The sequence below is a fragment of the Natrix helvetica genome (assembly GCF_964273705.1).
Source record: "Natrix helvetica genome assembly, chromosome: W".
Taxonomy (NCBI): Eukaryota; Metazoa; Chordata; class Lepidosauria; order Squamata; family Natricidae; genus Natrix; species Natrix helvetica.
In genome coordinates, this window is record NC_138555.1 from 51,205,589 (window position 1) to 51,349,767 (window position 144,179).

Below are 144,179 nucleotides of genomic sequence, written 5' to 3' on the forward strand. Positions count from 1 at the left end.
GCAGGGGAGCAGAGGTCGTCCCTGAGGCCTCTCACTTGTGGGGTGCCGCAGGGGTCAGTCCTCTTGCCTCTCCTGTTCAACACATATATGAAACCGCTGGGTGAGATCATCCGTGGTTTTGGGGTGGGATATCATCTGTACGCTGATGATACACAGCTGTACATCTCCACCCCAAACCACCCCAACGAGGCCATTGAAATGATGTCCCGGTGTTTGGAAGCCGTACGGGTCTGGATGGGTGACAACCGACTCAAACTCAACCCCTCCAAGACGGAGTGGCTGTGGCTTCCGGCCCCCCGGTTCAACCAGCTAATTCCAACACTGGCCATTGGGGGCAAACAACTGGCCCCCATGGAACGGGCGCGCAATTTGGGCGTCCTCCTAGATGCCCGGCTGTCTATGGATGACCATGTGGCAGCCGTGGCAAGGGGGGCGTTCCACCAGGTTTGCCTGGTGCGCCAATTGCGTCCCCTATTGGACCGGGATGCCCTTCGCACAGTCACTCACGCGCTGGTGACGTCCCGCCTAGACTACTGTAATGCTCTCTACATGGGGCTTCCCTTGAGATGCACTCGAAGACTGCAGCTGGTCCAGAACGCGGCCGCGCGGGTGATTATGGGGAGTACGAGATACTCCCATATAACACCTCTCCTGCGCGAGCTGCACTGGCTTCCTGTGGTCTATCGGGTGCGTTTCAAGGTATTGATTACCATCTTCAAAGAGCTCCATGGCACAGGACCTAGCTACATGCGGGATCGCATCCTGCCCCATACATCCCTACGACCAATTCACTCTCACAGAGAGGGACTTCTCCGGGTGCCGTCCACTAAGCAGTGCCAGAGGGCGGCGCCCAGGAGTAGGGCCTTCTCTGTGATGGGCCCAGCCCTCTGGAATGACCTCCCCCCGGATATTAGGATTACCACCGACCTCCGCTCCTTCCGTTCAAAACTCAAGACCCACCTTTTTCAACTAGCAGGCCTGGCTCAACCATAGCTCCATTTTATTCCTCCTGGCAATTTTTAAACTTGTAATTTCCATTGGGGTTTTAATTTAACTTATTTTAATATTTCTATGTTATTATAATGATTGTATTGTGTTTTATACCTCCTCCGTACAATGTGTAATTTTATAATATGTGTTTTTATTTATTGTACGCCGCCCCGAGTCCCTTTGTGGAGAGGGAGCGGCTAACAAATTTAATAAAATAAATAAATAATAAATTATAATAATGTCCCAATGCCTGGAGGCTGTGTGGATCTGGATGGGGAGGAACAGGCTCTAGCTCAATCCCTCCAAGACTGAATGGCTGTGGTTTCCGTCATCCCGATTTGTGCATCTTGTTCCATCTTTGGTGATAGGGGGAGAAATTTTAGCCCCCTCAGAGAGGGCCTGCAATCTGGGAGTCCTCCTGGATACGCGGCTTAGTTTAGAAGAACACCTGACCCCGTGACCAAGGGGGTCTTTTACCAGGTTTGCCTGGTACGTCAGTTGCGCCCCTTCCTGGATCGGGGATGCTCTGTGCACAGTCACTCATGCCCTCGTCCTTTCTCGCCTGGACTACTGCAACGCTCTCTACATGGGGCTGCCCTTGAAGAGCACCCGGAGGCTTCAGCTGGTCCAGAATGCGGCTGCGCGGGTTATCATGGGGGTACCTAGGTGCTCCCATGTTACACCCCTTTTAGGCGGCCTGCACTGGTTGCCGTTTGTTTTCCGGGTGCGATTCAAGGTACTAATTATGACCTTTAAAGCGCTCCATGGCTTAGGCCCAGGGTACCTGCGAGACCACCTACTGCCACCAGTAGCCTCCCACCGTCCACTGCGATCCCACAGAGTTGGCCTCCTCAGGGTGCTGTCGGCCACATTGTTGGCTGGTGACCCCCAGGGGGAGAGCCTTCTCTGTGGGAGCGCCTTCCCACTGGAATGAGCTGCCCCCGGAGCTTTGCATAATCACCGACCTCCAGTCCTTCCGACACACCCTAAAAAGTTGGCTTTTCCAGCAAGCCAGCCTGGCCTGAACAGAATAAAATAAATGATTAATTTAATTGTTAATTGTAATCTAATTTTTAAAATTTTATTGTTAATATTAATTGGGTTTGTTTTTGGATACTTTATTTAATTTCCTTTTTAACTTTTGTAATATGTGTATTTTTTTATGTTGTACGCCGCCCTGAGTCCTTTGGGAGAAGGGCGGCATATAAATCCAATAAAGAAACAAACAAACAAACAAACGCACCCAGGTTTTGTGGCTCCCGGTGCTACATAGTAGCAATGAAAATAATTTTATGGTTGGCGGTCACCACAACGTGAGGAACTGTATTAAAGGGTCGCGGCATTAGGAAGGTAGAGAACCACTGCTCTAGAAAGAGTGCAGAGAAGAGCAACAAAGATGATTAGGGGACTGGAGACTAAAACATATGAAGAACGGTTGCAGGAACTGGGCATGGCTAGTTTAATGAAAAGAAGGACTAGGGGAGACATGATAGCAGTGTTCCAATATCTCAGGGGTTGGCACAAAGAAGAGGGAGTCAAACTATTCTTCAAGGCACCTGAGGGTAGAACAAGAAGCAATGGGTGGAAACTAATCAAGGAGAGAAGCAACTTAGAACTGAGGAGAAATTTCCTGACAGTTAGAACAATTAATCAGTGGAACAGCTTGCCTCCAGATGTTGTGAATGCCCCAACACTGGAAGTCTTTAAGAAGATGTTATATAGCCATTTGTCTGAAATGGTATAGGGTTTCCTGCCTAGGCAGGGGTTGGACTAAAGACCTCCAAGGTCCATTCCAACTCTGCTATTGTATTGTATTGTATGTAAGAAGAAAGGGAGACAGAGGAGGAGGAAGGAGAAGTAGTAGTAAAGGCAAGAAAGGGAAGTGGAGGAGGAAGGAGGAGTAAAGTGAAGAAGGAACGGAAGTGGAGGAGGAGGAAGGTGGTGGTGAAGGAGGAGGAGGAGTAAAGTGAAGAAGAAAGGGGTGACGGGGAGGAGGAAGGTGAAGGAGGAGGAGTAACGTGAAGAAGAAAGGGAAGTGGAGGAGGAAGATGAAGAAGAAAGGGAAGAGGAGGGAGAAGAAAGGGAGGAGGAAGAGGGAGAAGAAGAGGAGGAAGTACTGGAGGGTGGGGGGTGTTCCTTGCTGCTCTCTGAGCCGGGCCATTTCCTTGCAGACAGTTAAGTCCTCCCCATCATACAGGGCCAGACGTCAAATGTTGGCCGTTATGATCTGGAGGCAGAAACCCCCCTCCTCCCTCCACTCTTGAATTCACAACGCCTATCTAGCTGCTTGCCCGATTGTGGCTGGGGTTGCGCAACGTGTACGGAGAAAAGCATGTGTGTGCGCATGCGTACGCACGCATGCACGTGCACAAACACATGAGCTTGGGCATGGACGCACAACCACACAGGGCCACCTGGGGACTCCCTCTCTCTTACCTCTGTGTCTGCTTTCTCTAAGATCACCAACTCTTTGGGATCCACTGTTCTCCAGCTAAAGGGAGAAAAACAGAGGTGATTGATTGCTTGATTTGCGGGGTGACCGTTTGAAGTTACAATGGCCCTGAAAAAAGGGACCCGTTTTTCACTTTTATGACACTAGCAACATGCCCAGGGTCATGTGATCAGGATTCAGACGCTCAGCAAAGGACTCGGGTTTATGACAGTCAAAGGTCACGTGATCCCCTTTGGCGACCTTCTGACAAGCAGTCAAGGGGGAAGCGGGATTCGCTTAATGACTGTGTGGCTGACTTAACCACTGTAGGGATTCACTAAACGACGGTGATAAGGATGGTCATAAAATGGGGCAAAACTCACTTAAGGAATGCTTCACTTAACCATGTGACTCACTCAGCAACCACAGGGATTCCCTTAATGATGGTGGCAAGCAAGGTTGTAAAATGGGGCAAAACTCACTTCATGTAACAACCATGTGACTCACTCAACAACCGCAAGGATTCACTTAACAATGGTGGCAAGGAAGGTCCTAAAATGGGGCAAAACCCATTGAACAATGCTTCACTTAACTACTGTGTGGTTCACTCAGCAGCCAGTGATTCCCTTAAAGACGGCGGCAGGAAAAGTGGGGACAAACTCACTCAACAAGCTTTCCTTAACAACCAAGTGTCTCCCTTAACCACCCTCTTTCTCCGCAACAGAAAGTTGGTGCCAGCATTGTGGTCATGAAGTCGAGGATTCCCCGGTAATGGAACAACTTCCTCAAATTAAATTCAAACTTATTCTTCAATTCCTAAAATTCCAGATTCCGGATTCCTCCGGAAATCGATATGAGTATCCACACCCCACACATCTGCCCCCAAATAAATAACTAAAATAAAGGAACTCACCTGGGGGTTAAAATCTCTTTATATTGCAGCTTTTCCACCCGGGTGGCGGCGGCCATGGACATGGGAATGACGATGTTGTTGATATCGTAGGAAGATTCCACTTTTTTCTTTTTGGCAGGCTGCTCGGGGGTGTGTATGTGAAAAAAACACAACATGCAATTGGTGAAACAAACCAACCAACAAAAGACAATGCCCGCCCGGGGCGTTTTATCTCTGAATCCCGAAAGGGTCTTTTGGGGGGATTTTGATGGGATGGACATGAGGCAACGGCCCTGGTGGGCTTCCCTATTACACAATGGGATGTGTGTAGCTCGGGGTTGAAGGGGTGGTCTGTCTGAGTGGGGTGGGGTCAGCGGTTGTCTTGCAGACGTTTCATGAGACCGCTAGGTTACACCATCAGTGTTAGAAGGAAGGGGAGAGGGGTTGCAGAGTAGGTGAAGGACTGTGGGTTCCTTGGTGCTCTTTGAGCTGGGTGGTTTTCTATCAGACGTTTCATGACCCTAGAGAACACCATCAGGGTTAGGGTTAGGGTTAAGGTAGGAAGGAAGGAAATGGGCGCTGGTTCTTACCTGAGACGCCCTTTCTCTGGACGGTGGAGATAGTGAGGCTAGGTTTACTCCATCCATTATCCAATTGGACAGTATCTACAATCTGTGATGTCATCTTGCACTGGTGACTCCTCCCAACTTTTGATGAAGTTTTGACTGTAGACTGGCGTGAGAAATGCAAAAACAACAAAACGCACATGCAAAACAAAAATGTGCTCTCTCTGTATTCCTCCATGTCACCTGGGACCGGACCTGCACCAGGGTGGGGCTGGCTGCTATCTCCACCATCCAGAGAAAGGGCGTATCAGGTAAGAACCAACACCCATTCTCCAATGTTGGTGGAGATAGCAGCCAGGCTGGGGCATACCAAAGTAGGTGCTGTCCTGTAGGGTGGGAAAATGTCTGGTGTGATTCACATTATGCGACATGCACCTGTTGTAGCACCCTCTGGCCAAATGTGGCATCAGCTGATGCATATCTGTCCAGCTTGTAGTGCCGGATGAAGGGTGTTGGTGATGTCCAGGTGGCAGCCCGACAGATCTCTTTGATGGGTGCTTGTGTAGTCCATGCTGCTGTGGTGGCCGCGCTCCTTGTGGAGTGGGCTGCGATGTGATGTGGCGGTGGAAGGGCCTGGCCTTCATAGGCCAGTCTGATGCATGCTCTAATCCAGCGGCCAATGACCGATGGCGTGGCCTTGACCCCGAGGGACTCCTTTGTCAAAAGGACACGAAGAAGGCCTCTGATCTTCGGAAGGAGGCCGTGTGGTTGATGTACACTCGGAGCGCCCTACGGATGTCAAGTGAATGCCACTTACGTTCAAGTTGCCATTGAGGGGACGGACAAAAGTCCGGTAGGACCAGTTCCTGAGCCCTGTGAAATTTATAATTAATCTTTGGATTATATGATGGATCGAGGCGTAACACCACCCTGTCAGAGTGGAAGATGCATAGTTCCTGCCTGACTGACAGGGCAGCTAGGTCAGAGACTTGCCTAGCCGTTGTTATGGCTATGAGGAACGTGGTTTTGAGCGAAAGGTGACGTAGGGACGCCAAGCGTAAGGGCTCAAACGGAGAAGAGGTAAGAGCCTCCAGGACCTTGGGCAAGTCCCAGGTCAGGAACCTGTGGACGACCAGCGGGTGAAGGTTGGAGGCGCCCCAGAGGAATCCGCTGACGAGTGGTGATCGTAGAGCCGGTGAGAGGCCGGGAAGGACCAATGAAAGGGCCGTCACCTGTCTCCGCAGAGTGTTGGGGGAAAGACCCTGTTCTAGTCCCCGATGGAGGAAGTCCAGCACCTGGGGAATAGACGCTGCGGAAGCTTTAATGTTGTGGGTGGAACACCAACGATGGAATGCTTGCCAGGTGGCGTCGTAGATGCAGTTTGTGGAGGCTCTGAGAGACGTCTGGATGGTGTTGATGACGGTAGCGGAAAGGTTGCCCGCAGTCAAGGCTAATTGTAACCACTGCAGCTCCGGGTGCTGGATTGACCCCTGGTGGAGAGAGATGACCAATGGGGGGATGCGCCAAGGAGGAGCGACCAATAAGTTCACTAGATCGGCGAACCAGGGGCAGCATGGCCAGGTGGGCGCCAGAAGTAGGAGCTCCGCCTCCTGGTCCAGAAGTTTGCGGATCACTCATTGGATGAGTGGAAGCGGTGGGAACGCATACAGGAGGCCGGGGGGCCACTGGCATCTGAGGGCGTCTGTGCCTTCCGCGTTCGGGTCCGTGTACTAGGAGAAGTAGCTGGGCACCTGATGGTTGGTCGAGGACGCAGAGAGGTCCAGGACTGGCAGGTCGAAGCGGTGGACCAGGGTCTGGAAAAGGTCTGGATGCTCCACTCCGCCTGGTCTATTCGGGAGCGACAGAGCCAGTCTGCCTGGACATTTGAGATCCCTGAAATGTGTTCCGCTTTGAGGGATGCCAGGTGTGACTCCTCCCATAGGCCCAACCGGTTGACCTCCTGCATGGGGCCCCAAGACCGGGTGCCCCCGCCTGTTGATGTGGACTTTGGTTGTTGTGTTGTCGGTCAACACCAGTCCCATACTGTGTCCTGGAACTGTAGCAATGCTAGACGGACTACCCGCAGTTCGAGCCAGTTTATGCTGTTCTGTCGCTCTTGATATGACCACCTGCCCTGTGCTATGAGGTTCTGCGTGTGGAAAACAATGTGGCGGTTCAATGTTTTTAGGTCGAGTATCACTCTCCACCCCCCTGGGGTGGAGCCTTCGGGATGACAAACAGGAGAGAATGGAAACCTAGCCCTTGCTGTTGTTTTGGCACTGGCTGGATGGCCTGAATGTCCAACAAGTGCTGAATTGCCTGTTCCATCAGAAGTTGCTTCTGAGGGTCCCGAGACAGTGGGCATTGAATGAAGTGCTCCTGAGGGGTGGAGAGGAACTCTAGGGAAAGATCGAATTTGATTGTTTTCCTCACCCAGGCGTCCATCGTTTCCTCCCATTGATGGGCGAAGAAGGCCAGGCGGCCCCCGATAGGATGTGTCCAGGCAGTCACTTCTGCCGTCTGAACTGGCGATTGCCTCCCCTTCGATAGGATCTCTTAGGGGGGAAGTGCTGGTTCTTCCTGTTGGATCTGTCCTGTTGATTAACCTGCCTGGACTGGGGAGGTCACTGTGGACGAGGGAAGGTGAATCCCCCCGTCCGACCCTCGAAAGGGCGACGGTTTAAAGTAAGGGGTAGGCCTGGCCTCAGGACGCTTGTAAATAGAGGTAAATAGAGGAAAGGACTTTCCTCTTGTCTTTGGATTCCATCAAATAAGGATCCAGGGGGGTCCCAAATAACTGCCCACCCCTATAGGGGGAAGTGACAAGGCGCCATTTGGGTCTAACGTCTGCCTGCCAGGGCTTGAGCCATAACAGGCTGGGGGCCGTAACTGAGGCGGCCATGGCCCTGGACGCAAATCTTCCTGCATTAAGGGATGCGTCTGCTGCGTACTCCATGGCCGCCTTGATCTTATGAGGTCCCTGTGAGACCTAGTGTCTCTGGTTTCAAGTCTCTCTTGAAGTTGTTGAATTCAGACCAGGGAGGCCCTGGTAAAGAAGGATGTGGCTGTGGCAGCTCGCACTGCCCAAGCCCCTGCCTGAAACCCCTTGACTAGAGTTTGCTCTGATCTCTTTTTCTCAAGTTTGAGGACCTCCTCAGGCCCCCCACGACCACCGTAGGCAGTGGTGGGTTTCAAAAATTTTTAGAACTTCTTCTGTAGGTGTGGCCTGCTTTGTGGGAGTGGCTTGCCGGCCATGTGATCGAGTGGGAGTGTCTTGGCAGTCATGTGATTGCGTGGGCGTGGCCAACTTGTAAAATGTGGTGAAACTCACTTAACAACGCCCTTGCTTAGCAACCAAAATGTTGGGTCAGAAACTCTGGCATTTGAAGCACGCAAGTCTTAAAGCTGTCAAGTTACAAGACCCTTGCTCCCCTAACCCTTTAGAAAAAAAAACCCCAGGGGTGTTCAAACTTGACAGCTTCAAGACTTGTGGACTTCAACTCCCAGAATTCCTCCTCTCGCTCTTCATCTTGATGATGTCACTGCAGCTGCCGGGCGCGGACGGACGGAGGTAGCCATATCTTCAGCATGGAGTAGAGGCATAGAGTAGATTTTTTAATTTTTCTCAGCTGCTACTAAACAAAAATGATGTTTTTCTTACACACAAACATGTTCAGGTACAGCCAGGAGCTTAACAACAGCAACAAAATTCTGTTGGTTCATATAATAACTTTACTCCTAAAGTTTTTAACAGGTTGGAGAGAGGAAGAGTATGATTTTAATTCAGATTGTTTGTTTCGTCAGAATACAGAAAGATTTGCCCAGTTTTCATAAGAGAAAGCCCTAAATCACTCCCACCTGTGATGTATCAAGGAAAAGTAGAACTCTTAAGCATTAAACATGTAGCCATAACATGTTATTTGGTCACAGAGAAGAGACTTTGCATGATTTACAACACATAGAATGAGTGAAGATGCCGATAATAACAACAAAAAGTGGTTGTGATGACAATATAGTGTCACTGACTCTGAAACCAAGATGAAATGCTGAATTGAAATCTGAAGTAAGGAAACCATTTTTAGTTTAAATACCGTAGATTCCATTAATCTATGGTGTTTGGTTTTTCCTTTTCTTCCTTTTGGGACTTAACGAAAAATCATTACTATAGGGAAGTTCTAATTTTTCAGGCTGTTTCTGTTGTGATACATCTTCCAATAAATACCAAGAATATTCTATACATATACCGTATTTTTCGCAGTATTGTGGGGTCCTTGGTGGTTTCTGGGCTCAGTGGTTTTCTCTCAGACGTCTCACAACCCAACTAGGGAACGTCATCAGGGCTTACACATACCAGGATCCCAAGCCTAGCCTGTAGTTTGGTTTCTTCCTCGGGGTTCCAAAGCCTTGTGTGGGTATCGGCCGGTTCCCAAACTGACAATTGGGGAGCTTATCCTAGGTTCCCAAGTGTAAAGTGGGTACCGTATTTTTCAGAGTATAAGACGCACCAAGGTTTTGAAGAGGCAATTTTTTTAAAAAAGTAGGTAGGTAGATAAGAGGGATAGAGAGGGAGAGAAAGAGAAATACAGTAGGTAGGTAGGGAGAGAGTAGGTAGGTAGACAGAGGGAGGGAGGGAGGGAGAGAGAGGGAGGGAGGGAGAGAGAGAGAGGGAGAAAGAAGAGAGAAATACAGTAGGTAGGGAGAGAGTGAGTAAGTAGGTAGATAAAGGGAGAGAGAGAGAGAAATAGAGAGAAAGAGATAGAGAAATACAGTAGGTAGGTAGGGAGAGAGTAGGTAGGTAGACAGAGGGAGGGAGGGAGGGAGAGAAAGAGAGAGAAGAGAAATACAGTAGGTAGGGAGAGAGAGAGTAAGTAGGTAGATAAAGGGAGAGGGAGAGAGAGAAATAGAAAGAGATAGAGAAATACAGTAGATAGGTAGGGAGAGAGAGAGAGTAGGTAGGTAGGTAGAGGGATAGAGAGAGAGAAATAGAGAGAGAGAGAAATACAGTAGATAGGTAGGGAGAGAGAGAAGTAGCTAGGTAGGTAGAGGGATAGAGAGAGAGAGAGAGAGAGAATGTCAGTTGGTCTTACCTGAACTGCATGTCTCGAAGATGGCGTGGGAGTAGTCACATATGGGTATTGTCACAGCCCTTTTGCCCTGGAGGCTGAGGTAAATCTTGAGGCCACACCTCCGTACCTCCTCTGACCTCCCAGATTAACCGATGGTCGTAGCAAAGAACCTGGAAAGGAAGGGACAGTTAAGAAACACACATTGTTCCTGCCTGGTCCCTGACTGACCGCTGAGCTAACTCAGGCCCCTGGCGCGGGGCGCCCTAACGGGGGAGAAGTGACTACTCCCACGCCATCTTCGAGACATGCAGTTCAGGTAAGACCAACTGACAGTCTCCGAAGTGAGGCGTGGGAGGAGTCACATATGGGACATACCAAAGCTAGATGTCCTTGGGAGGGATCAATGGGCCTGAGCACCCCGAGAGTCCAGGACTCCCTGAAGAACCCTCCTCCCGAAGGCCGCCTCCGCGGAAGCGTACGCGTCTAGCCAGTAATGCCTGATGAAAGGCGATGGAGAAGACCAAGCGGCAGCCCTGCAGATCACCTTGATGGGAGCCTGAGTGGCCCAAGCCGCTGAGGTGGCCGCATTCCTGGTGGAGTGCGCGGTGATGCCCTCTGGAACCTGGAGACCTCGTGCCTCGTAGGCTTTGGAAATGGCCACTTTGATCCACCTGCTAATGGTTGCCAGGGAAACCTTGGCTCCTCGGGTGGAATGCTGAACGGAGATGAAGAGGGCCTCTGAATGCCTGAAAGGCGCCGTGCGCTTCAGGTAGATACGCAGGGCTCTTCTCACGTCCAGTTGGTGCCAAGATCTTTCTCTATCCCTGGAAGGCTGCGGGCAGAAATCCGGCAGAACTATCTCTAATCCTCTGTGGAATGGGGAGTTGATCTTGGGCATGAACGCGGGGTCCAGTCTGAGGACGACCCGGTTCTCCAGGAAGGCGCAGAGGTCCGCCGTGCTGGACAGAGCGTTGAGCTCGGAAACTCTCCTGGCTGAGGTGATGGCAACCAGGAAAACGACCTTAAGGGTCAGGAATTGAAGGGAAACCTCCCTCAAGGATTCGAAGGGTGCCTCCGTTAGTGACTGGAGGACCGTGGGTAAGTCCCACGTAGGGAAACGATGGACCATAGCGGGTTTCAGATTTGCTGCTCCCTTAAGGAAACACCTTAGGACCGGATGTTGAGACAAAGGCGGGGAGTCCACCCCCCCACCCCAGGACAGTGGAGAGGGCAGAGACTTGTCTCCTGAGGGTGCTGGGAGCCAGACCTTAAACCAGTCCTTCCTGTAGGAAGTCCAGCACCTGGGGCACGGAAGCCGAAGCCGGGACAAGGCCTCTTGCTTGGCACCAGTCCGCGAAAGCGGCCCAGGAGGCGTTGTAAATGTGAGTGGTGGACTGCCTCCTGGACGCTTCAATGGTCTTAATGACCTCCGCGGAGAAGTGTACCCCTCTCAGTTGTTCCCGCTCAATTGGCAGGTGGTCAGATGGAGCCACTCCGGGTCCGGATGTTCCAGAGACCCCTGGTGAAGGGACACCTCCCCTAGTGGGAGCTTCCAGTGGGGGGCCGAAGACAGCTCCACCAGGTCTGCTAGCCAGGGACGACGTGGCCAAAAGGGAGCCACTAGAACCATCTCTGCTCTCACTGCCACTAACTTCCTCAGGACCCCGGGAATGAGGGGAAGGGGAGGAAAGGCGTAGAGGAGACTGGGCAGCCATCTGCAATGAAGAGCATCCGTGTCCATGGAGCCTCTGGACGGGAACCTCGACACGAAGGTAGGCAGCTGGGCGTTCGCTGGGGTTGTGAAGAGATCCACCATCGGGCGTCCAAACCTCCCGCAGATCTGTAGGAAGATGTCAGGATGGAGCTGCCACTCTCCGTTGTCGACTGTCTCCCTGCTGAGCCAGTCCACCTGCTGGTTCTCTGTCTCCGAGATGTGTTCTGCTCTGATGGAGCAGAGGTTCCTCTCTGCCCAGTTCCCCAATCGGAGGGCCTCGTCGCGCAGGGCCTTGGAGTGGGTGCCTCCCTGTCTGTTCACATGGACCTTGGCTGCCACGTTGTCCGTCAGAACCAGGACATGATGGTCAGTCACCGTAGTCCTGAAGTGGCGTAGAGCCTGAGCCCTGAGCTCCAACCAGTTTTTTTTTTGAAATTTTTTTTTATTGGTTTTACAAAATTTTAAGGAAAGGGGTAATGGGTATGGGTACAAATTTTGACAGCTACATCGTGCAGGAAATGGTATTCCCCCCAAGTCTCATAACTTTTACAAAATGATAAAACAAAATGTTATTGCTTAACTAGATCTTGACAGCTTATTTTTACATTATATCTTTCAATAATTTCAATCATTTACTTTGTATCTAACAAAAGGATTCATTGTATCAGCAATTGCAATGTTTTTTCTAACTTACTTTTGTGATCTGAGTTTTCTCATTGTTGCCTCCTCCCCCCCCCCCCGACTGCCAGCAAAGCCTCGGCCCCTCCCTCCTTCATATCTTGTGTACTGTCTTCCGCTTTGTCTAGGAGAGCTTTGTTTTTTTCCATGAAGGCCTCCGCCTCCATAATTGTATTAATTCTAACTCTGGTGCCCTCCCAGAAAATCAACATACCTTCTGGCAAAAGCCACCGGAACCAAAATCCCTTATCAAATAATTATTTTGCTAGTAGTGAATATTTTTTCCTCTTATCTCTTACTTTCTTCAGGATTTGTTTCAGGATGGTTATCTCTTTGTCCTTGTATTTTAATGTTTGCCCCCTTTGTGCCCCCAGAATCTCATCTCTTGTAGCCTTTCTAAGAAATTTAATATGAACCTCTCTTGGAACATTGTGTGTTCTAGCATAAGCTGAATTAACTCTATAAACCAAGTCAATATCCCATCCTAACTGCTGTTTGTCTTTTTTAATATATTCAGCTAACATTGTTGTCATGATCTCCTTCAAGTCTTCATTGTCAGTCTCAATTACGTTTTGAAATCTAAGGAAAAAAGACATCCTTTCAAATTCCATTTTTATCATGTGGTTCTCAAGTTCTAAATTTCCTCTCTGGACCACCCTCACCTCCCCCCTCATCTCAGTTGTCCCCTCCTCCAGAACGTCTAATCTTTGTTTGTTTTGTGCAGTTTGGTTTTGGTTTTCTCTGAGTTGTTCATTTCTCTCAATTGATTTTTCAGTTCATCCTGCCCTTTTAAAATCTTTTGGAGTAGCTGATGAGTTACTGATTCCTCTTCAGGGGCTTTAGGTTGTAGAAACGATGTTTGTGACTGCTGTCCAATGGGGCTGGATGTTGAAGATGCTGGGGCAGATCCTGGTTTCCCAGGTGGTTTCTTCGGAGGCATCATAAAAAAAAAAGCTCAGAGATATCTATGTCCATACAAAGAAATGGCGACTGTGGAAAAGCACAACCAAGAGAGACCACGAGGCAGGCAGTCCAGACAGGAATAGAGACCTTCTATATAGTTCACGTTCAGTCAATTAACTCAGTTATTCCAAATCCAGTATAATGCCAGCAATTTTCATAGGAGGAGTCTAATTTCAAAGAGCATAAAGACGGAGGAAGTATGCCATCTTGCTTCGCCAGCCCCGGAGATCAGGAAGCAACAAAAGTTTTCAAAATTTTTAAAGAAGTCAGACCATCACTTTTCTTTCACAGTTGCATTAAGAAAGTCATTTTGCCATTGCTTATAGCGAGTGTGATTCCTTTTAAAACTCTCTCTCTCCTCCGAGAGAGAGGAGATAAATCCAAAGCCGCTTTTCCGAGGGGGGAGGGAATCCCTCCCTCCAATCACACTTCCCAGGAGAAGATTGAAAGTCTTTTAAAAAGCTGGTAATCTTTCATTTAAATATCAAAAGGAGAATTGGGGAGGATTCCCATCTCACCGCACTTCAGCTGTAGCCTTCAAATTGTCGATCATCCAGCTGCCTCGAAACGAAAGCGCGCGGGAGCATAGAAGCTCCGTCGCGCACCCCCTCTCGCCTCTTGACTCCTGGGGCAATGCCGGAGGCCCCCCCCGCGGCCGCCGCCGATCCAGGGGACCCCCAGCAAGCAGCCCCTACGGCAGGGCGCCCCTTCAAGGCACCCTGTGTCCCCCCCAAGCTGAGGGGAGCCCACCAAGAGAGCGCAGGGCGGACGAACACGTCCGTCGTTCTCAACAACTGGAAGCAGAATCCCGAGCTCCAACCAGTTGATGTTGTTACGCAGGTCGGTTGGAGTCCAGCGGCCCTGGGCTATCTGGGCCTCCAGGTGAGCTCCCCAGCCGAACAGGCTCGCATCCGTCGTGAGTACCTTCCTTGTTGGTTCTCTGAAGAGTGACCCCTTGTCTAGGGCTGGGGGTCAACCACCAATGGAGCGATAGGAGAACTTGGGGTGACACCCGGACCTTGAAGCTGGCGTCGCTTGTTCCGGCTCTCTGGTGTGGGAGCAGGAACCACTGGAGCTCCCTGGCGTGGAGACGAGCCCAAGGCACGATCCCTATGCAAGAAATGAATTTCCCAAGGAGCCTGGAAAGAAGAACTACAGGGACAGAGTGTAACCTGCGTATCTCCTGGACCAGCTGGACCATGCTGTCCCTATGTTCCCGGGAAAGGAAAACCTCTCCAGACACTGAATCTACAATGGACCCTAGGTGTTGGAGTCTGGTAGTAGGGGCTAGGTGACTCTTCTCGAGATTGATAGAGAACCCCAGGGACCTTAGCGTGTCGATGGTGAGACCCAGGTCCTGCCTAGCCGTGTCTGGAGACCTGGCTAGGACTAGGATGTCATCCAGGTAGCAATGGAGACGGACTGGGAAGGAACGAAGGTGACCTGCGGCCGCGGCCAGCACCTTGGTAAAGGTCCTGGGAGCTGAGGCCAGCCCGAAGGGGAGGGCTCTATACTGGAAGTGGCTGCCCTCGTGGGAGAATCTGAGGAATCTACGATGTTCCAGGGCGATTCTGATATGTAAATAAGTCTCCGTGAGGTTGATGGAAGCCAGGTAATCACCCTGTCTGATGCCCTCTAGGATGGACTTCAGCGAGGCCATCTTGAACCTACGGTAGACCACTCTGGAGTTGAGCAGTTTAAGGTCCAAGATGGCCCTCCACCCCCCTGAACTCTTGGGGACCAGGAACAGATATGAGTAGAATCCAGAACCCTTCTCCCCCTCTGGTACTCTCTCTATAGCCCTGATGTCTAACAGGTGTTTTATGGCCTTGGCCATAAGGGCCCGTTTGGCCGGATCTCTGGAGGAGGCGAAGGTGCGGAATCTATTCGGGGGCTGCGAGCGGAACTCCAGCTGGAGCCAGAGCTTGACCGTCTGGAGGACCCACTCGTCCGATGTGACGCGATCACAGCCATCCGCAAATAAGGAGAGGCGACCGCCAACGGGGTGATCCCCGCTCGGATCACTTGAACCTGCGGAAAGGGCGGCCGCCCCCTCCTCGAAAGGGCCGCTTGCTCTGCTGCTGACCTCTGAATCTGTCCCTAGAGAACTGCCTGTCCCCCTGCCTGTGGAACCTGGGAACCGGGTACCTCTGATTCTGGGGGTCCGTGTCAGGCGGGCGGTAAGATGCTCTACTGGGGTATGGGGCCGGTCGGTGTTCTGACCTTCTGGTCGTGGCCGGGAAGACCTTCCGCTTATTCTTCCACCAGGATTGGATCCAGTGAAGAACCGAACAGCTTGTCCCCAGTGTAGTCAGCTCCTGCCAGGTGCCACTTAGCTCGAGACTCCGCCTGCCAGTGACATAGCCACAACAGGCGCCTGGAAGCTACAGAGGACTAGAAAGCTCGAGAGGCATACTTAACTGCATCCAGCGTGGCGTCTGCCGAAAATTGAGTGGCTGCCAGCACCTTGGAGACGTCTTGCAGTAAACGCACCTCTGTGGGCGAGGTCCTGTCTCTCAGCTGTTCCAGCCACAGCACTGTTGACCTGTTAAAAAAGGAGGCAGTTGCAGCCGCCCGAATAGCCCAGGTTATAGCCTGGAAGGACTTACACACGATCATCTCCGCCTTTTTGTCCTCTGCCTTGAGGCAGTTGCCTATGTCTCCAGTCACCACCGCAGAGGCAGAAGCCAGGCTGGCGACCAGGGTGTCCACTGAAGGTACCTGCAGAGTTTAGGCGAAGGTAGAATTGAGATTATAGAATCTACGCTCATTGCCCACCGGGTTGGGAAAAGATCCTGGCTTAACCCACTGGGATTTAAGCACCTCTAGAAACATCTCTGGAGTAGGGATCTCCTCCTTTTCCACCTGGGGCCTGTGGAAGGGCCCCTTCTTGTTCCCTCCGCTGGTGCTGGGGGTGGCAGTTGTAGGAGTGGACTCTGGAGAGGGGTCCAGATCCGCTGTAGCCCTGGCCTTACGAAGTAAGGAGCTAAAAAGGGAGGGGGGAAAGAGCCCGGTAATGTTGGGCACCTCAGAGGCCTTCATCCTCAGAGAACCCCACATCCTTCAACTCCCCTTCCTCCAAATCCGAAACCTCACTGGCAGTGGAGGGGGAGGGTGACCTGGGTTCTCTGGTGGAGGTGATCCTGGGGTGATCCTGATGTCCCCTGGACTGCTCCTGGGAAGACCTACTCCTGGCACCCTGTGACTGGTGTTTCATCCCAGAAGCAATCCCCTGGGCAATGGCCCTGGTTAACACCTCCTGGAAGCTATCAGGAAGCTCTGGGAGGGTGGGATGCAGTTCTGGGGGTTGCAAAAATTCCCTAGGTTCAGTCGGTGTCTGGCAGGGCTGGGTACCCTGCGCCCAAAGGGGTCTTCCCCTAGCCTCAGATGGGTGGGCAGGCGAAAGGGGGGGGGGCGACAGGAAGCTGCGCCCTCTGCCTGAGCCCCTTGGGGAGCCCGGTGATGTCCCCCTGGTCTCTTCCAGAACAGGAAGCCTGCAGGGGGAGCGAGATCTCGAAGGGCAAGGGCTGATGGTGGCCCTGAACCTTTTTGCAGAGGCCCTGGTAATTCGAACCTCCTTCCCAGAGGTTCCCTTCCTATGGGGCCTGGGGGTGCCTTTCTTGGTGGGGGACCTCCCTCTGGGGACTGGGGGAACCCGCCTGGAGGTCCCCTCGCCTGGATCCGAATCCCCTGGGGATCTAGGCCCGGCACCCCCGCTCCTCACCGCCTCCGCCATAGTACTCACGGTTACTGTACCACCTCCTCTCTCCCTGCCGGCCTCTTCTCTCTGAGTGGCTTGATCCTCCAAGCCACATGCTCTTCCAAGGATTGGCGCCGCTCCACGCCTCGATTGCCGGCTCACCGCTGATTCTGGGCCCTCCCCGGATTGCCGGCAGAGTTAAGGCCTCCTCTTGTAGCCTCTTCCAGCTACAGCGGTGTCTTCTGAGCACTCTCAGACTCCGTAGGAGGTCACGCACTCTCCCACGTGCTCCAAGATGGCGGGGAATCCAAAATGGCCACCAAACTGCGACCCAATCTCCTCCGAGAACGTTGGAGGAAGGCCCTGGCCGGTTCCTCGATCGCTGGCGCCTTGTGGAGGTCTCCTGGAGGTCCTGTAGTCGTACCCACGGACCTCGTGGCGCAGCGGCTACTTCCCCCTTACGCAACCGTCTGGCCGCTTGGGAGTCGTGCTGATACGTGGCAAGGCTTGCCTGCCAGCAGCGCTGAGCACGGGTGGAGAGAGGAGCAGATCCAAAGGTAAAACGAAAAAGGAAAAAAACCTAAAGGCCTAGGGAAAAAAACTTAGAAGAACTAGAAAAAAGAAAAAACCTTAGAAAAAAACCTTTGTCATCGAAGTGAGGGAGAGTCAGATAAAAACACTCCTTCTGGGCCGAAGGCTGAGGTTAATCTGGGAGGTCAGAGGAGGTACGGAGGTGTGGCCTCAAGATTTACCTCAGCCTCCAGGGCAAAAGGGCTGTGACAATACCCATATGTGACTCCCCCCACGCCTCACTTCGGAGACATACAGTAGGTAGGTAGGGAGAGAGAGAGTAGGTAGGTAGGTAGATGTTTCCAGGTGTATTTATCCATGTGCTGGAGAAGGGAATTGCTGACAAACCTTAAGACTTTGTTTCTGCTGGCACAGCACTTGATCAATGTAATTCTCATCAGTTGAAGAGCTTTCCAAAAGGAAAAAAAAAGTTTTTGCACTCTGCAAACCTCCCCAAAACGGCCCGTTTTTCATGAAAACGGGCCCGTTTTTTTTCAAATAAAAGGCATGAATAGCCTTGGGGGGAGGGGGCTTGCAGAGTGCTCCTGGGGGTGTGGGGGGCCAAAAACGAGCAAAAAACGGCCCTGTTTTTTGTCAAAAAAATTGCATGCATAGCCTTATGGAGTCTTAAAGAGTGCTGCTGGGGGCTGGGGGGGGGCAAAAAACGGCCCATTTGTTGCTCATTTCTGCCTTCCACAGCCCCCAGGAGCTCTCTGAAAGCCTCCATAAGGGTATGAAGGGCCATTTTTGTGAAGGGGCGGGGCTTTGGGCGGAAAAAAAATGCTGTATTCGATGTATAAGACGCACCGAGATTTTCAGCCTCTTATTTGAGGAAAAAAGGTGCATCTTATACTCCAAAAAATATGGTAAGTTATGGAAAGCATCTTTTGATCAGAGAGTATATGTATTGAATACGAGTATATCAAGTATAGGTTAAACATGAATTGAAAAACATCTAATTCAAATGTATAAGCTGTGAATTTATTATATAATCACAGGCAAACATTGCACTTATGCCTAAATCCTCTACCCACCCACATTATAAGACAGATAAAACTATCTTAGCTGGCTGTTGTAAATATTACTCTACTAATGCAACAAGAAATGCTACTGCATGAACCCTTAATGCAGAACACAGCTAAAAGTGATTTTAGCAATTTTCTTCCCAAGTTAATTCAAAATGTATATCCAAATGTTCCTCTATTTTTTCCCCAAGCACTAGGGAGGATGATATTCAAAACCAGACACTTTTGCTGTGTGTGTGTGTGTGTGTGTGTGCGTGTGCACGCGCGTGTGTCTGCTTCTGGTCTCCAGAAAGAATTTCACCTGTTTTTCAAATTTTGGTCCCATTCGCATCTCCCGTAGGATTCATCAGACTGTTTAAGTACTAAAGTCAACTGAGTATTTATCCTGTGCAAACACATTTCTTTTCTCTGTGATCAGAGGACAAGTAATTCTTCTCTTGCCAAAAGCTACATAGCAGGTTCCAAATTTTAACAGCTAGGAAATGAGGAACTCAACAACGTGAGAGGAAGTACTGGCACCATTATATGAAGAAATCATGATCCTTTGTGGCAGGAAAAACATTTAAAAACAGTGTGGGAAAGAATGGCCACAGGTGGCCAGTTGCTACCTCTTTCTTTTTCCTCTTTCCTCCATCGCTCGCCCGCCCGGGACGCCCCGGTGCCGCTCTGGCTACCTCCGTCCGTCCGTGCCCGGCAGTTGCGGCGACGTCATCAAGATGAAGAGCAAGAGGGAAGGAACGTTGGTCCTACCTGAACGTTCTTCTCATCAGGACGGTCCAGAAGTGGGGAGTTCAATCCTTATTTGCCCAAGAGACTGAGTCAGAATTGAAGCCACGCCTCCAGTTTCCCCTGCTAACTTCCAATTCCGACGAGGCGCAGCTCCAACTAGGGAAACACAAGAACAGGCCCTGCCCACAGCATTAATAGCCCTGGGGACACGGACCTAACACATCAAACAGGGGGGGGGGGAGATCTGGACCGTCCTGCGCCACACTGAGAAGAACGTTCAGGTAGGACCAACATTCCTTCTCCAGCTGATGGCACAGGAGGGTCCAGAAGTGGGACATACCAAAGTGGTAGTCCCTAGGGCAGGAACTCATTGGTCCGTGGCACCCGAGGCAGTATGAACCCCCTGAAGCATGCTACGACCAAACAACGTTTCGGCAGACACAAAGACATTGAGACGATAGTGCTTGATAAATGGTGATGGGGAAGCCGAAGTCGCTGCCCTACAAACATCCCCAATCGGAGCCTGAGTGTTCCATGCAGCCATGGTGGCCACGCTCCTAGTGGAATGGGCCGTTATCCCTTGAGGCACCGGCTTACCCCGGGCCTCATGGGCCCGGGCAATGCAAGCCCGTAACCACCACCCAATGGTAGAAGGGGACACCTTAGATCCTATTGCTGATGGCTGGAACGAGACAAACAAGGCCTCAGTCTTCCTGGAAGGCTCTGTCCTCTTAATATAAAACCGGAGAGCCCTCCGTACATCCAACTTGTGCCAGGTCTTCTCCTTTTTGTGTGTGGGATTGGGACAAAAATCCGGGAGAACTAACTCGAGCCCTATGAAAGTATGAATTAATCTTGGGGGTGAAAGCAGGGTCGAGTCTCAAAACGACTGTGTTAGGATGGAAAATACAGAGGTCCTCTCTGACCAACAAGAGCCCCCAGCCGGAAGATCCTCCTTGCAGATGTGATGGCGACCAAGAAGGCCACCTTCAAGGTAAGGAACTGCAGGGAGACCATTCTCAGGGGCTCAAAGGGGGGATCCACGAGAGCCAGAAGAACCGTGGACAAATCCCATGATGGGAACCTGTGAACTACCGGGGGACGGAGATTTGCCGCCCCCTTCAAAAACCTCTTCACTACAGGATGGTGGCTCAGACCCTCCCGACCGTCCAGCACCAGGACGGTGGACAGGGCCGAAACCTGCCTACGAAGGGTATTATGGGACAGGCCCCTCTCCAGCCCGTCCTGGAGAAATTCCAGGATAGCAGGCAGGGATGGGCGCTTGGGATCCACCCGTGCCGAAAGGCACCAACTACAAAAGTTAGACCATGTGGCATTGTAAATTCTGGTTGTGGAAAGGCGCCTAGAGGCTACGATGGTGTGAATCACTCGTGATGAGAACCTCGACTCCTTCAGGATCTCCCTTTCAAATACCAGGTGGTCAGCCGGAGCCACTGCAGCTCCGGATGAACCAGGACCCCCTGGTGAAGGGAGATCTTCTCCTGCGGGATCCTCTAGGGTTTGGCAATGGACAGACCTATGAGGTCCACAAACCACGGTCTGCATGGCCAACATGGGGCAACCAGGATTACCTCTGCCCCCTCTGCCACAATCTTCCCCAGCACCCCTGGAATCAACGGGAGTGGGGGAGAAGTGTAAAGCAACCCCTGGGGCCACTTGCTGTGCAAGGCACTGCTCCCCTCCGCTCCCCGAGATGGGAACCTCGTAAAAAACCTGGGGAGTTGAGCATTTTCTGGAGAAGCGAAGAGGTCCACCTCTGGGTGGACCAGCTCCGGGTGGTCCGGAGTCCAGCTGCCACTCCGGGTCCAGCTGCCACTCTGTCTGGTCCACTGTGGCCCTGCTCAGCCAATCCACTTGGTGATTCGCTTCCTCGGAGATGTGTTCCGCCTTGATGGAGAGCAGGTGTCTCTCTGCCCACAATCCGAGACATTGAGACTCCGCCCAGAGGGCCCTGGAATGTGTGCCTCCCTGCCTGTTTACATGCGCCTTTGCAGCTACCTTGTCCGTCAATAGCAGGATGTGTTTGTGCTCTATACAGGCCTGAAAGTGTCGAAGGGCTAGATGAGCCGCCCGCAGTTCCAGCCAATTTATGTTATGAGTAAGGTCCGAGGGGGACCAGCGGCCCTGTGCCAATTGTGTACCCAGCAACACCCCCCAACCATAAAGGCTCGCATCCGTGGTCAGGGTGAGCCTTTCCGACTCCCTGAACACACACCCCTTGGCCAGGGCAGCAGAGACCCACCATTTCAAGGAAAGATGCACCTGAGGGGGTACCTGAACCCGAAAAGGGGAGGCGCTGCATTTACTCCTTTGGTACGGGAGGAACCACTGGAGGGGCCTAGCATGGAGCCTCGCCCAGGGGAACAGATCAATACAAGTTATCATCTTCCCTAACAACTAAGACAAAGTGACGATAGGCACCCGCCTCTCTTTTTGTACCTGCTGAATCAGTTTGACTAGACTAGCTTTGCGATCCTGGGCGAGGAAAACCATGTTGGTGGTGGAATCAATGACCGCCCCCAAATGCAACAGCCTGGTAGAAGGCCGCATATGGCTTTCTGGAAATTCACGGAAAACCCATACCTCTGCAGGGTTTCCACCGTCAGGCCCAGATCCTGAAGGGACCGTTCCGGGGACTCTGCCTGGAGGAGGATGTCATCTAAATAACAATGAAGCCTGATGGGCACTGTTCTTAGATGCGCAGCCAGAGCCACCAGGACCTTCGTAAAGGTCCTGGGAGCCGAAGACAGCCCAAAAGGAAGAGCCCTGTACTGGTAATGGATACCAGTATAGGAAAACCGAAGGAACTTCTTGTGTTTGGAAAAAATTAATATGTGAAGATATGCTTCCGTTAAATCAATAGACGTCAAATAATCACCTTCCCGGACACCCTCCAGGATGGATCCAAGGGAAGCCATCTTAAACCGTTTGTAAATTAGGAAACAGTTCAGTCTTTTAAGGTGAAGAATCGCCCTCCATCCCCCAGATGACTTTGGAACCACAAAAAGGTTCTAATAGAACCCCTTGCCCCAGTTCTCCCTTGGAACCAATTCAACCGCCTGGATCTCCACCAAATGGTCAATGGCCTGGCGCATAAGCAGCCTCTTGGCTTCACTTTTGGAGGACGTGAAAGTTCGAAAAGAATTTGGGGGGATGGAGAGGAATACCAGCCGTAGGCCGAATCTCACTGTATTCAGGACCCAGAGGTCCGATGTAATTCTCTCCCAACAGTCGGCAAATACCGCCAACCTGCCACCTATGGGAGCCCCCAAAGCCCGTTCATTTATTTCTGCAAAAGGGCGTCCCGTCCCCCCGCGTGAAAGGGCCGTTTACCCTGGGACTGAAAACGGGACCTATCTCTGTAGGAAGACCTATCCTGTCCCCTATCCTGACATAGCTGAAAATTCCTAGTCTGGTAATGATAGTCAGTGTCAGAGACCCTGTAAGGTGGCCTACGTGTGTAAGGTGTATACTTGTGTTCCTGCTTCTTAGTCGTGGCAGGCAAAACCTTACGTTTGTTCTTATCTTCAATAAGAATAGGGTCCAGGACCTTGCCAAACAGCTTCTTCCCTGCATATGGGCCCACCAGCTTCCACTTCGCCTTGGCATCCGCCTGCCAATTCCGGAGCCACACCATCCGCCTAGCTGAAACAGAGGAGGAAAGCGCCCTGGAAGCAAACTTAGCGGCGTTCAAGGTCGCATCAGCCGAAAACTGGGTCGCAGCCATGACCTTGCTGATGTCCTGGAGCAACCGTATGCCGTGCGCCTGCACACGCTCTTGCATCTGTTCAAGCCACATCAGTGCGGCTTGGTTGAAGAAGGAAGCCGAGGAGGCGGTCTTTATCGCCCACATTGCAGCTAGGAAAGTCTTACGTAACGCCAATTCAGTCCTTTTATCCTCAGCCTTCAAGTTGTCCGCCACATAACTCGCCACCATAGGCGTAGGGGACGCCAAGGCAGCCACGGGGGCATCTACCTCCGGCACCTGCAATGCAAAATCAGGCTCCATATTATAGAAACGCCTGTCATTCCCACCCGGGGTGGGGAAGGTACCTGGTTTGGCCCACTGCTTCTGAATGACATCCAGAAATAGCTTTGGCACAGGAATTTCCTCTTTCCGAGCTGCGGGCTCCACAAAGAAACGCTTTTTCTTAGGCGCCGTCTTCAATGAAGTTGAAGCCACCACCATGAAGTTCTCCCCCAAATGGCCGCCGCCAGGGCCCCATACTCACGTGGAAAACCATGCAACAAAGTCCGGTATTCCTAGCGAGGAAAAACGGCCCCGAGAGCTCCGGATCGGCCACGCAGCTTCGCCACAAGCCCTGCAGAAGTGCCAGCGCTCTCCCTTTGCTTGTCGCATCGCCAGCAGCCTGCCATTGCCTCTGAGAGCCAGTGGGAAGTCAGAGCCTCTGAGGAAGCCCACAAATAGGCAACCAAAATGGGAAAATGTAAAAGGACGCCACAACAAAACCCCGATAGCCGGCGCAGCCAGCAGCAACTTAGTAAGAAACGCCCAGTAAAAGCCTCCAACAGGCTCTCGGCTCAAATTGTCTCAGACACAAATCGAATATGGTGAAAAAGAACTTGTGAGCCAAGTCCCCCACCATCCAGCAATCAAGGCAACAGAGAAAAGGTAACTTAAAGGAAAATAACACTAAAACTAAAATACTAACTCACAGCAATGAAAAAATACATCTCTTCTTGGGCAAGAATGAGTCAGAATTGGAAGTCAGCAGGGGAAGCTGGAGGCATGGCTTCAATTCTGACTCAGTCTCTTGGGGAAATAGGATTGAACTCCACACTTCTGGCCCCTCCTGCGCCATCAGCTGGAGAAGAGCCCGGCCGGGACACAGGGCCCCGCCACTGCTTCGTCTGAGTCGCGAAATGAGGCGAAGGGGCCTCAGTGCCCTGCCTTCGCTCCCACTTCGTCTTGATGACGTCTTTGCAGCTGCCGGGCACAGATGGACGGAGGTAGCAGGAACAGCGCTGGGGCGGCCTGGGTGGGCGAAAGAGCAAGCGAGCGATGGAGAATCAGGCAGCCTGATCCTCACTCGCTCGCTGGGACGCCTTGCCACCGCTCTGGCTACCTCTGTCCATCTGCGCCCGGTAGCTATGGCGACATCAAGACGTAGTGGGAGCGAAGGGAGGCGAAGGTGCCTTGGTGCCCTGCCTGATCCTCCATCGCTTGCTCGCTCTTTCGCCCACAGTCTGCCTCGACGGAAGTTGTTGTGGCACAGCAGGAGCCGTTGGAGCTGCCACCAGACTCTGACAGCAAGGGTCCCCTATGAGTCGGCTCTGGAGGATGTGGAGGACCCTGCACAGGGTTCCGACTCCAAGCAAGAATCAGAGAGGTGGACGGGCCTCCACGGCACATGATCTTAGCAGCGCACATCCTCTTGTCGGATAGTCCACAAGGAATTCCGGCCCATGCCTTGGTCGATTCCGGGGCTACCACAAACTTTATAGATGCGGCGTTTGCTACAAAGTACAACGTCCCTCTGTGTCCGGTGGACCCACCAATGCGTGTCGAGACCATTGATGGCCGGGTGCTTCTGTCTGGGCCTATCAAGGCCGCCACACAGCCGTTGCACCTGATCCTCGGGGAGCACGAGGAGGCCATCCAATTTTACGTGGCTTCGGGCCTGCATTTCCCCGTGGTTTTGGGCTTGGCTTGGCTGCGGGCGCAAGACCCTCAGATCCACTGGTCACAGAACCTGATCACGTTCTCGTCCCTGCAATGCGTCGACCACACCCGGCAGGTCTGTGCGGCCCAGGCACTCAGCTCGCCAAAGGTGGACGTGCCGCAGGGTTTAGCGGAGTTCGCGGATGTCTTCAGCGAACACGAGGCGGATCAACTGCCGCCGCACCAGCCTTATGACTGTCCCATTGACCTGGTACCTGATGCGAAGCTCCCTACGGGTCGTCTGTACTCCATGTCCGAGCCGGAGTTGGCCGCATTGCGGGACTTTCTTGACAAGAATCTCGCCCGGGGGTTTATCCACCCTTCGTCCTCGCCCTTGTCTGCCCCAGTTTTGTTCATAAAAAAAGAAGACCAGGGATCTGAGACTCTGTTGCGATTACCGGCGCCTGAATGCCATCACGGTACGTAACTGTTACCCGCTGCCCCTGATTCCTGAGTTGTTGGAGCGGCTCCGGGAGGCAACGGTGTTCACAAAACTGGACTTGCGTGGGGCTTACAACCTGGTCCGAGTCAGGGCAGGGGACAAATGGAAGACGGCCTTTGGCACCCGATACGGACATTTCGAGTACACGGTCATGCCGTTTGGGTTGACCAATGCCCCGGCAGTCTTCCAACATTTCATGAATGACATCTTCCGGGACCTTTTGGATCAGTTTGTCGTCATTTATCTGGACGACATCTTGATCTACTCCACGTCCCGGAGGGATCATCAACATCACTTGCGTCTGGTCTTGCAGCGACTCCGAGAACATCGTTTATTTGCCAAGCTAGAGAAGTGTCAGTTCTGGTAGACTACCATCGAGTTCCTGGGGCACCGTATCTCCCCTGAAGGAATTGCGATGGAGCTGGGCAAGGTGGAGGCGTTACGTAGTTGGCAACCTCCTCGATGTATGAAGGATGTTCAGAGACTCCTCGGGTTTGCCAACTATTACCGGACCTTCATCCCCAGCTTTGCTTTCTTGACCCTCACTCGGCTCCTGCAAAAGAAAGTGCCGTTTCGCTGGGGGCCTACGGAGCAACAGGCATTTGTGGCACTGAAGCGAGCTTTTACGAGGGAGCAGATTCTGAAGCACCATGATCCTCATCATCCATTTGTAGTGGAGGCGGACGCATCTGACATCGCGGTGGGGGCGGTTACTGCAGGCTCACGCCCCTGATGGTACCCTTTTCCCTTGCGCTTACTACTCTCGGAAACTCAATTCTTCCGAGCGCAATTACACCATCTGGGAGAAGGAGTTGTTGGCTATCAAGGTGGCGTTCGAGGCCTGGAGGAATCACCTGGAGGGGGCCAGGCATTAGGTCGAGGTCCGAACGGACCATCGGAATTTAGAGTTTTTGACCACGGCGCGTAAGCTGAACCAACGCCAGATTCGGTGGTCTCTGTTCTTTGCCCGGTTCAATTTTAAAGTGACGTACAACCCTAGTGCGCTGAATCAAAGGACGGATGCCCTGTCTAGGAAACCGGAGGACTCCGACCCTGCAGACTCACTTCCACCACGGACTGTTCTACCTGTCGAGTCCTTCGCTGCAGTTCAGGATGCGCAGCGGGACGATGAGTGGGTGGAACAACGGCGGGCAGAGGTAGGGCCGACATCCCCGTGGACCTTTGACGATGACCTTTTGAGGTATCGGGACCGGCTCTATGTGCCTGCAGGGCCCCTCCGTGGACTGGTTCTCTCCCAGTCACATGACACTCCAGCAGTGGGACATTTTGGCCTTTTCAAGACATTGCACCTGGTCTCCCGTACTTTCTGGTGGCCCCGCTTGCGACACGACGTGCAGATGTACGTCACGTCGTGTGTGCAGTGTTGACAGGCCAAATCAGCAACGGGAGATCCTCCAGGCTTGTTGCAGCCATTGCCAACCCCGGACAGACCCTGGGGGTCTGTGTCCATGGACTTCCTGATGGAACTGCCTCCGTCTTCAGGTTTTACCACGGTCCTTGTGGTGGAGGACATGCTCACCAAGATGGCCCATTTCATCCCCTGTCGGAGATTGCCGACAGCCCGCGCCACCGCCCGCATGTTCATCCAGCACATGTTCCGGCTGCACGGCCTACCTGACCGGGTCGTATCAGATCGTGGGACACAATTCACGGCCCACTTCTGGAAAGGGCCGATGGCCGCTCTAGATGTCCAGGTTTGTTTATCCTTGGCGCACCATCCCGAAACCGATGGGGGGACGGAGAAGGTGATTGGGATTTTGGAACAATATCTGCGCTGCTTCATGAACCAGCAGAACAACTGGGCGGAGTACCTGGCCGTGGCAGAGTTCGTGTTTAACAACTCGCAGCACACCTCCACACGGACGACGCCCTTCATGGCGAATGTCGGGTACCACCCTCGCTTTTTCCCTCTCACCCCAGTGAACTCTCCGGTCCCCGCAGCGGAGGACTTCCTCTCTGAGCTCCCGGCGGTCCAGCAAGTGGTGCGCCGCTATCTGAATCAGGCAAAGGAGGACTACAAAAGGGTAGCAGATAAGTCTCGACGTGTGGTGCCGGAGTTGGCTGTGGGAGATCGCGTGTGGCTGTCCACGCGGCATCTTCCGTCCCACCGGCCAACGAAGAAGTTGGACCACCAGTATCTTGGGCCGTTCCCCGTGGAGGCCGTTATCAACCCGGTGGCCTATCGCTTGACCCTCCCATGCTTGATGCTAGTGCACACGGTGTTCCATCGCTCGCTCCTGATCCCCGAAAGGTCGGCTTGTCCTCTCCGCCAACCCTCTTTCCCCCAGCCGTCATCGCGTGAGGTGGACACGCGGCCTCCGCACCAAGTGACCCGGATCCGTGACTCGAGATGGCTCAAGGGGCGGTTCCAGCATTTGGTAGACTGGACGGACGAGGGGACCTGGACCGATGCGACGGCTGTGCATGCCCCTGCTCTGGTGCGAGCCTATCATGTGCAATATCCCTCGAGGCCACATCCCGAGTGTCAGACCCGGGGGAAGGGCCCTGCGGTGAGGGATTGTGTTGTGGCTCAGCAGGAGCCGTTGGAGCTGCCACCAGAGTCCGATAGCGAGGGTCCCTATGAGTCGGCTCTGGAGGATGTGGAGGACCCTGGACAGGGTTCCGACTCCGAGCAGGGATCAGAGAGGCTGGTTGGCCACCAGGAGGCGCCTGAGGCATGGAGCAGTGGTGAAAGCCAAAGGGAGTGTGCTCCTGATGTCATGCCTTGGATCAGTTGGGAGGAGACAAGGGACAGTGAGTCAGACGTCAGCAGTGAGTTGTTGTTGGATGCTCGCCACCGAAGGGCTAATAGGCGTCAGGAGCAATTGCGCAGTTACAGGAAGTAATTGCACTCAGCTGATGATAATTAGACTCCTCTCCAGACTATAAAACGACTGCTTGTGCACACGCCTTTTGCAGAAGTCAACGCATGAACTAATGTGGGAGAACAGTCTTATGAGCGTGGCAGGCTGGATTGCTGCCAATGCTTATCAGCGCCGAGTTGTTATGAAGGCTTATTTGTGTTGGATTGCTGCCAAGGACCTGTCTGTTTGTAAATAAATCCGGTAACTTATCTGTGGCTCGGAGTGTCTGTTGGGGGGGTCAGAACAGAAGTCCTTTGCTGGCGGCCAGACCTCCCCTCCCCGGGCTTGCGGGGCGACGGGCAGTAGTTTGCGCGGCATGGCCAGCGCCTAGGAGATAAGCTCCTGCCGCCGTCCCCACCCCCGTGCTTGCTGGCGGCCATGCAGTCCTGCGCTATAAGCGAGCCTGAGATCCTTGTAAAGCCGCAAAGGTCATCGGACTTGCTTATAGTGCAGGGCCGCAGCAGGCCGCTCCAGCTGGCCTGTCGCCCCCCCACACACACACCGCGCTTAGTTGCAGCTTACTTACCTCCTCGGAGTCGGCAGGCAGCAATAGAGAGCCAAGCAGGAAAAAAGGTAAGTGGTTTTAGATAGGGCTCTTAGAGGTGGGCGGGGCGATTGGTGAGCCAGCCAATGAGTGGGCGGTGGGCGGGGCTAGCATAGCACGGATGGGCGGGGGGAGCAAGCGATCAAGCGGCTTCCGGACAGGCAGAGGTGAGTGAGCGAGGGGGCAGGGCCAGTTCCACAGGTGGAACCGGTTTCAAACGGCACGCTAGATTTGTGCAACCTCTTCTAGCGAACCGGCTGGAACCCACCCCTGACCGTAGGGGACGAAAGGGCAGCTACAGCAGCATCCACTGAGGGAGCATCTAGAAGTTTAGAAAGGCCGGGACCTATGTTATAAAGACGCTTGTCCAAGGTAGAAGGCAAAGGCCCCACCCCCGCAGGCACCTACCATCCAGGAATGGTATGGGAGATGGTGCAACCTCCTTCTCAACAATTGGTTCTGAGAAGAAAGAATTGGACGGATCCTTGGTAGTCGTGGTCTGAGCCGGGGGAGCGGTCTCCAGGTTTGCGGCCTTCTTAGCCTTGAAAAGTAGTGATGTAAAGAGATCAGGCTTAAAGAGGCCAGTAAAGGCCGGAATGTCTGGAACTAGGCCTTCATCGTCTGATAAATCCGAGTCTCTAAGAGGCTCTGGTTGGCTGTGGATGACGGGGCCGGGCCCCTCGATCCTCTACAGGATCTGTGCCTATGCCTGCTGGAAGATCTGGTTGAAGCTTTTTGCTGTAGGCCGGCTGCGATTCCGTTTGATGGCCTTGGAGATTATAGATGCCATGTCTGCAGAAGGTGCAGTGAGGCCTGAGGCATGAAGGTGCAGTGAGGCCTGAGCCATGGAGGGCCCCGAAGTAGAGGGGGGTGGCCCAGCCTGGTCAAGGCTGCTGTGCTCAAAGTTTCTGTCCCTATTAAGAGGGACATCAAAGAAATCCCCACCCGTGGCAGGCTGCTGGGGGGAGGATGAGGAAGATAAATCTGAGTCAGGTGACAGTTCGGCCAAGGATGGGGAGGCCATGTCTAGCTGTAAGACAGGTGGAGCAGAAGGGCTAGGCGGATCTTGCCCTGCAGGAGTAGGGGACATGACTGGAGCTGCCTGCCTCTGAGCCCTTTCAAAATCTTTTTCTAATGCCCTCTGCCTGCGCTCCTCAGCTCTGGTGGAAGTCTTGCTGGTCTTGGCCACCTGTCCCTTATCTGCAGGCTCTTCAGCCGTTCTTTTGCGGCTGGGCCGAATGCCTGACAGTCCGGCCTAGATCCCTAGCAGGGATGGGCTCCATGAAGGGAGCTGAGGCTCCTGCTCCATTAGTAGCCATAGGAGCTGTGGGAATGGGGCCAAACCGGGTCCAAGGAGGCCAGAAGGGAGCAAAGCTGAAGGGGAGCAGGCCAGCAAAAGGGGGAATCTAAACAGCCTCACCAACTTGGCAGTCGCTGTTCTGATCGGCAGAAGACGTTGGCATCCAAAATGGCCACTGCCACACTTTCGTGCCATTTGCTGTTGATTGACAGCTTCCCCGGGCACTCAAAATGGCCACTGCCACAAATTCATGCCATTTGGGAGCCTGCCGGCTGCTCCGAGACTAAAAATAGCTGCCGCCGTGCTTTCGTACCTCTAGGAACATCGGGTGGCTCCCTGCCTCCAGGAACACAGCGCGGGGCAGTGGAGCACTGAAACCACCGATTGAAGCCCCTGAGCGAGCGCTCATGAGCCCAGTGGTCTGGCTCAGGTGAGGAGTTTGACGGGCAGCGCTTCAGAACTAACTCGTGAGCACGGTCGCCCTCCTCACCGCCTCAATGATCTGGCCGGACCAGAGGCCTGACACTTTAAATTAGCTGTCTCCCTATTCAACTTAATTTACAATGGAACAGGGAGACTTACATTTAAGAAAATCTTTTTAGAAAAAAGCCAATTGGAATTAATATATCTGAAATTTACCAGGGAGAGCGCAATTCTCATGTCCAGCCCTGGATAGACTGAGTCTGAAGCTGGGAGGATTCACCAGTGCAAGATGACACCACAAATTGTAGACCCAGTCCAATTGGATAATGGACGGAGTAAGCCCAGCCTGGCTGCTATCTCCACCAACATTGGAGAAGAGTACTGTGGGGTCCTTGGTGCTCTCTGAGCTTGGTTGTTTCCTTGCAGACGTTTCAGAACCCAACTAGGGAATGTCATCAATAATAGAAGGGAGGAGAAGGAGGAAGAAGAGACGACAAAAGATGAGAAGGAGAAGGCAAAGAAGAGGACGAGGAAGAGGGGACAATAGATGAGATGGCGAAGAGGAGGAGGAGAGGAGGATGAAGAAGACAAGGACACAATAGATGGGGAGAAGGAGAAGAAGAGGAAGGCAAGGAGGAGGAGAACGACTATGGGGTTCTTGGTACTCCCTGCAAGTGCTTTCTTGCAGACATTTCACAACCCAACTAGGGAATATCATCAGAGCTAGAAGGGAGAGGGGATTATGGAGGTGGGGGAGGAAGAGAAAGAAGAGGGAGAGGAGGGAGAGAATGACTATGGGATTCTCAGTCCTCCCTGCCAGTGTTTCCTTGCAGACATTTCACAACCCAACTAGGGAACGTCATCAGTGCTAGAAGGGAGGGGGTTTATGGAGAGGAGGAAGTGGAAGACCAGCAAGAACAGGAGGAAGAGAAGAGAGGAGCAGGAGGAAGAAGAGGCGGATACAATAGATGAGAAGGAGAAGACGAGGAGTAGGAGACAATAGATGAGAAGGTAAACAAGAGGAGAGGAGGATGAAGAAGAGAAGACAATAAATGAGTAGAAAAAGAGGAGGAAGAGGAGGAAGAGAGCGACAACTATGGGGTTCTCGGTCCTCCATGCAAGGGTTTCCTTGCAGACGTTATACGATCCAACTAGGGAATGTCATCAGTGCTGGAAAGGAGTGGGCTACACTCTCCTTTTCTACACGGCCAGATCTCCTTCTGGCTCACTCACCAACACCGAGCTGCTGCTGCTGGCCATCGCAGGATGAGGGGGCACATAATTGGCGTGCGGAACGGGAGGGCACAGAGGCGGCGCCTGGAGCAAAGTGCCCAGTTTGTTGGGAGCAGGACGCGGGGTGCAGAGGCCGAAGCCGGCCAATCCTTTCAACAGAGCGCCTGGAAAAAAGGGAAGGGATAGAAGATGCGTCAGTGAAATCCGTTGTAAGTCAGGACGATTCCTACCATTGACCCCGTTCTCTGACAACCACCAATCCAGGTTTTCTGGTCCCGATAAAATATTTTCCGATCGTTCCGTGGAAAGATGTCCGCCTTCTTCATTGCCCTCCCATTAAAGGAAGTCCTCGACTTATGACAGTTTGTTTAGTGATCGTTCAATGTTACGATGGCCTTGAAACAAGGGACTTAGGACTGTTCTTCGGAGTTACGCCCTTTACGATTGGTTGATCAAAATTCAGACACTCAGCAACTGACTGGTATTTATGACGGGGGTCACACGATTCCCCTTTCACCACCTTCCAGCAAAGAAAAGTCAATGGGGAAGCTGGATTCGCTTAAGGACTATCTGACTAATTTAACCACTGCAGCTATTCACTTCACGATGGTAGGGCCGTACAGGTCGTAAAACGGGCAACTTTTTTTTTTAAACAAAGTCTCCCCCAGCCAGAGGAAATTGGGGGCTCCCGTCAAGGGGAAAGGCAGATTCACTTAACAACCATGTTACTCACTGAACCATAGCTGGGATTCACTTAATGACAGGGGCGAGAACATTCATCACATGTGCAAAATTTAATGAACGCCTCCCTTAACATCTGAAATGTCGGATTCACTTAATGACCATGTTACTCACTGAACAACGGATGGGATTCACTTAACGATGGGGCGAGAACGTTCATCACACATTCAAAATTTATTTAATGAACGTCTCCTTAAGCAGCTGAAATGTCGATGGTTGTACATCGAGGACTACCCCGTATTCCAAAGCAAGCAACGACGATCCTTTGGTCGAAATTCAGATGCTTGGCAACCAGCTCCGATCCCTCTTTCAAACTACAAGGCCGATCAGGGAGATGGGACATGGTGTCAAAGAGACAAAAAAACAAAAACAAAACCCCCATGTGGCTACTTTACCTGGAGGGGAAAGAAATGGGGAGCCGACATTGTTGGTTAAGTCTTTCAAGCTGGCATGGGATGGCTTCAGAAAGTCAGGTTTGGGGGTCCGCCAATGGTCTTCTCGGAGCAAGGCCTCGAACTGTAAATGCAGAGGGTTGCCTGTATAAAAATTTGAATTATTTTATAAAAATTATAAATTACTATATAAAAATAAATATTAAAAATGTAATTTTATAAAAATATAAATTATTGCATAAAAACAATCTATTACATAAAAATATAAATTACTAGCTGAATACCTGTGCTCCGCTATGAAACTATGTGATCGAGCTTGATAAATCGACACTTACAGCTTGAAAATTAATAAGTAGTTACGATTGGCCTCTCCGCTCCCCTTGTCTCCTTCAGGCTTGCCCCACAGAGGCCTCTCCTATCTTATCCCCTTCTCTCCCTCAGACTCGTCTCCAAACACCCAGCCCGCAGGCTGGATGAGTCACGTGCTTGGCCACGCCTAAGTGGCAGTTGGAACAGAGTTCTTTTCAGGTTGGGAGAGGGAGGAACTCCTTAGCATCACATAATAATATAAGCATAATAATATAAGAAATAATAATGATCTGATGGTCATTTCAAAAAATCCTTTCTTAGCGAGCACCTAGAAGTCAAGAGTGCCAAATTGCAAGTTTGTAGGCTTTACGGTTCTGGAGATTTTGTGATGCTGTGTGAGTGGCATTTCGTTTTTATATACTGCCGGGATGGTGAACGTATGGCATGTGTGCCACAGGTGGCACGCGGAGCCATTTGTCAGGGCACACGAGGCATGCGCGTGCTGGCCAGCTGACTTCAGCCTTTTTTTGAGGCCATTTTTCGCCCTCCCCAGGCTCCAGAGGCTTTATAGGAGCTTGGGGAAGGAGAAAACAGCCTCCCTGAAGCCTCCGGAGCCCAAAAAACCGGCCCTACGGGCAAACTGGAGCTTCAGGAACAGACTTCTGGTTTGCTCGTAGGGCTGGTTTTAGCCCTCCGGAGGCTTCCCTGAAGGCTCCAGAGGGCTAAAAACGGCTCTACGCATAAACCGGAAGTGACTTCCCTGCCCATCCTCACCATGTTACTGAAAAGTTCTCAGAAGAAGCAGAAGAAGAAAGAACTGGTGAGTGGCTGGGGGGGGGGGGGGAGGATGTTGGGGAAGAGGGAAGAGGCAGAGGGGCCGGAAGTGTGTGCGTGTGCACAGGCTGTGAGTTTTAAAAACGTCTGAGTGAATCCAGGAAGAGGGAAGAGGCAGAAGGGCTGGAACTGTGTGCGTGTGCACAGGCTGTGAGTTTTAAAAACGTCTGAGTGAATCCAGGAAGAGGGAAGAGGCAGAAGGGCTGGAACTGTGTGCGTGTGCACAGGCTGTGAGTTTTAAAAACGTCTGAGTGAATCCCGGAAGAGGGAAGAGGCAGAGGGGCTAGAAGTGTGTGTGTAAGGTGGTCAGTAATGTTGAAGACCGGCAAGGACAGCCATATTTCCTCTGTAAGTAGCTGTTTTATTGTTTTGTGTACTTATTTTTATTTAAGTAGTAAGTGCACAAAATAATAAATTTCCTTTTTTTATATCTTCTTTTTGCAGGTCATTCTTTGGGGCAAAGAATTCAGTGACATCAACTTGGCCACTCCCACCCAGTCACATGACTGCCTAGCTACTCCCACCCGGTCACATGATCACCAAGCCACTCCCAGAAAACAGGCCACACCTACAGAATAGGTTCTAAAATTTTTTGAAACCCACCACTGGTATAATGGTTCTCTTTGGAGGGCTGAATAAAAGGAAATATCATTTTAATATATGCTGATTAGTGTACATTAAAGTAACACTAAAATTTCTATTCTATTCTAAATTATTCTATTCTCTATTCCATTCTGCATTCTATTCCATATCAGTGATGGCGAACTTTTCAGCTCGGGTGCCAAAAGGGTGCACGTGTGTGCCCACACCCATAATGCAATGCCCTCCCCCCGGCGCATGCTCACACAACCCCCGCGCTCTCCCCCCCCCCACATGTGTGCAGGCCTCACTGAAGCCTCCGGACTTCCAGTAGGCCCGTTGTGCTGTTTTTTGCCCTCCCAAGGCTTCAGGACAGCCTCCTGAAGCCTGGGGAGGGCAAAAAACAGCACAATGGGCATACCGGAAGTTTGTTTCTGAACTTCCATTAGGCCCGTTGGCCCCATTTTTCACCATCCACAGGCTCTGGAGGCTTTCCTGAAGCCTGGGGAGGGCAAAAACGGCCTCCCCGCGCCCTCTGGAAGGCCAAAAATTAGCTGGCCAGCACGCACATGCGTGCTGCAGCTGACATGGGACAACGCCTCCCATGCCCTCAGATATGGCTTCACGTGTCATAGGTTCACCATCACGGGAATATAGAATGGAATAGAATGCAAAATGGAATGGAATAGAACAGAAGAGAAGAGAAAACTGAGAATAGAATAGAATATAAAATGGAATGGAATGGAATACAACGCAGAATGGAACGGAATAGAAAAGAGTAGAAGAGAATATAGAATACAGAACAGAACAGAATAAAATGGAATAGAAAATAGGATAGGATATAGGACCGTGATGGTGAACCTATAGCACACGTGCCACAGGTGGCACGTGGAGCCATATCTGAGGGCTTGCGGTATGTTAGCTGCAGCGCGCATGGGCGCCCTGGTCAGCTAATTTTCGGCCTTCCAGAGGGTGGGGGAAGCTGTTTTCCCCCTCCCCAGGCTTCAGGAAAGCCTCTGAAGCCTGTGGATGGTGAAAAATGGGCCCAACGGGCCTAATGGAAGTTCAGAAACGCCTCCTCTGCCTGGAAGGGTCAGTTTTGTACGAAGGTCAGCCGTGTGAAGATGTGTATCAATTGTCAGTCATAACTATAGTCAGACAGGTATCAATAAGTCACGTCCAGAGTAAAGTCAGTCAAAGAGTCAGAGTCCAAGAGTGCCCGGACCAGCCGAAGCTGCGGGTGGGTTTGGATTCCCCTCGCAGCGCACATAGAAGGACCGTTCAGGTAAGTCAACGGTCGTTCTCCTGTGCGCTGCTTGGGGAATCCAAGCATGGGACATGCCAGAGCAGTGAAACTAAGGGCGGGAGCCAGGCTGGTCAGGGCCCGCAGAGGAGGCGAGCACCTGCTGCAACACACGCCGCCCAAAGGATGCCTCGGCCGAGGCGTATGAGTCAACTTTGTAATGTCTAATAAATGGTGATGGGGACGACCAGGTAGCCGCCCTGCAAATGTCCTCGACTGATGCTTGAGTAGCCCAGGCCGTTGTTGTAGCCGCGCTCCTGGTGGAGTGGGGAGTGATGCGTCTGGGAACCAGCCGGGACTGGGTGTCGTAAGCGAGCGCAATGCATGCCTTTAGCCAACGTCCTATGGTGTTGGACGACGCTTTCTGTCCCATGGAGGAAGGTTGGAACGAGACAAAAAGTGCCTCTGACTTCCGGAAGGCAGCCGTGCGCTTCACATAGCGCCGGAGAGTTCTCCGGACGTCCAGATGATGCCACTGGTGCTCCTGCGGATGGGAAGGATGTGGGCAGAAGTCCGGGAGAATAAGTTCTTGCGCCCTGTGAAACCAGGTGTTGACCTTAGGCAAGAAGGCCGGATCTAGGCGAAGAACAACTCTGTTGGGATGAAATATGCACAGGTCAGATCGTATTGACAGAGCTGCCAGCTCGGATACCCTCCTGGCAGACGTGATGGCCACCAGAAAGGCAGTCTTAAGTGTCAGCAACCGAAGGCTGATGGTGCGGATGGGCTCAAAGGGTGAGGATGTGAGTGCCTTGAGCACCAGAGGAAGATCCCAGGTAGGGTAGCGGTGAACAGTCTGAGGCCTGATGTTAGCTGCACCCTTCAGAAATGACTTGACCCGTGCGTGCTGAGTCAATGGGCGGGCACGGCCGCCACTAATCACGGTGGACAGGGCTGTGACTTGACGACGAAGGGTGTTGGGTGCCAAGCCCTTGTCAAGGCCCATTTGCAGGAAATCAAGCACCTGTGGCACGGACGCCTTGACTGGGTCGATAGAAGTACAGCGGCACCACCTGCAGAAGGCCTGCCAGGTCGCCTCGTAGATACGAGTCGTGGATGGCCGGCGGGCCGCTTTGATGGTGTTTATTACCTCATCGGAGAAATGAAGTCCGGTCAGAATAGCCCGCTCACGTGCCACACAGCTAATTGCAGCAGCTGGGGGTTCGGATGGACGAGAGCCCCCTGGTTGAGCTGGATCTGGCTGTCCGGGATTCTCCAGGGGCGACCGATCGACAGATGGACGAGATTGGCGTACCAGGGGCGTCGAGGCCACATTGGAGCCACGAGCAGGACTTCCGCTTGTTCCGTCAGTATCTTTTGGATGACTAACGGAAGGATCGGTAGAGGTGGGAAGGCGTAAAGGAGGGCGGCCTGCCAAGGACTGCGGAGAGCATCCGTGCCTTCTGCCCCCGGGGTCTGAAATCTGGTGTAAAATCGTGGTGTCTGCGCATTGCTGGGCTGCGCAAAGAGGTCCACCTCCGGCTTGCCGAATCGGCGAGAGAGTTCCTGGAAGAGGGCGGGATGAAGACGCCACTCTGTCTGATCCACGGTGGCTCGGCTCAGCCAATCCGCCTGTATGTTGGAGGCCCCCGAGATGTGCTCTGCTCGCAGTGACAACAGTCTGGCTTCCGCCCAGTGTAGTATTCTCTCCGCCTCCAACATGAGAGCCTTGGATCGGGTGCCTCCCTGGCGATTGATATGGGCCTTGGAGGCTACATTGTCCGTTAGAACCAGTATGTGGCGGTTCGAAACTATGTCCCTGAACTCGAGGAGGGCCAGTCGTATGGCCCACAGCTCTAGCCAATTGATGCTGTTTCTTAGCTCCTGGCTCGACCACCGGCCCTGAGCGACCCGGTCCAGGGCATGAGCCCCCCACACGAATAGGCTGGCATCCGTTGTTACTTGGATGGACTCCCCTTGAGAAGTTTGGAGGAAATCCACCACCGAAGAGACCTGAGTGGTTTGGGTGGCAAGCGGACCTTGGTCTGAGAGTGGCTGGTGTGGGCCCTCTGGAAGGGGAGCAGGAACCACTGGAGTGGGTGAGAATGGAATCGGGCGCAGGGAATCACGTCGATGCATGAAATCATCTTCCCAAGTAGTTGGGAGAGGGTGGCTAGTGGTACGAGTCTTTGTGATAATATGCGACTCACCAGGGCGTGAATGCTGTGACGCCTTTCTTGAGACAGGAACACCTCGCACGTCCTTGAATTGATGACCGTGCCCAGATGAAGCAACGACGTGGTTGGCTGCAGGTGGCTTTTGGCAAGGTTCAGGACAAACCCGTGGTTCTGTAGTGTGTCCATTGTGACCTCCAGGTCCTGGAGCGCCTGGGCATGAGTCGGTGAGAGAAGAAGAATATCGTCCAGGTAACAGTTGACCCGTATGGGAACTGTGTGGAGCGAGGCCACCACGACTGCAAGGAGCTTGGTGAATGTTCGAGGGGCCGATGATAGGCCGAAGGGCAGGGCCCGATACTGGAAATGGCGGCCGGCAAAGTGAAAGCGTAGGAACCTCCTGTGCGCCTGATGGATTGGTACATGGAGGTACGCCTCTTTGATATTGACTGAAGTCATCAAGTCGCCCTGGCGGATAGATGCTAAGATGCTCTTGAGGGATTGCATCTTGAACTTTTGGTACTTTATGAATAGATTGAGCCGTTTCAAATCGAGGATGGTCCGCCATCCTCCCGAGCTTTTGGGTACTAGGAATAAGATGGAATAGAAGCCTAGCCCCTCCTGCCCCTTTGGAACCATTTCTATGGCCTCGATGGATAAGAGATGTTGTATCTCTGCCTCCATGAGGCGCCTTTTCTCCTGGCACCTGGGGATAGGGCATCTGATAAATCGCCTTGGGGGAAAGGAAAGGAACTCTAGAGTGAGGCCCTGCCTCACGATTTGAAGGGCCCAGGCGTCGGATGTGGTCTCCGCCCATTGATGAGCGAAGGCCAGAAGCCGTCCGCCTATGGCCCCCTCCCTGTGAGAGTCACCGGTACCTCCGAAAGGACCGGTTACCGGTCCCACGAAATGGCCGTCTTGTCTGGGATTGTGACTGGTTTTGTTGGCGACCTCTATCCCTAGCCCCAAAACGGTCCTGGCTCCTGTCCTGAGGTTGATTGAAATTTCTGGTATACTGGGGGACATAGGGGGCAGAAGTGAACCCCGAGTCTCCTGCACGAAATATCTGGCGCCTATTATAGGGCTGTTGCCTTCTGTCAGTGCGCCTGCTGGTGGATGGGAGAACCTTACGCTTGTCCCTTGTCTCGATGAGGATTGGGTCGAGGGCTGGTCCAAACAAGGCCTCCCCTTTGAATGGCGTGGAGGCAAGACGCCACTTGGAGCGTACGTCCGCCTGCCAATGGCGAAGCCACAGCAGGCGACGAGAGGCTACATTTGAGACTACAGCTCGAGATGCAAATTTTGCTGCATTAAGTGTAGCATCCGCTGAGAATTCCAGGGCCGCCATTAGCTTGGTAATGTCCTGGTGTAGTCGCATGTCCTCAGGGGCAAGCCTACCCTGCAATTGTCTGAGCCAGACTAAGGATGTCCTATTGAAAAAGGACGCCGTGGTAGCAGCGCGTAAGGCCCAGGCCGTGGCTTGGTGAGTCTTGCGAATGACTAACTCGGCCTTGCGGTCCTCTGCCTTCAACCCTTCGGAAATCTCCGATGGTATTAAGGCTGGAGAGGCTAGGGCTGCAATGGGTGCGTCTACAGTGGGGAATTGGAGGATCTTTTCCAGTTCTGGGGTGGAATTATACAATTTCTTGTCCCCATTGCTGGGTGGAGCAACCGCAGTCGGTTGTGCCCACTGCTTTTGAACTATATCACTGAATAGTTTGGGGAAGGGAATGACATCCTGCTCTGAAATCTGTTTTGCAAACAGGCGTTCAGTTGCATCCAATCCCACTGCTGTACTGGCTTGGGTGGCAGCCCCACCCATATTAGTGGTGGCCTTTGCCTTGAACAATAGTGACTTAAAAAGTGTTGGGCGGAATAATCCAGAAGAGGTAGGCTGGTCCTGTGCCAAACCTACATCATCTGAAAATTCTATATCCAGCACTTCCCCTTCTTCCACCAAGGCCGATTCCTCACTATATTCTGAGGGTAGAGGCGAGGGGGGTTCGGCCTGAGGGTTGGATAAATCCCTAGGTACAGTTGGAAGTCTGGTAGTATTGGATCTGCGATGCAGTTCAGCATCCACGCCCTTGGAAATTGCTGCAGAAATCATGCGATACAAATCTGGGGGAAGGCCCAGATCCTGGGCCTCCGCAGGCCTGAGGCCTGCAGCGGTGGGGGTAAAGGTGGCAGAAGGCCCCGCGCTTGGGATCTCATGGGCCGGAGCCATGCTTATCTCTGAAAGCCCCGGAGGGGATTGGGCCCTTAATTCCCCCTCCTCGTAGATTGGTGCCTGGGGCAAAGGAAGATCCGGTGACCAGCCCTGGTTCCCAGGAGGATGCAAGGGGGAACTAGGAGAAGGCCGTTGGGGAACTAGTACAGGAGGCGAGCTGCTGGCCACTCTAGGGGCCCCGGCCGCTGATTTAGGCTTATCTTTACGCCTATAGGCCCTGTCTGGGGCCACAGATGAGGCCCGAGGCCTATGGGTAGAGGCCCTGGTTGTGGCCCTGCTAACCCTTGGGGAGTTATCTGCCTCAGTGCGGGATTGGGCAGCATTAGTGGGCTCCACAATACCTCCAGGGGTAGCTGACTCTGCCATAATGAATCAGAAAAAGTGAAATGGCTCAATCTCCTCAAAAAGACTCCTTAGCAATCGTGAATAGCACAATTCAGAAGAGCTGCTGCAAACGACGGACTCCCAGCCGAGCGAACAAGGCAAGAGAGGGAGCAGAGGGAGAGAGCCATTTACGTAGCGTCGCTAATTGGGCGGGAAAGCGAAGCCCCGCCCCTCCTGCTCCTCTCAGAGCGCGCGAAAAAAGGGCTACTCAAAATGGCGCCCGCGATTTAGGCGGGACTTTTAAAAAACCGCGGTTTAACTTTCTGTTGCCTCCGTTTGCTTGGGGCTCTACGAACGCTGCGGCAAACTCGCGGCAAATGCTAGCGATTCTAGTGCCTTCCAGCGACGACAATTTCGGGAGATAGACCTCACCACGCAAGGCGGTCGCTCCCTTGGAAAACGCGGTGCGGAGCGGCGAACCGACTCCTGAGCGCTTGCAAACGACGTAAAGAGCGGCGGACCAGCTCCCTATTGCTGCCGTAGGACAGAAGAGGCAGCGCTGCTATTTCTCGGCCAGCAGGCTTCAGAAATGAAGCGACTTGGCGGGCGACTCGACTGACAGCGAACTGCCGTCTGCGTGCCTTGTCCCAAGAAGTACTTTACCCCACGGATTCAAAAGAGAGAAAGCAAATTCAGTAATCCTGATTAATTTGTCAATTAGTCTAGAGATAGTCAGATATATGTCTCTTCAGGCTGGACTGAGTTAAAAAAACTGACCCTTCCAGGCAGAGGAGGCGTGGTCATCTAATTTGCATAACTGTCTCTAGGCTAATGGACAAAGTTAACCCATGCTTGGATTCCCCAAGCAGCACACAGGAGAACAACCCTGGGTTTTTTTCTGCCTGCAAACACAACAGAGGGGGGAAAGCGAAGGAGGCCAGAGAGTAATTTCGGAGAGGAGGAGTTGTGGGTGGTGTCAAGTTAAGTTACTCACCGTGTGGGAAGGAGAGGATGGGGTGGAAGCCGGAGTCCAGCAGAGCAATCCGTTCCTCCAAGGACATGGCCTCCGGGTCGACGGTCGGCAGCGAAGCCTTGAAGCCACACAAAATGCAGGAGTTGGGCTGCTCACAGGTGCACTTCAGGCTGAGAGGCTTTGGCGGCTGCGGGGCGAGAGAGGACACAGCGATGACGACAAATGACAATGACAACTACCAGAACAGCTCTTAGGTTCCCCCTGGGTTAGGCCTTGAAAGGGGTGTTTCATCGCTGGAGGATTTTAAGAAAACTGACAGAATAGCCAGTTGTCTGAAATGGGCGACGGTCTCCCGCTGGAGTAAGAGGTTGGTCTACAGGACCTCCAAGGTCCCTTCCGACTGTCATTCTGTGATTCTGTAAGGATCTTCTGCTTGAGCAGGGGGTTGGACTAGCTGACTTCCAAGGTCCCTTCCGACTCTGTTATACTGAGGAAAAGGAAGGGGAGGGGGAGGAGGGAAAGGACTGTGGGGGTCCTTGCTGCTGTCAGCCTGGGAATTCAGGCTGCCAACAGGAGGGTGGTGACTCATCCCCAGCTCTTCTCTGCTGGGAGCGGCAGCCATTACCAACAGCCTCAACCGACACACAAGGGACGTGGCCAGAAGCCGGCTAGTGGAGACAGTGGAGCCTGGAGTGGTCATGATTGATGGGAGGAACTAATTGGGGGGGGGGTGCTAGGGAGGGGCGAGAAACCTGGGTGGGGGCAGGGGAAAGGTTCATAAGGTGGTGGGGAGCATGTAGCTTTAGCTCCAACAATTTTTTCCACTGCAATCACTGTGGGTGGTCAGTGAGTACCAGTTACATAAACAAGGATTAGATCCAGCGTTGGTGCCCTGTTTTTATTTCCCGGAACCTGACAGCTGCTCTCTGAGCTGGGTGGGTTTGTTGCAGATGTTTCATGACCCAACTAGGGGATGTCATCAGTGCTCGAATGGAGGAGGAAGGGGAGGAAGGGGAAGGACGAGTAGACTGTGGGGTCCTTGGTGCTGAGCTGGGGGGGGGGGGGGTTCATGACCCAACTACAGAACATCATCAGTGCTAGAAGGGAGGGGGGTTTGTGTAGAAGAGAAGACTGTGGGGTCCTTGAAGCTTTCCGAGCTTGGTGGGTTTCTTACAGATGTTTCGTGAGCCAACTAGGGAACATAAGTTCTAGAAGGGAAGGGAGTTTATGGAGAGGAGGGGGATGAGAAGATGGAGGAAGAGCAGGAGGAGGAGAACTACTGTAGGGTCCTTGGCAGTCTCTGAGCTTGGTGGTTTTCTTGCAGACATTTCATGACCCAAACGAGGGAGCATCATCAGTGCTAGCCTTACTAACACTGACGTTCCCTAGTTGGGTCATAAAACGTCTTCAAGAAATCCATGCAGCTGAGAGAGCCCGAAGGACCCCCGAGTCTGTCTTCCTTCCTTCCCTCCCTCCCTCTGATGTTGTCTAGTTGGGTCATGAAATGTCTGCAAAAAAACCACCCAGCTCAGAGATCACCCAGGACTCCACAGTCCTCCTCCTTCCTTCCATTTCTAACTTCCTTCCTTCCCTCCCTCCTCCTATCTCTCCTTCCTTCATCCTTCTTTCGTTCCTTCCTCTTACCCCTTCTCCTTCCTTCCTTCCCTTCCACCCTCGATGATGTTCTGTACTTTAGTCATGAAACGTCTGCAAGAAAACCACCCAGCTCAGAGAGCCCCAAGGACCCCATTTGAAATGTCTGCCTTGCCTTCAGCTGCAGACTTACCTTTTGGTTCAAGTGAGCGATGGAGCTAATTCTCACCAGCCGGCGCTTCTTGTACCTACAGATGGGACGGATCCTGGCAGCAACACAGCTGTTGTCCAGGGCCAAAGCCACAGCAGGCAGGCTGTGGTTCGCCGCCGTGGGTTTCTTGAGGTGCTGCTCGGCGGCCGTGCCTTCTGCAGAGCTACCGCTGGTGGCGCAGGCACTCAAGCTGGGAGGGTGAAAGAGAAGAAATGGTCCCACTGGAGAAATATTCCAGACACAACTTAACAGGGATGTTGTTGTGTAGGAAGGAAGTATAACCTTTCTGCCCAGAATCCTTGCAAAAGAAATCAGCAGAAAATGAGTAGCACAACTACAAGCGGTCGAGTTATGACGGTTCAAAGGTCCCGACGGTCCCCACCAAAGGGACTTAGCACCCTGATTCAAAGATGTGACATGCCCCTGCAAAGTCGTGTGCTCTGTCATCAGCTCTTGTTTAGATTTTATTGGAAAGTAGTTCTTGGTCTTGGTTCTTACAATCAGTGACAAATGTTCCAGGGAGTATCACTGCTATGGAGAGAGAGACAGAGAGAGACAGAGACAGAGAGAGGCAGGGAGATAGGCAAGAAGAAAAGGAGGAAGAGGGAAAGAGCAAGAAAAGAAGGAAGGAAAAGGAAAAAAGGAAGGAAGGAGAAAGAAAGAAAGAAAGAAAGAAAGAAAGAAAGAAAGAAAGAAAGAAAGAAAGACGGTGGGAGGGAGGAGAGGCAGGGAGGAAGGAAGGAAGAAAAGAAGGAAGAGGGAGAGAGGAAGTAAAAGAGAGGAAGAAAGAAAAGGGAGGGAGGGAAGTAAGAAAGAATGAATGAAAAAGGAAGGAAGGAAGGAAGGAAGGAAGGAAGGAAAGAAGGAACTCATTTTTAATGTGGACCAGTGTTCTCTCAGTAAAAAATGACAATAAAGCTTGTCTTGTCTTGTCTTGTCCTTATCTTTTGATTCCAGAAAGCAGGCAATGCTAACAAGCAAAAGCCCATTCAAAAAGAGACCAGAGGCTGTTCAAAGCACCATGGCAAAACAATTTCCAAGGAGGAAACCCCCAGAAAATAGGGCAAACTCTTTGAACGTGATGAGGAATAAGTTGACAACCTGGCAAATAAATAACCCTTATGTTTTATTTTGGCCATGGGCTGACTCAGGGAGACTCAGGGAGAAAAAACAAATATTTTCAATAAGGGGGAAGAGATTAAAATCAGCAACCTCCAGACCTGTCAGCTTAATGCTGATGGATGCTTCGAAGATTCCAAAGAAAAGGATCAAAATATAAATGACCTTGAAAAAGGGATGGCAACCACAATGATTTCTTCATTATAAATTGTACTGACTTAAATCTTGTAGGATAAATACAACGATCTCTTCGTTATAAATTTTATCAACTTAAATACCGTAGGACAGTGATGGCTAACCTTTTTTTAAAGGCGTGCCAAAATTGTGCGACCCCCCCACCTGCGCATGCGTGAGCGACCCCCCACTGTGCATGCGCGAGTAACCCCACCTGCACATGCGTGAGCAAACCCACCTGCGCATGTGAGCGACCCCACCTGCGCATGTGCGACCCACCCCACCTGTGCATGTGTGAGGGCCCCCCCAACTGCACATGCGCAAGCAACTCCCACGCGCAGGCGGCTGCGGTGGTTTTCACCCTCCCCAGGCTCCCTTCCAGGGAGGGCAAAAAACAGGTCCGACGCGCCAACCAGAAGTTTGACTTCCGGTTCACCCGTTGAGCCTGTTTTTCACCCACTCTAGGCTCCGGAGGCTTTCCTGAAGCCTGGGGAGGGCAAAAAATGGCCCAACGGACCAACCAGAAGTTTGTCTTGCTGCTGTGCTGGCAAATATGGAGCCATAGGTTCGCCATCACAGCTATAGGATAAATACTGCAATGATCTGTTCACTATAAATTTTATCTACTTTTATCTTATGGGGTAACTATCACAACACTCTGTTCATTATAAATTTATAAACTTAAATCTTATAGGATAACTACCATGTTTCCCCAAAAATACGACCTGTCCTGAAACTAAGGCCTTGCCACATTTTTCACGTGGGCAAAAATATAAGCCCCCCCGAAAATAAGCCCTGGACAATCCCCCCCCTCCGGCCAGGCAGAGCACCGCTCACCGACCTAGCGGTATCCTGAAGGCGCCAAGCTGCGGGAGCCAGGGGGGAAGGCGCTTGTCACTGCGTTAATTGTTTGCTAGCTGAACTGAGATATACTGCGCAGGTCATAGGCCCTTATCAGCAATGATTTACTGCGCATGCTTCTTAACACGTTTCATAATACATCACACATTCCAGAGACTTCTTTACTTTTGATCTTCTGTTCATCTGCCAAGAAGGTGGACAACAACTGCTCTTGCCAAAATGTAACAATTAGATAGATTTGTTTATTTCTTATTTTTTAATATTAAAGCTTGTTTTAATTAGAACTTGTTATTGGGTCTTACTTTCGCTTTTTCTGAAGATATGCTGTTTGGAAAGCCGTCGATTCACACCTCATTAGCTCAGGGTGAAATTTCCCCTGACAGCGCTCACGTTTGGTGCTTTCAGGATACCGCTAGGTTGGGGAGTGGTGTTCTGCCTGGCCAGAGGGGGGAGTTGCCGGGTGGCTGCTGCCTTGTGAACGGGCTCCCGAAGAGCCAGGCACAGCCTCAGCGGTGAAGCAGCCATGAGGTGACCACGCTCACGAGCAGCCACCCAGCAAACCCCCTCTTCAGCCAGGCAGAGCACCATTCACTGACCTAGGGGGTATCCCTAAGGCGCCAAGTCACGTGGCGCTCTGCCCGCCCCCCCAGCTCCCAGGGCTTGGCACATTCGGGATACCCCCTAGGTCAGTGCATGGAGCTCTGCCCGGCTGGAGAGGGTGGTTGCACGAGCGCCTGTTCCGCCCCCAGCTCGCATGCCTCCCAGCCTCACCATGCCCTAGCCCAGCTCTCCCTGCAGGGCCAGGGCACCGCTGCCGCGCTCCGAGCATACCTTCTTCTCCGGCTTCCAAACTCCGGAACTCAGCTTCCAATTCTTGCAGCAGCGGCCCCTCTAGCAAAACAATAAGCCCTCCCCTCATAATAAGGCCCAAGCCATATTTTGTGGGTCAAAAGAAAATAAGACCCTGTCTTATTTTCGGGGAAACACGGTATCACAATAATCTGTTAATCATAAATTTTATTGATTGAAATGTTATCGCCTTTACCTTCTGGGATAACTATCACAATACTCTGTTCATTATAAATTTATCCACTTAAATCTTACAGGATAACTACCACAATAATCTGTTAATCATAAATTTTATTGATTGAAATTTTATGGTATAACTAACCAGTTGCTGATTCCATTGACTTGAGGGGGGGACGGGCAGGCTTTGAGGGGCTCTGGAGACCCATTGATGGGGGCGCAGGAGGGATTTTGACAGACCAGGTTCCTTAAGGACTGGGCGAGGTGAGAATTCTAGAACAGAAAAATGAAAAAAGAAATGGTTCCAAAAACATGTTTTCTTTCCCAGCAGTGCAAAAGCCAGAGGAGAGTAAGAATAAAAACAAGTTAAATTAAATGAATAAAAATTAAAACCATTAGAACAAAAGAAATGATTGAAAAATGCTCAACCCCATTTGCCATCTCAGCAGGGAACATTTCCCTCACTGGTGGCTTTCGAAGCCCTCTCCCCACAAAGCCCACCACAGCCAAACAATTCCTGGCTGGGGGATTCTGGGAGTTGGAGTCCTCCCCTTTTAAAGCATGAAGGCTGTGGGATTCTGGGAGTTGAAGCCCACCCCTTAAAGCATGTGTTCTGACCCAGCTTTAGCAGAAGCAAGAAACAGACTCCTTGTCACGAAAACCCCCTCTTTATTTACCTCTTGTGAATTAATTGCATTCACCCACCCAAAAGTCCAGGCAATACTCCTTTCCTTCAAGGAGTTAACTGCAGTAACAAACCTTATCAGTTCCTTGTGAGCTCCCAGCTGAAAGGCTGCAAATTAACTTCTGGCAAGCAGTCTTTGTAGCAGGAAACACAATGAGCAAAATCTTCAGAAATACAAACTGTTGTCTCCTACAACAACCACTCCCCTTTCCTTCTATTTATTCCCCAGCCAGGAAGGGGCCATTCGGCGTCCACATGTGCTTTGCTTCCCGAGTTGACTCCTTGTCCTCCGTTGCTGACCTCTCCTAACTGTTCTGTGCATATGTGCATCTGGAACAGGCTCTCTTTCTTTTCACCCACTCAATCAAAGAAATAAGGACTTTGACAACACAACTTTTCCAAACTTCAACCACTGCTCCTTGCCACTGAATGCATCTGCTACAATACAAACCTGTTTTTCAGCATTTTTGAGAAGATAAGAAGGGATGCAAGGGGATATTCCACCGGGCACCTTCAGGTGGGGGGAGGAGGGAAGCAGTGCTGGGTTTTTCCTGGAGTTCATCACCCCTGCAGGTGAGGCTAGGCGACTCGGCGGCTTCAGCCCATCTTCCTGCTGGAGGCTGCCCAGGATAACTGGGCCCTGGGGAGGGGGGAAAAATCAACCTTGTATTTAGAAGCTCTTGTTAAGGGTGGATGTTAATCTCCAAGGTGGATGATACTTAGACAAAAAACAAAACGGGGCATTTGTTCTGCCTGAGGTAAGATGGTGCAATGCTCATAATTCTGGAAATTACTTCAAAGCTTTACTGATTCTAGATGGTGACTTCACAAACAAAATGCTTTCCGGGGGAGGCTCAGAGGTCTGCCCTGTCCCTGCTTTGATATAGGCAGCTTGGCCTAAGGCAAGACTAGAAGTCAACATCTTCTGGTGATTGACCCAAAGTCACCCAGCCAGCTGTCATACCTAACCTAAGGTGGTACTAGAATTCACCATCTCATGGTGATTGGCCCAAAGTCACCCAAGCAGCATGCTTTAAGAAGGTCGTAAGTGTGAAACACCCTCAAAAGGTCGCAAAAGAGGATGATGTGACCCAGGGTTACTTTGACCGTCGTATGAACCAGTTGCCAGGCCTCTGAATTTAGATTACATGCTACAAAGGTCGTGTGAAAAACTGGTCGTTTTCCAGTGCCATTGTAACTTGGAGCCATCGTAACCCAAGGAACGATTGTAAGTCGAGGACTCTCTGTGCTGCCGGATGTGTACAAAAGCAACATGTTTGTCATAAATACAACCTTTACAAAACTTTCCCTCAAGTCTAGTTGCAGATAAGAGACTCCCCAGCCTTTGATCTTCCCCGGGTTGCAAATCTCTGTTTTATTAGCCTCAAGTCAATACAATTCTCATTTTTTTCCACGTTTAATTCACCAATGTTCAAAGCCAAACTCGGAGGCTCTGTTCCTACGAACAAACGCCAGCTCTGAGAACACACAATGGCTGCGTTCACTCACACACAGGGTGTGTCAGTGAATATCAATGAACGTGATCCGGATTGTACAACATACGAAGACGCTGGCGTGATTCCTGGAGCCCGTTAAGCCTCAAAACTACTTAATTCTGGCTTGGCCTGAGCAAACGCAGACAAGGAAAGAGAAAAAAAAATCAAAAAAAGAAATGATGCTTCCGGAAAGGAAGCTTGCCCTACCTTGTTGGCACGGAGCTGCTTGTAAACATCAGTCTGCTGCCTTATCCGATACTCCAGATCTAACACCTGAGCTTGTAACCACGTCCAGCGACAGATGATGGCCGCTCTCTCCATTGCCCACTGGCGCTGCGCCAGCCGGCGCCTGAAAACAGAAGCATTGGCACACGGGCATTAGCGTTCGTCACACTAAGAGACACAAGGATTTAAAACCATTCATACATACATACATATATGGTGTTAGTGTCTTCACACAGCTCGATGCATGCAATCACACAAGGATTGAAATACATGCATACATTCACACACAAGCCTACATAACGGCCAAATCCTAGGTTGCTCAGAAGGAAGCCACAAGAAAGGAAACTCAGCAAACCCTGGTTAAGCCTTTCTCAGCTCCGGCTTTTAACTCGGTTTCATATTTCAGATTTTCTCCGGAAAGTCATTTGGCAAGCTTTGGAGCTCTGGCTTCTTTATCGTATCACATTTTTTTCATTCACGGCTTGGGTTGAAAATGGCCAGAAGACAGATGGAAGAATGGATGGATGGGATATACAGATATAAATTTCTATTTCTATATCTCTATATCTACAGTACATCACATGAGTACACCCCCTCACTTTTTGTAAATATTTAAGTATATCTTTTCATGTGACAACACTGAAAAAAAATGACACTTGGCTACAATGTAAAGTAGTGAGTATACAGCTTGTATAACAGCATAAATGTGCTGACCCCTCAAAATAACACAACACACAGCCATTAATGTCTAAACTGCTGGCAACAAAAGTGAATACACCCCTAAGTGATAATGTCCAAATGGGGCCCAAGTAGCCATTTTCCCTGCCTGTCATGTGACTCGTTATTGTTACAAGGTCTCAGGTGTGAAGGGTGAGCAGGTGTGTTAAATTTGGTGTTATCACTCTCACTCATACTGGTCACTGGAAGTTCAACACCTCACGGCAATTAACTCTCTGAGGATCTGAAAAATGAATTGTTGCACTACATAAAGATGGCCTAGGCTATAAGAAGATTGCCAAGACCCTGAAACTGAGCTGCAGCACTGTGGCCAAGACCATACAGCAGTTTAACAGGACAGATTCCACTCAGAACAGGCCTTGCCATGGTCGACAAAAGAGGTTGTGAGCCCATGCTCAACGTCATATCCAGAGGTTGGCTTTGGGAAATAGACGTATGAGTGCTGCCAGCATTGCTGCAGAGGTTGAAGGGGTGGGGAGTCCTGTGGTCCGATGACACCAAGATAAACATATTTGCTTCAGATGGTGTCAAGTGTGTGTGGCGGCAACCAGGCTAGGAGTACAAAGACAAGTGTGTCTTGCCTACAGTCAAGCATGGTGGTGAGAATGTCATGGTCTGGGGCTGCATGAGTGCTGCCGACCCTGAGGAGCTACAGTTCATTGAGGGAACCATGAATGCCAATATGTACTGTGACATACTGAAGCAGAGCATGATCCCCTCCCTTCGGAGACTGGGCCGCAGGGCAGTATTCCAACATGATAACGACCACAAACACACCTCCAAAACGACCACTGCCTTGTTAAAGAAGCTTACCTTTACCTTACCTTTATTTCGATTTTTATACCGCCCCCTCTCCCCAAAGGGACTCGGTGAGGGTAAATGTGATGGACTGGCCAAGCATGTCTCCAGACCTAAACCCTATTGAGCATCTGTGGGGCATCCTGAAACGGAAGGTGAAGGTGCGCAAGATCTCTAACATCCACCAGTTCCGTGACGTCATCGTGTAGGAATGGAAGAGGAGTCCAGTGGCAACCTGTGAAGCTCTGGTGAACTCTATGCCCAAGAGGGTTAAGGCAGTGCTGGAAAATAATGGTGGCCACACAAAATATTGACACTTTGCGCCCCATTTGGACATTATCACTTAGGGGTGTACTCACTTCTATGATCGATCGATCTGTCTGTCTGTCTGTCTGTCTGTCTGAATTAAATTTCAGAGAAGTATGGTCGCAAGGAAAGGAAAGATTGTAAGTTTGCATCCAAAGGTGTGGTTTAGATAGACTGAGGGGGGGGGGGGAGAATACAGGAATTGTAGCTATAAACTGAGCAGGAATTGAAGGGTGATGTAATTGGGATCTTTTAATAAGACAATTATATTTTAGGCTGCCTCACCCATGAAGTACAAACACTGAGGATGTTGCCTAGTTGGGTCATAAAAGGTTTGCAAAAAAAAAAAAAAAACCCCAGCCAAGCTAAGAGAGCAGCAAGGACCTCAGATCAGAGTTCTCCTTCTCTATGCAAATACCACTGCCTGCTAGCACTGATGATGTTCCCTAGTAGGGTCATGAAAGGTCTACATCAAAAAAGCAAAGCTTAGAGAGCACCAAGGACTGCTCCTCCTCCTCTTCCCACAAACTGCACCCTGTTCTAACACTGAAGACATTACCTAGCTGGGTCCTGAAACGTGTGCAAGAAAACCACCCAGCTCAGAGGCTCCACATTCCTCCTCGTCCTCTCTACAAACCCCCTCCTTTCTAGCACTGATGATGTAACCTAGATGGGTCCTGAAATGTCTGCAAGAAAACCACCAAGCTCAGAGAGCAGCACCAAGGACACCATTCTCCTCCTCCTCCTTTCCCCAAACCCCACTCCCTTCTAGCATTGAAGATGTTACCAAGCTGCATCATAAAACATCTGCAAGAATATAATCAAGCTCTGGGAGCATCAAGGCCCCACAGTTCTCCTCTTCCTCCTCTTCCTCCACTCTGCACACCCTTCTCCCGTCCAGCACTGATAATGTTTCCTAGTTGGGTCATGAAATGTCTGCAAGAAAACCACCCAGCTCTGACAGGACCAAGGAGCCCATCATTCAGACCAGCCCTCAAGTTCAGACAGTCCACACTTAACCATCCTGTGAAGTTTTGACAACACTAAATGAACCCTAAGCTTAACCACTGTTCACACAAACAATGTGGCATCCCCATGGTCACACAATCAAAATTCAGGCACTGGTCTAAAGATAAGTTGTGTCCCACTCTAGAACATGGCATTCATCTCGGTTTCTCGGTCGAGGAAGCCAGGATTGTCCGAAGACGCTTCCTTGGTCATCTGGCCAACAAGGCTCTAGATAAGATGGCTTATATGCCATGTTGGCCACGGAACGATGTTACCTTCCCACCAAAGTGGAACCTGTTTATCTACTAGCCTTTTGTAAGGGGGAGGGGCTATTGTTTTATTTTATTATTTTCTTTTATTATTTTTATTTTTCAATGACGTTTTTATATTCAAATAAGCGGCCCATGGGCGACTCTTCTAAATTTTCTAAAATAAACAAATAAAATTTTTTCATGCTTTCGAATGGCTGGGTCGACAGAAGCTGGAGCCAGGGATGAGAGTTCACCCCTTTGCGGAGAGCTCGGGTTTCGAACCACCAACCTTCCGCTTGACAAGGCCAGTGCCTTGTCAACTGGCATGTCTTTATGACGATCGAAGCGTCCCACTTAAGCAACCGGCATGTAATATGGGGTAGTTCCTGACTTACAACAGTTCATTTACTGACCATTCAAAGTTACAACGGCCTGGGGAAAAAGGGACTTAGGACTCGTGCTTAGGACCCACATAAGCATCCCCGCGGTCACATGATCCAAATTCAGATGCTTGACCAACTCGTATTTATGACATGATCAAAATTCAGACACTTGGCCACCGACTCGTATTTGACTGTCACATTTTGGTGTCCCACATAAGAAAAGCCAGCAACACGGGTTGATGTTAGAATTTTTATTTGGAAACGCAGACCCAGCACGAAGTGACCATTCAAAAGGAATTAGTTTGTGCTACCGTGGTTAGTTCACCCACCCCCTATATTATGCTCCACCTCCCTTGTGTGTACAACCCTCCCCTCCTACCGACTGCTTGTGGCCCTCTACCGGGGGACGACACCTAGAAGAAAAAGGACACCATTAGTCACCTCTTGAGCATCCCCCACCCCTCAGTTTGCCTGGGTTCTGTCGGTGAACCGCTTCATTAACCGAGGGGCTCTCATATCCTCTTCTTTTACCCATGATAGCTCTGATAGGGGATATCCCTTCATTTGTACCAGATATTGTATCCGGCCCCTATGCCTACAAGAATCCAGTATTCGTTCCACCTTGTAGTGCAGTTCCCCACCCACCTGGATGGGAGGAGGCGCCTGCTTTGGGGGCCCCCGTATGGTTGCTGTTCTTACTGGATGTAAGAGGCTACTATGGAAGACTGGGTGGGTCTTGTCAAGAAGTGGGGGCAGTTTGAGCTCCACCGTAACAGGATTGATGACCCATACTATTGGTAAGGGCCCTAGAAACTTTGGAGCTAACTTCCTACTACAAGTAAAACTCAAAAAATTAGAATATCATGCAAAAGTTCATTTATTTCAGTAATGCAACTTAAAAGGTGAAACCAATATATGAGATAGACTCATTACATGCAAAGCAAGATAGTTCAAGCTGTGATTTGTCATAATTGTGATGATTATGGCTTACAGCTCATGAAAACCCCAAATCCACCATCTCAGAAAATTAGAATATTACATGCAATCAATAAAACAAGGATTGTACGTAGAACAATATCAGACCTCTGAAAAGTATAAGCATGCATATGTACTCAGGACTTGGTTTGGGCCCCTTTTGCAGCAATTACTGCCTCAATGTGGTGTGGCATGGAAGCTATCAGCCTGTGGCACTGCTGAGGTGTTATGGAAGACCAGGATGCTTCAATAGCGGCCTTCAGTTCTTCTGCATTGTTCGGTCTCATGTCTCTCATCTTTCTCTTGGCAATGCCCCATAGATTCTCCATGGGGTTCAGGTCAGGCGAGTTTGCTGGCCAATCAAGCACAGTAATCCCATGGTAATTGAACCAGGTTTTGGTGCTTTTGGCAGTGTGGGCAGGTGCCAAGTCCTGCTGGAAAATGAAGTCAGCATCCCCATAAAGCTCGTCTGCGGAAGGAAGCATGAAGTGCTCCAAAATCTCCTGGTAGACGTCTGCATTGACCCTGGACCTAATGAAGCACAGTGGACCAACACCAACAGATGACATGGCTCCCCAAATCAACACAGACTGTGGAAACTTCACACTGGACTTCAAGCATCTTGCAGTGTGTGCCTCTCCATTCTTCCTCCATACTCTGGGTCCTTGGTTTCCAAATGAGATGCAAAAGTTGCTCTCCTTGTTAAAGTCACCAACACTTTTGAATGGCCTTTTCCTGACAATCCTCTCCAGGCTGCGGTCATCCCTGCTGCTTGTGCACCTTTTTCTTCCACACTTTTCCCTTCCACATAACTTTCTATTAATGTGCTTTGATACAGCACTTTGGGAACATCCAACTTCTTTTGCAATTACCGTTTGAGGCTTTCCCTCCTTATGGAGGGTGTCAATGATGGTTTTCTGCACAACTGTCAGGTCAGCAGTCTTTCCCATGATTGTGATTCCTACTGAACCAGACTGAGAGACCATTTAAAGGCTCAGGAACCCTTTGCAGGTGTTATGGCCTAATTAGCTGATTAGAGTGGGACACTTTGAGCCTAGAATATTGCACCTTTTCACAATATTCTAATATTCTGAGATTGTGGATTTGGGGTTTTCATGAGCTGTAAGCCATAATAATCACAATTATGACAAATCACAGCTTGAACTATCTTGCTTTGCATGTAATGGGTCTATCTCATATATTAGTTTCACCTTTTAAGTTGCATTACTGAAATAAATGAACTTTTGCACGATATTCTAATTTTTCGAGTTTCACCTGTATGTAACTTCGCACATAGTCCTCCAGGTCTCTCTTCATCCGCAGCAACCAAAACTGTCAGTTCGTTAAATGGAGGGTTTTCAGAAATCCAAATTGTCCAGGAGTCTGGACATCGTGGCATTTCTGCAACCTAGCCAGGTGTTGGGATTCTGGCACATATATTTTCGACCCTTTCCACGGTAGGCAGTCACACCACGTAAGCAGTTGTTGGTTTGCCTGGAACCAAGGGTCGGTGAGCCGGACTGTTTGTAGGGAATGGGAAATATCATCCATACTCTTCCCCCGTGGGGTCATACCTTGACCCCTTTCGTCCACATGTGCCACTTTCGAAGGTCCTGGCACCATAGCATGCACCATGTCTTCACGGTTGCCATTTTATTGCAGCTTCCTTGATAAGGTATCTGCCAGGAAGTTCCTTTCCACAGGAATATACTTTAATGTAAAATTGAAGCACCAGAAGTACAGTGCCCACCGGACCTGTTTGGGCGACAGCTTATGTGGGGTCTGTAGGGCCTTGAGGTTTTTATGGTCAGTCTACATCTCAAATGGAGTTGCACCCCCCTCTAATAGATGTCATGTAAATAGGGCCCACTGGACCGCGAAGGCCTTTCTCCTATATAGCCCATCGACGTCCTGTGTTGCTAAGTTTGTGGGATGCATAGGTACACGGTTGTATTTTTCCCCCTTGTTGGATTGTAATAGAATAGCCCCCACAGCCACATCGCTGGCGTTGGCCTGGACTAAAAAAGGCTTGGTGGGATCTGGGTGTCTTAGTATCGGCTCCTTAGCGAACGCCTTCAGGGCTTTGAAGGCTTGGTAACATGCCATTGTCCATTTTAACAGGTACACTGGCCTAGGCTTCTCAGCTATGTTTTTGGTTTTTAGGTGGTCTGTGAGGGGGAGAGCTACTCTCGCAAAGGATGGGATGAATTGGCAGTAGAAGTTCGCAAAGCCCAAGAAGCTTTGCAATGGCATCCAGATCTTCGGAGCTTGCCAGTCCAGTACTGCCTTCACCTTGGCCGGGTTCATTTCCACCCCTCCCATGACAATTTGTATCCAAGGTAGTCTAACCTGGTCCTATGGAATTCACTTTTAGATAGTTTGACATACAAATTCACTGCCAACAATTTTCTCAGAAGCTGACGCACTAGTTGGATGTGTTCAGCCATGGACTTAGTGTAAATTAAAATATTGTCTAAATCAGGGATCCTCAAACTACAGTCCGCAGGCTGGATTCAGCCCAACAACACAATGTATCCGGCCCTTGCAGTGGTGGGATTCAGCCCCGCCCCCTGCCTGGCCACTCCCACCCACTCCTCGCATGGCTGGCTTTTCCCAGCTGACGGGGACCTTGGGAAGAGAAGCCTCACCTGCCATGGATGCCAGAGAGCTTGTGGGACAGCCAGGGACTCCACAACTGACCCTCCAAGGAACGGGTATGGCAGCAGCAGCACTTGCATTGGCAGCAGGGCGTGCGGGGGCGGGTGAGGCACATGATGCAGATCACGTGCCTGCTCCATCCCATGTGGCTGGGACAAGGTGTGGATGCCTGACGCATCCAGCCCACGGGATCGCATTCCTCTCCCCTGTGCCTCTGCCTTCGGCTACTGCTCCCACTGTTTGCGAAGACAAGGTGAGTAGGATGTGGGGCGGCTGCTGCCTACTCCCTCCTGTCTCTTTTGGCTTGCGGTTGGAGATCAGGTCACGGCTGGTAATTTCCTTGGCCCCCTCATGGGTCTTGCCCTTGGCCTGCGCGTGAAGTGTGTTCCCCTTGTGCACCTGACTGCAGCGGTGGGTGCACGAGGGGCGCTTTCAGTCCAGGGAAGGGACTGCAGGGGGACCTGCATCACTCGGGCAGTGCCCCAAAAGCACTGTGGAGCTTGGTTAGGCCACTGCCATCGCTGAGGCAAAGCAGCCAGCTAGAAAGGCTGAGTAGAGGTGGTAAAAGCACGCCCATTCTCAGCATGCAATAAGTGGCCACCGCGAGAGGGGAAAGCTGGATCCCCATCGGCGCTATGGCCGCCCAAGCCCTCCCCCCCATCTCTGCTGGGCCTGGGCAGCCAGGGCTCCGATGGTGATTTGACTTTCCCCACTTGCAATGGCTGCAGCCAAATGAACCTGCGCAAGCTGACAGCCTCGGTGGTGTGCGAGGGGAATGTGTGTTTCTAACTGGCCTCTTTGCCTCCTTCGGGCTGTGCTGGTCTGTCGAGCGGCAGCAGAGTTGCCACCGAGGAGCTGGTAAGACACCCCTGATGATGTGCCTCTTTCACTGGGGCTATTGGGCAGGAAGAGCACAGCCCCACCCTGTCTTGTGAGGCAGCAGCTCCACAGCGCTTTCGGGGCTTTCCACCAATTCCCGAGAAGTGCTGCAAGAGGCATTTTTCAGTCAGCGTCCAGAGCCTTTCCCTGTTTGCGCCAAAGAGGAGAGGGAAGCCAGAGGGGCTGGGGCTGGGCTGGGCCTTATATCCTCCATTCTCCCCTACCAATCGTTGCCCTTTTGTCCCCAGTGTAGTAGTTCACCTCGGCATAGACCTCCTCCTCCTCCCACCCCCCACCAAATCATATGCGCAGTCTTCCAGGCGGGCGACACATCAGCTAGCGCTGGTTTGGCAGAGCCCTGGGAGCCCCGTGCATGCTCTCGTGCTCCCTCCTGTCCGGTAACTGAAGTCTCTGGTTTTGGAGGGTTGGACCTTCCTGCCTGGCGGCTACCGCATTCCACTGAGCAGGGATGGCAAGTCGCTTCTCCAAACAGGTTAGCGGCAGGGGGGGGGGAGGAAGAAACATGTACTCGGAGCGATCAAGAAGCACCTCCTTGGTGATGAGAAGTGGGGAAGTTTAGGAGACTGGAAGAAGCCTCAGTGTGTGTGGGGGGAGGGGGACACTTGAACGACCGACGAATTTGCATTCTGGAATAGCTTTTTCACTCTTAGCCTCTTTTTCAAGTGGTATCGTTCTCACCAGAGACCTGTTGCTCTATTTTCTGAATAGCAAGATGACCGTGGTGAAACTATGTTGAAACTGTATTTGTATTGCAAAGTTTTTTCAATTAAAAAATGAAGGATTTTCTCGCATATCCAAAGCTGACGTGCAGTCCTATAGTGTATATTGTATTCCTTGATGGACAGACATACATTTATTTAGAAACTAATTGTAGAACCTGGGTGTTTTTGGTGCAAGGAGGCTTCAGGGAGGGCTGCTAGACCCAAAGCAGCCCCCCCTGGGGGGGGGTTTGCATGTGCATGCACAGGAGGGTGGAGTCGCACGCACATCGCATTATGGATGTAGGCATGCTTTCGGCACGCAAGGACAAAAAGGTTAGCCATCACTGCCTTATACGTAAACCCTTCCTTTCTACTGACTGCTTGCCGCTAATACAGCCACCGCAGTCCAGCCACGCCTCTAGCCGCCCATCCCAGCTTATTCTGCTCAGTATTCTGCTCAGTTTCCTGTTTCCACCCACCTTTGTGGCCCGCCAGCAGATTCAGACAGTGAGGAGGTTGGGGAGCGACAAGGGCCAGTCCTGGAGTGTGGGGAAGGCTCTGATGAGTGCTCTGTGTCGGAGGCAGAGATGGGGCTAGGGCCATCTGACAGTTATCAGCTGCCTTCCGAGTCAGACATCAGTGAGGCAGACGAACAGCTGGAGACTGTTCCCAGTGTGCGCATGTGCAGAGTTGCCAGATGAAGGGAACAGCTAAGGAACAAGGGTCGACTTGGGAGTAAAGTCACAGGTGGACAGTGAATGGCCCCTCCCATAGGGAGTAAAAGAGGAGGGGAAGGGGAGGGGTGTTTGCAGGAGACAATTAGTTCATTCCTGCATTCTTGTCAAGTATTGTGGCATCTGAAAGATATTGGCCTGGCCACTCTCCAAGCCTGATAAAGGTTGGTAATTGTGAACTATCTTGATAGACTGTGGGCCGGGACTTTGCTGTAAATTAAAAATAAAAGGTGTTTATCGGGACGAGGATTCGGCTTTGTGCAACACGCAAAAATCAATGGGGAAGCTGGATGTGCTTCATACAACTGCGCAGCCATCCGTACAAGTGTGATTCGCTTAATGCTGGGGGCAAGGAAGTTAGTCACATGGAGCAAAGCTCACTTAAACAAACATCTTGCTCAGCAACAGAAACTCGGGGCTCCATTGGCGTCGTAACTCGAGGACTACCTGTAATTTCTCCGAGGGCTGTTCTTTGCCATTTCAGGCTGCAGAAGCACAAACACACACACACTCTGAAGTTAGAGGAAACCAGATTCCAGTGGCATGCTGGGAAAAACACTCTCTCCCGCAGATAGTCCTCGGCTTATGACCACATTTCAACCCAACCTTTCTGCGGCGAAGCCAGAGAGTTCAGCCAGCCTTGTTCCATCTTACCTTTCTTTGCCCCTGTCGTTAAGCGAATCAGGTGTTGATTTTGTGTGCCAGGTCACAAAAGGGGATGATGAATTGACCTCGAGACACGGCAACCGTCATAAGTACATGCCAGTGGCCAAGTGTCTGAATTTTAATTACTTGACCACGGGGAAGCAGCAACAGTTGTAGTTGTGAAAATGGTCCCAAGTCCCTTTGTTGGCATTGTTATAACTTTGAATGGCCACTAAAGGGACAGTTGTAAGCCGGGGACTTCCTGCAGTGACTCTATTCCCCACCTACCCACCTCCAAACCGTTTCTGGACTGTCTGTACTTAAAAGCAATTCCCCCAAATGTATCAAAGTATATAAAGGATCCATTGGCAGTTAGATGCCAAGGCTAAAACAGAGTGAAGGTGGAAAGTGAATTTTTAATTCCGTTTTTCCTCCCAGTTGCAAAGCTCAAGGAGGATATCCAGGTCCTTCTCGCTCAGGATTATTGTACGCCAGGCTAAGAGTAATCAAGGAGAGCCTATGTAGCTCAGGGTTGAAATGAAAGGGTCCTGAGCTGGATTTTTTTCTTGCAGACATTTCAGGACCCAACTAGGGAACATCATCAGGGCTAGAAGGGAGAGGGTTTTGTGGAAATGAGGAGGAAAAGACTGTGGGGTCCTTGGAGCTCTATGAGCTGGATGGTTTTCTTGCAGACATTTCAGGACCCAACTAGGGAACATCATCACTGCTAGAAGGGAGAAGGGGTGTGGAAATTAGGAGGAAGAGGAGGAAGGAGGAAGAGGTGGTGGAGGAAGGACTGTGGGATCCTTGGTGCTCTCATGACCCAACTAGGGAACGTCATCAGTGCTAGGCTAAGGGGAACCCAACTCCTTCCCTTTCAAACTTCTACAGCATCCAAATCCAGGTTTCCAACCCTCACAACCCCACCCCACTCTCCGTTCACACGGGCACTTCTTAGGTCAGCCTCGTCTCCCCCCCCCCAAGACACCCCCTTCCCCTGTCCCACGAACAGGGCCATGCGTCGGTTTCTTTGGCAAAGAAGGCTAAGCGAGTCCAAGCGAGCGGATTGGGCAGGCGGAGGTCTCAGAGCAAGGCAGAAATTCAACCAAAAGAGTTCAAGATCAGAGAGAGGAGGAGGAGCCAATGTCACGACGAGACAACGTGTGATCTCAATGCTCTGAGATCGCCGTCAATACTTTTGCCGCTGGGTGGTCCAAACAGACCTAAACCGTCCCGCAGAGACGGTGAACAGGAAGAATACGTCTTGCTGATCTCAGGGACATCGCAAAGTCCCTGATCGATCCAAGAGAAGTTCTTCAAGCCGGTGACAAAAAAATCCAGCCATTAGGCTGATGAAGTCGGGGCGGCTCCAAAACGGAAGGATACGGAAAGAGAAAGTGTTTCCAGCTGGTGAGGAATTTTTACCGTTTTAAAAGAGACTGCCTATAAAAAACTTAAAACTAATTTAAATTGGAGAACAGAAGAAATAAGCGGCGGAATTAAATTTGGAATGGTTTTGGACAGTGGGTTATCTTACTTTTTAAATGCTATCTTCATGGATGGAATTTATGCAAGCCTTTTAAAATGAATGGATTAAGTTTTCTTAAGGAGGGATAATGATAACAACGTATATACAGGTATGGTACAACATAAGGAAACTGGATGTAAATTGTAAACAGTGATTTGGAAAGGTGGATTAGAAAACTTCGTTATTAAATATTACGGATGTTTAGCTAGAATAGGATATAAGGATTCAGTGTTATTGGAGGATTTTAGAAATAGTAAATGAAATGCCAGTATGTGGTTATGTATTAAATCTTGGTATATATATATATATATTTTTTTTGAAAAAAAGTTTTATTGGTTTTATAAAATTTTAAGGATAGGGGTAATGGATATGGGTACAAATTTTGACAGCTACATCGTGCAGGAAATGGTATTCCCCCCAAGTCTCATAACTTTTACAAAATGATAAACAAGATGTTACTACTTAACTAAATTTTAACAGCTTATTTTTACATTATATCTTTCAATAATTTCAATCATTTACTTTGTATCTAACAAAAAGATTCATTATATCAGCAATTGCACTATTTTTCTAACTTACTTTTGTGATCTGAGTTTTCTCATTGTTAAATCTTGGTATATTTTATGATGAAGGACGTTTAAACAATTCTAGTCAAATGAAAATGGAGGTATGATGATGGTAACATGTATAAATATCTGAGTCAAAATACTTGAGTTAATATGAATTATGTTCGTTGACTGTGGAAGAGATGCACGAAAGCCTTTTTGTAACCAACAGATTACACTTTCTACAGTATGTAAAGAAGGATGTGTTGTATTTGTTTTGAAAATTTAAAAAAATATATTAAAAAAAAAAGATCAGAGAGAGGATCCCTGCCCAACCCTGACGAGACCCTCACCTCACGTTAGGCTGCATTCACACGTGTAGACACCTGGGTCAGGTTGCATTCACACATGTACACTCAACTGATGCTCCATTTGCACGAGTGCACACCCACATTGCGTTCACACATGTGGATCCAGCTCAGGCCCTATTCCCACATACACACACCAGGTGAGGGTCCATTCACATGGGTGAAGCAAACCGAAACTCCATTCACACATGTGCACACCCAGGTCTGGCTCCATTCACATATGTACACATCCAGGTCAGGCTCCATTCATACGTGGCTCCATTCACACATGTACACAAACCCATATCAGGCTCTCTGCACAGATGTCCACACCCAGGTCAGGCTCCATTCACACGTGTACAGCTCCCGGTCAGGAACTATCTTGATGTGTCCACACCCAGAAGTCAGGCTGCATTGACATGTGTTACACCGGCAGACCTGGGTAACCTCTCTGTGACTAGACACTCACCCCACCCTGGCAGTGTGTCGGGGCCGGGGCCCTTGCTGTCTGAGAAGTAATAGTTCCTGAGCAAGGAGCCCGACAAGGAGGAATAGAGCAATTCAGTCTCCATTCACACGTGTACATGCACAGGTCACTCTCCATTCACACATGTACACCCAGGTCAGGGTCCATGCACACACATACATCTATATAAGTCTCCCTTCACATGTGTACATCCATCTCAGCCTCCATTCACACATGTAAACACAGGTCAAGCTCCATTCACACGTGTACACAAACCTAGATCAGGCTCCATCCACACCTGTACATACTCCAATGAAGCTCCATTCATACTTGTACACCATGTCACACATGTACATCCATGTCAAGCTCCATGTACATGTGTAGAGCCCCATTCACATGCATACACTCATGTCAGGCTCCATTCACAGGGTGGATTTGATTCACGATTTAAATCACTAGCAAAAGGCTTGATTTAAATCAACTCGATTTAAATCATAATTTTTAAAGAGCAACTGTCATCTCCCTCCTGCAGCAGCTCCTCCTCTGACCCACTGTTGACTCACTGACAGTCCCAATATTGCAGAATATACAGCCTCAGGCTACATAACTAAGCTCCATTTCATACTAAATAAACTAAATAAATAATGTATATTAAATAGAAAACTATCTTTAGATAGATTTTTACTCCAAAAGCATTTTATTAAAATAAATTTAATAAAAATAAAAAACCCAATTTAAATTTAAAAAATCATCGAATTTTACCCACCCTGTCATTCATATATGTACATCCAGGTCAGGCTCCATTCACACACATATTTCTATATCGGTGTACACACGTGTACACAAACCCAAATCAGGCTCCATTCACACGTGTACATCCATATCAGTCCCTATTTACACATCTACACACCCATCTCAGTCTCCATTCACCCGTGTCTCCATCCACACGTGTACACGAACCCAGCTCAGGCTCCATCCACACGTGTTAGACACCCCCTCCAGACCTCCCCTCACAGGACCAGCCCTGAGGAGACACTCACCCCACGCAGGCGCTGCGTCGGGGCCCGGAGCCCGACTCGGGGCCCTCGCTGTCTGAGGAAGAGGAGGACGAGGACGACGAGGAGGAATAGTTCCCGAACGAGCCGGACGAAGAAGAGGACGAGGACGACGAGGAAGAAGACGAAGCCGAGGCGCTCTCCGTGGCGTCCGAGTCGCAGCCCCGCTGGGCCGCCCGGAGCCGGGCTTCAGCCTCGGCTCCCAGTCGCCTCAGCTCGGCTCCGCCGCCGCTCCGACCATGCCGCGTCCGGCTTCGGCCCACCAAGCCGTTCAGCTGCTGCCGCACATGCCGTTCCACCTGCCGGCCTTGCAGAGCCCGGAGCCGACGGCAAAGGCTCCGAGCCCGGGTCCAAAGGACGTCTTGGCGGGCTCGGGAAAAAGCCCGGCGACGACGAAGAGTCGCCTGAGCGGCCGCCATTACTAACACCAGCAGAAAAGAAACTTACCTCAGGGCGCGCCGGGGCTATTCATTGCTAGCGCGCCGGCGGGACAATGCCAGGCAGGCCCAGCGCCCGACCACGCATGCGCCCCGGGGCCGAAATGAGCCAGCCCTACCCCGAGTTCGGAAGAGGAAAAAAAAAATGTCCCGCCGCCGCGCATGCGTCGACGCAAGGAAAAGAAAAAAAACACCGCCCTACGCGTGCGCGATGGGAACTTTAAGTAGGCCGAGCGCAGTCGGTGCCTTCGTTGTCTAAAGTTGCGCATGTGCGGAGGAAGGTGCCCGGAGTTTCTTAAGAAAGGCCAGGCTGGGATAGGCGCTTTCGTTCGAACTTTTGCGCATGTGCAGTGCGAGATGCCCATTTCTTACGCCCTAACGGCCGGGCGGAGTCGGCGCGTTCGTTGGGCTGACTGCGCATGTGCAGTGGGAGGTGTCCGGAGTGTCTTAAGAAACGGGGTCCACGCTTTCGGTTGCGCATGTGCGACAGAAGATGCCAACAGTTTCTTAGCGCCGTCTTCGTTCTCACTTTTGCGCAGGTGCGGTGGGGGGGGGGGTGCCCGCAGTTTCTTTGGAAGCAAGGCGGGGTGGCCGCTATTGCGAATAAAGGTGCCCCTAGTTTCTTACGACGCGCACGGGAGGCCGGGCGGGGTCGCAACCTTCGTTCGCACTTGTGTGCATTTGCGACGGAAGGTGCCCGGAGTTTCTTTTAGAAATCCCTCGGTCGACAGAGCGGGGTTGGCGCCTTCGTTCGCACTTTTCCGTATGTACGGCTGAAAATGTCCGGAGTTTTTAAGTTGTCGAAGCTGCGAAGGTTTAGGAACGCAGATAGTCCTCGATTTACGACTACAATACCCCCCACCCCAGTACAGGTAGTCCTCAACCTACGATCGCAATTGAGCCCGAAATTAATGTGGTTAAGTGAAAACATTGGCTAAGGGACGTTGTCCCATGTTACAACCTCTCTTCCCGCAGTCCTTAAGTGAATCATTGCATGGGTTAAAATGAGGCACATGGTCGTTAAGTGAATCCAGCTTCCCCCATGGACTTGGCTCGTTAGAAGGTTACTCAAGGGTATCACATGATCCCTGGGATGCTGTGACCATCGTAAATGTGAGTCAGTCGCCGAGCGTCTGAATTTTTATCGCGGGACCACGGAGACGCCGGGACAGTCGTAAGTGTGAAAAACTGTCCTTTTCGGTTGAGGAGTACCCATGCAGGTAGTTCGTTTAGTGACCGTTCCAAGTTACGACAGCACATGAAAAAAGGGATTTAGGACCATTTTTCACACTTACGACCATTGTGGTCACATGATCAGAATTCAGACGTTTGGCAACTGACTCACATTTCTGACGGTTGCATCGTCCAAGGGTCGCGTGACCCCCCCTTGGGCAAACTTCTGACAAACAGGCACCTGGATTCACTTAATGACCATCTTTATCTGGGAACTGCCACGATTCACTTAACGACAGTGGCGAGAAAGTTTGTCACCCGGGCAACTGGTATTTTAACAAATGTCTCCCTTAGCAGTGGAAATTTTTCCGGTCATAAGCCGAGGACTACCCGTCTTTCAAAGCAGGTGATGACAATCAAAATTCAGATGTTTGGCAACTAGTTCCGATCAGATTCGAAATGGCGGGTCGTCCTCGAGTTACAATGGTTCGTTTCATGATCATTCCAAGTGACAACCCTGAAAAAAAGGAATTGGGACTGTTTTTTGCACTTATGACTGTCGCAGCAAAGTCGACAGGAGTCCCCGGATTCACTTAACAACCGTGTGAGACTAACTTAACAGCTTCAGGGATTACCTTAACCACTAGGGCCAGAAGGGATATAAAATGGGGGGCCAGTGGAGTGAATAAATGTCTCACTTAGCAACGGAAACATCAAGGTTGTATGTTGAGGTTGGGATCAGCTGCCTCACACAGAATGGCGCGACGCCCCCAATCCCCCATGGAAAGACGATGGAGGGATCCCAGAATTAAAAGGGAAATTCAACAGGTGTGGTGGGGCAGTTGTGGGTTACTTCCTTATCCAAGGTGCAAGGACAGAGTAGGCGAAAGCCAGCTTAAAAAGGGGAAGTGCGAGATGGACCTTGGAGTCCTAGTGGATGGTCCCTTAAATCTGAGTTAGCCATGTGCAGCTGCAGCCAAAAAAGCTAATTCCATCCTCAGTAGTCTAAACAGAGGTATACAATATAATCAAAATCACAGGAAGGTTTAGCACCGCTTTGTAAAGCCTTAGTACAGCCATACCGTGAATACCACATCCCATCGTGGCTGCCACATTACAAAACAGATGTTGAGACTGGAAAAAGTGCAGAGAAGAGCAACTAAGAGGATTAAAGGCTTGGAGACTAAAACATATGAAGAACAGTACAGGGCAGAGCAGAGGAATTTGGGAAATATCTGCAGGACAAAGTCGCTCAAATCCGGATGGGATGGGTCCCTCTCAGTGGTCCAGTGGAGACGCCCGAGGCGAGTCTTGAGACACCATTCTGGGAGGAGTTTGATTCGGTTGTCATCGAGGATTTGGACAGGTTACGTGGATGTCTGCGACCTACCACATGTTTATTGGACCCGTGTCCCTCCTGGCTTGTACTGGCATCCTGGGAGGTTACACGCGACTGGCTCCTGGGCCTAGTGAACGCTTCGTTGGGCGAGGGGTCTCTGCCGGCCACCTTGAAAGAGGCGGTTGTGAGACCCCTACTCAAGAAGCCTTCCCTGGACCCAACGGAGCTAGCTAATTATCGTCCGGTCTCCAACCTTCCCTTTTTAGCGAAGGTTGTAGAGTGTGTGGTGGCCCAACAGTTTCCACGTCACCTGGAGGAAGATGATTATTTAGACCCGCGCCAGTCCGGCTTCCGTCCCGGGTACAGCAAGGAGACGGCCTTGGTCGCGTTGGTTGATGATCTCTGGAGGGCCAGAGATAGAGGTTGTTCCTCTATCCTGGTCCTATTAGATCTCTCGGCGGCTTTCAATACCATCGACCATGGTATCCTGTTGCGCCGACTGGGGGGGTTGGGAGTCAGGGGCACCGTTTTACGGTGGTTCGGCTCCTACCTCTCCGGCCGGACGCAACGTGTGTTGGCAGGGGAGCAGAGATCGACCCTGAGACCCCTCACTTGTGGGGTGCCGCAGGGGTCGGTTCTCTCGCCACTCCTGTTCAACACATACATGAAACCGCTGGGCGAGATCATCCGTGGCTTTGGGGTGGGATATCATCTGTATGCTGATGATACACAGCTATACATCTCCACCCCGAACCACCCCAACGAGGCCGTCGAAATGATGTCCTGGTGCTTGGAAGCCGTACGGATCTGGATGGATGACAACCGACTCAAACTCAACCCCTCCGCTTAATCAGTTCCACTTCTTTATCCATAAAGCCGACCCTACGATCTTCTTCCCATCTCTTCTGTAGCTGTATGTAATGTAACCAATTTAAAGTAATTCCTTCTTCCAACAGCTGTTCCAAAGTTTTTAACTTCCATTCGCCCCCATCAGCAATAAGCACATCTTTATATAAACAACCCCCGAGTGACTTAATATTCATAATCCCCATGGTGTCTGCAAGATCCAACCAAAGCGGTATTTTATAATCCCAATTGGGCCGGTGCTTCTTCCATATTCTCATCAAGGCACTTCGGAGAACATGGTTGTTAAACACTTTATCCACCCTGTCTTCATAAAAAAGATATGCATGCCATCCCAGAACAAGATCATGGCCTTCTATATTCAGCAATTCCATTTTTGTTTTCCCAAACCAATCTGCTGATTAAGCAGATAAAAGAGACTGGTCCAAAACAAGTTAAAAGAATATATAATGTACTGTTAGAAAGAGACTCAGAAAGTGAATTGGTTAAGGATTGTATGATTAAATGGGCTCAGAATTTTGGTGAAGTGGTTATGTTGGAAACGTGGGAAAAAATATGGGTTCAGAATGTTAAATTTACACAGTCACAGAATTTAAGGGAGAATTTTTATAAAATGTTTTACAGATGGTATTTAGATCCTAAAAAATTATCATGCATGTACCCAAATGTTCAACCAAAATGTTGGAGATGCGGGTGTCTAGATGCTACCTTTTTTCATGTATGGTGGACTTGTAACAAGGTGAAAGCTTTTTGGATAAAAATATGGTGGGTTATGCAGAATGTATTTAAGAAAAGAATACAATTCACTCCGCAAATGTTTTTATTGGGTATAGCTAAGGATTTTACCAAAGGGGAAACAAAATTGGCCTTGTATATAGTCACAGCAGCTAGGTTGTTGATTGCGCAACATTGGAAAAAAGATTTTTTACCGACAATTGATCAATGGATTCAGAAGGTGGCGGGCTTCGCCGAAATGGCAAAAATTTCAGCTTTCTTAAAAGCTCAGAAACAGGAGGATTACACACAGGAATGGGCAAAATGGATTGATTATATACAGAATAAATACCAGACTAGGAGTTATTATGTAGCCTTTAGGTAAGAATGCTTAGACTGATAGATGATCAGAGTAAATAGTATATGGGATGTTTGGAATTGTTAGAGTGGTATACAGCGGAAGTCAGGGGGGGTGGGTTTGTGGGGGAGGTGGGGGAGGGTTAGGGTGGAGGGCGGGGCAATATATATGTATGAATAAATTAGAAGATGGGATTAACGAAACATTGTTATGCTAGGAGAAATTTATATTAAGAGTTATAGATGTTAAATTAGCTTAGAAAATGGGATCAATGTGTTATTATTAACCTAAGAGAAATTTATATTGTGTTTGTTGGGAGGAGAGGGGTTACGAGTAATCTATTTTAAGATGGGGGGAGAGGAGGGGGCAAAGTATTTGGTATAATATTTGAAAGTGAATTTTTGTGGGGGGGTTGGGGGGGTATAGCATTTGTATGAGATTTATATTGTATGGCGGGGGGGGGGTGAAAAGGGGGAAAAATTGTTTGTACAAAACTCTTTTAATAATAATAATAAAAAAAAAAACTCAACCCCTCCAAGACGGAGTGGCTGGGGCTTCCGGCCCCCCGGTTCAACCAGTTGCTTCCATCTCTGGCCATCGGGGGCGAGCAACTGGCCCCCATGGAACGGGCGCACAATTTGGGCATCCTCCTAGATGCCCGGCTGTCCATGGATGACCATGTAACAGCCGTGGCAAGGGGGGCGTTCCACCAGGTTCGCCTGGTGTGCCAATTGCGCCCCTTATTGGACCGGGATGCCTTGCGCACAGTCACCCATGCGCTGGTGACGTCTCGCCTGGACTACTGCAATGCTCTCTACATGGGGCTTCCCTTGAGATGCACACGGAGACTACAGTTGGTCCAGAATGCGGCCGCGCGGGTGATTATGGGGAGGACTAGGTACTCCCATGTAACATCTCTCCTGCGCGAGCTGCACTGGCTTCCTGTGGTCTATCGGGTGCATTTCAAGGTTCTGATTATGATCTTTAAAGCGCTCCATGGCACAGGACCTAGTTACTTGCGGGATCGCATCCTGCCCCATACATCCCTACGACCAATCCGCTCACACAGAGAGGGACTTTTCCGGGTGCCGTCCGCTAAACAGTGTCGGGGGGCGACACCCAGGAGCAGGGCCTTCTCTGTGATGGGCCCAGCCCTGTGGAATGACCTCCCCCTTGATATCAGGATTACTTCCGATCTCCGCTCCTTCCGTGTAAAGCTCAAGACCCACCTCTTTCAACTGTCTGGCCTGGCTCAACCGTAGTTTATCCTTTTCCTCCTGACAGTCCTTTTTTAAATTGTATTATTATTTCGGGGTATTTTAATGACTAATTTAATTTTTATTATTATTAATGTAATGTATTTTTAATTATTACCTCCTCCATGCATGTATGTATATGTATGTATATGTGTGTATTTTTATGTTTATATGTATGTATGTATATTTTATTGTATGCCGCCCCGAGTCCCTTGCAGAGAGGGTGCGGCTAACAAATTAAATTTCTATTTCTATTCTAGTTGCAGGAATCAAGTATGGCCAATCTAGAGCAGGGGTCACCAACCTTTTGGACCTCAGGAACCACTAAATTCATAATTTTAAATCCCGCAGACCACTAATATGAATCCAGGGTGCCGCTTGCTGAAGTGCCTAGACTCCCAGTGATGGGATGGGGTCCTTCAGGCCCTCACCTTAGCCGCCTGTTTCTGCAACCTTAAACACTCACAGAGCCATTTGGACCCGTTTCCCACAGAAAACAAAACACCAGGATCTCTCTCTTTCTCTCAGTATCTCACTCTCTCTCTCATCTCTCTCTCTCAGTATCTCTCATCTTTCTTTCTCATCTCTCTCTCTTTCTCTCTCTCTCTCATTTCATGGGCTAGCCAGTGTCTTGCGGTGGAGAGGAAGTCGTGTGTCTCCCAATCGCATAGCACCAACAAGGGCTAGAAGAAATGCCTGCAAGATCCAGCAAGAGATGAAGCTCTGGAATATGGAGCAAATCTCCATCCCCTGCCCTTCTCTTCTCAGGCCAGGCGAGGGGAGGGGGAGGGGAGGGGCCATGCAGTAGTGGGTTCAGCCAACAGGAAACCACAGTGTCAGCCCCGGCGCTCTCAGCGGCTCAGGGCTGCCATTCCATTGGTGGGGAGATTTGTGACTGGGGCGTTTAGTGACTTGGATTGCTGCTGTGCCACATTTGTTTCCCTGCCGTGCCAAGAGCTTGAAGGACCTTCGGATCCTGCAGTGACTTTCATACAAAACGGCACCAGCGCAGGCATGGCAATGTAAACCAGCATGGTCTGTCACGTCATTGGAGTATCTTGGATGTATCGTGCGTGCGTAGGACAGGGTGGGCCACAGGAGGGCGAAGCACAGGAGGGTTTAAATGGTGAAGGGAAGTACGGAATTACAGCATTGGTGGGTTTCGGATCCCGTTGCAACTGGTACACTGCGACAAGGCCGGGCTTCCACCATGTGCACGCGTGCTGCACATGCTCCAGCTGCTCAGAGCGTCGCGCAGTCACGGTACGCTCCGTGCGCAAATGGCCCGGTTGGGTCAAATACAGGTAAGGAAGGTGGGCACGTGGGCCCTCCGGAGCACCGTACCACTGTACCAGAACAGTACCTGGTGCTCCCAGCAGGCACCAGTATGCCCCGGCATAACCCACCACTGAATTACAGTCTTGACTTTAATTCACTTGAGTTTGGCACTGTGTGTTTGTTGGAAGTACCGAAACAGGCTTATAAAGATTACAACCTGCTTAGTCGTCTTGTTTGTTTTCTTTGCCTGAACGGAACCTGACAGACAGCAGGGGGACGAAAGAGCTGCAGATTGCCGACACCCAGTGCTTTGGTCCGCCTGCACCACCACCATCCCTTTACAGCAACAGCACCATTACCTTGTTCCAGCCGGCGAGGGCTGTGCTACTCCTTGCACGTTGCACCTCCTGCAAAGTTGCAAGTTGCATGTACCTCCCTCTATGGCGGAGATTTCCAGCCCCACCATGAGCTGCTTGGCCGGTCCCATATTTCAGAGCTCTAGTCACTGGACTGGCCCATTGGTCATCCTGGAGCAGCTCCGCCACCGGGTGCACTGTGGACCACCAAAATTTTCTTGCGGACCACCAGTTGGTGACCTATGATCTAGAGAAAAGAAGGGGGGACATAACAGCAGCATTCCAATATTTAGGCGGCTGCCCCAAAGAAGAGGGGGTCCACTTATTGTCCAAAACACCAGAAGGCAGGAGAAGAAACAACGGATGGAAACATTTCAAAACCTCTCAGGTAAAAATCAGGACACCATGAACAATAAAAAGCATGTTTATTTAAAATAAAAGCCTTTTGCAAAAGGAGGAGAGAGCAAAGTATAGGTTCAAATACATGGTTTAAATACATTTTCAACAAAGAAGAAAAACAACTCAACGCCCCTACTTCTCATTGGCTATCTGACATTAGATATGTTTTTGGCTATTCCGCAGCAATTCCCCGAACCAGAAATCCCCCTGGAAATACCCTTGCCACATTTCTTCATAACAATACTATCAATCCTAACATGACAGCTTCTTTCCTGCCAATGTTAGACTGTTAGACTGCCAATGTTAAACTGACCTGACCTGGAATGTACTAATCAATTTATAGCTTTGTTTTTCTCAGAAAAAGCTTCTTCTACAATGCCTTATCTTTTTTTTTCTTTTTTTTTTTGTAATAAAATTTTATTGGTTTTTCAAAATTTATAGGGAAAAGGGTAAATGGACAGGTATACAAATTTTGGCAGTTGCAAAATGTGAGAGGCACCCCTCCCTCCATACCCATAGTATACATTTATATATAATGCATTAGTATATAATTGATTACAATCAGCATATTAGTTCTATTATTAAATTCAATCAAATTAAACAATTCAATATAAAATCCTAATATAATTCCATTTTCACTTTCGGTCAATTTATAATAATATGATTTTCTTATTTATTTCTGTGATCTGAGTCTTCTTGCTATTGCCCCATCTCCCTCCACTGGCAGAGCTCTGGCCCCTCCCGTGTCCTGCGTGTCCGTTGTGGTGTCTGGTGGTTTCTCTAGGAGTGTTTTATTTTTTTCCATAAAGGCCTGCGCCTCTATGGGTGAATTAATTCTGATTCTTGTCTCCTCCCAGAATATCAGCATACCTTCAGGCATCAACCATCTAAACCACACCCCTTTCTGGTATAATTTATTCGCTAATTGCGAATAATTTTTTCTTTTTTCTCTAATCTTCTTAGGGATCTGCTTCAGAATGGTTATCTCCATATCATGATATGTCAATGCTTGCCCCCTTTGTACACCCAGAATCTCATCTCTTGTGCTTTTTCTAAGGAATTTAATGTGAACCTCCCTGGGTACATTGTGTGTTCTAGCGTAAGCTGAGTTCACTCTATAAACCAGGTCTATATCCCACCCCATCTGTTGTTTTTCTTTGTGTATGTAGTCAGCCAGAATGTTTGTCATGATGTCCCTTATATTTTCCCCATCTTCTTCTATAACATTTTGAAATCTAAGATAATAGGACATTCTCTCAAATTCTAATTTCATCTGTTGGATGTCAAGATCTTTGTTCCCTTTCTGCACAGCTTCCACCCCCCCCCCTCACCTCCTCCACCCCCCCTTCCACAAGATTCAGTCTTTGTGAGTTCTTATATATTTGGGCTTGATTTTCTTTAATTTCATCTTTCATTTCCCTTAGCTGTTTCTTGATTTCCTCCTGGCCCTGTAGAATTTGTTGAAGCATTTGTTGAAAGTCCATCTCTGTAGTCTTATGTTGCATCAATTCTGTTATCTTTGACTGTGTGGCTGGACTGGATGTTGCGGATGTTGGAGCAGAAGTGGCAAAGCCAGGTTTTCCAGGAGGGGGTCTTTTAGATGCCATCCTTTATAACGTTAGAAGTTCAGTCCAAATATGAAGTAAGCAGTTAGAAAAGAAGGGTAGCCAGGTGAATCCGGGAGCAGAAGAACCAGGCAGAAGAGAGTCTCTCCAATAAGTCTGGCAATAGATAGAAAATTTCCCCTAGAAGGTTAAAAAAATACCAATCCACAAGAGATTCCTCTGGGAGACACGGAGACAAAGACCGGAAGCCTGAGTTTTAAAGGTGGAGTCAGGTTTCAGAGTTCATAAAGACAACGGAAGTGTGCCATCTTGCCCTGCCAGTTTTGGGCACAGAGGCGTAACGGAGTTTTAAAAAGTTCCAAAAGTCCTCAAATCATTGTAATATGTAGGATTAAATTGAAAAGAAAATCATCTCAGCCTAAGTGAGGCTTCATTCGTTGGCTCTCCCCCCTCCTCCTTCCCCGGGGGCTGAGAGCAAAATTGTTTCTCGCCGCTTGTCCAAGGGGGGGGGAAAAACCCCCCTCCCTCCAGCCGCACCTCTAAAATGCTCCGAAAGTTATTTTAAAGTTTTAAAAGCTGAGTAAATCTTCATGCAAAGTAAGGGATGAAGAGAGAAGCAACCTCACCGCACCGCAGCTGCTTCCTTCAATTGTAGCATTCTCCAGTCGGCATATAGCGAGGCGCGAGGCGTAGGAACGCGAAGTGCCCTCCAAGCTTGCTCCCCGGTGCCTTGGGCGCGCGAGAGAGCTCCCGCCGGCTACCGCTGCTGCAGGAGTCCTCCGCGATGCCGCCCCTCCGGCAGGACCCCTCTGCGGGGTGTCCTGTGCCCCCCAAGGAGTGGGGAAGCCCACCGGGGAGCCGGAGCGGGCAAAGAGCTGCCCGTCGCCGCCGCCGGAACCGGAACTCCCTACAATGCCTTATCTTAATGTCTCACAAATGGTTAGGTTAGGTTATGTAAAGTTTAAATATAGAGTCACTATGGCTCTTTTCTTTACAGGAATAATTCTACTTCTCTCAATCCTGCCTTTCCTTTTTTATCTACTCTTATTCCTGTAAACCATCATGTATATCCTGTAACATAATACGTACTTCCTGTCTGTTTTTTTCCCTTTACTTCTTTTTTCTTTGGTTTAGTAACCTCAACAGTACTTACAACAATTACAGCATACAGGTGCACATTTGATACAAATACAAGAGATAAGGCATATAACTATAATAATTATTCCTACAAACAGATCCTTTAGCCAAGCAAGACTAGGCATCCAAGAGGTTACTAGACCCCATATTCCTTTAAAGGCTGTACTTTCAGTTACATGTGTTAAATGTGTAGTGATATTATGTAAAGCTTGCATTTTAGACTCCATAAATTGAGATCAATCCTCAATATCAAAGCAACACATTTCTTCGAATTCCTCACACCCATGTCCCATTCGTAATAGGATATAATCAATGGCAACATGGTTTTACAAAAGAGATTTCCTAATTTCTCCCATCTCATGAGCCAAAGCAGCAATAGCAGATGATGTTTCATTTATACTTTTTGCTAAAGCACAAGCAAGATGTCCTATTTGCCTATGGTTATATTGAGTAGCCACCCAGGGAATCGTTCCTAAAAGCCCTGCTTGTACTTTATTTAATATTACCTCATCACTACATCCTGCATCGTACGCCTCACTTAATGTAGATCTTTTGCCTTTATATACATTTTCCTCAAACCTTCTTCCATGGACTAAGGGATACTCCACTGGAGCTATAGGCCATTATACAGGTCTTACAGACGTGTATATATAATTATATGTGGTTCCTTTACTTTCTTAGGTGGCTCCACATGTCCATGTCCATGTTCATGCTCGTGTATCTCATCCACTGTATCCTTTGCAGTGTCCTTTGCAGCATCCTTTGTAGTGTCCTGTGTAGTGACCTTATGTGGTACTCTGTTACTATGATAGAGACTAGCATTCATCATTTCATAGTAAAATTCTGTTTCCTGATTAATGTCTTTAAAATGGACAACTGCCATAAAGGTAGTCAGATGCCCAATTGTACGAGGGCCTCCTACTGCATTAGAAGGTATGAATGCATAAGCATATAATCCACAAAATAAAAACCAACCTCTAGGTAGGAATAACACCTGTCCTACAGCATCCACCTCTTCTACTTCACAACAGGTAAAACACATGCTCAGTAGGCACAGGGACATATACCATCTTTTCTTGTTTCTTCTCTGGTTGCTTGTAAAACACACAATCATAGGCTGGTAATATAGTTTTTACCTCAATCACCATTTTTTTCTGGTTAGTCCATTTATTAGGCTTTTGTGGACTCCCAAACAAAGTAATTACCTGTGACAAATTATAATTATTAGGTTCTATGGTGATTTTTGCATGTAGACATAATATTGGAGACTGTTGTCTCTCCTTTTACACAAAAAGATGAACCGTTGAGAGCCACTTTCATTAAGTCTAGAAAAATGTTTCCTTCCTTTTTATTTGGTTCACCCACTTGTCTAGTGTGCCTGGTTGGTGCTTTAAGATATCCAACCGCACATCTACCCTTCCTTACAAAAGGCAATTTTGCCATTGCTAAGTTTCCACACAAAAACATAAGCTTTGAAGGGGCCTTTATATTTCAATATATGATAAAAGTAACCCTTCTTCCATAATCCTAAATTTCTTATAGGATGGTGTATAATTTCCATAAAGTTCAGTGCATTGATTATATAAGAATTCCATTCTATTGGATAAGTCTTTATGTTGTGTGACTATTTTATATGTGCGATTACACCTCGGGTATACCATCATTGAAGGATTATTTAATACAAATTCCAGCTTCAGTTGTAGTTTCAATCAGTGTCACGTTTTCAAAACGTGTGAGTGGAACGCACATGTTTTTGACAAAAGATAAAAGTTGGTCAGATCAGGGAGGCTTAATTTTTCTGATGGAAAGGCATTGAGAGACAGCAGAAGGATCCCTTCAGTGGCTCCCAGAGAGCTTTCAACCATGAAGGTCTAGCAACCAGGGCACAATTGCTGGAAAGAAATTTACAATATCCAATTTACCATGCCAATTAATATCAGATATCACTTTCTGTGAGCTTCCAGACAGGTTACAAGCAAGCAGAAGTCCCAAAATTCTTCACAGAATTTATTTATTTTAGTGAGGCCAAATTGAGTTTAGCTAGTGTACAATACAAGCTACGTAGTATTTTTTTTTTAATTACACACAATGAGCCCAGGGACTCCTATCAGAGACCACCAGTGCAACATGTCCTGCTTTACTGGGCAACTGGGCAGCATCATTTTTTTTTTTTTTAGGTCACAGTCAGGGTTTGAGTTTTGAAGATCCTTTCTGCTACTCTTCAAGTGGGGGAATTGCCTGAGGGGAACTGACCCTCCCCCATGGGATTAAAAGGGAGATATCACTGTTTAGGCTTTTGTGCAAGGGCAAAAATCAACCTAGGAAAAGCTTTGTGGAGTTAAGTCAAGGAGATAGTTTCAATCTAATTCTGAATGGAGCCCCCCCCCCCTCTGTGTGTGTGTGTGTGTGTGTGTGTGTGTGTGTGTGTGTGTAGCTACTTCTACAATACAGAAAATACAGATATTTTGGATAAATTTCCCTCCCACTAGACAGAAATCTAAGGTGTTCAGATCTTGCTGTGCTAGCCATTCTCAAATACAATTCTTACATGAGTACATTAAACTGATTACAATATAAATGAGACGGGAAAGAAAACCTTACAATGGGTTTCTGTGAAGGAGGCAAAGAAAGAAAACTTTTTTCAAACAATTTTCACCCTCCCCCGTAGTTTTAACAGCTATCTTCTGGGAATTGAACAGTCTTTTGGTCTTTACTTCATCTCAGAGTCCTTTTTCATGTCTGCTGGATGGTACTAGGCTTGGTTTGGTGGTAAGGCTGGTGGGTTAGGCTTCACTCTGGTTGCTGGACATTCAGTGGAGGACTAGATCCAAACCCAAGTCCTGGCTCAAATGGATGGAGGGTCTCCTCCAGAAGCATCTGGGTCCATGTGCTCTGCTCATTTGTGCAGGGCTGAAAGACATGAGAACAAGGTCCCCTCCCCCACAGAAAAGGCATTGTTGGAGGATTAGAGGTAAAGGGGGGGGGCAGATAGCTTGCAGGCAGAGTTTGAAAAATAAAACCATCAGTTACTCAGCAGATAAACAGATAAACATTATGGGGATATCACAGATGAGAAATGGGGTCTGGATTCACATGCTTCAGGAAAGAAATGAACAGGTAAAATCATTTAGTCACACAATAAATGCAAGGATGAAACTTTTCTTGCAAACATTTCCTGGGTTGTTACTTTAAGGTATAGGCAAGGAAGGAAGGGGAAAAAACACCTCTTTACTCTGTTTCTGCTGTGTAGCGATCACTGGCCTGGATTGAAGCTAGGCCCAAGTACAAGATAAGTTTCGTTTTTCTATAAGTTTCTATTCCTGAACATTTACAAGATTTCCTGTAAACCATATGACCATGAACAAGCTGTGTGTAGTATCATGTTTCTGTATATGTGGCAGTAGTTATTTATGCTTATGCTTGGCTCTCTGACCAATAGAATGTTACTTCTTTGTGTAAGCTTCCTAATAAAAGGGGTCGGACGGAGCAATCTGTGTGCACCCACCTCGAGAACTTCATGGTGTCGAGTCGTTTTTGAGCCAGGTGCCCCCGTGCTACGCACGCACCCTCGCGAGGGTCCCCGGAGAAGCAAGCTTCCCCCTGGTCCTTGCAGGTGTCAAGGACCCCCTCACCAGTGCAGCTACGCACTGCTGGCCAAACAGATGCAAAGTAAAGACCCTTCCCAGTTTCAGTTAGTTTTCTAGGCCCAACAAACTGAGCGAAGGCAATTTCTGCCAGTTTACTCCTGTCTTTCTTTGAACACTTTAAAATTCTTGTCTTTTGGATTGGAGACATCTTAGTTACAATTACCTTGAGGGTGCACAAAGACTTAGACATACACACAGAGAGACAAAGAGGGGATAACAAAACTCATGAGTTTCACAAACAAAATCATTCCCACCATGAATCTCAGTTAAATTGGGGAAGGCATAAATCTTAACAAACAAACCATGTGGTTATATAGAAGACAGAGAAAGAGACAGACAAGAGAAAAAAAGAAATCCCACCATTTTCTTTTAAGTACCTTTTCAGCCAAATTAGTTTTTCCTGTATCATCTTTCAGCAAAGCCCATTTTTCTACAATCTGTTTTGCTTTCTTCATTCCGGCCAGGACAGGCATCTGCCTTTTCGTCCCAGGCCCCCAACAGCTCCCCTAGGGGGGTTTCCGTGGCCACCCTCGAGCTATCGCTTTCCATGATCCCGTTCAGATGTGGGCTCACTTCGTCCTAGCCGGGTTTGCCACTTCGTATTTCCCCGCTTTACTTTCGCGTCCTTAGAGGACCTTTCGCGCCCTTTTGAAGGGACTTTTCTGTTTGCCCTTCGGAGGGTCTATGGGTGCCCTTCGGAGGGACTTTTTTCCTGTGTGCCCTTCGGAGGGACTTTTGTCGCGTTCCTCACCGCGGGAACCTTCTCTCGATTCGCGCCCTTTCACGCAGGGACTTTTCTTACAGTTTCAAGTCTTGGGGAAAGAGACCCGGAGGACCAGCCGCACAGTGACCCAGGAAGGGTGCTGTCAGAGTGGGTATGCGTACCTCCCTTTTTTCTTTCTCTAACTTCCTTATGGGCTTTAGCTTTTTTCTCTCACAGGACAAAAACAGCAGCAACAACAAAAAAATAAAAAAATCCATTCACTTTTCCATCCATTTTCACACACACTAGTCACACACAGGCAGGCATACACACATTTCCCATGCTTTAAAATTAAATTTTTAGAGAATTAAAATTTAGAGGTACTCACCTTCTTTCCAGGCAGCCTTTGAGCTCAAACTCAAAACCCCTTTAAAGCCTAGATCCAAATGGCTAAGGCCAAGATAAAGTCCACCCACAGACTCAATGGGGTCTGTGCCGGCATGGGAGGCTTACCTGGGCCATATCCATTTGTTAGGCTAGCTTGGAGTCCCATCTGGGTCACCAATTGTTGGAAGAAATGTCCTTCTGGGTTCGGCTCCAAGTGGGGAAAAAGACACTGGAGACATGGAGGCTGCTTGGAAAGATGGTTTTAATGGTGGACAGGACCGCATGGCTTGAGTCCTGAACAGAAAAGGTGATCACATGCTTCAATGTTGGTGGAGAAGAAGAGAAGGCAAAAGGAAGAGAAGAGAAGAAGAAAAAGGGAACAGAAGAGGCTTGCAGGGCTTTTTATAATCTGTTCTGCCCCACCTATCTGTTTCGTGTTCCTGTGTAAGAAATGTATTCTGATTGGTTGCCAGACTCCCATGGGCCCGTGCAAGGGCAACCCTCTAGGCTGAGTTTGAATCCAGGTTTGATTGAGTTTAGATGCCATGTGGTCAGTTGAGTAAAGGCTTATATTATCATGCCTTCATTGTCACTGCCAGAACTCTACACCCATCCCCCTGGAGCTGAAGGGGAGAACTCTTTATTATGTAAAGTGGACTAGCTTGGCCTTCTTAATGGCCCATTGATAAAGTGAGGATGGCAGGAAGCTGCAGGAATTTACTTTGTGTTTAAAATGTGTTTCTCTCTTTTTTCACATCCAGGAAAATATAATATTCTGCCTTATCAATATTTCCTAGGATATTTCATTTTTCTGGGAGAAGGCTAGGTGATAACTTCCTACATGTCTATACAATGTATGCATTTCCTTCCCACTTGCATAGCTATCATGTACATGCCTCTACAAATGTATTTTCGCTTTACAAAATCAATTAAAGCCTGTGTTCCCCAATGAGTTCCCTTTTTATGTGCCTCAATATGTATTATAGCCAGCCTTTTTGGGTTTTCAGCTGCCTTTAATACAGCTTTCATGAGGTCCACTTGTTTTAATTCCTTCCCTTGTTATCAATCCCTGTTCCATCCAGATTTTTCCAAAGGGTTGCAAAATTCCATAAGCATACCTTGAATCAGTATAAATATTACCCACTTAATTTGTTAACAACGTTTAAAGCTTGTAATAAAGGAAATACTTCACATGTTTGTGCAGACCAATCGGATGGCAATCGTCCCGCTTCCAAAATATCAGCAGTGTCTCTGTTCACTACTGCATACCCATTCATTCTCTTCCCATTCTCTACTCAAGAAGTTCCATCAATAAATAAATTTATACCGCCCTATAAAGGACAGTCTTCCAAATCTTCCCTTACTTTTGTTTGTAAATCAATTGCTTCCACACAATTATGTTCCACATTGTCCCATTCCTTTCTCTCTCCTGACAGGAATTCAGATGGATTTAAATTCCTATCAGTTGAAAGGATTAGGTTCTCTTGAGATAATAATGTTAGGGGGGAGGTTCCGCCCTGAATTAAGGAGGTGTGGATCTTGGCATTCCTTGTAGCATACTTTTGAATAAGCGAAAATAAACCCAAAGCATGTTCTAATAAAAACATTTTAATATAAAAGAAAATGAAAATACAAAAGTGCTAACTCAATTAACTACATTTTGGCAAGAGCTATGTGCCTGCCTCCTTCGGCAAGCGAACAGAAGATCAGAAGAGAAAGTTAAGGAATGTGAAGGAGCAGGCGCACTAAATCACTTGCAGATAAAAACTGACCTGCGCAGTAAATTTTCAGCACAGCTAGCAAACCAATTAATGCAGTGACACCCCTTCTTTTGCTAGTTGAGCTGATGTCATCAAATCATCAAATAAGGCACATCTTCTTCCGCAGATACTCGTGTTGAGCTGCTGGAAGCGGTTTGTTGAGCATGTCAGCAATTTGATCATGTGTAGATACATATTGCAATTTAACAAAACCTTGTGTCAGGCCTGTAGTTATGTTCTTTTTAGGATCTTTGGCCTGCCACACTTTCTTATAACTTTCTATGCTGTTTCAATAGTGTAGTAGTTGGGAGGGGGGAATAGAAAGGAGTAGGATTGTAGAATGGATTGTTGACATTCTTTTGTAGAAGCCAAGGTCATCTTTTGTCTCCGCATCTCGACACCTGGCCGGAAGAAGATGGGTGTACATGCCAGCGTGGAAGAATATGATTGGAACATGTGATGGATTTGTGGGTGTGGGGATAGATCATGAACTTTCAACTGGGTGAACCCACAGGATGTAAATTCAGAGTTGGAATTTCCATAGCCGTGCTAAATTGCCTGTAGAATAAATTGGACCTTTAAGGATGTTTTGCCTTGGACAATGATTTATTTCTGCATGGTATTTAGAACCCTAACACCTTGTTTAACTAATTGCTTTGTGTTTTGATAACGAATGTCAATGTGTCTGGACCTAGAACCTGTGAAATGTGACTCAGAAATATAAACCACCGATTCATTATCTTCCATCACGGTGATTGGTCGAATCGGACGTGTCCAGATATCTGCGATCAAAGCATCAAACCATGTTAGAGAATTACATGCATCCGCAACACAAGCATATTCAGCTCCAGTAGATGAACAAGAAACAAAATTCTGTTTTCTCACTTGCCAGTAAACAGGACATCCATTCAGGAACATCATGTAACCTGAAGTACGTTTACATGATTTCTTATCACTTGCCCAATCAGAATCTGCATAACAACATAATTCTGCATAATCAGTATGTGTTGGTTCTAGCAATAACTTCATGTGTTTAGTGTGCTTCAGGTATTTCAATAACTTCTTAACGCATGTCCAATGAAATTGTTTTGCCTTACCTACGTGTTGTGATAAGAGATTAACACTAAGTGCAATGTCGGGTCTGGTCGAACTACTAATGTAAAACAGTGACCCAATGACTGAACGATAAAGTGTTTGATCTTCAAATTCAGGACTTGGTTCATGTGTTAAGTTGTGAAAATCTGTTTGCATGGGTGTCTTTGTTGTGTTAGCATCTTTCATGTTGCAATGATGCAGAATGTGGTCAATTTTCTCCTCTTGTGAAAGACTAAACCCCTTCTGTGTTTTGTCAATCTGAACACCTAAATTAGTGCTAATGTGACCTAAAGATTTCAATGTGAAGTATCTCTGCAAACGTTTAGCAAAACTCTCAATCATTTTCTTATTTGGACCAATATAAACAATATCATCAACATAAACAAGAATTATCTCATATGCATTGTTAGATCTTTTTATGAACACGCATTCATCAGTTTCGGACTTAATAAAGCCCATTGAATTTAGTTTGTCAGTAAGACATAAGTACCACATTAAACCTGACTGTTTCAGACCATAAAGACTTTTGTTCAGGAACCAGGTATCCCCTTCTTGCTTTCGAAATCCTGGAGGGCTTCTTACGTAGATCTCTTCATCTAGGTCTGCATGTAGATAAGCCGTGTCCACATCAAACTGGAAAACTTCTAAACCAAGAATAGTTGCAGTGGTTAAAGGAATTTTTACACTCTCAGTTCTGACTGTTGGTGAGTAAGTGTTTGTGTAGTCCTCAGGATAACGTTGAGCGAAACCCTGAGCTACAAGTCTGGCTTTGTACAATGACTCACCATTCGGTTTCTTCTTGATTCTGTAGACTCATCGAGTGCCAATGACTTTTTTGTTTGCTGGAGGTTTTGCAGGTGTAAATACATTAAGTTTCTTTAAACTGTCCATTTCATCCTGCATTGCATCATACCATTTGTCTTGCTCCGAATCAGGAAGATGCTTGATTTGTGTAAATGTATCAGGAGGAAGTGAAACATTACAAATCAAAGGCAAGGGTGTTTTTGTCAGTTGCCAAAATCGTTGTGGAGGGATTCATTTTGTGACCCTCTTGGAACGTCTCGGAACAATAGTCCATTCTTCTTCTGCTTCTTCGTCCTCGTCCTCACATTCGTTGTTAGCATCAGCATCTGCGGCTTGGGAAGACGGAACATCAGGTTGTGAAGAACTGGTAGAAGGAATATCTGCCTGTGAATCTTGGTCATCAGGCTGCGTGGCATCTGCAACATCATCTCTAGGAAAATAAACTCCAGAATCATTGGAATGAATCCTGGACCAGTCAATATCTTCCTCAAAATTAGCAGATTGTGAAATTACAATTACATGTTTAGGATCAATAAATGTACTCCATTTTGAATTATCAATACCCATAAATCTCAGTCTCTTTGCTACTGGACCTCCTTTTCTTCTTTGAGGTAAGGGAATGTTCACCATAGCGTATGAACCAAAAATGTGGAGGTTCTTGAGATCGGGCTTCTAGCCATACATCATGAAGAAAGGAGTCTGATTTATTACACTGCTCCAAGTACGGTTGACAATGTAATTTGCATATTTGATAGCTTCACCCCAGTATATGTTACTGAGATTGGCGTCTTCTAGGAGACAATGCATCATGGTTTATAGAACCCCTTGTCTTCGTTCTGTGACTCCGTTATGAGCCGGTGTATATGGAGCGGATGTCTGATGAAGAATTCCATTCTTACACATCCAGTCCTGGAAACTCTGAGACATGAATTCTGTGCCATGGTCACTCTGGATTCTGGCGATGCGAACTTGGTGTTGGGTAGAAACAAGTGCTGCAAAGTCTTTAAAGATCTGAAAGGTCTCAGATTTTTCTTTCATAGGATATACAAATCCATATCTAGAATGATTATCAACAATTGTCAGAAAATACTTTCTACCACCAATTGTTGGTGGAAAAGGACCTACTATGTCAGTGTGTACCAAATCAAAAATGCGTGTTGACAGGCATGTAGCGTATTTGGGAATGGCTGCTGCTTTGGATTTAGCTTTCCTGCAAACTGCACAATCCAAAAACACCTTATACCCCTTTAGATCCAAACCTTTTGCGAACTCCGGCATTTTTCTAAGAACACGGAAACTGGCGTGCCCCAATCTTCTATGCCACTTGTGGATACACCTGGAATGCAAAGGTTTACCAATTAGTGAATTTTCAACATTAACAGTTTCATGAGGAACCTCAGGCTTGCTCTGAGCAACCTGCTTCCTTATTTTCTGTTTGTTGGCTTTAGGAGCCTTTGGAGCAGCAACAGGATCTCTCTCTGAACCAACTCTCTCTGGGCCTGTGTTTTCCCTTTTTGGAGTTTGCATACTTGCCTGTGCTTGCGGTTTAGGCTTTGGTTTTAAGTAGTAAACACCACCAATCAGCATGGTTTCAGCAACAATATCTCCCAGGTGGTGAACTACCTGGGAGAAAGACATTGTCTCAACTCTGTCTGGAAGGCAAAATATTTTTATAGCATAGTATTAAAGGCAGGATGCCCCCCATCCTTAGGTCCCAAAAAAAGAAAAGAGACAGAGGACCCCAGGCAGCAAGATAATCAAGCACAAACTGGGGTTGCGAGTTTATTGCAGGAAACAGAAGAAATTATGGAACAAAGACAAACCCGTGCGGCTACTAAATGTAAAGAACAAGAATTAAAGTCTCAACAAGCCCAGATGATAGTCCAAGAAAATATAAATATGAGCACAGAAGCTGTGGGAGGAACTAGACTGAAGGTGAAATCCCAGGCAGCTCTTAGAAAGCTTCTGACAATTAAATTTCTAACTTGGAACATTAATGGCTTAAACTCACCACAAAATAGGAAAAAAATATTTCACTATTTGAAACAATTTAAAAATGATGTAATTTGCTTACAAGAAACACACATTAGAACACAGGATCAGAAATACTTGATGACGCAAGACTGGGACCACACTTCGTAGCATCTGCTCCGGAGAAGAAAAACTGTATAGTCATATATTTAAGAAAAGACTTAAAGGCTGAATTAATTGAAGCAGATCCTCAAGGTAGATATATTGCAATTGAACTATTAATAGAGGGAAAGAAAATACTCCTAACAGGAGTATATGCTCCCAATCAACAACAAGAAAAATTTTATAAGTTGCTTCACACTAAATTAACACAATGGGGTTATAGATCCTGCGTTTTACTGGGCGACTGGAATGGAGTACTTGATCCCGTTCAAGACAAGAAGAGGCTTTTGCAAAATAACCAAACACGAACAAGATCCTAAATCCTTTTATGATATGATGGACGATTTTGAATTGAGAGATATCTGGAGAGAACGGAATGTTAAAGAACGGGATTTCACTTTTTTTTCTGATAGGCATCAATCCTTTTCTAGAATTGGTTTTATACTAATTACAAATGACTTTTTTTCCAGGGTGAAGAAGACTAAGATATACCCGAGAACTTTAACAGACCATCCGGTTTGGATGAAATTTGAATATGGAGACCGACCTAGGAGGTCTTGGAGATTAAATGAAAATCTATTTAGATATGAGAAAAATGTTACGGAATGTAAAAAACTATTGAAAGAATATTTTGCTTTTAATATGCATAAGGGGATATCTATGGAAATGGTTTGGGACGCAAGTAAAGCATACATGAGAGGTGTTCTAATAAATTTGAATAATATTTATAGGCACAGACAAAGGGAGAAACAAAGGGAATTAGAGGAAGAGATTAAAAAAAAGAGCAGGAGTTAATGTCTAAACCAGATGATAAGAAGACAAAAGAGATAATTACCAGGTAGATGGTTGGCATATATGTTAAGGAAAAAACAAAAATCTTGTATTATAGAGAAAGTAGAATACAAAGGGAAAGAAGTTTTTCAACAGGTTATGATTAAAAAGACTTTTTTAGAATTTTACAACAGATTGTATGCTGGTGATAAAATACAAGGTTCAGACATAGACAGATATTTGGAGAAAGAGAAAATTCCTATACTCACAGATGAGCAAAGGGGAAGATTGAATCAACTTGTAACTACATAGGAAATCTTCCTGGCAATTAAGCAGTTAAAAATTGGCAAGGCTCCTGGCACAGATGGCTTGACAGCAGTTTATTATAAAAAGTTACAACTAGAAATGATGGAACCTCTTAGGGAACTATTTAATAAAATCCAAATAGAATGCAGGGTTCCGCCATCCTGGAAAACAGCTTTCATTTCCTTGATTCCAAAAGAAGATCAGGATCCTATCCAGCCAAAAAACTACAGGCCTATTTCATTACTTAATACAGATTATAAAATTTTTGCTAAAATATTGGTAAACAGGTTAATTGCGCAACAAACGATTCATAATGATCAGTCTGGTTTTATATAGGGGAGACAAATGAAAAGTAATGTAAGACAAATTATCAATATAATGGAATATTTGGGAAAGAATAACCAAGTCCCGGCAGTGCTTTTATTTCTAGATGCGGAGAAAGCATTTGATCAAGTCAATTGGCAATTTTTAATAAAAATATTACAAAAGATGCAGTTCGGAGAGCATTTCATGCAATCTATTAAAGCAATATACCAGAAACAGACAGCACAAATTATAGTTAATGGAGGCTTAACAGAATCCTTTAAAATTGAAAAAGGAACAAGACAGGGGTGTCCCTTGTCTCCATTATTGTTTATTTTAACCTTGGAATTGTTGTTGAACAGAATACGTGGGTCTGACGAACTACAAGGAATTAAGATTAGGCATTATGAATACAGAGTAAGAGCATTTGCGGATGACTTGGTTGTAACTTTAACCCAGCCGGGGGAATCGGTTACAGGTTTAATGAATATAATTAATATGGTCAAGTATCTGGGTTTAAAGTAAATCTAGGGAAGACAAAGATGATAGTTAAATATATGACTATGAACCAAAAAGAGGAATTAGAAAGAGTAACAGGATGTGAGATAGTAAAAAAGGTTAAATATTTAGGAATTTATATTACAACTTCAAATGGGAAATTATATAAGTATAATTATGAACCATTATGGCATAAAATACAGATAGAAATGAATCAATGGAAAAAACTACAATTGTCTTTGTTGGGAAGGATAGCAGCAGTTAAAATGAATGTTTTGCCCAAGTTTCTATTCTTCTTTCAAATGATACCAATACTTAAAAAAGACACAAATTTGGAAGAATGGCAGACAGGTATTAACAACTTTTTTTTTAAACAAAGTTTTATTGGTTTTTTTAATATTTTACAAAGGGAGAAGGTAGGGGATAGGTTACAAATTTTGGCAACTGCAGTGTGCGGTAGGTGCGCTCCCCCTCCATACTCATAGTATACATTTGCACATAATTCATTATTAGATAGTAACATAATAACATATAGTCAGCATGTAAGTTCAGTTAATAATTTCGAACAGTTTATGTCAGGTGGATTTTCTTACTCATTTTTGTGATCTGAGCTTTCTCAATGTTGCCCCATCTCCCCCCGCCGACAGAGCTCCGGCCCCTCCCGTGTCCTGTGTATCTGGTGGAGGATCCTCAGGTTTTTCTAGGAGTAGTTTGTTTTTTTTCCATAAAGGCCTATGCCTCTATGGGTGTATTAATTCTAACTCTTGTCTCCTCCCAGAATATTAGCATACCTTCAGGCATCAACCATCTAAACCACACCCCCTTCTGGTATAGTTTATTCGCTAATTGCGAATAGTTTTTTCTTTTTTCTCTTACTTTCTTGGGGATCTGTTTCAGAATGGTTATCTCCTTATCTTTGTATGTCAGGGCTTGCCCCCGTTGTGTGCTCAGAATTTCATCTCTTGTGCTTTTTCTAAGGAATTTAATGTGTACCTCCCTGGGAACATTGTGTGTCCTAGCATAAGCTGAATTCACTCTATATACCAGGTCTATTTCCCACCCCATCTGTTGCTTCTCTTTCTGGAGGTAGTCAGCCAAAATGTTTGTCATGATGTCCCTTATATTTTCATCATCTGTCTCTATCACATTTTGAAATCTAAGATAAAAGGACATTCTCTCAAACTCTATTTTCATCTGCTGGGAGTCAAGTTCTTTGTTTCCCTTCTGCATCCCTTCCATCCCTTCCCTCATCTCCACCGCCCCACCCTCCAAGAGGTCCAATCTCTGTGAGTTCTTATTAATTTTGGCCTGGTTTTCTTTAATTTCTTCTTTCATCTCCTGCAGTTGTTTCTTTATTTCCTCTTGTCCCTGTATAATTTGCTGAAACATTTGTTGAAAGTCTATCTCCAGAGATTTGGGTTGCATCAAAGCTGTTATTTTTGATTGTGTACTAGGACTGGAGGTTGCAGATGTCGGGGCAGAGGCAGCAAAGCCAGGCTTTCCAGGAGGTGGTTTTTTAGGTGGCATTCTTTATACCATAAAGAGTTCAGTCAGTATAGACAATGGTCAATCAGAAAGGCAAGGCAGCTAAGAGAGTCCAAGAGACAGAAGGTCCAGGCAGAAGAGAGTTTTTGTTTCCACTGCCCCTGGTAATAGAGCAAAATTTCCACTCCAGGGAGTTCAAAGAACAGCAATCCACAAGAGACTTATCTGAGCAACACGGAGACAAAGACCGGAAGCCTGAAGTTTCAAAGGTGGAGTCAGATTTCACATTTCATAAAGACAATGGAAGTGTGCCATCTTGCCCTGCCAGCTTCGGGTTTGGAGGCAACAAATAAAGTTTTCAAAGTTCAATGTTCAAAGTTTCCAGATCATCATTGTTTTAGGGCTTAAGTCCGAAAATTCACTTAATTCACTTAATAGGAGCGTGACCTCATTGGTTGGCTCTCCCCCTCCTCCTCCTTTCCCTGGCGCAAAGAGCTAAATCATTTCCAGCCGCCTGTCCGAGGGAGGGGGGGAAATTCCCCCTCCCTCCAGCCGCGCCTCTCCGATTCACGCCAAAAGATTTAAACAGCTGACTTTTTTTTCGTTAGAGTTGTTAGGGTTGTTAAAGGGAATGGAGAAAGTTCACGCCTCACCGCACAGCAGCCGCATCCTTCTAGTTTCTTTTTCTCCGATCGGCATCGTAGCGAAGACGCCGAAGCGTCTCCCCATCGTGCTCCCCGGTGCCTGGAGCGAGGCGGGGGACCTCCCGCCGGCCGCCGCCGATCCAGGGATCCCCCGCAGTGCCACCCCTTCGGCAGGACGCCTCTACGGGGCATCCTGTGCCCCCCAAGGAGTGGGAAGCCCACCAGGGAAGCGGGGGGCGAGCAAAGCTTGCTCGTCGCCGTTGGCCGCCAGAACCGGAAGCCAGGTATTAACAACTTTGTTTGGGCAGGGAAGAAGCCGAGAATAAAACTTAAAATAATGCAAGATATACGCGAAAGAGGAGGCTTAAAAATGCCCAACTTAAAATTATACTATGAAGCAGCAGTTTTAACAACAATTAGCAATTGGATTAACCTAACAGAGGATAGAATATTGAATATAGTGGGTTATGATCTGGTATATGGTTGGCATGCTTATCTAATATATAACAAGAAGGTGGACAAGATTTTTAAAAGTCATATTTTAAGGAATGCTTTATTGCGTGTCTGGAAAAAATATCAATAAAGGTTAAATGATAAGATGCCTATGTGGGGGGTGCCCAAACACACTATAGAGAACATAAGTATAGAAGAAAAACAAGATGTAATTACATATGCAGAACTTCTTAGTATGGATAGATGTGTACCACAGTTAAAATATTTGAATGTACTAAGAGAGGAAAGGATAATTCAAACCTGGCTTCAGTATGGTCAGTTACAGGCTAGATGGAAAAAAGACCAGAAATCTGGTATCATCCAAAATGAGGATCATTTGATAAAACAAATTAGGGACCAGGGTCAAATGCATATAAAAAGGTTGTATAATGTATTGATAGAAATAGACTCTGAAACAGAATTAGTTAAAGATTGTATGATAAAATGGGCACAAAATTTTGAAGAACCAATAATGATGGAAATATGGGAAGAGATTTGGGTAAGAAATGTAAAATTTACACAAGCTCAGAACTTGAGAGAGAATTTTTACAAGATGCTGTACAGATGGCATTTAGATCCAAAAAGGCTAGCCTGTATGTATCCGAATCTACAATCTAAATGTTGGAGATGTGATTGTGTTAGTGCCACGTATTACCATATTTGGTGGACTTGTAAAAAAGTTAAAGCATTTTGGATAAAAATATGGTGGGTTATTCAAAATATTTTGAAAAAGAGGATAAAGTTCACGCCCCAGTTGTTTCTGTTAGGTATAGTTTCAGATTGTACTGTTATAGACACTAATTTGATTTTGAACCTAACGACGGCAGCAAGATTGTTGGTGGCGCAGCATTGGAAGAAGGAAGAGTTGCCCACTATCCAAGAATGGACGTTAAAAGTAGTAAACTTAGCAGAGATGGCCAAAATCTCAGCGTATCTGAAGGACCATTCAGATGAGAAGTAGAACTGGACCGGAGAAGATGGATTGACTATATTCAAAATAAATACCAGACTAAAAAAATTCAGTTAGCTTATGAATGAAGGCATAAGGAATGCTACAATTTATTTAAAGCTAGTTTAATAAAGGGGGAGTTAAAGCACAAGAATAGTAACATGTTAAAATTAGTTAGCTTATGTTAGTGTATGGTTGTTAAATGTTTATACCCTGTATTTTGCTCTGGGAGGTCGGGGGGAGGGAGGGAGGGAAGAGGGGTAGGGATGGGGGAAGAGGGAAGGGCAAGGGGGGTAATAATTGTAAAACTTATTTAAAAAATTTAATAAATAAAATAAAATAAAATGGCCTCTTTCTCTCAATTCTTTTCTCATTCCTTTCAGTTTGGTCAAATGTCCACCAATTTGTTCACCAGGTTTCAACTTCGAACCATGGAACTCAGACATGAGCAAACATGAAGATTCAATTGAAATGGGCCTGTAGCAATCTTCCAAAAGGGCCCAAATTTGTTGGGCTGTTGCATCAGGCGGGAAGGTAACCTGCAATTCAGTATCCATGGACATCAATAATGTTGTGCAAGCCCTAGTCTCTAGGTCTCTTATTGCAGGAGTCCATGGTTGGGCAGGAGGATTAAACACCATACAATGGGTACCTTCTCTGCGAAGCAAAATTGAAATTTCACTGACCCAGGCTTTATACTTTTGTCCTGACATCTTTAAATTGGACTCACTAGTCAATGGAGGAGCAAAGAATGCTTGTTGAGGGATGTGTATTTGAAATGCTTGCTGTTGCCCTACAGCTGGAGCTGGTTGTTGCACCAGGGGTCGCTGTAATCTAACCTGTGGTTGTTTTGTTACAGCTGGAGCTGGTGGTTGGGCAGCAAAATTGACAAGTCTTGCTTGGGTGGCAGGTATCTGCCTTTGCTGCATTAAGTATTGTTGTACTCCATCTGAGAAGGCACGTGCACCATCAGGAGGTGCTGAAGATTGGGCCTGAGAAGGCATTTTTTGCCTTGCAGCCTGAATATATGAGTAATCTGCTCTCTGTAGTAAATTATTTCCACCAGAAGATGGCGCTGCAGCTACATCTCTTGGCTGTAATATTTCTGCCTGCATGGCATATGGAATTGGAGAACAAAGAAGATCACGTGGCAATTGTGATGTGTGCACATCACTCTGTTCTGATTTGCCTGACACAATATCCACCAGGGGGTGTGTCTTAGGCTTTGGAAAGAAGGCAAGATGGCATTTTCAGAAATTTGAAAAGCATGGGAATCTCTCTTCTCTGACTTGAGCATGGAATAATCCCTTTTGGCTTGAAATAGCTCATTTTCAAAGAATTCTATTTGATTACGATAGCTTTCTGTTCTGACCCCCCCCCCCCTCGCTCTGGTATACCAAGTCACTCCGACACAAAGTCTCTTCCAGATGTTTATTGACATACAGGTTCAACCTTGGCAGCAATCCAGCCTGCCAAGGTCAAGATAGCACTCTGGGCATCAATCCAGCTACAGCGACACCCCTTGGCAGCAATCCAGCTACCAAGCTCCAGATAATCACCTTAGCAGCACTCCTGCCTGCCAAGGTCCAGGGAACAGATTGGCAGCAATCCAGGTAAACCCTTTGGCAGCAATCCAGCCTGCCAAAGTACGACACAGATCTGAGCTTCTGCAACTCCAATGATCAGTTGATTCCTGCAAAGGATGTGTCCACAAGCAGTCCCTTTATAGTCTGGAGAGGAGTCTAATGATCAGCAGCTGAGAGCAATTACCTCCTGCTCAATTGCTCCTTACGCTGGGTAGCACGCCCGGCGTGCTACCCGGGCTCACTGCTGATGTCTGACTCACTGTCCTGTGACTCCTCCCCACTGCTCCAAGGCATGACATCAGGAGCCCCCTTCCTTTGGCTTTCACCACTGCTCCATGCCTCAGGCGCCTCCTGGTGGCCAACCAGCCTCTCTGCGCCCTGCTCAGAGTCGGAACCCTGTCCAGGGTCCTCCGCATCCTCCTGAGCCAACTCAGAGGGACCCTCGCTGTCGGAGTCTGGTGTCAACTCCAACGGCTCCTGCTGGGCCACAACAGCTTTCCATATCTTGCTCAGAAGTTTGGGGAGAATCATACATATCTCCTTGTGCGTGGGAGTGAAATTCCTGCGGCCACGAGAGCTTTGGCCAAGCGTCGAGCGTTTCAAACTCAATAAGATTTTGGGAGCATGCATAATCAGGGAGATACTCTACTAACCTCGGTTGTAGATTGGCATCTCCTGGAGCGGTCCCATCTTGTTGAGATCTGGGTGAGATCTGTCCCACAGCAGATTCTCCATCGAGTCTGGTTGCTGAAGCTATCGGCATTTGAAAGCTTGGAAGCCAGCGTAAAATGCTTTTCGCTTCTCCATCAGAGGGGAAGGAGCCATCGGAATGTCTTGAAGAGAAATCTTTCTTTTTTTTTTTCTTAGGCATCTTAGAAAATGATTCAAACGTTCCTCAATCGTTAAATCATCCTGTCTAATTAGCCTATTATGCTTATCTTTTGGAAGTAGCTAACAAGGAGAAAGCCATAAATTATATAGCCAACCTCTGTTACCATTTGTTAGGGTGTGAATTTTGGCATTCCTTGTAGCATACTTTTGAATAAGCGAAAATAAACCCGAAACATGTTCTAATAAAAACATTTTAGTATAAAAGAAAATAAAAATACAAAAGTGCTAACTCAATTAACTACATTTTGGCAAGAGCTATGTGCCTGCCTCCTTCGGCAAGCGAACAGAAGATCAGAAGAGAAAGTTAAGGAATGTGAAGGAGCAGGCACACTAAATCACTTGCAGATAAGAACTGTGACCTGCGCAGTAAATTTTCAGCGCAGCTAGCAAACCAATTAACGCAGTGACAAATAAAATTACCTCATATTTCAAAATTCTAGAATTGGTGATCCACCTGTGAGCTTTCTGCATCAGGATTGTTCTCACCTGATGAGGACTGCTCACCACCAATTCCTCACCAAAGGTTAATTTTCTACTTTCATCCACCAAAGGTGCGGTGGCAGCCACAGCTTGCACACACAAAGGCCAACCCCACATTACAGGATCCATACTTTTTAACAAAAACGCTACTGGTTTCTTTTTTCCAGCCCAAGTTTGAGTCAACACTCTCTTAGCAATACCACTCCACTGCTACAAACAAGTGGAAGGGCTTGCCAGATTTAGGCAAGCTCAAAACAGGAGCTTGTATCATAGCTATCCCTTCTATCCTTTCTGGATTTATTTTCTTACTTCTTTGGCTTATCAAATGTTCTAAATACTTCACTTCAGGTTCAACATACTGCAATTTCTTTCTTGACATTCTCAAGCCTTGATGGCCTAAGAAATTCAACTCATTTGTACCGTCCTCTACATCTTCTTTCTTTTCTCATGATAGCAAGAAATCATCCACATACTGTAACAACTGTATACCCCTGGGTGGGCTAAATTTCTCCAACACCTGTTCCAACATTTGCCCAAACAAATTTGTACTCTCTGAAAAACCCTGTGGTAAAACATACAACCTATACTGCTGATTACGGTGTGTATCTGGATCAGCCCATTCAAAAGCCAAAATATTTCTTGATACCTCTGTTAACGGGCAGGTTCAAAAAGCATCTTTCAAATCTATCACACTAAAATATTTATGACTATATGGTATACGACTTAAAAGAGTATAAGGATTAGACACAACAGAATGAAGGCTGGCAACAATATTATTTACCTTACGTAGGTGTGAACTAGACAAACAGACCCATCAGGTTTTCTTACAGGTAATATAGGGCTATTATATGGAGACATTGCAGGTTCTATTAACCCATCTTGCAATAGTGTCTCTATTACCTTATTCAATTCTCTTTTTGCCTCCATTGGTATATTGTATTGCTTTTGTTTTATTGGTACAGCTCCTTCCTTCAAGGTTACCTTTAAAGGAGGAATATCCCAAATACCCCTATTACCTTCTGCCTCCCAAACTAGCGGGTCTATTTGTTTCTCTTGTTCCACATTTAATATGTTTATAGTATAAGCATTTGCAAATTTAAGCTCACATCCCAGTAGGGATAGGGAATCTCTTCCCAGTAAATTTATCCCTGTTTCTGGTACTAGTATTACATCTAAATTTATATTACATGTTCCTTGTTTTAAACACACATTTTTTCACTACTGGTACATCAAATGGTTCTCCTTTTACTCCTTTTACTCCCTTTATTCTCATTATTTCCCCATCCTGTTCAATTCCTTTTGGCATTTTACATATTGATGTTCTAGTTGCACCAGTATCAATTAAAAATACATATTCCTCTCCTTTTGGTGGTCCCACATTTAAATTTATCAAGGGCTCTTCGTGGGACCCTAAAATCAATAGCCGCTGACTTCCCTAATTGTCCTCATCTCCCATGAGGGTGTATAGGCATTCTGTTCTCTGAGTTCTTCCCTTATCTTGGCAGTTTTTTGCAAAATGCCCCTCCTTTCCACATGCAAAACATTTCTTACTTCCTACACCTGGTTTCCTCCACTGGAGAAATCATCTTCCCTTTCCAGGGCGTTTCCACTGATTTGTGAGTATCTGTTTCCCAATTCCTCTGCCTCTGCCAAATCCTTCTTTCTTGTCTACGGGCTTTTTAGCTGCCTTAATAACAGACACCATCATCTGGCTTTTCTGCCTGGTTTTCCTTCATCTCTATTTAAATAAACTTTCTGAGCCTCTTTTAACAAAGTTGTAATATCAGTGTTAGCCCAATCTTCAATTTACTGTATTTTTTTCTGTATTTCAGGTGTTGGATTGGGTAATGAAAGGCACAAAAGGCTAGCAAACAACAGCTCTTATTTAAGTACATGCAAACATCCACTGAGGAAATGGTTGGACAGCTCCCCTTTTAAAGGGGAGCTTCCAGACTTCACAGCCAATCAGGTTATCCTCTGTTCCCGCCAGCAACAGAGGACCTGAGTGGAGACTTCTATTGTCTAGCAGCCAGGGGGGAAGTATCGAAAACCCCTCCCCTCTAGGATGGAACATTCTAACTCATAACGTAGTCATGTAAGTAGGCGGGTCTTTGGGTTGCACTGCTGGACCTGCGCAGTTCAGTCTTCTGGTTTCCTTCGCACGGGTCAGCCGGACCTGTTGCTCTTTCGGATTCGCCCAGTGGAACCTCCTGGAACTTTTTGCAGGCCTCGGCTGGAACTTCTGGCGGTGGATCTCCCTGGCCCTCATCAAAGTCAGATAAGTCACCCGATGTTCCTGGGACTATTTGGGGGGGTGGGGGTGGCATTCGGTTTGCGAAGGAGTTATGTTTGGTTGTCTGATTAGGGAGTTAGCCAATCGACCGCGGAGTTGGTCAATGTGCCTCCTCCATTTCCTTCCGTCCTCGAGTCTTACGGAGTAGGATCGAGGGCCGGAAATGCCGACTACGGTCGCAGGTATCCACAGCCCCCCCCCCCCCGTGTAATTGTGTGCGTATACTGGGTCACCTATGTTAAATGACCTGACTTTGCTCATGGAGTCAGGGGGTGTTTCGGTTGAATAGTTGGGGTGTAGCCGGTCCAGGTGGGACCTGAGGTGGCGCCGCATGAGGAGTTCGGCAGGGCTTCTACCCGTGGTGGCACTGGGTGAGATGTGTTGTATGAGTAAGTAGTGGTCAATTCATGTCTGCCAGTCGCCCGGGCCCATCTTATTGAGGGCTTCTTTGGTGGATCTCACCATGCGTTCCACCTGATCATTGGAAGCTGGATGGAACGGCGCGACCAGGGCATGTCTAATTCCCTGTGCCACTAAGAACTCCTTGAATGATCTGGCCGTCTACTGTGGGCCATTGTCTGACACTAACACATCGGGGAAACCGTACGTTGCGAATAGCTTCCGTAGTGCCTTGATGACCGAGTCCGTGGTGGTGGATTTTATCAGGACTACCTCTAACCACTTTGAGAATGCGTCCATGACTATGAAAAAGGTTTGGCCGTGGACTTGCCCAGCGAAATCTATATGTATCCTGGACCACGGTGCTTGTGGGTGCTCCCATTCCTTTGCGGGCGCCTCTGGGGGTGCCAGCCTGGATTCCTGGCAGGGTGTGCAAGTGGCCACCCACTCCTGTATGTCTTTGTCCATATTAGGCCACCACACATAACTTCTTGCTAACACCTTCATCTTAACAATCCCCGGGTGACCCATGTGAAGTGCTTCTAAGACGGCTGTATGTAGTTGTTTGGGAATGACTACCTGGTCCCCGCACAACAGACAGCCCTTGATTGTCGACAGTTCATCCCATTTAGACAAATACGTTTTAAAATCGGACCCAACAGGCCCCTTGGGCCACCCCCTCCACACCCAGTTCAAGTTTTGTTTGATTATGGGGTCCTTTGTGGAGTGACGTGCAACATCGCTGGAGGAGAAGGGTCCCGAGTCCAGGCAGTTAAGCAGGAGGACCACAGCCTCGGGGGTGGGGTCATCGAGCAGTTCTGGCAGGGGGCAATGGCTCAATGCATCGGCGTGCCCTAGTGTGGTGCCAGGGCGGTGGATGAGCCGATAGGAATAGGCAGCCAAGAAAATAGTCCACCTGGTCATTCGGGGGGAGAGTGAAACCAGGGTGGGGTGGTATCCCCTGCAAAAGTCGCTCCATGACGCTTTGGAATAATCCAGGGGCCAAACTAACGCCGAATTGTAGACGGTTGCATTTGAATGCCCCCCTGTGCGTCACGATGGTTTGGGCCTCCGCGGTAGCACCATCTACTGGCAGCTGCTGGTACGCCTGCGCCAAATCTAATTTTGCGAAAATCTTCCCCGGGCCGAGGGAATGTAATAAATGCTGGACTACCGGTACGCGCTTTGTTGCAACCCTTTGTTTATTGTACATTTATAGTCTGCGCACAATCTAATGGACCCGTCGGATTTTACTGGGGTTACGATTGGCGTCTCCCAGCGTGCATGATCGACTGGTTCGAGGATGCCCTGGCTTACCAGTTTATCAATTTCCTTGTCTATTTTTGGCTGGAGAGCGAAAGATACTCTCCTGGGCTTTAACCGAATTGGGGCTATGTTTGGGTCTAAGCTAAAGGAAATGGGGTTTCCTTTGTACTCACCCAGACCGGAGGCGAAGACATCCTCGAACTCCTTAAATATGGTTTCCATGGCATTCCCAGTGGCGGATGGCCCTTCTCCTGTCTGCTTTCCTTCTAAGGCATTGACTTTGGCCACGACCATTCCCAAGACTTGGAACCAGTCCAGTCCAAATAGGCTCTGTAGATCGTCTCTGACCACGATCGCATGTAATCTTTTACTGACTCCCTTGTAGCGCACCCGGAACGTGCCTTGGCCCATGTATTGCCGGGATCGTCTGCTTCAGTACTGACCATGAGATTATGGTCAGAGATCACCCGGTATCGATCTCCATTTCACAGGGGGCGCCCTCGATGAAAACGGTGACGTTCAGTTTTTTGGGTCTACTGCCCCCTTCTCTGTCTTTTCGGGTCGACCGGTGGCTACGGGAAACTCGCTGCGGCACACCCTGGTGATGTGCCCCTTCCGCTCGCACCGCTGGCATGTCGTGTCTCGGAAACGGCAGGATGATCTGATGTGATCTCCCCCGCAGCTGGCGCAGGGCAGACTTTGAGACTTGAATTTTCACGCCAGCATTGTTCGGCTACTGCGCATACGGTGGCTGTCTTCCTCCTCGCTTTCGGAGCTCTCGGGTTCCGTGGTTTCGTGGTGGACACGGGCGCTTTTCGGTGCCTCCATCAGTGCGTTGTGGTGCTGGAGGGTCTCCACGGACTTGTTGGCCGACTCCGTTGCCCTAGCCTCAAGTGTGATCTGTAGGGAGAGATTGGATCTGGCCAGAAGCCTTGTCTGTAGACCTTGATCTCGGACTCCCAATATTATATGTTCTAGGATTAGATTGTCCAGTTTGCGGAACTCGCAATGGGCTGCGGCTTTCCGGAGTGCTGCCACGTACTCGTTTATCCATTCGCCCTCCCTCTGGTTCCGTATGTTGAACTGGTACCGGCGAACGTACTTCGAAGGCTTCGGCGCGTAGTGGGTCATCAGCGCCTGTTGAAGCGCGGACCAGGAGATGGCGTGCAGAGGCATCGGCTCTGAAAGGTTCTTCGCTGTCTCCAAAACCTCGGGGCCGCAGTACCCTAGGAACAAGTTTTTCTTCCGAATTTCCGGGATGCCCCTGAGATCGTTCGCCTCCAGGAAGACTTCGAACCGCAATAAGTATGCGTCCCAGTCATCCGTGGCTGGGTTGTACGGAGGCGGTTGGGCGTATGTGGCCATCCTAATGTCTCTGGAACTAGTCGATTCTCACTGGGAAAATCCGCGATGGCTCTTCTGCTGCTTCTCCTGCGCTCTGGGGGGAATGCTGCTGCACGATTAGCTCTTTTGTCCGCAAAGCTCCGCTCTCTTTGTTCACCTAATTGCCTTCCAATCCCACCTTTGTTGCTCCTCTTTTAAAGGGGAGCTGCCAGACTTCACAGCCAATCAGGTTATCCTCTGTTCCCGCCAGCAACAGAGGACCTGAGTGGAGACTTCTATTGTCTAGCAAGCCTTTGTTACAAATTGCATTTTCATCAGAGAATCATATGCTGGTGTTTCAGGAGAAAGACCAGAATATTTATTCAGTCAGTCTTTAATCCTATTTAAAAACACAGATAGTGTTTCATCTTTTAACTGTCCTACCTCAAAAGCTTTAAGTAAATTCTTTCCTTGAGGTACAGCAGTTCTCACTCCCTGGAGAACAATTCTCTTTAAAGCCACCATTTGTTCCCTGTCAGCTAAATCATTGTTTTTTCATCCAGGGTCGGCTAAGGGAAACTTAGTCTCGAAGGCTACTGGGTTAACTACCCCCTCTTGAGTTTTATCCCAATAAGCCATAGCAGCTTTTCTAATTTGTGCTCTTTCTTCTGGGGAAAACAAATATCCCAGAATGTGTTGTAACTCAGCATAAGTATAAATATTAGGTCCCAAAAACAGATCTAAGGATTCAGACATTGCTATGGGATCTGCCTGCAGAGATGGCATATGTGTCTTATACTGTAATTCCTTAAATCTGTTGATGTAAGGGGCACATTTACAAAAGTAGTTATAGGCACCCCTGCACCAGTTATGCCATTTGGCATTTCCCTTAAGGGAAGCATTTTAGTATCTTTCTTTGCTTGTGATCTTGTAACACTGGGAGAAGGATTTGGATAATCCCTGACATTTATTTGTAAATCATCCAGTTCCTTCTTCAAATGCTGATATTGCCTTGTTGCTGAATTTTCTCCCTCACTTTCACCTTCATCTACAGCCTCAGCCCCTGCTCCATTCTGATTATAAGGAGGAGTACATGGCCAAGTGGAATATGCTAATGGGTCCCAGCATTTTTCTTCTTCCTCCTTTCCATATAATATTTTAGCAAATCCAGGGGGAATGGATCTAACCACTGAACATGGAACCATGGTTCTACATATAACAGCTGAGTTTCTAATTTCTTTTTCTCAAGCACCCTTTTTAAAGCATTTATCCAATAAGGGTCTGATTTCCCCAAATTTACTCCATCTATAATTTGGCTTTATTAAAATAAACTTTGGCCAAATCCTTGTGCAGCATTCAATCATTGTTACTTTATCTAACTGCTTTCTATACAAACTTAGCCAGTCCTCTTTCCACTGAGTTAACAATTCCCCCAGGGGAGAAACTCTGAAGACACTGGGGTGGTAAGGCAAACCCCCCAGTGGGTAGGAGAAACCCACTAAATGGACAAAGATCTATCTTGTCACTTGGACAGGACTGGAGCGATGGCAACTGCATAAGAGGGAAGCGAATAGAGAAAGCAGTTGAAATCGAGGCATTTGTTATCATTGACAACCCAAAAAAGGAGGACAACGTGAAGTTGGCGGAGTGGGTGAGCTGGAAAGAAAAAGGCTCTAATAATAATAATAATAAACTTTAATTTATAAACCGCACCCTTTCCTAAACAGGACTACAAATAGGTAAATGGAGGAGGTAGGATATGGACTGTACAATATTTAAATTAAAATACAAATAAACATTAAAATTACCCTTAAAAACTACCCAATAAGATGTTTGCCAGGAGGTTAAAATGGGACTATAAATCAGTTAAGCCAGCTAATTGGAACAGGTGGGTCTCAAGCTTCTGTCGGAAGGAGCGGAGGTCGGTAGTAGTTCTAATATCGGGGGGGAGGTCATTCCAGAGGGTTGGGCCCATCACAGAGAAGGCTCTACTCCTGGGCCCATTGACACTGCTTAGTGGACGGCACCCGGAGGAGACCCTCCCTGTGAGAGCGGATTGGTCGCAGGGATGTATGAGGTGAGATGCGATCCCGCAGGTAACTAGGTCCCGTGCCATGGAGCGCTTTGAAGATAGTAACCAACACCTTGAAACGCACCCGAAAAACCACAGGCAGCCAGTGCAGCTCACGCAGGAGTGGTGTTATATGGGAGTATCTTGTCCTCCCCATAATGGCCCGCGCGGCCGCATTCTGAACTAGCTGTAGTCTTCGGGTGCATCTCAAGGGGAGCCCCATGTAGAGAGCGTTGCAGTAGTCCAGGCGAGACGTCACCAGCGCATGAGTGACTGTGCGTAAGGCGTCCCGATCCAATAGGGGGCGCAATTGGCGCACCAGGCGAACCTTGTGGAACGCCCCCCTTGCCACGGCTGCCACATGGTTATCCATCGACAGCCGGGCATCAAGGAGGACGCCCAAATTGCGCGCCTGTTCCACGGGGGGCAGTTGTTCGCCCCCTATGGCCAGAGATAGAATCCACTGGTTGAACCGGGGCGCCGGTAGCCACAGCCACTCAGTCTTGGAGGGGTTGAGTCTGAGTCTGTTGTCCCCCATTCAGACCCGAACAGCTTCCAAGCACCGGGACATCATTTTGACGGCCTCGTTGGGGTGGTTTGGGGTAGAAATGTACAGCTGTGTGTCATCAGCGTACAGATGGTATCCAACCCCAAAACCACGGATGATCTCACCCAGCGGCTTCATGTATGTGTTGAACAGGAGGGGCGAGAGGACCGACCCCTGCGGCACCCCACAAGTGAGTGGCCTCAGGGTCGACCTCTGCTCCCCTGCCAACACACATTGCGTCCGGTCGGAGAGGTAGGAGCAGAACCACCGCAAAACGGTGCCCCCTACTCCCATCCCCTCCAGCCGGCGCAATAGGATACCATGGTCGATGGTATCGAAGGCCGCTGATAGGTCTAATAGGACCAGGATAGAGGAACAACCCCTATCTCTGGCCCTCCAGAGATCATCCACCAACGCGACCAAGGCCGTCTCTGTGCTGTGACCGGGCCGGAAGCTGGACTGGCGCGGGTCTAGATAGTCGGTTTCCTCCAGGCGACGTGGGAACTGTTGTGCCACCACACTCTCTACAACCTTCGCTAAAAAGGGAAGGTTGGAGACGGGACGATAATTAGCTAGCTCCACCGGGTCCAGGGAAGGCCTCTTGAGTAGGGGCCTCACCACCGCCTCTTTCAAGGCGACTGGCAAGGACCCCTCCTCCAATGAAGCGTTCACAAGACCCAGGAGCCAGCCTCGTGTAACCTCCCAGGATGCCAGTACAAGCCAGGAGGGACACGGGTCCAATAAACATGTAGTGGCTCGCAGTCGCCCACGTAACCTGTCCAAATCCTCGGGGGCAACAGAGTCAAACTCCTCCCAGCGTGGTGCCTCAAGACTTGCTTCCGACGTCTCCCCTGGGCCACTGAAGGGGGCCCATCCACTCCAGATCTGAGCGATTTTGTCCTGCAGATATTCCCCAAACTCCTCTGCTCTACCCTGCAAAGGGGCTTCCCGCGGCCTCTGTGATAGGAGGGAGCGGGTCACCCGAAACAGGGCGGCAGGGCGGTTATCTGCGGACGCAATAAGAGCGGCACAGTGTCTACGTTTAGCCGCTCTCAGTGCCACAAGGTAGGTCCGTAAATAGGCTCTCACCTGTGTTCGGTCAGATTCGGAGCGTGAGGACCTCCACCTGCTTTCTAGGCGTCTCTTGTGGCGTTTCATCACCCTCAGCTCCTCGGTAAACCAAGGAGCCAGGGTGGTTCGTTGCCGCAGGAGAGGCCGCAAAGGCGCTACCCGGTCCAAGGCCCCAGCAGCCGCCCTATTCCAAGCGGCCACTAGGTCCTCCGTCCGGGAGTGGGTCAGGGCTACAGGAAGTGGCCCAAGCTCCGTCTGGAACCTATCCGGTTCCATCAGTCGCCTGGGGCGGAACCATCTGGGACAGTCTGGTTCCGCCTCCCCGCGGTGGGGGGTAGCACCGGGGAAGTCGAGCCGGAGAAATGAGTGATCTGACCATGACAGGGGTGTAATAACCAAATCTCCTATTCCCAGATCACTCGTCCACTGTCCAGAGACAAAAACAAGGTCCAGTGTGTGCCCACCTTCGTGTGTGGGGCCCTGAATTAATTGGGTCAGGTCCATGGCTGTCATGGAAGCCATGAACTCCCGAGCCACCTCGATGGCAGGTTGAAGTCCCCCATAACCACAAGTTTGGGGGTATCAACCGCCGTCTCCGCGGTCAGCTTGAGGAGCTCAGGCAGGGCCGCTGATGCATAGCGAGGAGCCAAGTATACAATCAGCAAGCCCAACTGCCTCCCCGGGCCCCATTTCACACCAAGGGACTCACAACCGGATATCTGTGGCACAGTGAACTCCCTCGGTTCCAGACTCTCCCGTATAATTACTGCCACCCCACCACCCTTACCCAGGGCCCGTGGCTGATGGAATGCACGGTAGCCTGGTGGGCACATCTCCACGAGGGGTAAATCACCCTCGTGGCCCAACCAGGTCTCTGTTATCCCTGCAAGGTCTGGCTCCCCCTCTGAGATCAACTCATTGATGAGGGGGGCCTTGTTAACAGCGGACCTTGCATTGCAGAGCATCAGCCTCAGGCCCTGACTCTGTAGGCCCTGGCCACCTAGGCTGCGGGGGTTGGTACGAGCGACCGGGCGTGTCCAGCAGCCACGGTCTCCCAACCGACTACGAGATTTTCTTCCGTCCTCGTACCCACCCCTCCCCACGACCGTTGGAATAAAACAACCCTCTATAGGAATGTCATTTTCCCTTCCCCCTCCCACTCCGCTCACTTCCCCCTTGACCTCACCTGTTCGCCTGGCAAAAGTCCCCCTCCTGGCCTGATTATCCCTCCCACCCACCCTGGTACCCCCTAAAATGGATAAAAAACATCTGGTTAAAAACCCCCTAAGTCTTCGCTTCCTCCACCTCTCGGGGTTAACAAACCCGTCATTAAGGTGGGCCCTTGAAAGGGCAAAGGGCCATATCTGCGAGAGGGGGGACTCCCGCAGCAGGAGCAAGTCTGACCTCGAATATATACTGGGGGGAGCTGTAGCAAGGGCCAGGGTGCTATAGATGTTAAATTGAGTCAGCAAGCCAGGTTCCACATCAGATGGTAAGTCAGTACGTGGATGATAAGTGGATGGTAAGTAGATAGTGAATAGGTGAAAAGTAGATGGTAAATAGGTGGAGGCCAGGAGGCAGTCTGTGGTGTGGGTGAGGCAGACAGTCTAAGTAGATATTTGATGAAATTTGATGGTAAATTTGATGGTAAACGGGTGAAAGATGGTGGGGGGTAGTCACGCAGGCACGCACAGCAGTCAGCGGTTATAGATAGTCAAAATAACAAGTGGGCAGGTAGTTATAGATGGTTATTGATGGTCAGCGAGGGGCACCTGGGCACAGCCATGGCAGGTAGATGGCAGATGGCAGGGGTTGATAAATCCTTTGCCTTCCTGGCACTAAACCTCCTGCCGATGGAAGCCTCCTGCCGGTCTCCTGTGCACAAACCCGTCCTGCCCCTGGTGCCACAGGTCTCCCTCCTTCTGCCAGGCTCCAGCATAGATCTTTAAGGACTAGACCCATCGTAGCCTGCCTCCCCCTGCTTCGGCGCCCCCCCCCCCGCTGTTAGTCCTGGCCCGAGCGCTGCTCCGGCCGGCCTACGGCTCTCCCGCAGACCTTCTATCAGCCTCCAGCGTCTCAAGCCTCGTTCAACCCCCGAACGGCCTTCCGACGGTCCTCACCCCCCAATTCGGCCTTGTTAGCATCGCCGATGTCGTCGTCGCGCCGCCGGGGTCACAGGGATGCCGCCACCGCCACCCGTTCGTCCTGCCTCTACCTCCGCAGTCGCCGCCGCCGCCGCCGCCATTGCCGACCTCCAGCTGAAGCTCCAACACCGACTCCACCTCCAACTCCCATTTCGGCTCCAGCTGGGGCTATCTCCTTATCTCTCCTGGCTGTTTGACCACCCTGGAGGGCCAATTTAGGCTCTATGGAAAGCCAGGGTGGTTGCTGCTCTTAATTCCCGACCCTCACGATGGAAAGAGGGCCGGGGGCGCCCCTCCCCCGTCAGAGAGCTCCGTAGTAGTACGGAGCTCAGAAGTCAGCAGCCATTTCCCTGGAAGCTCCTCCTCCTTTTCTCCATCTTCAAACTGAAGACTTTTAAGTGCCTCTCCAGGTGAACCATATTATACGGAGTTTTCCTCTTAGAAATTAGTCCGTCGTTCTTTCTCCGTCTTTGATTAATCTCTTATTAATCTCTTACCTGCTGTATTAATACACCGTACACTCTGTGGTGAAGACTGTTTTTACAGTCTGGATTGTTGCCAAAAAGCAGTGAGAGCTGAGGTGGGGAGCTGAAAGTGGCAGCGTGAACAATAGAAGAGAAGTGGCCGTAGAGGGAAACCCGATAGGAGAGTGGAGAGAAAGCACCAAAAGCCAGCATTTACAACGGGAGTGGGATATATTGGCTGTTGAGAAGACCTGAGAGGCACACAAAGGATCGTATAAGAGTCGGGCTGGTTGTTTTTTTTTTCTCTTTTCTGCTCCCCCCCCCAAGGAATAGCTGAACTTAGAACAGAGTTTCAATCGTGAACAATATATCCAGGTAACAAAGAGCTCAAGTTTTTTTTTTGGGGGGGGGGGTATTTTGCAAATATACAGTACTTACTCTCCTCGGGAGTTGGAACTGGACAGGGGACAGTAGAAAAAGCTGTTTTGGAATGGTTGGAGAATTCTCTTACACCCCCCCCCCCTTTGTTCTGTCTTTGCCCCTGGGCCTGCTGTGATTACTGACTGTGATTTACAAAATGGACAGTGAAACTGAGAAGAGGGTGACATCTAGTGGATTATATATTTGAGCTGTGAAGGCTGATGCAAGAAGAATTGACAGTGACATAAGGTGGATGAAAGAAAACCACAGAGAAACTGATTATTAGAACTGAGTATCTGTATAACTGATATAACTGAGAGATATTTATTTGCATAACATAATAGTGTGATATATAATTCTGTGATATATAATAGTTAAGGATTAAAAATAGAATAATATATAGGACCATTTAGATATTAAAACATGATATTAAGAAAGGCTAATTATTGTTAAATATTGAGATATATAACCACTGATATTTGTGATAATGTAGAAGTAAAGTAGAACTTGTATGCAACTGCGGGCAAGGATAAATAGAGGAATAAAGGTGGCAACTAGTACTAATTTAATGAAGACAGGAAAAAAACCAGCATCCAACCGTGCATCAGCAACATCCTCACCCTCAAACAAAAGATCTATCAAGAGTGCATTGGGGCTGGAGAAAGGCAGAGCGATGGCAGGAACAACGGGACCAGCACAAACAATGCAAAGTATGCAATTGATGCTCCAGATGATACAAGAGACAATGACGAAAACCCAAGAAGCGATAGCTACAAATCACGAAGAGATGAGGAGGAACCATGAAGAAATTAAAAATGAAATGGGAGAATTGAAAGGAAATATCAAAAACATGGATGACAAAATTGAAAAGATACAGAATGCCTTAACAATCAACGAACAGAAAATCCAGAACATCGAAACAAAAATAGAACAAACAGATCAGAAGATGGAAAGAATGGAGTTGAAATATGCACAGGTTAATAAAGAGTTAGAGGAATCAATAATCCGCCAAAAGAGCTTCATATTATCTAAGATTCCAAAACATAGTTGAAGAAAAAGAGGAAGACCTGAAAGGAAAAATGACCGAAATTTCCACTGAAGTTTTACAGAGAAAGGAACAAGAATTGAGAGAAGACATTGATGAGGCTTACCATGTACATACTAATGCCAGAAGACATAGACTACTGAAAGAAGTGCATGTAAGTTTTGCCCAAAAAACTAGAGACGAAGTGTACAAAAAAACCAGAGAAGGGACAATAACATACAAGGGGAAAGAGTTGATTACTCTTAAACAGATACCACGGAGAGTCGGGGAACAACGTAGTGTCAGCGTTCCAAATATCATGCAGAATTAAATCAGAGTCCAAGGCAGAGCTATCCTTAAAGTTCCAATTTAATAAGACAGACATGTTGGCACATCTGTGGAATCCCAAATCTAAAAGGTTCCTGGGATTCCACCCAGTTGAAAGTTCATGATCCCCACACCCATAAATTATCCCTACACCCATAAATCCATCACATGGTCCAATCTTCTTCGGCCACGCTGGCATCTCCACCCAGCTGGTTCCGGTCAGGTGCAGAGGTGCGGAGACAAAAGATGACCTTGGGCTTCTAGATAGAAATGACAACAACACATTCCACAATTCTACTCCTTTCTATTCCCCCTCCCAATTACTACACTAATGAAACAGCATAATGAAATAATAGAGAGTATGGCAGGCCAAAGATCCTAAAAAGGAATATAACTGCAGGCCTGACACTTTCTTTCAGGAATTAAACAAACTAACTGCTAGGTTCATCTGACAAGGACGAAAAGCGAGGATTAAACTAAAGTCAATGCAAGATAGCAAGGAGAGAGGAGGCTTAGCATTACCAAACTGGGAGTTATACGCACTAGCAGTAACAATAACATGGGTGAAGGACTGGATAGAGTTAAAGAATAAAAGAATCTTGACCTTAGAAGGCCATGATCTGCAAGCAGGTTGGCATACATTCCTATGGGATGATAAAAAATAAAATGCACAAATACTTTCAAAAACATCTAATTAGAAATGTGTTATTGCAAAACTGGCTCCCCCCCCCCCCCCAAAAAAAAAACAGTATGTGAAAATCCCGAATTGCCTCTCCCTGACAGAAAGGACAACGCACCCAAATGTTACAGATATGAATAAAGTGTTAAGATACAGAGACTAAATTAACGGACAGAGAAATTTAAAAACAATCAAAGAATTGGCAGATCAAAACATGAAAGTTGACTGGCTAACCTACTTGCAAATCAAAGCTAAACACAATAACGATACTAAATTATACGACATCCAATTGGAACCACACGAATTAGATAAAATAATCCAAAGCTCAGAAAGAAAGACGATAGGGAGAATATATAAATTTCTTCTGAAGTATAAAATGGAAGAAGAAATCATGAAAGAAAAAATGGTAAAATGGGCACAGAACTTTGGCTACAATATTGAATTAGATAAATGGGAAAAATTTTGGGGGACAAATTTAAAAATGACACTATTGGCTGCATACAAGGAAAACCAGTACAAAATGTTTTACAGATGGCACCTAGCACCAGCAAGGTTAGCAAAAATATCAGTATTTCACCAAAATGTTGGAAATGTGAATTAACACACGGAACATATTAACACGTATGGTGGACATGTGTGGAGGCTAAAAAGTATTGGAAAAGGATTAAAAATTGGCTAGAATCAATAACAGGAGTCAAAATTGATTGGAAACCAGAAGTTTTTTTTACTAGGAATAATGACAACGAAATATAAAGAAGAAGTCCAATATTTAATTTTACACATAATTACAGATTATGGACTGTGACAAAATGGACAAAAGAAATCTAGGGAAAAGAAGAAACAGAATATTATCAGATATGGGAAAAATGGTATAGGTGGATGGAGGAAAGAAACAAGGATCAATCAAAGAAGTCAATAACGCCCAAAAATAGAAGTTAAGGAGAATTAACATATATATATATATGCATTCAAGAGAGTTTAAATTTACTAGAGGTAATCACCCAATATAGCAGATAGATGAGTAAAATAAGAGTTAAAAATGGTGAAACGCAAATGAAATATATTAGAAGGGGAAATAGCATAAGGAGAATTGTATTGATTTGAAATTGCTATTAGAAAGAACAGGAAGTTCCTGTTTGCACTGTTGCAGAAAATGACAGGCTTTAGACTTCTCAGGATACAGGAAAAGTTTATTTGGCAGCCAGGTTCAGAAAGCTAGCACATTGCAAATTCTGAACAACCTTCATTATCGAAGCATGCATTCTTATCCATTCTCAAAAGCAGCGCAACACGGAAATACTTAACTCATTTCTTATTGGTTATTTTGGGGGGAAAGCCTTATAAGTAGATGGGGGTCTTACTTCTCCTTTCGCTACAGGTATGGACTACGTGTCATTAACGAACTTTATTTGAACCTTGTGGTTTGGACTTTTGACATAGGGAGTTGGCTAGAACATCTTGTGGTTAGAGGCTGATGACATTTTCCTGTCCCTTTAAGCAAGCTTCTAACTGTCCCTTTTATGCCACGTCTCCATTCTTATATTTTAATCCATATTTTATTCTACTTTAGTACTGTATTGTGTAAATGTAGTGTACTTCTAAATTGTGTGTATGTAGACTTAGGGGGTTTTTAGTTAATTGTTTTTAAAAAACTTTTAGGGGTAGGGGCTCAGGGGGTGGGGGGCGGGTGGGTCAGGTCAGGAGCGACGAGAGAGCCAGGTCTCCAGGTGTGGTCGCGAGCAGAAGGAGCAGAAGGGAGGAGGAGGGGGAGGATATCGTTCCAATACAGGGCTCTCTGATTCCAATGGTCGTAGGGAGGGGCAGATACGAGGACAGATTAAGAACTCATAGTCGGTTGGGAGACCGTGGGTGCTGGTTACACCCGGTCGCTCGTACCAACCCCCGCGTTCTAGGTGGTCAGGAGCTGCAGACCCAGGGCCTGAGGCTGTTGTTATGCAATGCGAGGTCCGTCGTTAATAAGGCCCCCCTCATTTACGATCTAATTTTGGAGGGGAGCCGGACCTTGCGGGAATAACGGAGACCTGGTTGGGCCACGAGGGAGGTTTACCCCTCGTGGAAATGTGCCCACCAGGCTACCGAGCATTTCACCAGCCCCGGGCCCAGGGAAGGGGTGGTGGGGTAGCACCGATTATTCGGGAGGATTTAGAGCCAAGGGAGTCCACTGTGCCACAGACGTCCGGGTGTGAATCCCTTGTTGTGAAATGGGGCCCTGGTAGACAGTTGGGCCTGCTGATAGTATACCTGGCTCCTCGCTATACATCAGCGGCCCTGCCTGAACTCCTCGAGCTGATCGCATCGGTGGCGGTTGAGACCCCCAAACTCTTAGTGATGGGGGATTTTAACCTGCCATTGGTGGGAGAAGCATCCGAGGGGGTTCGGGAGTTCATGGCTTCCATGACAGCCATGGACCTGACTCAATTGATTCAGGGCCTGACACACGAGGGAGGACACACCCTGGACCTTGTTTTTGTCTCTGGCCAGTGGTTGAGTGATCTGGGAGGAGGGAACTTAACCATCACTCCCCTGTCATGGTCAGATCACTCACTCCTCAGACTTGACTTCCCTGGTGCTACCCCCCGCTGCGGGGAGGCGGAACCGGAAAATACTAGATGGTTCCGCCCCAGGCGCCTGATGGAACCAGATAGGTTCCAGACGGAGCTTGGGCCACCTTCTGTAACCCTGACCCGCCCCCAGGTAGAGGACCTGGTGGTCGCGTGGAATAATGCGACTACCGGGGCCTTGAACCGGGTGGCTCCTTTGCGGCCTCTCTGGCGGCAACGATCCACCCTGGCCCCTTGGTTTACCGAGGAGCTAAGGGTGATGAAACGCCGCAAGAGATGCCTAGAGAGTCGTTGGAGATCCTCCCGTTCCGAATTTGACCGAACACAGGTACGAGCCCATTTAAGGACGTACCTTGTGGCATTGAGAGTGGCCAAACGTCAATATTGTGCCGCTCTCATTGCATCCGCAGAGAACCGCCCTGCCGCCCTGTTTCGCAGGAGGCCCCTTTACAGAGTAGGGCAGAGGAGTTTGGGAAATATCTGCAGGATAAAATCGCTCAAATCCGGAAGGATTGGGTTCCTGTCAGTGGTCCAATGGAGACGTCCGTGGCGAGTCTTGAGAAACCGATCTGGGAGGAGTTTGACTTGGTTGCCATCGAGGATTTGGACAGAATGCGTGGACGACTGTGACCCACCACATGTTTATTGGACCCGTGCCCCTCCTGGCTTGTACTGGCATCCTGGGAGGTTACACGCGACTGGCTCCTAGGCCTAGTGAACGCTTCGTTGAGTGAGGGGTCTCTCCCGGCCTCTTTGAAAGAGGCGGTGGTGAGACCCTTGCTCAAGAAGCCTTCCCTGGACCCTATGGAGCTGGCCAATTATCGTCCTGTCTCCAACCTTCCCTTCTTGGCGAAGGTTGTAGAGAGTGTGGTGGCTTATCAGTTTCCATGACATCTGGAGGAAGATGATAATCTAGACCCGCGCCAGTCCGGCTTCCGCCCCTGCACAGCACGGAGACGGCCTTGGTCGCATTGGTAGATGATCTCTGGAGGGCCAGAGATAGGGGTTGTTCCTCTATCCTGGTCCTATTAGACCTCTCGGCGGCTTTTGATACCATCGACCATGGTATCCTGTTGCGCCGACTGGAGGGGTTGGGGGTCCGGGGCACCGTTTTGCGGTGGTTCGGCTCCTACCTTTCCGGCCGGACGCAACGTGTGTTGGCAGGAGAGCAGAGGTCGACCCTAAGCCCCCTTACTTGTGGGGTGCCACAGGGGTCGGTCCTCTCGCCACTCCTGTTCAACACATATATGAAGCCGCTGGGTGAGATCATCCGTGGTTTCGGGGTGGGATACCATCTGTACGCTGATGATACTCAGCTGTACTTTTCCACCCCGAACCACCCCAACGAGGCCATCGAAGTGATGTCCCGGTGTGTGGAAGCCGTACGGGTCTGGATGGATGACAACCGACTCAAACTCAACCCCTCCAAGACGGAGTGGCTGTGGGTACCGGCTCCCCGGTTCAGCCAATTAATTCCATCATTGGCCATCGGGGGCGTTCAACTTGCCCCCGTGGAGCGGGCGCGCAATTTGGGCGTCCTCCTGGATGCCCGGCTGTCCATGGATGACCATGTGACAGCCGTGGCAAGGGGGGCGTTCCACCAGGTTCGCCTGGTGCGCCAATTGCGCCCCCTACTGGACCGGGACGCCTTACGCACAGTCACTCATGCGCTGGTGACGTCTCGCTTGGACTACTGTAACGCTCTCTACATGGGGCTTCCCTTGAAATGCACCCGGAGGCTACAGTTGGTCCAGAACGCAGCCGCGCGGGTAATTATGGAGAGTACTAGGTAAAACCGTTCCTGCGCGAGCTGCACTGGCTTCCTGTGGTCTATCGGGTGCGTTTCAAGGTTTTGATAACAATCTTTAAAGCGCTCCATGGCTCAGGACCTAGTTACTTGCGGGATCGTATTCTGCCCATACATCCCTGCGACCAATCCGCTCGCACAGAGAGGGCCTCCTCCAGGTGCCGTCCACCAGACAGTGTCGAGGGGCGGTGCCTAGGAGTAGAGCCTTCTCTGTGGCGGGCCCAGCCCTGTGGAATGACCTCCCTCCGGATATTAGGAATACCTCTGACCTCCGCTCCTTTCGTATAAAGCTCAAGACCCACCTATTCCAAGTAGGTGGCCTGGCTCAACTTTGATCTAACTATATCGCTCCTGATGGGTTTTTATTTGGGTATTTTAATTGCATTCAATTACTTAGGGGTTTCTAAACATTGTATTTTATTGTTTTTATTCATTAGCCGACCTCCTCCTGGTACATGTCTTGGTATATGTTTTTGTAATATGTATGTCTTGTCTATATATTTATTTCATATGTTTTATTGTACGCTGCCCCCAGTCCTTCGGGAGAGGGTGCGGCTAAGAAATAAATATTTATTATTATTATTATTATTATTATTATTATTATTATTATTATTATTATTATTATTATTATTATTATTATTATGTAAATATACAAATATTCAGATATATATAGATATACATAGATAATTGATTATATAGAATAGATTCATATAGATAATATAGACGATATATAGATGATAGATGGATCGAAATAACGCAGGCATCAATGTACAGGACGCCCACCGTCCTGACTCCCGTTCATTGCCATTTTCTGTTGATGTCATCACGCATCTTGCGGCCCGCCGGGAGTTATAGTCCTGGCGTCCTTTGAATGGGGGAGCAAAAAAGAAACAAAGAGGAGCACCGGCCCCAGCCTCCTCGCGGCGCGGCGCCCTTATGCCGACATCAACGCACGTCGCGAGTTATGCCGGGAGTCGTAGTCCACACGTGCTGTGTAGAAAACAGCGCCTTCCCGTTCGCTACCCTCCTTACACCATCATTAATGTGCGCCGCGAGGTATACCCGGACTGTAGTCCGGGCGTCCTTTGGAGAGGAGAGAAAAAAAAGCAGCATGCTGGCTTCGCCCTCCTCGTAGAGCGCCGCGTGGCATGCCGGGATTTATACTCCTGGCATCCTTTGAGGGGCAGGGGAAGAAAAGCAGCGCACCGGCCGGCTTGCTGCAGAGCCTGTGGTGGGAAAGAAGGTCGGTGGGCTTTATTTCGGGTCTGAAGGAGGGCTAGGCCGCAAACGCTGCCATTGTGGGGGGGTGCGTCTGCGGGGGGAGGGGGCGGGATGGGAGGGGGAGGCAAGGCCTGTGTCTCCCCTGGGTGGGGGAGGGGATGGAGGGCCCTCAACCCCCCTCCAATAAAGGGGTGACCTGGGGTGTCTAATATGGGGTGGTGGGCATGCTGGATGATGAAAGGGTCCCATAAAGGATTTGGGGGGGTGTCTCACCTCTGAATCTTGTCTGATTTTGGGTGAGGGGGCTGCTCTCCTTTCTGGGGAGGGGCTTTGCAGGCTGAGGAAGGGGCTATGTCTTGGGGGGGCTGATATTGGGTGGGGGGCTGGCTGGCTGATGAATAATGTCTTGTTTTGGGGAGACTTCCTATTCTTTCTAGGGAGGGCTTTGCATTCTGAGGATGGCCTCTGGGAGGGGGCTGATATTGGGTGGGGGGCTGGCTGGAAGATGAAGGGGTCCCATAACTGATTTTGGGGAAGGGTTTCTGCAAATACAGCTCCTCTGGATGTTGTCTTATTTTTGGGGAGGGGGCTGCTATTCTCCTTTCGGGTCATTCTATGTCAAGTGGAATGGTCTGGGGCTCCCTGCTTGACCATCACTGATTTTGATGAAATTAGGTGTGAACATGCACACACATCCCCAATGAACATTGGAAAAGTGTTATGTTTGCCGATGCAATACTTGTGGAGATATAGTCATTTGTTTGACCCCATACCGCAGCCTTCAACAGTATGACTCTGATGATTCAGCAACTTTGAGACATAATATCTCACAGAAACAATCCAGGCAGAAACCCATATTTTTATTTTTAATGTTGCCTTTTTATATTTGTGTTGATAAATAAATAAAGGGAGACTAGTATGGATCCATTTCAAGCTATTTAGCTCTCATCAGCTAGCCTTACCCTTACTGGGATTTGAACCTGGGATGTGTTACATATTAGGCAGATTTGTTAGCCACTACACCACAGGCTCTCCTCCTTTTATCAGCTAAGCCAGGGAAATAGGTATGTATTTCTGTTACAACCCCTGGTATGCCCAAATATGGGAGGGAGCTCACTCCTCCCTCTTTCTGTCCTTACATACCAGTTGCGTAAGAATGTGAGGTCACATAAAATGGAAGCTCTTTGGACTTCGAGTTTTTCGTAGGTCCTGGTCAGATGGTGGATTTCCTCCCCGTAGAGGTACGATATTTGTTTTCTGAGGTTTTCGCGGGTGTTTGTATGTATGTCTTTGGTTGTTCGGGTTTTCTCCCGCGTAGAATTGGAAGTATCTTAACCCCCACATGCTTCCAATTAAAATTCCACTCCAACTCTACAGCCACCAAACGCATCCTGAAAAGAACAGAAATGGCCCTAATCAGAAATGAACTCCACACAAAAAGATTCCACCTAGACCGAATCAACAAAAATCTCCTTACACTTCACCTCAAACTCAGGAACAAGATCCACCCCACACTTTGGGACAAATCCAAACAACTCGCCACCTGGAGAGCCGAAACACAGACCACACTCAAGACAGACACACATACCAATAAACTCCGAAGACTAAAAGAACGCCAGAAACAAACCCTTCCCCCCTCACAGCCACACATGAAACAAACAGTGCATAACATCTCAGATAAGATCCTCACCAAAGCTGAAACCAATGTCCTTGCCAGAGGATTCAACTTTGCAGTCGCTCCCAAACACATCCCCACTGAAACCATTATATGCGGAGTTGAAACCAGCCTGACCAAAATCAACCCCGATGACGCTAACAGAATCAGACTCGAAATCACCAACATCCTCTGCACCAGCAAGCCCCCCAAAAGCAACTTACCCAAAGAGGAACAGACAGCACTACTTAACCTAAAAGAAGACACTAGCATAATAATCCTTCCAGCGGACAAGGGGAACGCCACGGTGGTCATGAACACATCTGACTACCAAACCAAATTAACCAACCTACTCCAAGACTCCACTTACAAACCCCTAAGCACGGATCCCACCACCTACTTAGAAAAAACCACCAGAACCAAAATAAAAGCCTCCCCCATCAGCGAAGAGATCCAGCAAAGAATCATTCCCAGAGAAAAATCATCCAGATGCCCTAAGCTCTATGGTCTCCCCAAGATACACAAAGAAGGAACCCCACTCAGACCCATAGTCAGCTCCATAGGCTCACCTCTACAAAACCTAGCCAAATTTCTCTCCAAACAACTACAGCCCTATGCAGAATCCATCACCTCACACGCAAAAAACTCATTCCAGTTCATAGAGATCATAAAGAAACAAAACTTACAGCCCAGCGACCTACTCGTGAGCTTCGATGTCATATCCCTCTTCACCCAAGTACCAATCAAAGAAGCCTTGACAGCTATCCAAAACAAATACAACCCCCCCAAACATATCCTAGATCTGACCTACCACTGCCTATCCAACACATACTTCATCTATAACGGACAAAAATACAAACAAATAGAAGGAGCACCCATGGGATCACCCCTCTCACCTGTCATTGCTAACCTCTTCATGGAACACTTTGAAACCCAAGCTCTAGAAAAATCCGATCACAAACCCAAACTCTGGCTCAGATACGTAGACGACACCTTCATAATCTGGCCACACGGGAAAGATAAACTGGACAACTTCCTCACACACCTCAACAGCCTACACCCCAAAATACAGTTCACCATGGAAACAGAAGCCAATAACCAACTCCCCTTCCTGGATGTCTTAGTCTATAAGAAATCCAATGGATCCCTAGGACACACCATCTACCAGAAGAAAACACACACAAACCGCTATTTGCACGCACTCTCACACCACCACCCAGCACAGATCAACTCTGTAGCCAAGACACTCATCTCCAGAACAAAACGCTTAGCTGACGAACAACACCTCAAAACCGAACTACACACTCTCACCAACGTACTAACATCCAACGGATTCCAAAGAAACAATATCACTAACCTAATCCAAAAAGAAAACCCCACTAAAACCCAAGACAGTGAACAAGAAAACGGCAAAGCCCTCCTCCCATACATAAAAGGCACCACAGACAGAATCAGCAAGATCCTCCACAAACACAACATCAAGACAGCATTCTACACAAACCGAAAAATATCCACCATCCTAAGAAACCCCAAAGACAAAATAGAGTTAGAAAATCAAGGAGTATATGAAATCCCATGCCCCACCTGCCCCACCACATACATCGGACAAACCAACAGAAGAATAAAGGCACGCATTGAAGAACACAAAAACTCAGTCAGAAAGGAGGAACGAACTTCTTCCCTGGTCCAACACCTCAAAGCCACAGGACATGATATAGACTTTAAAAAGACCAGAACTATTGCCAAAATTGAACACTTTAACAACAGAATAATCAGAGAAGCTATTGAGATAGAAAAACGACCACACAGCATGAATAAACGAGATGATACCTCCCGCCTACCAGCCATTTGGAAACCCGCCCTCACTGACAAACGAGTCCCTAACACAAAGAATGATACCAGACCCACACTCATGAAAACCACACAGGATGTCACTATCACACATCCACGCAAAAAGCAAGCCCAAACCCACACCGATAATGACCACAAACCAGAAGCCGGACCACAAACCAGAAGCCAGACCACAGCTGCATTATTAGCCACTTTAAACCCCTCCAATCCATACATTAAGCAAACTGATGCCCACCATGGAGATGTGGCACGACCACAAACGCGAAGCCAAACAACAGTAAAGCAGCTCACCAGCTCAAATCCCTCTGCAACTCAGACTAACACAAGCACAACCAGGCCCCCACCCAAACAGAACACGCCCCCATCCAATCAGAGCACAGCCAAACTCCCATCCAATCAGAGCACAGCCAAGCCCCCTACCAATCAAAATACACCTCCAACCAATCAGAATGCAGCCAAGCTCCCACCCAATCAGCACAAACCCCCACTGGCAGTTAAAAGGAGGAACCGGCTGAGATCTCACATTGCTCCTGGAAGCACCAAGCCAGAAGCACCAAGCCGGAAGCACCAGCCTGAAGATGATGAATGAGACTTCATCGAAACGTCGTGAAGATACTTCAAATTCTACGCGGGAGAAAACCCGAACAACCAAAGACATACATACAAACACCCGCGAAAACCTCAGAAAACATATATATATATATAATTCCATGAATGTTTCTGTCGCAAAAGTTGAACAGTGTCAGTATTGGTCAGTTGATGATCGCTGGAGGCTGGCTCAAGCAGCCAAATGTTTAGTCGCATGGTGATTTGGTAAAACAAAATCACATTGTGAAACATTCACAGGATTAAATATACGTTCCAAAGGAAGAAATCGAAGAAAGCAGGATGCTACAAGAAGAAAGATGGAAAGGTAGCAGCACAATAGCTGGCACAAGACATCATCACCAGTTTGTGACAGTTGATTCTTTTCTTCCTCTAGATCCTGGAGATGGAGGGTATCCAGCCTTTAATACATTGGTATAAAAATCTCTTGCCTTCCAAACTGAATTAAGATGATATCTTTCTCCTAGGTAATTCACCACCAATCCGGCTGGGGCCTCCCATCTATACTGTATCTGGCGATTTCTAAATTCGTCCACTAGAAATGCATAATCCTTTCTGGATCGCAACATTTTTGGGGGGATTTCCTTCAATACTATCACGTCTTGACCTGCCACTTGTAACTTATTTTTGTAAGTTGCTTGCAATATTCCATTCCTAGTTTTCCTGGTGACAAAATAAATTACAATATCTCTTGGTAGTTGTCTCTGTCTAGCAATCCATGAATTAACACGGTAAATTTTGTCAATCTGCCAAGCACATTCTACCTTTGGTTCACCAGTTAATTGAGCGAAAGCTTCTGCAAAAATATCAGATCTTCTTGATTATGTTCTTTCAGACCTCTTATTCTTAGAGCAAATTCCATCGTTCTATATTGTATCATTGTAACCTCTGCCTCTGACTTATCGATTTTATTTTGTGCCTCCTCAACTTTATTCTCCAACTTGATATTAGATTGATTGATTGCCTCCACCTTCTCATCCAGAGATGTTACATAACCAAGTAAGCCCTTAAATGCATCTACTATGTCCTCTCTTATCTGTTGATTACGGGTTTGGATTAAATCCTTAATTCAAGACATTCCATCAGACACGTTTTTAAAAGCATTTGAAATTTTTCCTTCCAAAACAATGGCTTGCTCCTTTAATGCATTTTGAAGAGCCTCAAGTGTCAGAGTTTGTGTTTCTACTGGGGGTAATAAAGATTGTAATTTCTGTGTCTGGGCTGGGGAGCTTCCAGCGCTCTTGGAAACGCTTAGTTTTGCTTGTTTTGAAGCCATTTCCAAATATTCAATCAAACTTTTCAACAGCCAGTTTATTAAGTCCAAAAAGTCCACCTATTCCCCCAGATTTGTTAACTAATACTGCTTTCTTTGATCTTAAGCTCTTGAGTCTTTTAACAATGTTAGCAGGCACTTAACAAGTGCTGTCCTTTTTAAGTTTCACTTTCATCACACCCTTTGTTATTCAGGCGCCATCTTCCTTTTAGGTCCCTTTATCTTCACAGAAGGAAGTATATTACATCGGAATTAAGGTTTGTACTTGCGGTTATATTCACTCCTGTTTTGCTCTGCCTGCATATCATTCAAATGTAGATTGAAACATTGACGACAGGGGTGGTCATGACGTGTCGTTTCTGCGAAAGCAGAAGCGTCCTGGACAAGGAGTTCTGTCGGGCTTCTGGGGAGCTCTCACCCTTCGCGCCCCAGAATTGCTCCTGGGGATCCCGGGGAGCTCTACCCAAATTGCCCAGCTGCTCATCTCCCCCTCTTTTCACAAGGGGGGAGTTTTCAAGCCGCTAGACAGCTGATTTATGCTGTTCTAGCAGCTTATACTCATTCACGGGGCTGGCGTTCCCTAGGGAGCGTCCTCCAACGCCGACGGTGCCACTGGAAGCCCGCAGAACCACATCTTATTTGTGTGCTTCCAGCGCCTTCAGTTACATCACCAGGTCAACAGTATCAGTTCCCAGAAGCGACGCTAAAGAATGTGGTGCATAAATTCAATAAGTGATTGTTGGAATTTGGCAGTACAAAAAGTACGGATTTGGGAACCATATAAGATACCGTATTTTTCGGAGTATAAGACGGACCTTTTTTCCTCAAAAGAGGCTGAAAATCTGGGTGCGTCTTATACATCGAATACAGCATTTTTTGCCTCCCGAAGCCCCACCCCCTTCACCAAAATGGCTGTGCATACCCTTATGGAGGCTTTCAGAGAACTCCTGGGGGCTGGGGAGGGCAGAAATGAACAACAAATGCCATAAATAATTAAATATATATTTTCTTTACTATATTTCTCTGGTAAAATACCCAACAAAAACAGTTCCAGCTTTAAATTAATATGCTGCTGTATCATCCTTTCCAACCACATACAAATTTTTGCCCAATATTTTTTTGCCTCTGCACTTGTCGACCACATATGATCCCAGTGTCTGGTGACACTTCCAACACTTGGTTGATTTATCTTTAAACATTTTTGCCAATCTTTCCACTGCCATATGCCATCTATAAAACATTTTATACAAATTCTCTTTATATGCTGTTGCCATTGTTAATTTATAATTCCTTTCTCATAATTGCTGCCACTTCTCAAGTTCTATTGTATATCCAAAACAAATTGCCCATGCTATCATTGTTTCTTTTACTACTTCTTCTAACTTAACATGAAGTAAGTAATTATATAATTTTTAAATCATTCGCTCTTCTGTTCCTGTTTCATCCAATTCTGTCAACTCCAAATAAAAACCATAAAGCTTTGCATCTTTTTCATATCTGGGTTGTATTTGCAACTTTGTATACCAAACCATATCTATCCCTTGTTCTTCTAACTCTTGTTTCCTTTTTAATTCTCCCTTTTCTGATAAAATGTCTTTATATCTAATGATATTTTCCATCTTTTTTTTGTTTTTTTTTTCGTTTTCATTTTTTCTAATTAAATTTTTTAAATAAGTTTTACAATTATTTCCCCCCTTTCTCTGCCTCTTCCCCCATCCCTCCCCCTCTTCCCTCCCTCCCTCCCCCCGACCTCCCAGAGCAGAATACAGGGTATAAACATTTAACAACCATACGCTAACATAAGCTAACTAATTTTAACATGTTACCATTCTTGTGCTTTAACTCCCCCTTTATTAAACTAACTTTAAATAAATTGTAGCATTCCTTATACCTTCATTCATAAGCTAACTGAAATTTTTTAGTCCGGTATTTGTTTTGAATATAGTCAATCCATCTTCTACAGTCCAGCTTGTACTTCTCATCTGAGTGGTCCTTCAAATACGCTGAAATTTTGGCCATCTCTGCTAAGTTTACTACTTTTAACGTCCATTCTTGGATAGTGGGCAACTCTTCCTTCTTCCAATACTGCGCCACCAACAATCTTGCTGCCGTCGTTAGGTTCAAAATCAAATTAGTCTCTATAACAGTACAATCTGAAACTATACCTAACAAAAACAACTGGGGCGTAAACTTTATCCTCTTTTTCAAAATATTTTGGATAACCCACCATATTTTTATCCAAAATGCTTTAACTTTTTTACAAGTCCACCATATATGGTAATACGTGGCACTAACACAGTCACATCTCCAACATTTAGATTGTAGATTCGGATACATACAGGCTAGCCTTTTTGGATCTAAATGCCATCTGTACAACATCTTGTAGAAATTCTCTCTCAAGTTCTGAGCTTGTGTAAATTTTACATTTCTTACCCAGATCTCTTCCCATGTTTCCATCATTATTGATTCTTCAAAATTTTGTGCCCATTTTATCATACAAACTTTAACTAATTCTGTTTCAGAGTCTATTTTTATCAATACATTATACAACCTTTTTATATGCATTTGACCCTGGTCCCTAATTTGTTTTATCAAATTATCCTCATTTTGGAAAATACCAGTTTTCTGGTCTTTTTTCCATCTAGCCTGTAACTGTCCGTACTGAAACCAGGTTTGAGTTATCCTTTCCTCTCTTAGTACATTCAAAGATTTTAACTGTGGTACACCTCTATCCATACTAAGAAGTTCTGCATATGTAATTACATCTTCTTTTTGTTCTATACTTATGTTCTCTATAGTGTGTCTGTGCACCCCCCACATAGGTATCTTAAAGACAATTGTAGTTTTTTCCATTTATTCATTTCTATCTGTATTTTATGCCATAATGGTTCATAATTATACTTATATAATTTCCCATTTGAAGTTGTAATATAAATTCCTAAATATTTAACCTTTTTTACTATCTCACATCCTGTTACTCTTTCTAATTCTTCTTTTTTGTTTATAGTGATATTTTTAACTATCATCTTTGTCTTCCCTAGATTTACTTTAAACCCAGATACTTGACCATATTGATTAATTATATTCATTAAACCTGTAACTGATTCCCCCGGCTGGGTTAAAGTTACAACCAAGTAATCCGCAAATGCTGTTACTCTGTATTCATAATGCCTAATCTTAATTCCTTGTAGTTTGTCAGACCCACATATTCTATTCAACAACAATTCCAAGGTTAAAATAAACAATAATGGAGACAAGGGACAACCCTGTCTTGTTCCTTTTTCAATTTTAAAAGATTCTGTTAAGCCTCCATTAACTATAATTTGTGCTGTCTGCTTCTGATATATTGCCTTAATAGATTGCATGAAATGCTCTCCGAACTGCATCTTTTGTAATATTTTTTATTAAAAATTTCCAATTGACTTGATCGAATGCTTTCTCCGCATCTAGAAATAAAAGCACTGCCGGGACTTGGTTATTCTTTCCCAAATATTCCATTATATTGATAATTTGTCTTACATTACTTTTCATTTGTCTCCCCTGTATAAAACCAAACTGATCATTATGAATCGTTTGTTGCACAATTGGCATTAACCTGTTTACCAGTATTTTAGCAAAAAATTTATAATCTGTATTAAGTAATGAAATAGGCCTGTAGTTTTTTGGCTGGGTAGGATCCTGATCTTCTTTTGGAATCAAGGAAATAAAGGCTGTTTTCCAGGATGGTGAAACCCTGCATTCTATTTGGATTTTATTAAATAATTCCCTAAGAGATTCCACCATTTCTAGTTGTAACTTTTTATAATAAACTGCTGTCAAGCCATCTGTGCCAGGAGCCTTGCCAATTTTTAACTGCTTAATTGCCAGGAAGATTTCCTCTGTAGTTACAAGTTGATTCAATCTTCCCCTTTGCTCATCTGTGAGTATAGGAATTTTCTCTTTCTCCAAATATCTGTCTATGTCTGAACCTTGTATTTTATCACCAGCATAAAATCTGGTGTAAAATTCTAAAAAAGTCTTTTTAATCATATCCTGTTGAAAAACATCTTTCCCTTTGTATTCTACTTTCTCTATAATACAAGACTTTTGTTTTCCTTAACATATATGCTAGCCATCTACCGATATTTTCCATCTTAATAAAGTTTGGATGTATCAATGCTTCCATTGTTGAAAGTCACATTGAAATCTTCAAATAATGTTTTCCTCTCACTCTTTCCCAAACTAATTATAGAGCATTTCTTACATAATGCCTTTGGAAATAACTATGTACCTTGTTTTTCCCATACCACAAAAATGCATGCTGTTATGCAAGTTGTAGATCATGTCCCTCCAGTGTCAATAACCCTGTTTTCCTCAATGTAATCCAGTCTTTCATCCATGACAGTGCCACTGCTTGATAATATATTTCCCAATTTGGGAGTCCGAACCCTCCTCTTATTCTTGTATCTTGTAGCATTTTTATGTTAATTCTTGCTTTTTTCCCTTGACATATAAATCTCGCTATTATTTTGTTAAGGGTTTCAAAATATTTTTTCTCTAACTTTATCGGTATTGTTTGAAATAGAAACAACAATCTTGGTAAAATATTTGTCTTAATTGTCACTACTTTACCCATTAATGATAATTGTAGATTTTTCCATTTGTCCGAGTCTAACTCAATTTGTCTTTTCAATTTATAATAATTATCATCTTTAATTGTTGTGCATCTTGCTGTTAATTGAAATATTTTACCTTCTTAACTATCTGAATGTCTAACTTTTGTGTCAACTCTCTTTTCTATTTCTCTGTAATGTTTTTTACCAGTAGTTTCGTTTTCTTTTCTTATTTTAAGTCCTGCCACTTCTCCATATTCTTCTATTTGTTCTTCTAGTTTTGGTCCAGATTCTAGTGCATTATTGGCGAAACCTTTTGGCACCGAGTGCCGAAACGGGAGCGTGTGCACATGCCGGAAACTGGAAGAGCAGCTGCCCGGTGTGTATGTGCGCACTGGGAAGATGCTCTTCTGGTTTCTGACATATATATGCGCATGGGCCAGCTGGTCTTCACGCACACATGTGCACCAGAAACCAGAAGACCAGGTGGCCGGTGCACATGTCTGCGCCGGAAACCAGAAGATCATATTTCCGGCGGGCACATACGCACCGGGCAGCTGCTCTTCCGGTTTCTGGCACACACACACGTGTAAAGACCAGCTGGCCGGCACACTTGAACCCAGAAGAGCAATGGGCAACGGTTCATGTGCCCAGAGAGATGGCTCTGGGTGCCACTTCTGGCACGCATGCCATAGGTTTGCCATCATGGCTTTAGAACCATGTCACTTCTGCCTCTCAAGCTCCATGTGGTAGTAAAATGCTTCTTTGTGAGAAAGGGTGATGCCACCTGTCTTGAAAAAGGTGATATCTGTCACCACCTCAAGCCATCACTGAACTCCAGTCGACACTCTTTGGCTGATGGCATCTGCATGATGCCCAATCTGTTGGGATTGTATTGGATGGGGAGAAGCACCTGGAAAAAGACATTCCTTTAGATAATCAGGACCCAAGTCAATTGCAGCTCTTGCTTGGGTGTGTGTGGGTGTGTGAGGACTTTGTACAGCTTCATGTTATGCACAAATTGTGCCCATTTCTGGACTGGAAGGTCCTATTCATGATGACCACTCATCTCCCAATTGGTTTAATGTGACATGCTTTATAGCACGGGTGTCAAACTCATGTCACGTGATGTATCGTGACTTTTTTTGCCTTTGCGGAGCCAGGTGGTGGGTGTGGCCTGCAGGCCGCCAGTTTGACACCCCTACTTTATAGGGAGCTTCCCTCAAAATTCATTCAAAAGCTGACACTGTTCCAAAATGTAGCAGCCTGGGCACTTCCATTCGTTTCACATAATGCTCATGTGAGAAGTCTGTTCTGGGAGATGCACGGGATTACAACAGACCACTAGGTGGCAATAAATTGCCATATTTACGTTCTTCAATGTCCTGTGCAATCAAAAAATGTTTTCAAAAGAGAAGAATAATTTCAAAATGACCTGCAATATTACCTCAAAAAACTTTTTATGAATGAATGAATGAATGAATGAATGAATGAATAAATAAATAAATAAATAAATAGCAGAGATCATATTAAGGGATACTGTTAAAAGGCCCACTCATGATCACAAACAGAGATAATCAGCCAAATTAGATCTAGTGGTGAAGGCACCAGGCTGGACAGCAAGAGACTGTGGGTTTTAATCCTGCCTTAGCCACGAAAGCCATCTGGGTGACTTTGGGCCAGTCACTCTCTCTCAACCTAACCCACCTCACAGGGTGGTTGTTGTGGAGAAAATAGGAGGAGTAAGGTGTGTTGGATATCTTTGCTACGTTGAGTTATTTCTAAAATAATAAAGGCAGAATACAAATCTATATACATAAAAATGGCTGTGTGTGTGTTCCAGCATAACTCTGGAACGCCTCAAGCAATTTCAACCAAACTTGGTAGACAGATGATTTACTCTCTGGAAAAAAATACTGTGGGGGTAAGACACCCCTAACACCCCTCAGGGTGTGTGTTCTGTTAAGATGCAACCTGTTGTGCCTTAAAATGGCTTCTACTGTACTGCCGTAAAATGGCTTCTCCATAGTGAGGGGGAGGAGTATCCAGGATGGGTTGACCTTGTACTCTCTTGATTGGGCTGAGTCAGATAAGCTCTTTAGGCCACGCCCTGGTCACCAGGTACTACCCCAGTTATCGACTCAGCCCTCAATTGGGCGGTTGTGCCATCCGGGAAATCCTGAGAATCCTAAGAAAAAAACTAGAGACCTTTTAAAAGAAGCACAAAACGGCCTGAGTGAGTATCTGAGCTCCCCGAGCAGAGAAAAAATTTGCCAAAAGCCCCCTCGGGAGCGGCAAGCTGCCCAGGCATCTGAGTGAGACAAGTATCGCTCAGAAAAGGAATTCTGCCAGGCAAGCAAGAAACAGAGGGCACAACCCTGCCAAAGAGACTCACAGAAAGCCTGGTGGGGCTAGGAGCGGTTGCCATTAGCCCCCCAGGGGCGGCACACAGCCTAGGTCACTAAGGGTGACCTGGGTCACTCAGCAAGGACCGCCAGCCACTCTGCAACACTGAGCCTCTGCAAGCCTCACCAGAGCACAGCGGGAGCCTGGAGCAGAGCTCATTTATGAGACAACGCTTCCAGAAGGCTAATTCCACCCGCAGCAAGGGGCGCGGCGGCTCTTTGAGCATAAGCCTGCTTTTCAAGCCTGGTGTCAGGCCTGTAGTTATGTTCTTTTAAGGATCTTTGGCCTGCCACACTTTCTTATAATTTTCTATGCTGTTTCAATAGTGTAGTAGTTGGGAGGGGGGAATAGAAAGGAGTAGGATTGTAGAATGGATTGTTGACATTCTTTTGTAGAAGCCAAGGTCATCTTTTGCCTCCGCATCTCGACACCTGGCCGGAAGAAGATGGGTGTACATGCCAGCGTGGAAGAATATGATTGGAACATGTGATGGATTTGTGGGTGTGGGGATAGATGATGAACTTTCAACTGGGTGAACCCAGAGGATGTACTTCCAGAGTTGGAAATTTCCATAGCCGTGCTAACATGCCTGTGGAATAAATTGCACCTTTAAGGATGTTTTGCCTTGGACAATGATTTATTTCTGCATGGTATTTAGAACCCTAACATTATTCCAACTCTCTCTCTCAAAATAATTCACTAGCACCCCCCCCTCGCAGGGGGGGGCTGGTGATGGGGGTCTCGGCATTCCCAATGCTGACCGGGACAGCGTAAATATCAGTGAAGAATAAATGAGAAGCTTTTGGTGATAAGAAGCTGAGTGCGGAACTTCAAAGGCAATGGAATGCTGCTTCCAGTTTAATTGCATCAGGAGGAATGCAGGAGGAGACGACAAGACGAAGGAAGGTCGCAGACGTACTTCTTCAGCAAATTGTGAGTGCATGCTCCCCCTCCTTCCCCCCAGCTTGGAAACAAGGCTTGGAAAAAAACCCCCCTAGAACAGAGGTTTGGGCTCCTTCCAGACGGCAATAAATGAAATGGGTTATCACCCTGCAACTAGCTGGGAGAAAGATTCCCTTTCAAAATGGGAATTTCAAAGAAGGCAGGAAGAAGGGATTTTTCCAGCATCTGTCACTTGCAAGCCACCACAAATGGGGCTGCAACCAGTAAATGAAGCAAATTGGGCAGTAAATTGGGCTTTCCTCCCAGGACTTGGATGGAAGAGATGCTACTTACCAACTCCTTTGCCATCAGCATGGGGAAATGCTCCAAGCCAGCAGAGGGCACCTACTTGGCCCATAACTCATCCAAGCCAGCAAAGGGCACCTACTTGGCCCATAACTCCTCCAAGCCAGCAGGAGGGTCCTTGGCACGTAAAACCCCCTAGCCAGCCATCATTGGTTGAGCTGCAACCTGTGAAGCAGGCAACCCCGGGATGGGTCTTAACCCCAGGTCATGGATGGGAGGGATGCCAGTGGGCACCTGCCCTCCCTCAGCAGATGGCACCATGGCAGAAAGCTGGGCAGTGGCCAACCGAGGGATTGACCTCCCCACCGGTTCCAGTCTCCCCTGCAAGGCCCAAAAAGGTTCTTACCAGACCTTCCTACAGAGAAGAAATCTCCATGGAAGAAGGGATTACCAAACAGAGGCCTGCATTGTGGATGGCGGGAAAATGTGCGCCTGCAAGGCCCCAAGTGGTTCTTACCCCACCTTCCTACAGAGTAGCAATCACCAACATGGAAGAAGGGATTACCAAAGCCAGGCCTGCAAGATGGGAAGCGGGACAAGGTGCATCTGCAATGCCCCAAAAGGTTCTTACCCCACCTTCCTACAGAGAAGCAATCTCCACCATGGAAGAAGGGTTTACCAAGGGGGCAGCTGCAAGTTGGAGAGCAAGGCAGTGTGATGAAACGGTTCCTGAGTTTAGAGATGTAACTAGGTTCCATTCCTCGTGGGGCCCAATTAAATGCCACCATTGTTGTCAACTTGGCCACAGAGCATCAGAGTGCTTGGCTCCAGCCCCAATGCCACAAACGTGCGCACCAACCACCACGGCGGTAAAGAGAGGGTCCCAGATGCCACCACAGAAGAGTCATCTGGGCCAACAACCTCTGGAAGAGGATCCCCAACTTAAGGTGAGGAAGTGTCCTACCAAGGGGGAGGCCTCGGAAGAGGAAAAGGGCAGACATTCTCCGGAGGAGGATCCCCAACTTAAGGTGACAAAGAGTCCAACTAAGGGGGAGGCCTCGGAGGGGGAAAAGCCTAAACGACCTCTGGAAGAGGATCCCCAACTTATGGTGACGAAGAGTCCGACCAAGGGGGAGGCCTCGGAGGAGGGAATTGCCGAAGAACAAATGTGTGTACCAGTCGCCATGGTGGTAAAGAGAGGGCCCCAGATGCCAGCACAGAAAAGTCATCTGAGCAAACAACCTCTGGAAGAGGATCCCCAGCTTAAGGTGACAAAGAGTCCTACCAAGGGGGAGGCCTCGGAGGAGGGAATTGCCGAAGAACAAACGGGTGTACCAATTGCCACGGTGGTTAAGAGAGGGCCCCAGATGCCCGCACAGAAAAGTCATCTGGGCCAACAGCCTCTGGAAGAGGATCTCCAACTTAAAGTGACAAAGTGTCCTACCAAGGGGGAGGCCTCGGAAGAGGAAAAGGGCAAACAATCTCCAGAGGAGGATCCCCAACTGAAGGTGACAAAGAGTCCAACTAAGGGGGAGGCCTCGGAGGGGGAAATGCCCAACCGACCTCTGGAAGAGGACCCCCAACTTCAGGTGACGAAGAGTCCTACCAAGGGGGAGGCCTCGGAGGAGGAACAAGGCCAGCCGTGGATGATTGGATCCAAGAGCCCAGAACCTACAGCACCTGCAGCAGAGAGCCCAAAACGGCCATGGGAAGAGGTCGCAATGGACTTCATCATGGAACTCCCAGACAGCAGTGGGCATAAAGTAATTTGGACTGTTATTGATTTGTTTTCTAAGCAGGCACACTTCATTGCTTGCTCAGGATTGCCATCCGCAAACGAATTAGCGAAAATGTTTGTGAAACACATTTATCGCCTGCATGGAGTACCCAAGAGGATCATTTCAGACCGCGGAGTCCAGTTCACAGCCAAGTTCTGGAGAGAGGTCCTGAGATCTATTGGGTCCACACAAGAACTGAGCTCAGAGGTTCATCCCAGCATGAACGGCGCAGCAGAGGGAGCCAATGCGGTGGTGGAACAATACATCAGGTGTTTTGTGGACTATCAGCACGACAACTGGTCGGACTTGCTACCCTTCGCCGAAGTGGCGTACAACGATGCGGTCCACAGCAGCAGAGGATTAGCGGGTTTCCAGATTACCAGTGGCATGGAAGTTGTTGCCATGCCTGAGTTGCCTAGAGAACCTCCTTCTTTCATGTCTCTGAATGAATGGATGGACATGCTAAAGAAAGGATGGGAGAATACGAAGAAGGCTCTAGCAGTTGCGGCAGAAGCCTACCAGAAGCAAGATGATCAACATCGCTCGCTCCAAAACCCCTACCGTGTGTGGGACAATGTTTTTTTATCTACCAAATACATAAGATTAGAAATGCTTAGCAAGGAATTGGGTCCAAAATTTCTAGGTCCATTCCCAATAGTGAAGATAGTTAACCCAGTTACAGTTCAACTCAGTCTACCCAGAAGTCTAGGGGAAATTGACCCAGAATTTCATTGTAGCTTGTTGAAACCAGTAATTGGGTCTAACAGAAGAGCATCCACCCAAGCTCAATCTCCTCCTGTAGTGATAGAAGGGGAAACACAATCTGAGGTGGAAAAAATTGTAGATTTCAGGCTGAATAGGGGTTGCTTACAGTAGTTAGTGCATTGGAAGGGTTACCCTTGGTCTGAAGCTAATTGGGTGAACAGTGGGAACCTAAAAGTGGAGAAGTTAGTAAAGCAAGTCAATGGGAAGTTTCCCGAGAAGTCAAGGGGTTCCCCTGGGTGGAGAAAAGGTGGTTAATTTTGTTATGTTAACTTTTATGTTATTCTCTTTGCAGGAAACGTTTTTCTTTTGAGGAGAGGCCGCCTGTCAGGCCTGTAGTTATGTTCTTTTTAGGATCTTTGGCCTGCCACACTTTCTTATAATTTTCTATGCTGTTTCAATAGTGTAGTAGTTGGGAGGGGGGAATAGAAAGGAGTAGGATTGTAGAATGGATTGTTGACATTCTTTTGTAGAAGCCAAGGTCATCTTTTGTCTCCGCATCTCGACACCTGGCCGGAAGAAGATGGGTGTACATGCCAGCGTGGAAGAATATGATTGGAACATGTGATGGATTTGTGGGTGTGGGGATAGATGATGAACTTTCAACTGGGTGAACCCAGAGGATGTACTTCCAGAGTTGGAATTTTCCATAGCCGTGCTAACATGCCTGCGGAATAAATTGCACCTTTAAGGATGTTTTGCCTTGGACAATGATTTATTTCTGCATGGTATTTAGAACCCTAACACCCGGATTGAAGCCCCCTTTGAATTTCTGTGCGAATCGCCTTGGGGACCATGTGCTCCAAGATGGCGGCCCCCTGCTCCTCCGAGGACACAAGCCGGAATCTGGTCCCTGCAGCTATGACCAGCAGCCCTACCAGAGAATCTCCAAACAGGTTTGAAACCCCTCCAGGGGCCTTTTCTGGAGGGGGGGCAGCACCAAGGCTAAAGTAAAGCCAAGCACATTCCCCCCCAGGGCTCACAAGAGTACAAAACGCGGCAGAGTTCTGAGCAGCCCAAGCTGCGTGCATTTGTTTGGATCCCAGGGGGAGAGGCAGAGCCAGCTCCTTTCTGGTGCGAATCGCCCTCCTGAGGAGATTTCAAGCCATGGGGGAGGGGCACTAGCAGCAGCACAGACATGGGAAGGAGCCAGTTCCTCTCACCTCTGAGGGGGCAGAACGTCACCAGCCCGAAGGAGGCTAAAGATGCCCCCACAGCTGCAGCTGGCCCCTTGCCAGTCGCTTCCCCTAAGGAAAGGAGGGTGGAACCCCCACGGCAAAACCAAAGGAAACCCTAGGAACCCAGAGATAGATTCAAATGACAAAAGCGATTTTGCAATAAGGCTGCAAAAAGCCCTGCTCCAGTTTCTGATAAAAGGCTTCCCTGGGGCAATGTTCAGGGCTTCCCTCCCCTGGGGGAGGGGCAGAGGGGGTTTCCTTGCAGGTATCAAAGGATTTGGGAGGTTGGCTCTTGGCTAGCTGACCCCTTTCTCATTCAAATTTCGCTTCCATGGAGACCTTTCCATAAAGCTTTTACACTCTCCTCGTTAGGCTGTGTGATTCTAAATCACATGCATTTGGCCTTAACAACAGCAAATCAGACTGAGTAAGTTGAGAAGGGGGAATTTGCTTTCTAACTTTCCAGAATCTGCTTCCTAGTGTAGGAAGTTATCAGCCAGCACTCTCCCAGAAAAATGAAATATCCTAGGAAATATTGAAAAGGCAGAATATTATATTTCCCTGGATGTGAAAAGGAAGAAACATGTTTTAAATTGAGAATAGCTCCCTGTAGCTTCCTGCCTCCACCCACTTTGTCAATGGGCCATTAAGAAGGCCAAGCCAGTCCCTTTACATAATAAAGAGTTCTCCCCTTCAGCTCCAGGGGGTTGGGAATGAAGGCAGGATAATATAAGCCTGACTACATGGCATCTGAGAATTCAACCAAACCTGGACTCAGCCTAGAGAGTTGCCCCTGCATGGGCCCATGTGAGTCTGACAACCAATCAGAATATATTTCTTACACAGGAACAGGAAACAGAGAGGTGGAACTGAACAGATTATAAAAAGCCCAGCAAGCCTCTTCTCTGCCCTTTCCCCCCCTTCTCTTCTCCCCAACATTGAAGCATGTGATCACCTTTTCTGTTCAGGACTCAAGCCATGTGGTCCTGTCCACCATTAAAACCATCTTTCCAAGCAGCCTCCATGTCTCCAGTGTCTTTTTCTCCACTTGGAGCCGAACCCAGAAGGACATTTCTTTCATCACTAGTATATCAGAGCTTGTGAGCACTTTTTCACAGACAAAAAACAGGACTTAACCCCCCCAAGAAAAACTAATTCTAAATATGAGAAGCAGAGGCACAGGGCACTAGAACCCATATGCAAGAAGGCTAACAGCGGGGGGGGGGGGGCTCCCTGGACTAGGGATATTGCCCAATTTCTGCCCGGACCCTTCTCACTCGTTAGAGAGGAAGGGGCACACCCTGGACATAAGGAGGGCTCTGAGGATTTACCTTAGAAGAACCGACCGAACAGGAGATCCGAGTTTGTCCGTTTGTGTCCTTCCAGCCGGGGTCCTGGGGGAACAAGGTGACTTCCACCACCATAGGCAGGTGGTTATGAACCTGTATTGGTACCCCCTAACAAGCACTGGGTCTGCAAACACCCAGCTCCATTACAGCGCATTCCACATGAAGCGCAGCCATCTCAATGGCCTGGGCCACTCAGGCCTCATTGTTGGAGATCTGCAGAGGCTTCATTCGGGCGTAGGGTGTTGCAGGCTGTGCACAGGGTGGAAGTGACGCCTCACCAGGCATACGTTTGTGCGTGTTCTTAACAGGCGTAACCCTCCCTAGGGACGTGTAGGCTTTGGTACGTCCCATCCTGGATACTCCTCCCCTTCACTATGGAAAAAGGGCGTTGGTACTTACCTGATACACCTCTTCTCATAGTGGGGGAGGAGTATCCAGCCCCTCCCTGATATGATTATGTAAGCAAACTGAGATATACCTGGTTGTCGCACTGTTCTGTTAGGTAGCAAGGAAGACATATGTTTGGTTGTTTATTCCATTAACGGAATAAAGGTTTGAACCTAAGACAAAAGTCTGGAGTGGATGGCACAACGAGTCGGATAGAGTTCTTCGCTGATAACTGGGGTAGTACCTGGTGACCAAGGCGTGGCCTAAAGAGCTTATTTGACTCAGCCCAATCAAGAGAGGACAAGGTCAACCCATCCTGGATACTCCTCCCCCACTATGAGAAGAGGCGTATCAGGTAAGTACCAATGCCCTTTCTACTGTACAGTGCAGTGGAGTTGCCATGGTAATCGCTTCACAGTACTCCACAAGGGGGCTCCCTCTGGTAAGGGGGAAAATCCAACATTATAAATTACGTTTGGTCTGGACATTTTCCCTCTATAAATAAATACCCGGACAACGCCGGGTTATCAGCTAGTACATAAATAAAAGCAGATTATGTAAAACTGGATAGCTTTCTAGAAAGAAATCTGAAAGTACATGTAGAATGAAATATCCTTTCAACCATATTTTTGTCCTTTCTTTACATCTTAGAGTGGCTTCTTCTCTCATTTCTCCTGCGACGTTTTAACATTAATAGAGAAATAACTACATTTGCCATCATTCACAAGAGAAGAGGAAGCTTGATCATTCTGAGACAAGACAAGCGATATCCACTGAAGAGCACTGGGCATCCATCTCTGGAGGCAAGAGATTCTTATAGAAGATACTTTTTTTATATATGTAATTTTTATTAAGCTTTTTACAAAATGATACATAAAACCCAAATTCAACATCCGTTCTTCCCATTCCTAAAATAACGGTATATCCCCTTTTGTTTAGCATCTTACATACTTTCCATTCGTTTTTCATTTGCAATTTCCTTTTTACATTTATAATTCCTATAACCTAATATTTACATATATCAGTATTCTACTTTCATTCGTTAGTCCTATTCTCTAACCACTGATACCATTTATCCCATACTGTATAGTATTCTTTTTCTTCTTTATCTTGCAGTTTGAGAGTTAATTTAACCATTTCCGTGCACTCCATTATTTTTTTAATTATGTTTTCGGAGGGTATGCTGTCTATTTTCCAATTTTGGGTGTATGCTATTCTTGCTGCTGTCAGTATATGAATTATGTTATAATTGATTTCCTTTGTAAATGTTCCTCTAATTATCCCTAGCAAAAACATCTCCAGTTTAAATTGGATTTGAAGGCCTGCTATTTCTTGCAACCAAATTCTTATTTTGCTCCAATATTTCCTCGCTTCTGGACAAGTCCACCACATATGAAAGCATGAGCTCTGTTCATGTTTACAATCTTAACATCTGGGGCTCAAATTTGGGTAAAATTTTGCCAATCTTGCTAGTGCTAGATGCCAATGGTAGAACATTTTATATAAGTTCTCTTTGTATGAGACCGACATTGTTAATTTATAATTTTTCATCCACAACTGTCCCCAATCTCCTAATTGAATGCCATAGCCAAAATTCCTTGCCCAAGCTATCATATTTCCTTTAACTATTTCCTCTTCCCTTTCGAATTTTAGTAAATAAGTGTACATTTTGGTTATGAATTTCTCCTCCATTCCTAATAATATTTTGTCTAATGGTAGTTGTTCTTTTTCAATGCCAGTAAGTATGGCCACCATATATTTCCTGTTCTTTCAGTTCTTGAGTTGCTTTCAAATGTCCTTGATTGTCTAGCAATTGGTTGTAGGTTCTCATCTTGGTTATATCTAATGTATTTGGGTATATCATTGCTCTTTTAGAAGATACTTTTTACAGACAGCTCCGACATCTAATTTAGGAGTGTGAATGTTTGTCTGCAGTATGTAACTGCTGGTGTGATTTCAGATGGCTTATATACATTATATATTGTGAGAATTTAAGGTTTTGGAAATAAATATAAAAACAACAATGTTAAAAGTCTGCTTACCTTACTACTGTGGGATACAGCTCTGAAGTATAGATGTATACAATGTCGAAGGCAGCACTTACAGTCAATTTCCTATATAAAGCCAAAATTCTGGGACTGAAGAAAAATCCTTAAATAGAACAGGACAATTAAACAAACATTTCCCACCTTCTAATAAACAACAGTAAAATAATAGGCAGCTCTATTTAGAAATAAACCCCTCTGAGGTTCAGGTTCAATATACCATCTGTGCAGAGCAACCTGCAATTAGCACAAAGGGAAAACAACTCTAATTTTAAATTATTCCCTTACTGGTGGGCATCAGGGTACTTGGCTGAGGGCAAGGAAAAGGCCTGCATATCATCCGGATAATTTCTCAGTGATGACGTGCACGCGCTCATCTGGCCCGCAACCCGGAAGAGGAGCTGCTCAGGGGGCATGCATGTGCCAAAAAATGAACTTCTGGTTTCCGGCGTGTGCATGTACACCAGGCAGCTACTCTTCCGGTTACTGGCGTGCATGTGTGCATGATGATCAGCTGGACGATGCGCATGCTCACACAGGAAAACGGAAGACCAGCTCTTCCAGTTTCCAGCACTGCCGCACGCACAAAGGCCAGCTGATCGTCACGTGCGCATGACCGCCAGAAACCTGGAACAGGAACGGGCAACTGTGTGTGCCTGGCATCATGGCTCACCATGCCACTTTGGGCACATGTGCCATAGGTTCACCATCATGGTTCTAGTGGATCTTCCAAAATAAACACTAAATCATCTGCAAATGCCTGTAATTTGTATTCTTCTTTCTTAATTCTCATCCCTTCTATCTCTTCATTTTGTCTTATCTTTCTATTTAATATCTCTAATGTTAGTTCAAATAATAATGGAGATAACAGACATCCATGTCCTTGGAGGTCTTCTAGTCCAACCCCCTTGCTTAGGCAGGAAACCCTACACCACTTCAGACAAATGGTTATCCAATGTCTTCTTAAAAACCTCCAGTGTTTTAGTATAAGCATATATTTAGTATAGTATAAGCTAAGTGGTTGGTTAAGCAAACCCACCGTTCAATATAGGGCAATTTTGCCCAAAGCCGGCAGTGAATGCCACTTTGTGGCAAAAATGTGCTAAATCAGCTCCCACGTAACACCTCTCCTGCGCGGGCTGCACTGGCTACCTGTGGCTTTTCGGGTGCGTTTCAAGGTGTTGACTATCATCTTTAAAGCGCTCCATGGCACAGGACCTAGGTATTTGCGGGATCGCATCCTGCCCCATATATCCCTTCGGCCGATCCGCTCTCACAGGGAGGGACTCCTCCGGGTGCCGTCCACTAGGCAGTGCCAGCGGGCGGCGCCCAGGAGCAGGGCCTTCTCTGTGATGGGCCCGACCCTCTGGAATGACCTCCCCCCCGATATCAGAATAACCACCGATCTCTGCTCCTTCCGTAAGAAGCTTAAGACCCACCTGTTCAATTTAGCTGGCCTGGCCTAATCGCAGTTTAGTCCCTCAAGTCTGTATTTTAAATTTTTAGGGGTGGGTTTTTAGGTTGTTTTTAATTTTTATCACTTTGTACAGCCTATTGTTTAATTCGATTTTATGGGAATTTAAGGGTATTTATTTTTGTATACGGTTTTTTATTGAGATGTCTGTACACCGCCCCGAGTCCCTTCGGGGAGAGGGGGCGGTCTATAAATCTAATAAAAATAAAAAATAAAAATGACTGCAGGACACTACAAAGGCTTGTAGAATGCATATTGGTTGCCGAAAACACCAAATTGCCCTGTCTCTGCAGCAATGGCCTGCCTGTGCCGCCCCAACTTGCCATGAGTGACGTCGAGTTGGCCATGCCCACCCAGTCACATGACCACCTAGCCACGCCCACCCGGTCACATGACCACCAAGCCATGCTCACCGAGCCATGACCACAGAACTGGTTGTTAAAAAATTTGAATCCCACCACTGTTTAGTCCCAGGCCTTTAATCCTCTTAGTTGCTCTTCTCTGCCCTTTTTCCAAAGTCTCAACATCTTTTTTTTGTAACATGGCAACCACAACTAGACGCGGTAATCCAGGTGTGGCCTTACAAAGTGGTACTACTCCTTCCCATGATCTCAGCTGTAGCCTTCTGTGAAATGGGGTAGGTAAATGGCATAGGTAAAGATTCATCATTGTCTTTTAACGACCCGATAATCCCCTGTGGGCGGGGGGGGGGGAGTCCGGGCACCTGAATGGAGCTAGCAGAGTGTTTAATGGCCGGATGCCCTTCCTGTTGCAATGCGGTGCTATATGCAGCAGATACATTCTCAATGTGGCCAGAGAGAGAAATATCTGCCACTACCTAGGATTGAACTCACAGCCTCCTGATTGTGAGGTGAGAGCTCCACCTTGAGGCCACCACAACACTTGTGTAGGTAAAGATTAATCCTTGTTGATCTTATCCTGTATTCATTTCAAATGTTTTGATGCCACGTTGATTGCCATGAAATTTCATAACCGCAAGAAATCCTTGGCCGTGTGCAATCTTTGAAGAGACATATGGCTGGTCCTTGGGCTTACGACCGCCAGCGAACCCACGCATTCCTTTGCTGAGCGAGACCTGTGTTTTAAGTCCATTTTTGCCTTCTTTTATAACATTCCAGGCCACTGTTGTTCAACAAGTCACGCATCCATCCGTCCCCTGACCTGGCTCGTCGAAATAGCATAAAAAAGGGATTGTGTGAGGCTGCCCATCATAAAGACGAGTCCGTTGCCAAGCGTCTGGGTGTGGATCCCGTTGATGTGGCAACGGTCATAAGTGTGAGAGAGACACGATCCTGAGTCTGTTTTTCCCCAGTGCCATCGAAACTTCAAACCCTCACTGAATGGATGGTTAGATTCAAACATGAATGAAATTGGCGTATTTTCATCCCTCGTCTGTGAAACTTGCTGACTTTTAAGACTTGTGTGTAGACTACAACTCCCAGAATTCTCTCTGCTGGCTGGGGCATTCTGTGAGTTGAAATCTAACAGTCCCTACGTTGGAAAGATTGAGAAACTGTCTTGATCATCTGTAGGAAATTATTTCCTCCTGCATATGTCCTTCTGGGTTCAGTTCCAAGTGGGGAAAAAGACACCGGAAACATGGAGGCTGCTTGGAGAGATAGTTTAATGGTGGACAGGATCACATGGCTTGAGCTCCTGAACAGAAAGGGGGGGATCACATGCTTCAAGATGTTGGGTGAAGAAGAAAAGAGGCCGAGATGCTGAAAGTTCCTGGTTTTATGCCCTCTCTGGCCTTTGATCTTCATCTTGTATTCTGATTGGTTGTCAGACTCCCATGGGCCCATGCAGGGGCAACTTTGTAGGCTGTGCTTTGGGTCCAAGTTTGGTTGCCTTGCTGGCTGATGTAATTTTCCCAGGTGCCTTGTGGTGAGTCTCTGTAGAGAGTTAATCCTACCTTTGTTATGTAGAGGGTTTAATGACTCATTGACAAAGGTGGCGGGGGTGAGGGGGCAGGGAGCTACTTTATCTTTAAAAACATGTTTCTCCCTTTTCACATCCAGAGAAATAAAATATTCTACCTTTTTAATATTTCCCAGGATATTTCATTTTTCTAGAATAGGGGTGGGTTTTAACTTCCTACACATCCTTCTCGTATCTAGATTGTATCTGCACATATGACCACCATGTTTTCTCAATCCCTTCCTCACTTGGTTCCTGCTTGGTTTTAAGTTCTCCCATTTCATTTAAAACATCTTTATAGCTGGTAACATTCTCTATATCAATAACATTTGGGTAAATCAGTGCCTCCATTGTGGAGAGCCAGACCAGTATTTTCAACTAATGTTCTTTCATTGTGTCCCATACTAATAATAATGCATTCCTAACATAGTGTCTTTGGAAATGGCTATATATTTTGTTTCTTCCATACCATAAAAAAGCATGCCAACCTAATTCAAGATCATGTCCCTCCAATGTCAATAGTCTTTTGTTCCTCAAGCCAATCCATTCTTTCATTCTTGTTTTATTTAATTTTTAAAAATATTTCCCCCCTTGTTTTATTGCTATTGTTTGAAATAAATATAGTAATCTCAGCAAGATATTCATTTTTATAGTGGCTACTCTTCCCATCAGTGATAATTGTAGATTTTTCCACTTCTCCAAATCCATTTTAATTTGTTGCGCCAATTTATAATTGTCTTCTTTAATGGTTACAAACCTTGCCGTTAATTGAATTCCTAAATATTTAACTTTCTTGACTATCTGTATACCTATTTTCCTCATTAGTTCTTTTTTCTGTATGTAACATTTTAAACTATTTTGTTTTTTTCTTTATTTATTTTCAGTCCTGCAACTTCACAATATTCTTCTATTTTCCTAATTAGTTTAAGTCCATTTTCTTGTGGGTCTTCCAAGATAAAAACCAAATCATCTCCTAATGCCTGTAGTTTATATCAGTGGTGGGCTGCTGCCAGTTCGGACTGGTTCAGGAGAACTGGTAGTTGCGACCTATGGGTGGGCTGGTGCTATGCTCTCCTATTTAGCAGATGGCACATGTGAGAGTGAAGAGCATGCATGCCAGTGCGGTAAAGAGAAGGCCCCAGAAGCCACCAGAAAAGAGTCATGTGGGTCAACAACCTAAGAAAACTGATCCCCAACCTAAGGTGATGAAAAGTCCAACCAATGGGGAAACTTCGGAGGAAGAGAATAGTGTAGATGACCCAATGTTGAGTGCACCCGTCCGTCCCTTCGCCTTCCAAGCCAAGCTCCAAGTACCCAAAACGGGGGTGGAAGGAGAAGTTGAAGCAGTCGTGGACACTGGCTGCACCCGATGCTCAATCAGCATGTCGATTGTAAAGCAACTAGGCTTACGCACAAGACCTCTAGCCCATCCCATTCTGATTGAGCAGGTAGATGAAACGCTAATTGGGGGTACCCTGGCAACGCTAATGTCCGAACTGGTAAAGTTACAAATAGGCCGCCACTATGAGCTCCTCAGATTCATTGTGGCTCCAAAGATGCCAGAATTAATTATCTTGGGGCTTGCATGGCTTGACAAGTGGATGCCTATGATAAAGTGGGAAGACGGCAGTAGGAAATTGATGATCGCATTTGGGCCGCTACCACCGGTGGAGCCAAAGGGCCACTCAGGGACGATTGAACCCAAGAGCCCAGAACCTGCAGCACTTGCAGCAGAGACAAAACCCCCAGGAATCCAACAAGTACCAAAAAACCTGTTGGCAGATGTTTTGTCAAGAAAAACGCAGTACGACAGTAAGAATGGAGAAGTTGTTCACCCCATCCTTTTTTCCTTCCACCAAAAGGCGGCCCAAGTCACCACCCGAAGCCAGGATAAGCTGATGACACCGATGAAATCTGCGCCACCAGCAGACCCGTGGCTCAACAATAACAGGGATATCCTAACGATGAAAGATGGCTTAGCCTGGAAGGGGTCCAAACTGTACGTCCCCGTGGGGTTGAGACTAGAAGTTCTACAGCGAAGCCATGATGCGAAACTAGGAGGCCACTTTGGATTCCTAAAAACGCTCCACCTCGCCAGGCATCAATTTTGGTGGCCAAAGATGAAATCGGAAGTGGAAGATTATGTAAAAAGCTGTGCTACTTGTGCAACGATGAAAACATGGCCAGGGAAGCCCCCTGGACTACTACAACCAGTGGCCAACCCTAGCTGACCATGGGAAGAGATTGCAATGGACTTCATCGTTGAGCTCCCAGACAGCAGTGGGAATAGAGTAATCTGGACAGTTATTGATTGCATTGGTGGTTGGTGCGCACGTTTGTGATATTGGGACTGGAGCCAGGCACTCTGACACTCTGTGGCCAAGTTGACAGCAACGGTGGCATTTTATTGCCCCCCCCCCTCGAGGGAAGGAACCCAGTTGCATCTCTAAACTTAGGAACCGCCTAATCACATTGTTCCACTATCCATCCTGCAGCTTACCCCTTCATCCCTTCTGCCATTGTCAAGAACATTTCTCTGTCGGAAGGTGGGGTAAGAGCCTGTTGGGGCATTGCAAGTGGGACTGGACTCGGGGGGGGGGTGTGTGTGTGTGTCAATCCCTGGGTCTGCCACTGCCCAGTTATCTGACATGATACCATCTGCTGAGGGAAGTCAGGTGCCCACTGGTATCTCTCCCATCCATAACCTGGGAAGAAAGCCCATCCCGGTGGTGCTTGATTCACAGGCTGCAGCCCAAACATCAGTGGCTGGCTAGGGGGAGATGTTGCCCAAGCCCCTTTCTGCTGGATGGATTGATTTCCCCATATTGATGGAGGATCTGTCTGCGGCTCAGCTGCAGGGTAATGGGTCATTTCACTTGTAGCTGTGTGGAAGGAGTAAAAATCTCCACTCCAGTACCTTGCAGAGCCTTTGCTAGGGAAGGAGGGGTTCACTCACGTTCGGTTGCACAAGTTGGTCTGGGAGGCTCCAATCATCTGGTCGGCTACTGGGTGATTGCTTTGGTACTCTCACGCCGTGTGTTGAAATAACCCTTTCAACCCCCTCTGGCGGTGACCTCATATCATCAGATGCAATAAATCCCATTTTCCTCCTCCACAGATTCCTTTGCAACTTTGGAAGGTTTGCAGAGAAGCGACTCATCTGCTTCCATTCTCAAAGGCTCTATCTTCATCTTCGCTGATACTTTACACTGGCCCGGGTCGGGTCAGTGATGGGAGTCAGCACCCCTCCCAGCACCCTGTACAGGAGTAGCTGGTGAAATATATTAAGGGAGATCGGGTTAATGTCAGGGTTCTGTTGTGGCCCAGCAGGAGCCGTTGGAGCTGCCACCAGACTCCGACAGTGAGGGTCCCTATGAGTCAGCTCTGGAGGATGTGGAGGACCCTGGACAGGGTTCTGACTCCGAGCAGGGATCAGAGAGGCTGGTTGGCCACCAGGAGGCGCCTGAGGCATGGAGCAGTGGTGAAAGCCAAAGGGAGTGTGCTCCTGACATCATGCCTTGGAGCAGTGGGGAGGAGACAATAGAGTGGTTTCTGGATGCCCGGCAACGGAGACCTGATAGACGTAGAGAACAGCTACGCATTTACAAGAGATGATTGGACTCAGGTGATCGTAATCAGGCTCCTCTCAAGGCTATTTAAGGAGGGACTTTCCGAAAGCTGTTTTGCAGGAATCAACTTATCATTAGAGTTGAAGACGTTCTCAAATCTGTGTCGTACCTCGGCAGGCTGGATTGCTGCCAAGGTGTTATCTGGACCTGGATTGCTGCCAAGGTTTAAACTGTGTGTTGGGTGCCGCCAAACCCCGCTTGTCACGCATGGAGATGGACAGACGGCATGCAGGGGGGTTGTGTTTCTACTGTGGGGATTCTGGACACCTGGCTTTGGTTTGCCCCAAGAAGGGTAGGGGGGCTGCGCGGCCTGTGGCCTCCCCCTCAATTCCGGAACAACGGGTCGAGAAATGGGGGGAGCCCGATCTGAGGGAGACTTTAGGTCGGGCACCAGCCGAAACAGAGGTGGACGGGCCGCCACGGTACATGATCTTAGCAGCACACATCCTCTTGTCGGGTAGTCCGCAGGGAATTCTGGCCCATGCCTTGGTCGATTCCGGGACTACCACAAACTTTATGGATGCGGCGTTTGCTACAAAGTACAACATCCCTCTGTGTCCAGTGGACCCACCGATGCGTGTCGAGACCATTGACGGCCGGGTGCTTCTGTCTGGGCCTATCAAGGCCGCCACGCATCCTTTGTGCCTGATCCTCGGGGAGCACGAGGAGGCCGTCCAATTTTACGTGGCTTCGGGCCTGCATTTCCCCGTGGTTTGGGGTTTGGCTTGGCTGCGGGCACACGACCCTCAGATCTACTGGTTGCAGAACCTGATCACATTCCTGTCCCTGCAATGCGTCGACCACACCCGGCAAGTCTGTGCGGCCCAGGTACCCAGCTCGCCCAGGGTGGCCATGCTGCCGGATTTAGCGGAGTTCACGGATGTCTTCAGCGAGCAGGAGGCAGATCAACTGCCGCCGCATCGGCCTTATGACTGTCCCATCGACCTGGTACCTGATGTGAAGCTCCCTACGGGTCGTCTGTACTCCATGTCCGAGCCGGAGTTGGCTGCATTGGGGGACTTTCTCGACCAGAACCTCGCCCGGGGGTTTATCCGGCCTTCGTCCTCGCCCTTGTTTGCCTCCAGTTTTGTTCGTGAAAAAGAAGACCGGGTCTGAGACTCTGTTGCGATTACCGGCGCCTGAATGCCATCACGGTACGTAACTGTTGCCCGCTGCCCCTGATTCCTGAGTTGTTGGAGCGGCTCCGGGAGGCAACGGTGTTCATGAAATTGGACTTACGGGGGGCTTACAACCTGGTCCGAGTCAGGGCGGGGGACAAATGGAAGACGGCCTTTGGCACCCGATACGGACATTTCAAGTACACGGTCATGCCTTTCGGGTTGACCAATGCCCTGGCAGTCTTCCAACACTTCATGAATGATATCTTCTGGGATCTTTTGGATCAGTTTGTCGTCATTTACCTGGACGACATTTTGATCTACTCGACGTCCCGGAAGGATCATCAACATCACTTGCGTCTGGTCTTGCAGCGACTCCGAGAACATCGTTTGTTCGCAAAGCTGGAGAAGTGTCAGTTCTGGCAGAGTACCATCGAGTTCCTGGGGCACCGTATCTCCCCTGAAGGAATTGCAATGGAGCCGGGCAAGGTGGAGGCGTTGCGTAGTTGGCAACCTCCTCGACGTATGAAGGATGTGCAGAGACTCCTCGGGTTTGCCAACTACTACTACCGGACCTTCATCCCCAGCTTTGCTTTCTTGACCGCGCCCCTCACTCGACTCCTATAAAAGAAAGTGCCATTTTGCTGGGGGCCCACGGAGCAACAGGCATTCGTGGCCCTGAAGCGCGCTTTTACGAGGGAGTCGATCCTGAAGCACCCTGATCCCCATCGTCCCCTTGTAGTGGAGGCGGACGCATCTGACATCGCAGTGGGGGCGGTGTTACTGCAGGCTCACGCCCTTGATGGTACCCTTTTCCCTTGCGCTTACTACTCTCGGAAACTCAATCCTTCCGAGCGCAATTACACCATCTGGGAGAAGGAGTTGTTGGCTATCAAGGTGGCGTTCGAGGCCTGGAGGCATCATCTGGAGGGGGCCAGGCATCAGGTCGACGTCCGGACGGATAATACTAAAAAAATACTTTTAATTGGAATTTACGCTCCTAATGAAAAGCAAGATGAATTTTATAAAAAACTACATTAAAAAAATTTGGACTTGGACTATGTTGATATTTGCATGATGGGAGACTTTAATGGCATTGTAAACCAGAACATGGACCATAAAACACATAAAACAACAAAGTTAAATAGAAAACTGCTTCCGAAATCCTTCTTTAGGATGATAGATGAAATAAACTTAAAAGACATATGGAAAGAAAGAAATACTACAAAAGAACAATATACTTTTTATTCAAATAGACATTCACATTTTCCAGAATTGATATGATATGGGCCTCAACAGAATTGATTTGTAATGTAAAAGAAATTGAGATTGAAGCAAGCACATGGGCGGATCATAATCCAATCACAATTAAATGGAAAGGCCAAAGGATAAGATCCAGATGGACATTAAATAATATCATACTAAAGGAAAAAGACTTTACACAGAAAATGGAAAAAAGAATTGGCCTTCTTCTTTAAAGAAAATAGAAAAGAAGACACATTAATGCAGAACCTTTGGGATACAATGAAGGCTGTTACTAGAGGTCTGATAATAGATTACACAAAGAAAAGACAAACACATAAAGCTTTAGACAATGACTACAAAAACTTGAAAAAGAGTTACAGAGATCGCCACACAAAAAAGATGTTAAAATAAAAATGGATACAATCAAACATAAAATAGATCTACTGGAAAAGGAAGAACTGGCACAAAAAATTAGAGGCACCAAACAGAATTACTTTGAAAACGCAAATAAACCAGGCAGATGGTTGGCATATAAATTGAAAAAAGAGAGAGAGGCAAAGAAAATACTCCAACTAAGAGACGAGCAAGGACAAATCCATTATGGAAATGCGGAGAAAAAGAAAATTATACAAGATTACTATGCTAAGCTGTCTCAACAAGAGAAAATGGAAGAGGGGGGAGTTAAAAAATATTTACAGGATGCTAATCTTCCCCAGATACCAGATGAAACTAGAATAATGCTGGAAAGTAAAATAACAACGATGGAGCTAACGGAAGCACTCAAAAAACAAAATAATGGAAAAGCCCCAGGTCCAGATGGATTTCCGGTAGAATTCTACAAAACATTTGAAGAAATCTTGTCTCTCCCTTTGTTAGAAGTCATGAATGAAGTGATATCAGAGGGCAGAATACCTAAATCATGGACAGAAGCATATATTGCATTGCTACCCAAAGAGGAGACAGATTTAACGCAAACCAAGAATTATAGACCAATATCTTTATTAAATTCAGACTACAAGTTATTCGCATCTATATTAGCAGACAGACTCAAGAAATATTTAAATAGCTTTATCCACTCTGATCAAAATGTTTTTTTTACCAAAGAGACAAATCAAAGATATGAGAATGATTTTGAACACTTTGGAATATTATGAGGCCCATCCTGAAAAACAA

General features: G+C 47.7%; 1 protein-coding gene across 1 annotated transcript; it reads right to left on the minus strand.

Moving 5' to 3' along the window:
• Positions 1-2,293: 2,293 nt before the first annotated feature.
• Positions 2,294-63,641, minus strand: LOC309400568 (KAT8 regulatory NSL complex subunit 1-like; the record flags this gene model as incomplete). Its single annotated transcript, XM_081969135.1, has 11 exons — positions 63,068-63,641; positions 49,027-49,168; positions 47,775-47,963; positions 46,784-46,911; positions 43,441-43,648; positions 41,676-41,841; positions 32,992-33,132; positions 31,856-32,019; positions 4,335-4,453; positions 3,427-3,481; positions 2,294-2,311 (listed from the first exon to the last, which is right to left on the minus strand). Exons 1-11 carry the CDS (start codon positions 63,499-63,501, stop codon positions 2,294-2,296), a joined length of 1,764 nt encoding a protein of 587 aa, XP_081825261.1. The 5' UTR covers positions 63,502-63,641.
• Between the last annotated feature and the right edge of the window lie 80,538 nt (positions 63,642-144,179).